General features: G+C 41.2%; 4 protein-coding genes across 6 annotated transcripts; 2 read left to right on the top strand and 2 right to left on the bottom strand.

The window, feature by feature from the left end:
• Nucleotides 1-11,916: 11,916 nt before the first annotated feature.
• Nucleotides 11,917-14,199, top strand: snai1b (snail family zinc finger 1b). Its single transcript, XM_084367014.1, has 3 exons — nucleotides 11,917-12,154; nucleotides 12,475-13,014; nucleotides 13,322-14,199. Exons 1-3 carry the CDS (start codon nucleotides 12,073-12,075, stop codon nucleotides 13,501-13,503), a joined length of 804 nt encoding a protein of 267 aa, XP_084223140.1. The 5' UTR covers nucleotides 11,917-12,072; the 3' UTR covers nucleotides 13,504-14,199.
• Nucleotides 14,200-19,908: 5,709 nt separating this feature from the next.
• LOC311264808 (tripartite motif-containing protein 16-like) lies at nucleotides 19,909-21,579 on the bottom strand (the record flags this gene model as incomplete). Its single annotated transcript, XM_084365921.1, has 1 exon — nucleotides 19,909-21,579. One exon carries the CDS (start codon nucleotides 21,577-21,579, stop codon nucleotides 19,909-19,911), a length of 1,671 nt encoding a protein of 556 aa, XP_084222047.1.
• Nucleotides 21,580-35,220: 13,641 nt separating this feature from the next.
• On the top strand, nucleotides 35,221-45,292 carry LOC311264747 (NACHT, LRR and PYD domains-containing protein 3-like; the record flags this gene model as incomplete). Its single annotated transcript, XM_084365837.1, has 11 exons — nucleotides 35,221-35,351; nucleotides 35,715-35,846; nucleotides 36,563-36,756; nucleotides 36,959-38,759; nucleotides 39,248-39,424; nucleotides 39,929-40,105; nucleotides 40,577-40,750; nucleotides 41,814-41,987; nucleotides 43,390-43,563; nucleotides 43,993-44,166; nucleotides 44,825-45,292. The coding sequence occupies 11 exons, from the start codon at nucleotides 35,221-35,223 to the stop codon at nucleotides 44,847-44,849; spliced, it is 3,333 nt and encodes a 1,110-aa protein (XP_084221963.1). The 3' UTR covers nucleotides 44,850-45,292.
• A 1,365-nt stretch (nucleotides 45,293-46,657) lies between these two features.
• dlgap4a (discs, large homolog-associated protein 4a) lies at nucleotides 46,658-129,171 on the bottom strand. 3 transcript variants are annotated; one of them, XM_084366647.1, is made up of 12 exons: nucleotides 128,682-129,171; nucleotides 68,756-70,030; nucleotides 68,176-68,411; nucleotides 67,716-67,793; nucleotides 66,784-66,931; nucleotides 64,591-64,837; nucleotides 54,647-55,107; nucleotides 54,458-54,555; nucleotides 52,956-53,392; nucleotides 50,992-51,083; nucleotides 50,374-50,526; nucleotides 46,658-49,118 (listed from the first exon to the last, which is right to left on the bottom strand). In XM_084366647.1, exons 2-12 carry the CDS (start codon nucleotides 69,959-69,961, stop codon nucleotides 48,894-48,896), a joined length of 3,381 nt encoding a protein of 1,126 aa, XP_084222773.1. In that variant the 5' UTR covers nucleotides 69,962-70,030; nucleotides 128,682-129,171; the 3' UTR covers nucleotides 46,658-48,893. The 3 variants fall into 3 exon arrangements, with proteins under 3 accessions (XP_084222773.1, XP_084222774.1, XP_084222775.1); XM_084366648.1 differs by lacking the exon at nucleotides 67,716-67,793 and having other exon boundaries at nucleotides 68,744-70,030; XM_084366649.1 differs by lacking the exon at nucleotides 67,716-67,793.
• Nucleotides 129,172-129,751: the final 580 nt, after the last annotated feature.

The raw sequence follows: 129,751 nt of genomic DNA, 5'->3' as shown, positions 1-129,751 counted from the left end.
CTAAAAAACATTGGAAACATTTTATTGAGCATCACAAACCCCTCAAAATGCTCAAAACCCATTTTGTCCAATAAAAGTTAGAAGAGTTGCACAATTAAATTATTTTATGCCCATTCAAGTTAGCCGGGCGCTAAACCAGAAGTTCGGCTGGCAGAAGCCTCTCGTGTGCACTCTCTGTGGGCCGCACAATAGGGAAGATCTGGATATTTTGGACATCGAGCTTTTTTGACTTCAAAATGCCACTGAGCAGCGTTCATAGGAATGAATGGGCCTCCGTCTCCCCTTCACTGCGTCCAGATTTAATAAAACCTTCTTGTATAAAAGCCTGTGGACTAGGCCTCCATCCAAATGATGTGTCTTTATGCACGTTCTCAAGTGGCTCGCCTCAGTGCCTCTCTCTGCTGCGTTTACAGAGAGCAACAGTAGTTAACGTTAGTTTAGAGATGGAGTCCGCTAACATAAACTAACTTCCAGCACAACATCGACTTTCCACAGAGCCCCTTAAATTGATGAGTCGAGAGAATAATCTGCAGATTAAAATCCCAGAAGGTATAAAAGGGAAGTTAAAGCTGCCTCCATCTCAGCTAGATGCAGCAGTAAAATGCATCAGTATAAACAATTTAATGTTGTTATATATAATTATCAGTTGCTGGGCCATTTTTCTGCATTATGAGTACTTTCAAATTAATACCTTCACATTAACACACCATCCTCTTTTGGTACCTTCCACTGTACTGTCTGGAGGCCTGTGACCTTAGATAAAGAATTTCTTTCTGCATCTCATATTGCATACAGCCTGTCTGTACATGCTGCCCTCAACAGCACTCGCCAGTCCCAAGATAACCCTCGCTGCACATACATAACACACTTGACTACTATTCCTTACTCAGCACAGGCTCAACATGGGGGGCTCCTGTCACCAATCCAAATTCACATAACAGCAACAACAATAGAGCTGATATCAACCAGCGTCCCTCCCTCAGCCTCGCGGGAGACCCCTTTGCAGGCCGGTGCATCTCATTCTGCAGACGGAGGGTGGAGGTGTTAGTCTCCCACCCTTTCTCTCCTTCCTTCCTACCTTCCTCAGCTCTCCCAAAGCCCTCATGCCATGCGTTCATCCCATGGGTCTGTCCCTACAAGGCTTAAGCAAACAGGGCCTGGAAGTGGTGTCCTTGGCAAGGGTGTGCTGATAAACACAGCATAAGTGAGGACAGGCTGTGCTCTCCAGAGGGGGAATGACAGCACCTCGTTCACGCTCCCCTGAAGAATGAGACATAACGAGGGAGCTATTTTCAAGCCCTCAAAGGATCAGGGTACCTTGAATGATTAAAAAGCTTTTTCAGCTACATATTGGAGTTATTGTGTTGTATGTTCATGTCTGCATCTTTATTTCATGATATTTGTCCTCATAATCTAATCAAACACTACTTTGTCCCTTCCCCTCAAAGTAAGCGTGGGAAGAGGAGCCCCTCGCTCAGATGTGTCCCCTAAGTAAAACCAAAACATAACTTGCAGGCTAAAAATAGCAAAGATTAAATCAAAGAAAACTGAGCTGCAAAAACGTCAGCTTTTTTCCATTCATCCACCCTGACGTCTTGTGTTTACAATCCACAACTATAAACAGCTCACAGCCTCTCCGGGGAGCACTTTAGGGCTTTTTTAACCCATTCAAAAAATGTCACATCTTCACCTCTAACTTACACACACACACACACACACACACACACACACACAAACATATGACTGGGTCAAAGGTTGAAAGCAGGGTAAAGTCGTGACCTGGAGTTACATAACTTGGCCCAAGGCAGAACAAAAATATCCTGTTCATCAGTCTTCTCCTATTACAGGAATACAGCAGCTCTGCCTAACACAAAGCTTTATATACACTTGAGTTACCGTCAGCCTCCAGTAGGGGATGTAGCTCAGTGGTAGAGCGCATGCTTTGCATGTATGAGGCCCCGGGTTCAATCCCCGGCATCTCCACTCCTTTTTATATTATCATTAACTTAATGTTGTTGTCATGACTATCGGTCCGATCGTGCGAAAGTACATTGTGTGATGTTTTGCTCAATGCTCAATACACTGGAAGCCCATTTCCGCTTGATAAAGACAAAAAGGCATTCCCATGGTGGGTCATAATTACGATTAAAAGAAGAATTTACTGCCTTAGCTTTGGTGAGGTTTTGTTAACAAGTTTTTGATAGATTGCTTAGATTGATGTACTTTTATGGAGAGCATGCATATGCTGATTTTATATATGTATATATATATATATATATATATACATATATATACACACACATATATATATATATATATATATATATATATATATATATATATATATATATATATACATACATAGCATACATTTATGGTTATCAAGAAGATTAATTGGGCACATTTGTTGCAATAACAGAATGTAGTGTAACTCTTATGACTTAACTCATTTTCTCATTGATATAAGTTTGATGATGTTTTATTTGAGGTATTTATATATATTTGCATTTTTGATGGAGGTTCTAGACATGAAGATCATGTACATATACAGTAGGTGTGTATATCAACTGGCATATCAACTCATTTTGGATTTTGCAAGAACAGAAAGACAGATTTTTTCTTGTAACTTTAATTTTTAATACTACTGTTTCACTTGAATTTGTTGTTTGTTGTTGATGTTGTGGTGTTGATTTGTGTCAGCTGGTGGTCAATCACTGCCAAGTATTTCTTGGCTTTTGTTTAGCAGCGGCCACACCCACAGATGTCACAGTAAAGCTGAGGAAGGCCTTGGTCTTTGTGCTGCTGTGCATTATTAAAAAGTATTTTATACTTGCGAGTGTTGACGAGTTCATTTGTCACTCTATTTGATTGTTTACTCTTTCAAAAGATCATCATCATTTTATTCATCACCTATCATTTTACTTGTGACATGGCGACTATAAGATGGTTGCAAGTTGTGAGGTTTAAAGTTAAAGAACACAGAAGTAATTTATGATAGTAGGTTTAAACAAAAAACATCCAACATGTTCTTCTTCTGTAATATAATGTTGACTTCATGTGTGTTGAATTATGTCTCGTCTGATGGTTGATTTTTTTTTTAATACTATGAACAAATAGTGTTAAATTAAACTTAGTTTATTTAAAACAATGTACTCTTAACCATAACCTAAAATTCAGTTTCTGTTAACCATCGACTGCCACACAGTCTGTGTCTTTATGTAGAGCAGCACACACACACACACACACACACACACACACACACACACACACACTTAGATAGACCCCCTAACCTAGAAAAAAATAAGGCTGACATAGATTAATGTTATCTGCTTTGAGCAAGTCAGTCGAAGTTGGGCGTCCTGCAAGACATAGTGCTGTGAAACAAGACCACGGAGGGTCAAACCCTAGCATGTACTATTCAGGTGCCCATAACTGCCTAACCCACATACTGTATGTCTGTACATTATGACCTGAAGAACAGCCTTTACATAATTGTCACATATCCATCCCTGCAGGTGTCAAGCTAACGTGTCAGATGGTGGAAAAGGAGGAGAAACATTACTCATTCCTTGTCTGAAGCTCCAGCAGCTGACTGTACTTGAACTGCAGGGCACATTGCAACGTGCAACGACGTGCAACAAGTGTCCCAGTTTGCTTTTTAAGGAACATAAAGACCCCGATTCAGCTGAGAAGATGGTGAACCACAGGGTTAAAAATAAACCTGCTCAAAAAAACACATTCAGGCCAGAACAGGTTGGCCTCAGTCAGACCAGAGAGGTCCCTAAGTTTAAATAAAAGAGGTACACGTTTAAATATCAGAGGTGAAAGTTTAAATATCAGAGGTAAACGTTTAAATATCAGAGGTGAAAGTTCAAATATCAGAGGTAAAAGGTGCACTGTGTTGTTTTGGGGAAGAAATTTGAATCAGAAGGAAAAGATCCTCATTGACTGACTTCTTCTGCCAAAACAAACAAACAAATTATCTTCGTTTTCATGACTGAATAAACAAACTGACCTGAAAGGACAACACAATTTCATACTGTTTAACTTTGTTTATATGTGGCGGACCCTGCCACCTTTCTAGCTTCAAACAGTGTTCTGGGGACCTTATTTTCCTCTGAGAACAGCTTGTTTATTCAGTTATGGAAAAAATAACTATTTTGAAGCTTGTGTTATTACCTCATCAATATTGTAAATATTAAAATTCTGAGTTTGAATTTCTTCTCCAAAACTGTGCCCCTTTAAATATCAGAGGTAAAGTTTAAGAATCACAGGTAAAAGTTTATTTAACCTGCTGTCGAGACAGATACAGTATGAGTCATCAGGCATCAGACAGACATCAGTGAACACGTTGTATTGGCCAACCTGATGGTCTGATGCTGAGTCATCAGACTAAACAGGTCGATACGGATCTATCACCTCAAGCTGAACTACAACAAACATTGTTGACCTCTGCCAGGTCACACACACACACACACACACACACACACACACACCTTCCTCACTGTCTAGTCTCTTTAATTCAGCCCATGGTGTCTGTGTGTGCAGTTACATTAATGTCCTCTGTGATCTCTGCACCTTCACTAACATGCTGTGTATCTGTGTAATCAAAGTGATTCTGTATCTGACTTCTGATTTAACCTTTGATCTGAAAACACCCAGTGACTGTCATTACTGGAGTGTTGCTGCCCCCTGCTGGTTAATCTCAGAACAGTCTCTCTGTAGAGCAGTTCACCGTGTAGACCAGCAGGTGGTGCTACTTCACAGTTTGTTTCTCTCTTGAGCTGGAGTGACCCTGACAGAGATCTGATGACTGTACATTATTCAGCAGTCCCTACAGATGCCAGCAGTTCAGTGGTGACAGGTTTAAACATGATTTAAGAAAATGCTGCTTGGATTTTATGATTTTGGATTCTTGTCTGGCTAGTCGGACAAAAATCAAAGAAATAAGAAGGTAATGAAATACTGATAAGTTGATGCGTTGTAGCCTTCGTTTCCCACTCATTCCACTTTTAGTTGATTTAAGTTATTACTCCTCATTATTACTTATTTATTTTTACATTTTGTGCTCACTGAGATTTTCTTGAGATGTAAATTATCATGATGCAAAACAAGATGAAAAAGTGAATATTTAAGAAACAAAAGTCAATTTTAACATATCCTCTTCTAAAAGGGAGACAACTCAGAAATGCTGTGCAAAAACCAGCACAAGGGAATATATAAGACAACCTAACACCTCAAAATAAACAGAAGATAAAAACACCTCATCTTTAAATTGTGTATTGATTCTACTATCAACTCTCAGAGGAGAGGTTCACCAAAAAAATTAAATTCAGTCATTATCTTCTCAGCCTCATGCCGATGCAACAAAACAAAACAAGTGATAATTAAATGGCTCCGTACAGCTCAATCCAGATGAATCCAAGTCTCCAGAAGCCCTGAGATCCCAAATTGGTTTGAAAAGACATGATTTATATCCTGTTTAAGACGGCCTGAAGTTGGTGCTCAAGCTTGACCATGTGTTGAGGGTGTAAATATTGTGTTTTCAAATCAATTTGGGATCTCAGGGCTTCCAGACACTTGGATTATGCTGGCCGAGCTCTAAGGAGCCATTTTATGTTCATTCTTGGTTGCTTTTTTTTTTACATTGTTAAACAAGTCCCCATCTACTTCAGGTGTTTGGAAGAATGTTGCAACGCTGTTTTTCCCTCAGCATGGGGGTGCCAACATAATGTTTTCATTTTTGGGTGGACTTACCCTTTAACAATTTTTATTTTTGATTTTTTTAAATGTCTCTCCAAAAAGTGTAAGCTTCCCTCTGAACGTAAACAACCGACCAGTAGATGACCTTCAATGGTGCCATATATTACATCAAAGGATGCCTCTGTGGTTGGATTGCGGTGTCTGCCTGTCGTCCAGATAAGGTAAGAGCAGACACACACACACACACACACACACACACACACACACACACACACACAGACCCATACACACATCTGGCCAAATTCCACCTCAGTTAGCATGAACTGAAGTGGTAAGTGGAAGAGTGGTGGCTCATATGTAACTCTATCAGTTGTCAATGTTTGTTTAGACCATCACACAGCGGCTCTGCTCTAAATACTACCATGTGTTAGTCATTATCTGGTGATGACGGGCAAATTAAAACCACAGGTAAATTCATCAGTAGCTTATGTAAACAGGCACACACAGTAGACACAAGTGGGCTCTTCTGTTTTCCAGCTCAAATGAAGCACTAAGTGAGAGTGCAAGAATACATGAAAGTATTTTCCTCCCATTTCAAGCACAGATTGACTTTTGTTCCGAAGTAGAGAGTAGATTATAAATGTTTCAGCCTCAGGGGCTTTTTAAAAAAGAATTAGTGCTTTCATTCAAACAATCAACAACTAATCCGCTTTTAGTGGAATTATTTCTTTTATTTCACTTATTTTCTCCCTCTTATTTGAAATATGATCAACATACTCTGAGTCATGGTTCAACTTCATGTTTATTGTGATCGTTACTGACACTTTGCAGTTGTTTAGTTTCCGTTTCTTGTGCTTCACACATGATGCAGGACACTTTTACTCTTGAAAATATTAAAACATGCAGCAGCTTACTGAACTGACTCACCTACAGTTTTGGGCACCCATGATTTGATCTTTTCGGACTTCTGTCAGTCGCTTCATGTCGCTTTGAAAACTTGCATGTCAAAACACTGATTGTATGGGACAATGCTCTTATGGCTTTCCTTCACATTTAGAGTTATTTTTTAAATCAGACGTTAGGAAATTAAGATGTAAAACAAGCCCGCAAAAGTCAAGAAACTGCGTTATTGTGGGATAAAAAGCTGATTTCTAACAGGTACATGATAAAAAACCAAGCTGATGGTGCACCAGTTTTTGTCTGGATTAACAGGAACACTGAAACACATCAACACAGTGTGACTTGAATTGAACAGGGATTCAAAACACGAAAACTGGCTTTACCTTTTACTCAGATGCAGAAGCGACACCAGGTCCCAAACCTAATGATGCTCTTATCAACACAAATGTCAGTAAGTTACTGGGATCGACATGAGTACAATGAGTGTAAGGAGGGTTGGCACTCTGTTCACATAAAGGATCTCTGAGCATCAGAAGTGGTGCACATCAAAGAAACAATGTTACCAGATGTAGGACGGAGAGAGAAGTTTTTCTTTAATGCTGTTGCTTTTTTTGCAGTCTGATCAGAGCAACAATCTGGAAAGTTATCAGTGTACCCTTTATTCACGTTTCACTCTTTGACTTCTTAAGATTATTTTTAATTTCCTTTATTTACACTTGAAGATATACAGTCTGTTATAAACAGTATATTTTAAGACCTCTACACTGACCTGTTCAGGAGGCACCAGGGATAAACAGTCCAGGGAATAAACTTATTCTAAATGACTATGACATATTTTTTTACCAGTGCAATAACCACATGCAAAACACGTTGGATGCCTCAGGCAAGATGGATTTTCACTAAAGCGGAGACTTCAGAGTGTACAGCCTACAATGTGTGTGTGTGTGGGAGTATGTGACCATACAACCAGCTCTGCATTCCAGCAGGATAATCTTATCTCCCTCCTGCTGGTCTGATGGACCTCTGAACCTGAAGGGCAACTCACACACACACACACACACACACACACACACACACACACACACACAAATCCCCATGTATAAACAAACAAAGAAACATGCAGTGGTAAGAGGATGGTGCAGTTCATGACGGTGCCACAGAACATAATCACAGACTCTCCTGTTTTCTTTCAGATTCAACTTGATCATCAGTGTCTCGTCACATCCACCCACTGACCGGCATGTTGGGAGATCTACTGTATCCTTTGAGTCGTCACACGAACAAAGAGAACTCGATTTACCTGTTGTTGTGCTTCAGGGGTCAGCCTGGAAATCAAATGTAAATGTGCTCGAGTGATCGTTGCCTGTCGTCTGACTGTGCTGAATGGCAACAATGCACCTGATTGCTCAAAGCCTATCAGCGAGGGGTTTTTACATGTAAAACACGGCTCTAAGCTGCACTTGTGTACTTGGCACTTGTGCAGAAACATTTGTGAATTCACAAAAGGTGTTTGGGAGTTGGCTTCTTTTCAAACACATGAAATGACACTGGGGTACAGAGTGGTGTCCGCCCATCAGCTCTGACATGCTATGAAGTATAATCCAAAGCATTACATCTATCTGTGACCTTTTAGAAACCTCTGCAGTTCCTTCAAGTAATCTTATTCAGGGATTTTCTGATAAAGAATATATGCAACGATACCAAAGAATAGCTCTTATACAGAACATTATCAGTTTTGGGTTGTGAAAGAGCAGCCCATCCATCACCTGTGTTGTTCTGTGTTCATAGAAGTTATACTTCTGAAGAATTGGTTGGTTTTTTTTACCATATATGTCCCAGGAGAAGGTTAAAAGACAAAACATCAGACTATACCTTTATGGTGAAGGTGCCCTGTGGAGTTTTTGACCACTTGTACCGCTGTGTGTCATTTTTTTTAATGAGTGGCTTCCTGTTTTGTTTTGTCTGTGTATGGGCGAAGCAGGATGCTTTCCTTACACATGTTTCACGCTATTTTGTTGACCTGTGGTTGAAAGTGTAATAAGGAAGTGAAGAAAACTGCAAGATGGCAAATATCAGGATTAAAAAAAATACTTGAAATGAATTCAACATGTGTGTTTGACTCCAAGTTTTGGTGAGAGACACTAAATGTTTTTGAAGACTCATCAGAAGTCAACAAGTGTATCATAACATCCTGACCAACCTCATTTATGTATTTTTATGTGTTTCCTTTGACTTTTTATGACAAAAACACAACAAGGCTACGAGCAGGAGGCTGAATAAGGACAGTTTAACTGATTTGAGTAAAAAAATTCCATTTAGTCACTAAACTGGTGCCAAAGTAAAAGCTTTAATCATGTTTCTCAGGCAGTTTCCTATTAGAAAAGGCACACCATTAATTATTGCGATGTACATTCCTTCTGGCAGGGGATTATCTGAAATCCACCTTGCTGCTGTATTTCTTGGCATTAGCAGGTAAAACCTCCCTAAGATCAGACCGTATGAAGGTTCTTCTTCTGCGTTATCTTTCGTCTGAAGAGGTTTTCTGCAGACACTTTGAGCCTGTGTGGGAACAGCGGCTGGTTCATCCCCGAGGCCAGAGAGGAGAGAACATCTGTTCTGAGCAGCAAACTTTTCATGTCTTCACGTCCTCTGTGTGTCATAAGGTCAGTGGGACCCTGTTGTAACACAAATTGTCTGCGGTCAGCCCTACAGACAAACTGCTCGCCCCTAAAGAGCAAATTCAACAGTGTGTAATCAGCTGTTTTCGCTCGTACAGCCTCCTACACCGTGTGTGTGTGTGTGAGTGTCAGGTGGATACTTCACTTTGTCATAATTTTTCTGTTTTGTGTGAGTAACACTTATATCAATTACTCTATAATGATCTTCTTTATATAATTAAGTTGTACCATTTCATGCATGGTAAATATAGATGCTTGGACGCCATTTGTGACCATTTAAGTTGATGAACCATGTCCCAGTTACCAAAGGCCTTGTCCACATATCTGATTATTATATTAATTTGAGATATAACATCATCAATTCAAGATGGCGGAGAGAAGCAGCAAGTGGGTCTCTCCAGGGATGCAGGAAGTCAGTCAGAGCTGGAGGTGCTGAGGGGTCAGTCTAAATCATGATGTCATAGTAACACCATGTTTTTTGTATTAATTTGAATGACCAGGATCTGACTGTTATTGTGAAAATATTATTATTTACCATCTTTTCCATAACTGAATAAACAAGCTGTGCTCAGAGGAAATCAGGGTCCACAGTGAAGCTGGAAAAGGTGGCAGGGTCCGCCACATATAAATACACAAGTCAATGAAGAGCTTTCTCTTCTGATTACAATTCCTTCCCCAAAACTAAAGAGTGAAAACAAACATTTAAAAAATATAACTGTGATTTCATGATTCCTGCCTGAAAGGGTTAAACTCTCTCAAGCCGCATGTGAACCCCTCAGAGTCATCCTCAGCAGCAGAGCCATAACTCAGATTACTTTCACGTGTGTCTTTGCTATTTGCTTTTTTGTTTTTACTGCCGTCCTGCCCTCCTGACCTCCAGTCTACGTGGCGTCGGCGTCAACAAGCGCTCTAACGACGTGTGAACTTTTGGGCATGCCGCGACAATGGCGCCTTCAGACAGGTGCATACACCCCCCATCACCCACCGCCGATCACCCCGCTGCCTGCCACCGAGGAGCTTTTGGACTCTTTGCGATGCTAAAGAGAAGCGATGGAGACAGTCACATTCCTGTGTAGAGCCTGGCACCTGATCTCAGACTGCAGAGCCCTGAAAAGATCAGATCATAACACAACCACATCATCCACCTTTGTTAAAATACATTGAGTCGGTCAGGATAGAGATTTATCAGGCATTCAATAATAAAATGCACAATTCAGCCATTCATGCAAAACGAAGTGCAAAGAGTAAATTAAATGTGACATTTACAGTAAAATTAGGATAAAAGCGTTATAAAATAAGACTGAATTAAAATAATATGATTTTGCCCTTTAATTTCTCGTGATTTCGCCTTTTCAAAATCACTTTTATTCCTTTAATTTGTTCTTATTCAGATCCACATTTTGTATTTCGCCTTTGTTTTTATTTCCTGCTCTTGCTTCGTCAGTCAAAGCACCTTGTGAACTCTTTTTTTAAAAGATGCTGTATGAATAAAGTTACTATTATTAAAAGATAAAAGAATTGGGGTTAATAAGCTGCTTTCAATTACGCACACATGTTGACGCACTTTTACGCATGAGACGCCAGATAAAGGATGTGAAGCCCATTACCTCTCGAGGCTGAGTCGCTGCATTTCATGCCACCTGAGGGCACAAGTTTTAACAGAGCCATCATCATACTGGACCTGTCTGCTCGGCTAATTTGACCTCACATCGTGCTGTGAGCAACCTGGAGAACAGTGGCTTTTTTCTTTTTTTTTTATCCAGACGGACCTATTCCCCGCAGAGAGTCGATATGGGGTCAGGATGAACTGAGTGCTTTGTGTTTTGCGTTGAAGGCAGCGAAGAGAACAGATCGCTTGTCTCCTGCACCTCCTCAAAATGTCTCCACCTCACCAGGGTGCGTAAAAGCCCCGCGGCACAGAGCGAAAAGAGCCACCACAACATGTCACTTATTAGGCAGAAAGATGGGATTCATTTAGTTAAAAAACAGTCACATTTAATTTAAGTGTCAATTAACTCGAACTAAAAACAGCTGTTTTGTTAATCTTATTATCTTACTCCATTTTCTGCTCTTTTAGGTGGACATTTTCCTGAAAGCAGTGCGCTCCCATAAACCTGATTTTTTTGATCGCTATTTTACGCACAGTACTCTTGAGGTGTGTGTGTGTTGAGGCTCACCACCTCACCCACACTGACAGAAAATGTACGAGCCGACAGAGGACGCTCCAGCTTCAGTTTGCCACCACACATTTTGGGAAAGTCAGTGGAGTCATGTGCAAGGTGTAAGAAACATTTTCATAAAATCCTGATTTCTCCGCTTATTTTCTCCAAGTTTTAAAATCATCCAATTTCAAAAAAACAAAAAAAACCCAACCTTTGGCCTGATTTCACTTTGAATTGCACAATCATCTATTCACATTTAAAGACAATGCATGCATGTATGCAGGTAAAGAGGGAGCCATTAGAGGCGTGAAATGCACAATTAGATTTGCGCCTCGCTGCAGCTTTTGGCACATTGGGCACCTGTGGTGAGTTGGGCTGGTGGCGCCCTGACACACGGGGTGTGTCTTGGGGCGGAGACCTGCCCACCCACTCCGCTACTTCTCCGCTCTGGTCACTATATGAGGAGGCGACTCAGTCAACAAGATACACTCAACTTCGGTACTGGTCTTGTTGATCTCTCCAGTCTCTCCGTCCTGCAGCTGCCTGAAAAGGAGATCCGTAAATCCGAGCGCACACCCGGGAATTTACACAAGTATTTTTACAGTGTCCCGGAGACGCCAGACCTCAACATGCCTCGGTCATTCCTTGTGAAGAAGTATTTCTCCAACAAGAAGCCATACTACAGGGAGAGCCACCTGGAGAGCCAAACTGGTAAGTTTTTTTCTCTCTCTCTCTCTCACTGATTGACTGAATTTGATGCATCTGTGATTGTATTTGTCATGTTGAGTGAATCACACAGAGAGAGCTTTACCAAACCCATGTGGCAGATAAGATAGACATGTATCTGTGGAGAGAGATATGTACAAAAGGCATCCACAAAAGTTTTTCTGGTCACCTGGCAAATCTGCCAAATAGATGTTGAATACAGGCCGGTAACAGGACACCAAGAATGAAAACAAGATTAGAGCTTTATTAGATTATCCGTCCATTAAGTGACAACCCACCTGACTTCCTCTCCTCTGTGTCTCCAGCTTTTGTCCCAGAAAGTTTTCCACGGGCTGAACTTCCAACGCAGGACAACAGCTCTGCGCTGACCTGCTACCCCACCAGCCCTTTCTTCAACAGCACGGACACCATGCCTGCACCTCTGTCCCCGATCACCCCCGTGTCCCTGTCCCCCTCACCGCTGGGCCCTCTGGACCTCAGCAGTTCTCCCTCGAGCAGCAGCAGCAGTGGCGAGGAAGAAGAGGACGGTGGACGCACCTCAGATCCCCCCAGTCCAGATATCATCCAGCACGTCTACCACTGTATGCACTGCAGCAACAGTTACTCCAGTCTCTCAGCGTTGTCCCACCACCAGCTCTCCCACTATGCCCCGCTGCAGCCGTCAGCGCCTGCTGAAGTCTCCACACGCCCGGCCTTCCACTGCAAACACTGCCCGAAGGAGTACACCAGCCTGGGAGCCTTGAAGATGCACATTCGCTCACACACCCTTCCCTGTGTGTGCCCGACCTGCGGCAAGGCCTTCTCCAGGCCCTGGCTGCTCAGAGGACACATCCGCACACACACAGGTAAGCATCAAACACAGCTTTTCATATTGATTTCCAGGCTCTGTTGGCTTGTAAATGTAACAGCTGGCTGCACCTTGTGCTCATTGATATTCATTGATGTCTCCTGATGTGTGAGCAAATGTTGCCTCACATGGCACAATCTAATCTCACGCATGAGAAAAGCCAATCTGCATTAAGTGAGTTAGGGTAGTGTTCCTGCTCTTTTCTCAGTCGTCTGTCGATCGTTTGACAAACAATGACCAGAGGACAGACCTTTTGGCCTGTTGTGAAGTGTTTTCCTAACGGTTTTTGTTTTTCTTTCCACCAGGTGAGCGCCCCTTCGCCTGTCAACACTGTAACCGGGCCTTCGCCGATCGCTCCAACCTGCGCGCCCACCTGCAGACCCACTCCGAGGTGAAGAAGTACCAGTGCGGCTCCTGCGCGAGGACCTTCAGCCGCATGTCCCTGCTGCACAAACACAACGCCTCAGGCTGCTGCCCTGCCTCATAGACGACACATTCCCCGAACTCTTCTTCTCATGAGCTGGCCGAAGCTGCTTGCCGGTGGACAGATTGGTGTGAGCTCTGTCACAAAGCCGTGACGGGACAGAAACCTGGACATGTGTTGCTTTTATGAAAAGACTCCAAAGTGCCTTACATTTTTCAGGACTTGTGTAGATTTTTTTGAGGTCATGTGGGGTTCCAGGGCGCATTTGTGAGTGTATGTGTGTGAACTGAGGGCAGCTGGACATGCAGTTAATTCCCAGGAAACTCCATCGGTGCCGGCCGGTCCGGGACTCTGGCCACTGTGCAGCTGCTTGGGTGTGTTTGTGTGTGTGTGTATGAGGGGATGTCATTCCTCACCATACTATACATACATGGGATGTGTGTCTGTATGAGCAAGTGTGTGTTGAGACAGCTGTCTGTGCGTGGTGTACTGTGGAGGCAGGGCGCTGAGAGACGTGTTAGCTGTGACCTCGGCGACAGGTGACCCCCACCGCCAGCCCCTCCTCATGCCACGCTCGTTGTGTGTTACGGGACATGAAAGGACCACTTAAACTTGACCAAAAAAACACAACCTTGCCTTCAACAATACCGTCATTATACTGACACGTGTTTTACTGACAATTTTTATGAACCATTTTGTTGCCTTTCAAATGGGAAGACTGTGCCTTTTCTGCCACGTGTAAATAAAAGCTTTGTTTAAAAAAAACCTGCTGTGGATCCACTTATGTACATTAATTAATACGTCAACAAGCATTGTGTGAAACTCGGGGCTCTAAATGAGTTCATCAGGACAGACATGACAGTCTCTGAATGGGAAGATAGAGCTGTGTGTGTCGGGAGGAGCAGGGGCAGGTTTGTGTGATGAGTGATGCGGGGGAGCACCTGCACACACCTGCCCGGCTGTCAGCACGTACAGGCACACATGGTGAACACATGCTTAAAACAGGCGAGGGGGCGACTGCAGGTGGGAGAAAGAAGGAGCCGAACAAGAAAAGAGAGTTTCCGCAGAAGAAAGCCAGTGTGAAATTAGCTGACTGTGGGAATCCTACTGACCCTCTTCCTGCTTCAGAAATGACCACAGATGGAGGCAGAAGCTCAGGCTCAAGACCAACAAACGCACCCCAGAGAGTCCTCTCCAGACAGCGCCGGCAGAACTGACACAGATCCTGCTCGGTCTGTCCGGCCCATCTGCTCGATAATGGTTAAATTCGGGTTACCTTGTAGGAACTTTTGGAGGAAGTCTGCACTCATGAGCCCAGCTGAGGGTGCACATATGGCAGCAATGTGTCTACAATCTCCGCTGCCCTCCTGACCCACACACACTGACGCCAGCATGTCTTAGTGAGGTAACAACACGTTTCCTCCAATAGCTCCCAGTGATGAGAGGCGGGGAGGAGGGGGGTTTAAGGAGGCTCTCTAAAAGCTTGGGATCAGATTGCATGACTTAGCTCGCCCAATGTAAACAGCACCCAAAAGACTGCATGTGCACACACACACACACACACACACACACAATGTATTGAATGAAGAGCGTGCCTCAACACTTTGTTACTGCGCTTATGTAGATTTTCCAGGTATCTGTACTTGGGTATTTATTCTTCTTTTAGTCCCCAACACAAATATCTGTACTTTCTACTTCTTACATTTTCAAAACAGGCTCGTTACGTTAGATGATTGCATTTGAGGGGAATTATCGATTATTTTATGACTGATTCCAACCTATCGGTGCATATCACGCACGGGAGACATGGCAAAACAAAACAACGTAAAAGACGTAACCAGACACTGAGGGAGAGTCAAATGTGAAGAAAAGGCGTGTTAGTGTCTCACATCTGCAGAGTGGCTGCAGCCCTCCGCCTGGATATTCTTATTTCTCAATTTTTTGCTTTACAAACCCAGTATTTTACATCCTGGGTCTGAGACTCAACACTCAATTATATTTCTGGTGCACTTATGAACAGCTCGGACAAATCCCACTGATTCTACCTTTAAATTTAATACTCTTTGGATTGTATTAATATGATGTGAGGTTCAGTTAACTTTCCACAGTTAAAAAGTCCTTCAGAGGGATACTTTTATACACTGAGTACATTTCAGAGCCGGTGCTTTCTTACTTTCACTTGAGTAAAGACTTTGAATCGGTACTTCTGCTTTCACCAGAGTCTTCTTTTACACAAGTATCTGTACTTCTACATGGGTAAAGTACTGTGTCACCTCTGGCATTACTTTGATAAAGGGGGATTTTTCATTTGTCTGCCGTTATCTCTGTGGGCCTGTTGCTGCTTCACACCTACACAGACAGTGAGTCAGAGACGCAGGCCACAGGGGACTGAACTCCGCTTGAACTGCCAGCATTGCCAGAGTTGGTGGGCACGGAGAAGGGGCAGCAGCTTTGGACGATGGAAGATGGAGGAGAAATGTCACATTTCAAATAATGCTTCAGAGCGAGACGATATTCACTCTTCTCCTTGGGATATCTAAACTCTGCCTCCACAAATTTACACAAAAACATACCGCTAAACAGACTGTCATCTCTGATATGTAATCTAACCCTGACATCTTGCTAGGGGGACATTTTTAAAGATGGCAGTGTGTAGGCGGCACTTTATCACCTTGTAGCTTTGAGGCAATGAGATCACCAGACCTGTCACCTTTCTTCTTCAGCGTGTGTTTGTGTGTGTGCGTGTGTGATATCATATTGGCCTCCTCAAAGTGTTTTAATGTTCGCAGCGTCACGCATGCGGCCCCCTGACTAATGTGACATTCCTGAGCCATTAGTGACAGACATACAATACCGCCATCGACCTGAGAAAGAGGGCCGCTCTGCTGTCCTCCCGGGCTGCTCTTGAGTCAGAGTAATAATTCGATTTTCCTGTAACAGGAAATAATGTTATGCTGACCTAATTAGGAAGAGAAGGGGGATTGACAGTCATTTAAGTTTCTCACATGTGTTATTCCCATGAGAAGAAGGTCTAAGCATTATCGCTCTGATGAATGAAAAACAATACAAATTTTGGGAATGAGTTCAACTTTGTGTACACAAAAGCTGATGTTTGACAATGTACAGCCGGAGTGCCGTCATCCTGGAAACACAAAATACATGCCTCTCTCTAAACAATGATGCCGTGTAGAGTCATAAGTGAGGCTTCGTAGGCAGATTACAGGGCCGTGTAAACTCTGCTCCGTTGGTTTGAGCGTTTGGAAAGCAGCGCTGCACGTCGACGATGAAACAAACCTTTTCCGACACGTAAAACTAACATCTTTGACAGCTCAAATTACAGTTTTCTCTTCTGCCGCTCTGCTCTCATTGTATGTGTTTGTGGTAATGTTTGGGACGCAGGAAGCGGCCTGTCAGTCTTGTACAAACACAGCTCTTCCAAAAAGTGCTGATATAAAGCATCTGGGTGCGGCTACAGCTGTTTGTGTGTACACGGATGGATGAGTGTGTTTGTGAGTGCTTGTGAAGTGTAGTTGTCTCTCTGTCTGGGGTTGCTGGAAGAGAGAGCGTACAGGAATATTGCTGAAATCAGAGCTTTTAGGGGTTTCAGAGCTGAATCACTGGAGGATCAGATTCGAGCCAAGGAGGTTAAGTCACTGGGTTAAAGTTTCAAACTCTCTTACAAGCTGCAGTGCTCTTTCACAATGTCACTGTCCAGAGCTTCAGCGCCAACCTCCTCTGCTGGAGAGGGACTCTCTCATCCACCTTTGTCCTTTAAAACACGCTAAAGCAACATCATGCACCTATTTTACTTTAAATATCAGCTTCAAAATCATTTCGTTGGTGCTCTGACTAGTAATAAGGAGAATGTTGCCTCTATCATTCCCACTCCCACACACCCTGGATGCCTGTTGTTGCACTGTGTAACTTTGTTTCTCCTGTGAGAACCGTGAAGTGCTGTATGTCACACACTCTCTCAGTATTCTTAGCACCGATGTCATGGCAGAGGCGTAGAGGCCAAACAGGATGTTGATGGTGGAAGAGAAGAAGAAAAAGAGAGAGTGATGCAAGAGGCTGAATAGGAGTAAATCTGGGGCTTGTTATCGATGGACCAGTACCCTCAAACTCCATCAGGCACGTCTGCGTTGCGTTCAACAGCCACCAGAGCTGATCGCGACCGTTCTGACAATGCTCGTGGCTCCACCAGGCACGCCACGCTGTGTTTTAGAGCAGCCAGAGTCTGTTTTCGATGGAAGCCTCGTCAAGTTGCACAGAGAGCGTCCAGTCAATTTTCAAAATAAAAATGTTGTGCAGACTTATATTCCTTTTCTGATAAAATTATGTGTCATGAAACCCCTAAATTCCTACACGGTGGATAACTAATAAAATGATCCAACTAAAGACAACATTTCTGTACAAATAAAAACAGGCATTTAGGATTGGGAAAGTAATAGCATGAGGTTGGAAGGAGAGGGTGAACTGGGGATAAGAAGATGATAACGGGAGGAGGAAAAGACAAAGCGATGAGGAAGACGAGATTGGACATCGGGGGAGAAGGGAGGTGGGGCGGTTAGTGGGTGTCTGGTGAAGAATGAGTGTTTCTGTCCGCGGGCCGTTTATCAAATCAGTTGGGAGGAGAATTTGCTGAGGAATGCCACATGTTGCAATGCAGACTCGATCAATGACACGTGCTGTGCGAGGGCAGAGAGATACGCTCTCTGTGGATACTTTTCTTGTAAGAGATTTGTACATTTCTGGGTAGTTTCAGGGTTTCATTAAGTCATAACATGGATGCTGCTGCGCACACAAAGAGCTCAGATCTCTGGACAAATAAACCAGTTCTACCCAAGGACAGGATATGGCCTCTAGGAGGGGGTACACGCCATTTCCTGCCCACCTCCGCACTCCTGCTGTCCCCTTCAATGGTGTGTGTGTGTGTGTGTGTTATGTGGCTGGTGCTGTGTTTCCTCCTAAACACAGAGCCTCTCTGTCCCACAGGGTCAGAGGGTAGAGGATGAGCCATAAAGGGACAGGAGGGTAAACAGATGAGATACGTTTCCAACCGTGTGCCATCCAGAGCTTCTCACATGCAGGTTTCCATTGCACCCAAATAGTTCAGGGACAGTTAAACTACACTGCTGAGCTCCGTACATACGCATGAAGAGGGAAAGAGAAAGCAGGGCAGTGTGGATAAAACCTTACATCAGTTATTGACAGAAATAATTGATTTTTTTCTAAATAATCAGGGTTTACAGTTCATAGATAAGGTATGCAGGCGGGAATCCAGTCAATGAAATACTCCCCAAGTCAAGGTATAGATCGATGATACGCAACAATAAATCCAATTACTCAAGTACTATACTTAAGTACAGTTTTGAGGTACTTGTACTTACCTTGAGTACTACATTTTGAAGGCCAATACTTTATGTTTTACTATTTATTTGATCTCTTTAGTTACTAGTTACTTTGCAGATTACATGCTGCATCAGAGCCAAAGTATCACATTTTTAAATTAATTCATTTATACACAATCACATAAATAAAAACACTGATCCTGACAATCAGAAAAAACCTTTATATACTTAAGTACATTCATCATGATATCAGGTACTTTAAGGCTTTTACTCAAGTACTATTTGTATGGGTGACTTTCACTTTTACCAAAGTAATATTTTAACATGATATCATTACTTTTACTCAAGTATGGCTTTTGGATACTTTTTACAACAATGCTCTCAAGAAACTGCATCAGTCTATAGAAATCAGTGAGGGAATGTAACAGTACATTTACTAACTTAAGTATAATTGTGAGGTACTTGTACTGTGTTTCCATTTTCACTGCATTACTTTTTTTTAGCCAAATATTTTACCTGTCGCTTCACTTAATTTATTTGATAACTCTAGTGACTTTGTTACTCTGCATCAGAGAAAATATGTAAATTAATGCAGTTTTTCATTGCTCAACAGAAAAAACATTGATTCACACATCCCATCAGTAAAGTCTGTTAATCGACTCTTGTTTGGTGATTTCATGTACACATTTATTTTTTCCACACAATCGATTAGCTTGATCAGAATCTCAGCTATGTACAAGCAAATAATGAATAATGTTCTTATTGATTATGATCATGTAAACTAAACTAATCATGAGCAGAGATAGCCTCCATGGTTAAACAGACACAGGAAGAAGAAACTCCAAACATGTACAGAAAAAACATCAAAGTCCCGCCTATAAAGTTTGATTGACAGGTGATCACTTGTGCAGTGAAGAAATGCGACAGCAATCAGCTCTGAGCAACAACGATGGAGACAACAAATGCTTTAAGAAATTAAACGCAGGATTTTAACTTGCAATCGATAGCTTTTTGCACTAACTTAAAATTCTGAAGTAAAAACTCACTGTACTAATGATTGTAGAAAAATGACACCATCTGCATATAAAATTTGTACAGCCCCTTAAATTACTGCTGCCTATTTGAGTTTACAGAACTCAGCAGGGACTCCAGGAAAAAGACAAAGACCAGCATAGAGAGGCTGAGTGAATGTGGTCTGGACTCGGTGGAGGAGAGTCATTGTTTTAGAGACGCTGTAGAAGGACAGAATACCTGCACTGTGATCCAGGTACACCCCGACTCTAGAGGACTGAGGACCTGAGACGGGAGTTGGGTCACTGTCGTAATAAAAGTTAGAACTGGTTTTGCCACAATACAACTTCCAAGATTTGTCATTGAATCCAAATGCACATTCAGGTGAGTTCCCTGCTCTGCTTATGCTCTTGTATGAGACCGCGACATTAATTCTTTCCCCTCTCCACTCCACCTCCCAGTAACAACGTCCAGTCAGACTTTCCCGACTCAGGGCCTGAAACCAATGAGTGAATCTGTCCGGGTGACTAGAATAATGCTGCTGTTGATCCGTTGCTGTTGCTTTCCTCCTCCCCTCAGATAATAAAAGCTGTGAGTGAGCTGTGTTTGGATCCAGTGTGATTTCACGTGAGTATCTCAAGAAGTCAGCTCTGGTCTTGGGCTCTGGTTGTGACAGTAAAACATCCACCTCTGCCACTGTCAGTGAGATGTTTGTCCATTTCTCACTCAGAACCTCCTGTAGTTTATCTCTGACTTCTGACACAGCCGCTGTCACATCTTCGAAGCACTTCAGAGGGCGGATATTGGCGCTGTTTGAGTCTGTAGATTCACGTGGCAGTGGCAGTGAAGGGCAGTTTTGCAGAAACTGGTTGTGATCCTCCGTTTGTGAGAAGTGCTCCAGCTCAGCGTCTTTCCTCCTCAGCTCAGTGATCTCCTGCTTCAGCCTCTCCTGACGCTCTTTGACACAACTCAGTTGCGTTCTCTGCTGGGATCTGACGTACGGCTTCACATCAGAGCGTCTTTTCTCCATGAGACGGATCAGCTCAGTGAAGATCTTCTCACTGTCCTCCACTGCTTTATCAGCAGAGCGATTGATAACCTCCACCTCCTGTTGAAGCACCGTTAGATCTTTCTCTCTGTCCTGGATTCTCTGCTGGATGTTTTGTCGACTCACCACAAGCTCTCTCTGCCGCTCAGTCCTTTCTGCTGCAGCTGACACTGTGTCGTGGCCTTTATGTTCACCCATAGAGCAGAGATAACAGATACACTGCTGATCAGTGCGGCAGAATAACTTCATCACCTCATCATGACGAGAGCAGATGTTCTCCTGGAGATTCTTGGAGGGCTCCACCAGCTTGTGTTTCTTTAAGGCAGCTGCTTCATAATGAGGCTGGAGGTGTATCTCACAGTAAGAGGCCAGACAGAACAAACAGGACTTGAGGGCTTTTAGTTTTCTCCCAGTGCACAAATCACAGGCTACATCTTCAGGTCCAGCATAGCAGTGATCAGCAGGAGCGTCTTCAAGTCCAGTCTTCTTCAGCTCCTCCACTAAAGCTGCTAACATGGTGTTTTTCAGCAGTGCAGGCCTCGATGTGAAGGTCTGCCTACACTGAGGGCAGCTGTAGATTCTCCTCTCATCCTCTCCATCCCAGTGGACTTTAATACAGTTCATGCAGTAGCTGTGTCCACAGGGAATAGCGACCGGATCGTTCAGTAGATCCAGACAGATCGCACAGGAGAAGGTTTCCCGATACAGCTGAACTCCCTTCTGTGCCATTTTACTTCTCAGTGGCAACGAATGTCTGAGTTTCACTTCCTAGTAACTGAAACTAGTTTGAGCTCTTATCTAAACAACACATTGGCCTGTCGTCTCCTGCAAGTCACCACGTGTGGTTTACACCCATCTTCAAACTGTAGATCTGAAGGGGAGGGAACAAGAAAATATAAAGACAGAGTGGAGCTGGCTGCGTTTCAGGTTGAGAGAAAAGGAAGTGGGTATCAACCTCGGATTCATTCCAACATGAGGAGCAGCTCTGTGAATCTGAACTATAAGCAGGACTTTTAGTTGAGATGAAGTATTTTTGTTCCTGTTCAAAACATGCTGATTGGCTGGTCGGTGGTGTTGCTGCTTGTAGCCTTGAAGAAAAGCTCAATCAAACTAAATTACACTTGACATTGAGCTTCCTTTGGTACTGAACAATACACTTGGCATGACACACTGTAGTTACGCCGTGGATGTAGGAGAAGAGTCAGGAGTTCAGGGCCGATGTTATTTCGATTCTTCCCTCCCGACAATCGGGGGAGAAATCTGGTCTGGGTTTACAGATTCAGTATTAAACCTCTGGTACTGCTCACAGACTCGTTGGGGCCGCTGTGATAATATCAAACATGATATTTAAGATTCAAGATCTGGATGATTATATTGGTTGCGAGCCAGACCACAACAACCAAGGAGAGAGGCATCCTCCAGCAGCTGATGATCCTATCAAGCAACGGCAAACGTTCTAGCCCTTCGAGCTAATGTTAGCTAGCATAGTACTGGTGACAGAAACTTAAAATCTCACCTCTAGTTCTTGCTAAAGGATATAAACCTGTGTTGACCGTGTCTCCCCACTCATCCAGACTCATTTAACCTTCTTCTTTTGTTTTGTGCTCACTGTAACACAGCAAGTTGTTGCATCACGCTAATCCCCGTCTGCTTACCCATGAGATGAGTCCAGCTTCAGTCTGCGGACCCATGAAACCAGAGTGCAGAGGCCACGCACCCGCTGCTGCACAGAGCGGTGTTCGCTGTTTAGTTAATATTTATTAATACCAAATGTGTTTCATGTTCAAATTGCACCAAAATCCAACACTGGAATTCCTGCCTAGTGTGAGGTGGAGCGGATGAAGGGTTCTCGAGATATTTGAATAACATACAGACAGGAAGACAAAGATTCCTTGCTTTATAGTTAGATTAATATAAATATATATACAGCATAAATCAGGAATGTCAGAGATTTTTTTCTGTTCGAATCTGTTCTGTTTTCCTTTCAGTTGAATACAGTTGAGTTAATCCACCCCTCTGTGGTAAGTCTGAAATTTCATGTAATAAATGAACCAAAACCTGTCTCAAGATGTTTAAGAAGTGCGTGTTGTTCCCTTTAAAGTGGAGGAGAGGCTTTGCAGTTGAGGGTTTTTATATGGTGGTAGTTCTGAATAAAAAGATTTTGAATACGTCTTCCACAACCACAAGGTGCTCCATTTCACAGTGACCTCGGGCTCCAGTATCACAACTCCGCGTCTGATCTCGCAGGGTCCTGCATCTACAATTACACTTTATCTGATTCATGTTATGTAATGCAAAAGAAAAGGGAGATCGAATGGCTGGCTGTGTGGCGGTACACCTGAGGAGATGGTTTACACACTGCATGAAGTTCGTCTTTTAGCAATATTTTAACATCAAGACTTTTACAGCTGAGTTCCTACCTGTTGGGTGTTTGGTTAAAAGCTCATGTGAACACACTGTACATCAGTTACTTTCAGTGATGTAATGTAACTAAGTGCATTTACTCAAGTACTGCGCTTAAGTACAACTTCCTCAAAGTTTTTTTACTATTTTAATTTTCTGCAGTGTTATACTTTTTACTCTACTACATTTATTTGATAACTTTAGTTACAGTTACTTTGCAGATTACATGCTGCATCAGCCAAAAGCAGCACATTTTTATAACTTTTAAAAGTATGACTTTTGGGTACTTTATACAACTCTGGTTACATTAAGCATGAAAACCGGACATGCAGTACTTTCCATTATGAATATATTAAGTGATGAAGTACGTGCAGAGTTGAAGTATTTGTATCTTTCATTATAAGTTGTTCTACTTTCCAGAGCTTGACCTCACAGCCTCGCTACGCCCACGTTTGTTGCACGGAGCAAAGTGATTGCGGTTGCATCAGTGGTAATGTGACCGTGGCTTAACACACTTCATTTCACTGATTAGCACACATTCACCCGGGGGGGGTGAAATACAGGGATTACTTGGAGGGAAACCATTTGGGCTTTGCTGTTGGTTTCCTGCACACTCAGTTGTTCCAGGCATCGCCTGAGATTCAACTGTGAGCCAATCAAGCCTCAATGTGTTGCAAGAAAATGAGCTGAGCTGCGCAAACCACACACAGAGTACGCTCGGCAGTGGCCAGCAAGTCATGACACGAGAGAGTAAGAGAGTGCTGATAGAGGGTCGGATACGTGGAGAACACGTACTGGGGGGTGGGTGCTAAGAGAGCAGGTGTCAGAGTAGATATAAAAGAATGAGCCACATGGTGAATTACAATAATAAAAGGGGAGAGGGTATCGGAATAGGAAGACTGCTGTCGTGTTTTTCTTGGACCTCTGGATGAGTCTGTGTTACACTTGGCAGCTGAGAGCAGAAAATCGCCCGTGCTTAGTATTTTTCTTTCATTCATCCCTCCCTCTTCTCTCCCTCTTGCCTCACGTTGTGTCAGTCTGTCCTCTTATTTACCGCAGGTATTCAGGTATTTGCCCCTGGGGTGCTGCTGGTGGTGCTGAGAGGTGCAAGGTGCACTTTTGTCCTCCTGTCAGGGCCTGTGTGGGCCCAGGGGGGCACCGGCCGAAGGACCAGGACAGTTCTATTGTCCCGACACATTCCAGTCAATGAAGGATATGGTAGGGAGGGTGTTGGGTGAAGGGGTGGGGGGGCAAGACGGGCGGAGATCAGCCTTTAAGTTGGGGATCTAGAGTTTGTATGTGTGTGTGTGTGAGTGCCTCCCCTCTCCTTCCCCTCCCGCCTCGTCCCGTCCTGTCCTGTCCCTTGAGGAGCAGGTAAATGCACCTGCCTGAAATCCACACCCCAGGGCCAGACGCCTATCTCCCCCATCTCCAAGGTTTTACAGAAGCACTGCATGTGCCACACACACTGTTCACTTATACTCGTTTAAAAAGGGAGCACAGAGAGGACGTCAACCTACATCGTACTCTACAGCTCGAAAATCAGAAATCTGAATTTCAAATAAATTGGATTCATGCACATTGGGAGAGGACTAAATTTCCAAATGGTATTTACTGAGTTGTGTTACCTTCAAGGTAAAGGACTCAAATTCAGCTGTTTCCTTTGTCGTCTTGTTCGATCCTTTCTAAATGAACTTGCTGTGGAACTATTCCCAGAGACATCATGGAGACACTTAAGCAACCGTGCATGGGAAACAATAATTGATCACATTCAGAGACATTTTCCACTCATTGCCCCTTTTTCTCTCTGTCACACACATCTTTTTCATGGTAACCAAATCTCCACATAAGAGCCTCGTCTTGCGTGTCTGCTTGTCAATTCATGCGCCACAACGATCCCATTACTTTGCCACAAAGTCGAGCTTGCCAAGTTGTCTTTGGCATAACAAGAATCAGCCCTGGTTTTGTCCTGGTGAGCAGATTCACATTGCATGAGAGGATGGTTGGTTTAACGTTGCATGTCAGAACACATGGTCAGGCTGATGTGCATGCTTGTGTGTGTGTGAGTAACCAGAGCCTCTTGTGCAAGTAGGGACAGGTGTGTCACCACCTGACCACACCCCCGGGCCACACGGCACCTCCTGTCCCTAACACCTGTCCCCTTCGTCTGTGCAGAGACCTGTATACCCGCCACCCCCCCAACTCTCTCTGTCACACACTCACACTCACACACACACACACACACACACGCTGGCCGAGGTTTGTCTAGAAGGAAGGCAGGTTGCTGGGCTGTGACGGAGCGAGGGGGATCAGATCAGGTGGTCTGGTAGCCAGTTTGTCTTGAGTATCCACACAGCTGTCCCTCTGAAACCAGAACTCCATCGAAGCCTCAAACTCTTGGCTGTCCGGCAGAACGGTGACATCGCTGCAAGCTGTCGGAGAGCTTATGCAGGTCATGACATCCCTGTGGCAACAGATGGAGACGTATCAAAGTATTTCTTCTGTCTACGTCCAACCACAACAGTTTTCTTTTCTTATTTTTTTATGTTTTCATCACATATGTGGATTGTGATTTGATTTATTCACCAATTTCACTAGTTGCCAGAATAAATGTCAGCAATATATGTTTCTGCAAACCACGGATATGTTAACTTTACATTTCTTTACGTCGTAACTTTAAACTTATTTAGGTTCAATTTCAATGTTGTGTTTTGACAATGCTGTGCTTAATACCTGTTCTATTCGGCACAAACACGGCTGGAAATGATCCTGAGGTCTCCATAGAAAGATCCAGTGGTGTTTACAAATGTTGAAAAGCAGTCTTGAACTGCAGTCACTCGTTGGCAGTGTATTAATTTGTAGGTAGTTGTTATCGGACCCAAAAGCGGATACCAAGACAGGGGAAAGGTTAAGGAGGAAGGAGGAAGCGCTCAGGCTGGTGGCACAGCAGATGGTTTAGCTGGGGCTCACGGTATTGGGAGGCTGAGGCTTAGGTGGAGGCACAGGTGAGTGAGACACGGACAATCCACAAGTGCAGGAGGCCGGGCGACTGGGTGACTGTGGAGCTGGAGCTCAGACTTGCACAGGCTCTGGGAATAGCAAAAGTCACAAAAGGTAGCACTAGCTTTATTGCCATATATACCACAGCGACAAGTGAAAACAATCTGACAGCGAGCGGAGAGAAGGCCAGGGTGTTTGAGCTGGCGCTGATGATCAGATGAGCTGCAGATGTGTGAGAGGCAGGTGTTCCAGTCATCCAGCGAAGCCATGCCCAACCTCTGCAAAGCACCTCTGAGAACACAAACATCAACAAAACAAAAGGACAAAGCACAGACAAATACCACACACAAAGTCCAAATCATCACAAATCTCGTCTGAAACTCCACCATCAACCCCTCCACCTCTTGATATGACAATCAGATCATAAACATGGACGTGATATGACACGTTTTGTAGAATCGTCAATAGGCTACATGGGCCTATAACACGTACAGATGTGAACATGTTCGAGTTAACTCCCAACATTTTCTCCTGGTGACTGGGCTGATTTCACTGCTAAGATAAGGGGGCTGCAGTGACAACAGTTCAGTAGGACAAGCAACAAAAATATTGAGATTTCACAAAAAAATATATCCCTGTAACATTTATAATAGCTGTGGATTAATACACTTGTTTTATGATAATGTCCCTCCAACTCAATTAGACATCTTTATTTTTATTTTATTTCCTCGTATAAGCTTTGTCAGGTTTATTGTATTTTGGCTTCATTTATTGCATCTGTTTTAAAAACTCCTTCATTACCTTCGCCAAAGAGGTTATGTTTTCACCTGTGTCCGTTAGTTTGTTGGTTTGTCAGCATGATTACATAAAAACTACTGAACAGATTTCCACTTAAATTGGATGGAGGATGGGTCTCGGGCCAGAATAAACCCCATCAACTTTTGGTGCTGATCCTGGAATTTTTGTCTCACTTTCTTTATTATTAGGAGATGATTTTTTGGGTGATTTTTTGACTTTTTCGTTAATTTCTAGTGTATGGTGTATTGATCTTGATGAAAAAAAATCAGCTGTATTTAGATGGCTGGTATCTGTGTTTGAGTACAACTGATTTGGATCCTCGATCTGTTGAGCAGTTATGGATGGCTTAAAATTTAGAGTGAAACAGGGCTGTCAAGTTTGATATAACTGTTAGGCTTCGGTGAAGGTATGCGCTCAACTGAGGGCCATTCTAGTTCGAGCTGTGATGACTAATTACTAACTAACGATGTTAATAAAGATTAAAAAAACCCTGAAAATTCAAACAACTCACAGTTTAACTATGTTTATATCAAAAGAGAAAACTGATAAAATACAACACACATTAACTGCGACACTGTACCACAGTTTGAATTGAGTTTATTAAGGAATTACTTCTACAATTAACTTTCCAAACAAATAAAACACATAACATAAACCGCACCATACATTATCTGACATAAATCCACACACAAATAGTAATAGTCATTCATATATTACTATTTTTCTACCCTCTGCTTACCCCCCACTATGGGTTACCACAGCGGGTGATCTATTTTATGATCTGCGCATTTGATTTTTCCCTTCGGTATTTTGTGTGTGTGTCTGTGTTTGTGTGTGTGTGTTTGAGAGAGAGACAGAGAGAGAGAGAAAGGGAGGGAGAGGTCAAAGCAGCCTGAAGGCCATTGTAAATTCCTCGCTGGCTCAACCAAAGACATTCTTCTCCGCTGTTTTTCTTTCTAATCTCTATGCTCAGATTACCAGCTAGAGGGCCCGACCAGATGAGAGGAGGACAGGGTGGCATGCATGCACGCACATGTGCCCAAACAAGCACGAACACACACACACACACACACACACACACACACACACACACACACACACACACACCACAAGCTTCACAGATGTGCCAACATCTATTGAACGCTACAGTATGCTGTGTTGACTGGATGCTACAAATGAATAAAATCACTGCAGCGTCAGATTATCAGTTCCACCTGATTGTGTCACACAAATGAAATGAAAACACACACCGCCACACTGAAGTCATTACCTGAGAGCTTGTTTTCTGAAAGCCAAGGAAAACAACCCCCTGTGGAGAAAACTGAGAGGATTCCCACATGACAGCCAACCAGACACACACACACACACACTCACACACACACACACACACACACACACACACACACACACACACACACACACACACACACACACACACACACAAAACACAGTATTTGAAACTAGGATCTTCCCATAAAACCTTTCCAGATGTGCCCAAATTACCTTTAGTTAAAAATCAGTTAAACAAATAAAATACTGGTTAATTTTCTCATTTGCAGAGTAATAACGTGGCCCAGCCTTAGTGTTAAATGTGATGCATACAGAGTTAATTAAAGACCTTTAAAGTTTAAAATACAAACTGTATTTCATTTAAACACAATGATGTGTAAACATCAACATCTATCTATCTATCTATCTATCTATCTATCTATCTATCTATCTATCTATCTATCTATCTATCTATCTAACCATTCATTCATGGTAACCCTAACCTTATTTATTACTGTTTTAATCACTTCTTAATGACTCTATGAGCTCAAATAATAATTCATTTATGACAGATACACGATTAACATCAAAAGGAAACTGTCTCTGAGACAGTTACAGTTGGCGGTAATGAAATTACAATGCATGCAATGCTTACTGCAAACAGCCACAGTGTGGTGGAGTACTGAACGTGTAATGTAATTACAAGATCAGTCGTTACTGGGAAATCACAGATAATGTTGAAACATCCTTAAGTAATGGAGATATATGGATTTTTACTGAGGTTAATATATAAGTAAAGTTCTCCTCTGAGTATCGGAATCAGTAAAAAAATGTATATTTGAGCCTTTACTCCCATACAGTCTGGCAAATGTAAATTATATCAGTCTTCATCTGTGGTTGTGTGTCTGGCTGAAGATTTTGGGCCTCGTGACGCTGTCCAGTGTGACATCCTGACCCTTCAGTTTATCTAAAATATTTCAAATGTATTCTGGTGATTTTCAGTGGGCAGTGACGCTCTTCTGTAGAGGAAACTTTCTCTAGCCGCCCTCAAACCCACAGATCCTAAACAGCTGGGTAAATCTTGATCCCTGTCGTGGTGACAACAGACAGGGGGCCGAGGGCTTACTGCAGGCCCAGTAAGGTGCTCCACCATGGGGCAGGGACCACCTGTCACTCCTGGAGCCATCAGTCACACCAGGATCAAATCACTGGAGGTCTCTGTTGACGCTTAGATTTTTAAGCCTTTACAGTAAAACACACAACACACTCAGCTCTGAGCAGATGGCACAGATGACGTGTTTCATTTACTTTTTACCCATCTGTAACATTTTGTCTTAAACAAATGTAATTACAGGGTTTCAAATTTACTTTGCCTTTCTGTCCCTTACCCCCCTTTGGCCCAAAAGACACAACTAATCAATCTCAAAGTAACACCTTACATCAAGGGAAAGCAGGGACGGCAGAGGGAGGTGGCAAAGGAGATAAAGTATATACTATTGAAGTAATTACCCATAGCTGAGGCTTGGCTAAGCTGCTCGGCTGAACCAGCATGAGTCCTCACACCTCAGCAGGTGTGGGGAGAAGAAAGAGGGAAAGGGAGTGCATGATGAAAAGAAACGAGAGCACCTGTTTTGGACTGCCGTGCCTTCCTTCGGCGGGCCAGGGCTTGCACCGCCCCGCCCAAAACAACACATTCACATCTCACTGCCTTGTTCAGCTATGTGAAGTGGTGCTGGGTCAATTTGCAGATGTTAGAGATAATGAGAAAATGAGTCAAGAAGGAGTAGTAATTAAGGTCAGTGACAGTGAATCAAACTGAGCTGTAGGCCCACAGAGAGTTTAGTTTCACCTTACAGAGAAGATGCATGCATGAAGAAGAGATGTAGACAAACTTTATCACAAATAAGGATGCAGACGTGGGTCATTTTACATTAGATCAATCTGAAAGATGCCAAAATGTTTTAAATGCAGGTGTATCCATCTAAAGAAGGTTACTATTTGTTCACACAACCGGAGAATTCCACCAAGTAGCTGTTTATGCCAGATTCTCCTCCATCATAATTTTGATTATCGGATAATATTTAATAATATTATCAATTTTCAAGATCACAGAGAGCCTGAAGAGGACTAACTTTCCCTGCAGCTGACAAATAAGGGAGTAATCCAAGTCTTCGAGAGCCCCGATATCCCAATTTGAGTTGAAAAGACAATATCTGCACCCCTTTTTAAGCTGAAATCTTTAGTCTAGGTGTTGTGTTAACGCGTTAGCACTTCTCATCTGAAGTGGCTGCACGAGCTATACTGTCAAAGCGGTGCAAATATTGTCTTTTCAAATCAATTTGGGATCTCAGGGCTCTTGTCAGGAGCCATTTTATGTATGTTTTCTTCCCCGTCTACTTCAATTGTTTAGGAGAATGCTATAACACTGTTTTGCTGTGAACCTGAAATGTTTTGTGGATTACAAAACCTCACCAGACTTTCTATCCACATGAGGGTGAGTAGACAGTGACTGAATTTTCATTTTTTGAGGGAATTTATCCTTTAATTAAGGAATCAAGCCTGGGGATGATGAAAACTACTAAATGGCACGAAACCTAATTTGATACTCCTTCAAAACAGTGTTTTCACTGCTGACAGTGTTTCTGATGTCCTTTTTTAAAATTAGTTATATTTTAGTTTGTTTACTCGCTGTGCACGAATGGAAAAATCCATCATGAGGAGCAGGTGGAGTTACTAACATTATTCACCACATCCAAACATAAACAGCCTGATCATCTGATCCGACCACTGCAAGGAACCTCAGTCAAAAGCATATCAGCGGTCTGGAGGTTCCTCCACCTCTTCTTAATACCCCCTCAAATCCACACACACACACACACACACACACACACACACACACACAATAACAGCATGCCTACAGAGCTCACTGTGGCTCATTAACCTCCCGGTGGGGGGGGTGGGGGTCAGGGGCATCAAAGTGGCAGGATCACTGCAGACTCACCCAGCAATCCTACCATGGGGGTCTGGAGCCGCAGCGTCTCACCCCCTAATGAGAGGCCATGACATGCACACATCCACACACAGTTTGACCCCTCAGGACCAGCTGGAAAAGAGAGTCTGACATGCCTGTCCCAATCCTCCTCCTCCTCCCCGTCGCCTCCCCCATTCCTCTCCCAAACTCCATGAATTCCAGCCAGCAGCGGCTCGCAGTCACCACTGGCCGGGTCACGTCTCGCCTCCCAAATATACCTGAATCCAGAGGGGAGAAGATGAAGAAAAAGACATGTCGTTGGAGTCGCTAATATTTTCTTAATTAATTCTTTAAATGTCAGAAAAAATGCAATAAATGCTTATTTTGAATTCCTGAATTCTATATTTATGTCTTTAAACTGCCTGTTTGTCCTGGAAGCAGACAATATTTGGTACTTTGGTTTAAAAAATGTCCTAAACAATTACCATAATTGTGTTTAAAAAGTTGCTGATTATTTTTTTGAGGCTCAGGCTTGAGGCTCAGACCACTTCAATGTATATGTTTGATTTTTGCTGCTGCAAGCTTGACAAATCAAAAGCGATCCTGTGTATTAAACTAATTTCTGGGAGAAATCTGAATGCATAGTGTCTGATGTGTTATGGGCCTGAGAAATAGACTACGAAGGCAAACAGGAAGTAAAAATTCCAGTTACTTCTTGAACCAAAAATAAGATTAATTAATTAGTTAATTTAGTTTTTGTGAAGAATTACTATCATTAACGATGGATAAAGAAAATAAAACAAAAACAAAAACACGCCTATCTGTCAATCAACACAAGTGATGGGTAGAGCACCCAGAGGCATGTGAGAAGGAGAGGGTGTGAGTCAGGGGAGAGAAAGGAAAGGGAGGGAGGGGGTAGTCTTTGGAATAGCTTTCTGCTAGGAAGGCAAGTGCAGCAGCGGGGTGAAGGAGGGGTGCAGGGTCGAGGGAAGAGGCACCTTGCAACAGCTGGTCTCAATTATCCGGCTGCTGAGTGTACAGGAGCATGTGTGCTTGCAAGTGTGTGTGTGTCTGTGTGTGTGTAAAGTTGAGGCATCGCAGGGGGAGGGCTGAGACCACTGGCGCCAGGAGGGGAGCAACAGGTCAGGGAGGATGAAGATTATAAAAATACTAGCCGGCAGTTGGCCTTGGTACTGCCGGTGCACAGTGTGAGTGTGTGTGGTGGATATTCCTTGCCTGCCACAGTGCCACAGGATGTGGAAGAGTGTGTGTGTGTGTGTGTGTGTGTGTGTGTGTGTGTGTGTGTGTGTGTGTGTGTGTGTGTGTGTGTGCCCGCCCATAGTGCATCAGCATGGTGTGTTTCTGTGAGATAACCTTCCCGGTTGAATAACAATGTTTTTATCAATCAAATCTGGAGAAAACTGAATGTTTTGTTCTATCTTTTTAAGAATATCAATCTCAAGTCATATGTGTAATATTCAACTTGGAGCAAAGTTAGATCACAGAGGATGGTTTGATTTTTAAATGATGTTTACTGATCAATTAAAGTGTTTGATAATAATGTCATGAATTAAGAAATACATCTATTCATTTTCCCAGTAGAACCAGTTCTGACAAAGAGCCACTGAGCAAATGCTGGCTTTCTTTCTCATGTGATGTATATTGCATCACACAATTATACTGCTTTTATTAGTATTGAATTAGAATCACAATGTGTAAAGCCCTTTTTTACTGTATGCCCTAACTTGATTTGGAGTTAGGGCATACAGTAAAAAAGGGCTTTACACATTGTGCAATTCTGCACTGTATAGAATATTTTCTTTTTTTTCTGTACTGTGTTATTTGTTATTTGGGGACAAGTAAAATGATCTTAGTTTAATTGAAAATACTTTATGTAAAATGATCTTGAAAGGAGTTGAGTGGCGTCTCTTCCTGGCTCATAGCAACAGGACAATCATCAGCTTGGGATGCATTAGTGTGTGTCTCCCTCTGGTGTTGATCAAGTGTAACTACATGAGGACACAACTGAGATGAACACATCCCAACCCTCTTATCCCCTTTACATTATACAATGTCTCAAAATTACAATACAGTGATGAAAATACATTAACACAAGTAGGCTATACTACAATTTTGACTTAGGCCTAATTGTATTTTTTTTCTTACTACTTTCTGAGGGAACCACTTTTTGTTTTTACTTTTATTTGGCAAATTAACTTACAAGTTACTCTCAGATTTTGATTTAATTTCCACGAGTGATCATTTTTCTAACTGCATAAAGAGTTAAATAAAAGACCACCACAACATTAAAATTAGTTTACACAGTGGGTGAGTGTTGTTACAGTTCAGTGTTACTGCTACTTTCACTAAAGTAGAAGTTCTGAAAACTTCTGGTCATTGATAAATTGGACCACAGATCTTGAAGGTCAAACTTTCATCTCTCTCAACTTGAACTCCTGGAAAAGACAATAGAGATCAAACACATGTTTACGATTTAATAATTGACCTGGCACTCAAATGATTTCCGGGAAATATCAAGGTCAAGCTGATTTCGACTCGCTGCTCCTGTATTCTGAACGTTACGGTACCGACAGGGAAAATGAAACCGTTTCATTCAGAAACAGAAGTCTGACTGAGTGACTAACTGTTGCCAAGTTGTTTTAAGATTTAAGTTTTTTTAAACTTAACCATTTTGAAATAAAAGTTCGTGTACAAGCGTGTAGGAATGGATGGATGGATGTCGTTGGCCAAAGACTGGTAGGTAAATGGGCGAGGGTTGGCTAAAGGTGTGTATGTGGTGTCCTACAGTGGGACATATTTTGACTTGATTTTGACTTCGGGGACTTATTACGATATCTATCTAAGACAATACACACACACACGTTATAGATGCTATAGATAATTCCCCCCAGTACCAGGAGAAGTAATGTAGATATGCTATCATACCCAGGGGAGATATGGTATTTTTACACAAAGAAAGCAAACTTTTCCTGTGTAACGCATGCCGAATGAACAAGAAGGCCTAAATAGTTAATAATTTGTTGTACGCAGCGTTTCGCAATTTAATACATTTTCTCCTTACGCAACAAGTCTCAAAATTTAGCGTTTTTATAGGGAGTCCTGTGACTGTTTCCACTTTGTTCCCAGAAGAAGTAATCCAATATTAGTCACTGTTTACTGGATTTGTAAAAAATGTCACATGTTTATTCGTCAACAGGTTGCATTCTTGTATAAATCGGGTGTGGTGAAATCAGTTCAAACTCCCGCTGGGAGGTAAAGACGCACTAGAGACACGGAAGCAGACAGGATGCACCTTAAATACAAGAAACAGGCTTTTACAGCGATGCCGCGACAAACTAACACTTTCGACAAGGAAACAAACATCTTAATGCGTTGTGTGTAACGCCGATTTTACAAGAGGGCACCGGTGATTGAAACTTTGCCGTAGCCATTTGACAAAGTTTGTTTAATTTCTCCTCATGATGCGACAACTCTTAAAACCACGTGCTTTGTAAGGGAGTTTTGCTGTGAGTAGAGACTTGTGACTTTTTGCTACAGTTGTGTAAAGTAGATCAAAACAGCAGTTATTTAGTTTAAATATGAAAAGGTATTTTCTCTGTCATTCAGAGAGAATATATGATGCGCATTTCCTCTGGAAAACAAGTTTATTTGAACCTATTTATATCATTAATTTAAAGAATACTCTTTAAAAATAAAAAGGTCATTATTTGTGATTAAAATAATGGTTGGTAATGTATTAGTGACCCCCACAGATGTGTGATTTTACTGCTTTCATGGGAGCGCAGACCCTACCTTATTGGAGCTATTGGCTCCCACATAACTGGAACCCGGGCCACACCTATAAGTGTGCTTTGTGCCAAGAAGTTCTGTCCTCATTGTGTGTTTCTGACTTCCCTGTTTGACCAGAAATGAGTGTTTGTGGGAAGGATGAGGAGGACAGAGCGCTGTCTCCATTGTCCGACTGTCTGTCCCTGAAGAGTGACCAGTCCAAACAGTATCCTCTTGCCTTCAGCAACGAACCTGGACGATCTGACACGAAGTAAGAGTTTTCTTTAATCTCTTTGCCTTGTGGATCAAGCGATCAGCTGTGTGAGAGGTAACATGGTCTTGATATTAGACTGTGAAGTTCTTGGTGGCTCTCAAACTTTCTCCCCTTTTGGAAGAAAAAAACAATTCATGCCCTACCGACCCACAATACAATTTTTTAAATTAACTATTAATAATATTTAGGAATTGTGTAGAGCTGCAATCATTAATCAATTAATTGATTAGTTTTCAACTAATACTTGATTAAATGGTTTGAATATTTAAAAAAATAAGTAAAAATTCTCTGATTCCAGCTCTCTACATTAATGCTGTTGTGCAGAAAGATCTCATTGTGTGTCACTGACTTTCCTGTTAGGCCAGAGATTTGTGGGAAGGATGAGGAGGACAGAGCAGTGTCTCCATTGTCCTGCTGTCTGTCCCTGAAGAGTGACCAGTCCAAACAGAATCCTCTTGCCTTCAGCGACGAACCTGGACGATCTGACACAAAGTAAGAGTTCTCCATTCATGTACTGCATGTCCCCTTTCATCACCGTATGGATGATGTTAGTGCATATAGAAATAAAACATCCTGGGAAGACACTGTAACGTAACTGCTTATTGACGAATTAACGACTGGACACTACACATCGTAGCAAACCCTCCTGGCAGCGAAAAACAGGAGGGTTTGTTGGCCAGACATAATTGAAAGTCAACATGATCAGCAAAAGAAACTCACAGACAAAGAGAAGTGGACACTTTCATACATCTGATTATTACATCTGGACATTTATTTTCTATGTACTTAAAGAGGTGGGATTGAGTCAGGCCTGCGAGAAGATCTTCTAAAATGGAAGGAGTTTCTTTATTATTACATTAAGTTGATGTATCCCTTCATCTTTACGCTGAGTTATAGTTCAAACACAACAAGTACAGCATAGTTAGTGCTCATTTAGTGCAACACACACTTTAATGTATACTATAATATGTGTAGTGATTATAGAATCAGATATTCAGTATTTTTCTGATAACCGGAATTAGTGTTATTTTATTTTGATATTTGCTATTTTTGATTTTGATACGACGCCGATAAAATAAATAAACATAATTTTGACAGCATGACAGATGTTCTGTTTGCATTGTGCTGTTTGTCACTCTACTCAGTATTGCCAAAAATATTTCTTTAAAAAACATTAAACTAAATGATTTGAGTATCTATCTTTACAGTGAGAGGAAAAGGACTAGTGTCGTCCTGAGGGATCCAGGGAATACCAGCTGCGGACACTGCCTCTGCAGGCAATGTAATGTCTCCTTCCAGGAACAAAATGTAGCAACAGGAGAACCCCCCTATCCAAAATGTGGAAAAAGAACCCGAAAAAATCCTGAACTGCAGACACCCTGTCAAAGCATAACTGAACTGAGTAAGTAGGCTATCTAATGTTTCTAAAACAGAACTTCTTGTGTTCTTTTTCTTTTTTAAGATACAGAAAAAATGTTTGAATACAAAATGTTGGCGCTACATACTGTTGCAGCAGGTACAGTCGTGCTTCGGCACAAAAATCTTTCAAGGAGATACAATATATTTCTCTAACATTATTTATTCTTTTTCCACTTATCTTTCAGCCACTGGCAGTCTGCAGGAGATCTTAGATAATCATAAGCTCAGTTTAAGAGAAAGATGTCAATTTGCAATAGAAGGAACTGCTGAAACAGGACCCCGAACCCACTTGAACAGGATCTACACTGAGCTTTACATCACTGAAGGACAGTGGGAAGGAATTAACATGCAACATGAAGTGTGGCAACTTGAGACAATATCTAAAATAGAGAAACTGTGTGACACTCCTATCAAGTGCCGTGACATCTTTAAGGCCTTCCCCGGCCAAAAGAGATTCATCAGAATAGTTCTGACGAACGGTATCGCTGGCATTGGAAAAACCTTTGCAGTGCAGAAGTTTGCTCTTGATTGGGCGGAGGGCCTGGAAAATCAAGATGTCAGCCTTGTGATTCTGCTTTCGTTCAGGGAGCTGAACTTGATCAAAGAGGAGCAGTACAGTCTTCTGAGGCTGCTTCATGATTTCCATCCAACGCTACACATGGTGACAGCAGAAAGGCTTGCTCTCTGTAAAGTTTTGCTAATCTTTGACGGCCTGGATGAAAGCAGGCTTTTGTTGGATTTCCAGAACAATGAAGTTGTGTCTGATGTCGCACAGACATCATCAGTTAACGTGCTGTTAACGAACCTCATCAAAGGGAATCTGCTTCCCTCAGCTCTCCTCTGGATAACTGCCAGACCTGCAGCAACCAGTCAGATCCCTTCTTCATATGTTGATAGGATAACAGAAGTAAGAGGATTCACTGAAACTCAGAAGGAGGAGTATTTTAGCAGGAGATTCAATGATGAAGCAACGTCCTGCAGAATCATCTCACATGTAAAGGCATCCAGGAGCCTCTACATCATGTGTCACATCCCAGTCTTCTGTTGGATCACTGCTACAGTTCTTGAGAACATTTTGACTACAAACAAAGAAGAGCTTCCCAAGACTCTGACTGAAATGTACTCACACTTTCTGCTGGTTCAGTCCAAGAGGAAGATACAGAAGTATGACAAGGGACATGAGATGATCCAACAGGAGCTGATGCAAACTGACAGTGAAGTCCTTCTGAAGTTGGGGAGACTTGCGTTTGAACATCTGGAAAAAGGGAACATCATGTTCTACCAAGAAGACTTGGAGCGATGTGGTCTTGATGTAAGAGAAGCTTTAGTTTTCTCAGGACTGTGTACTGCGATCTTCAAAAGAGAGTGTGTTCTCTTTCAGAAAATGATTTACTGCTTTGTTCATTTGAGCATTCAGGAATTTCTTGCTGCTGTCTACATGGTCCACTGTTACATGAACAAGAACATAGATGTACTGGCAACTTTCTTGGGAAGTGACGGCGAGGGAGATAACAGTGACTCAGGTCTGGATAACTTCCTCAGTAAAGTTGTGGACAAATCTCTAAACAGTGGAAATGGTCATCTGGACCTCTTTGTTCGCTTCCTTCACGGCCTGTTATTGGAGTCCAACCATCGTCTCTTGGGAGGTCTGTTGGGCTGGAAAGCAAGCAGTCCAGAAAGCATCCAAAGAGCAATAAACAACCTGAAGAAGATGAATGCTTATGATATCTCTCCTGACAGAAGCATCAACATCTTCCACTGTTTGATGGAGATGAATGACCAGGCAGTGCATCAGGAGATCCAAGAGTACCTGCAGTTTGAAAACCAATCAGAGAAGAAGCTCACCAAGACCCATTGCTCAGCTCTTGCCTACATGCTACAAATGTCTGAAGAGGTTCTAGATGTGTTGGACTTGAAGAAGTACAACTCATCAATTGATGGAAGAAGGAGATTGCTCCCAGCTGTGAGAAACTGCAGAGATGCTCGGTAGGTCCAGATGTGAACCTCAGTGGTATAAGGCTACCTCTATCTATTGCAATTTTGGCTCCAGTGAAGCTATTCCTGTCTATGTAAAAATGTGTAGCAATTTACATGCATTAATCACTTTTTATTGGCCAAATGTGAGTGGATTGTCACGTGATGTGGAAAATGAGACCTTCCCCATCTCTCTTGTTTGCCTATACAAGCCTGTGGACAATTTGTTTCAGTTGTTTAATGCGGCTGGACTGTGGCTTTCTTTGTGAAGGTCTTGGGTCAGATTTTCCGAGACAGTCCAAAGGATGGGACTTTATGCACGTTCTCGTGTGCTTCGTCTCAGTGACTCTCTCTGCTCCGCTAACAGAGAACAGTAGCTAATGTTAGTTTAGAAATGGAGTCTGTCTAATGCTAATGAATTACAGTTTGATTTTGCTCTGCTCTGTCCCTGTGTTGCTTCAGTTAATATTGATTTAACATTCAGTACCATGTATTTGCAGACTCTCTGCATGTGGACTCTCTGAGTGGCATTGTGAAGTTATGTCCTCAGCCCTGATGTCCAACCCTTCCCATCTGCGAGCGCTGGATCTGAGTGAAAATGACTATCTGCTGGATTCAGGAGTGAAGCTACTGTCTGTTGGACTGCAGAGTCCAAATTGTAGGCTCGAGATTTTAAGGTCAGACAACTTTCAGACAATACTTGTACTAACTGCATGTGAGCGTCTGACGTGACGTGATCTCAGACTCTCACTGTCCCCACTGAATCTGTTAAATATGCATTCTATTACAATGTATCAGCTTTGTGCTAGAGAGAATGTTGGAGACTTAAGTTTCACATAAAAAATGGGTGATTTGCTAAGATTACAGAAGACAGACCTTTTATACTGTGATATTTTAGATGTGCAAGTTGGGACACTCAGATTATTCACATTAGATGTAAGCAACTATGTTGTAATAATGCGCTCTTAACAAGATTTGTATTTTATTGACCATTTTAATTTAACTGTATTGTATTAATTTTTGAGGCTAACATTATTTTGATTCACATAAGTAAAGTGACCATTTCAATATGTTGATATAAACCTGTTGATTAGAGCATTGTGACTTTTAAACTACAGATTTAGACCCAAAGATATATGATTTGAATATGTCTAAATTATGTCTTTTATTGCATTTTTCAGACTGAATAACTGCAGTTTGTCAGAAAGTTGTTGTGATCCTCTAGCATCAGTGCTGAAGTCCCCCTCTTCCCATCTGCTAGAGCTGGACCTAAGTAACAACAACTACCTTCAGGATTCAGGGGTGAAGCTACTGTCCACAGGACTGGCAAGTCCAGACTGTAGACTGGAGACATTGAGGTTCAACATTTTCTTTTTTTTACTTTGTGCAGTGATTAATTTTGTATAATTACAGTGGTTACATTCAGGGGGTCGCACAGAACCCTGGGCTCTTTAAACAGTCTATATTATTGACCTACAGGATATGAGGAATAAGATTTATCAGGCATCACTACTTTATTGGCCCCGTCCCCCACTTCCTACTCAAGATTCTGCCGTGATGCTGATCCATTCTGATATCTTTCACTTTTATGCCATATATTTTACATGCTATAAACATTTCTTTCAAACAGTGGCATCTTCAGTACTAGCATCTTTTTGATCCTGGCACGTCTGTGGGTTTAGATGAGCTGGGCATGCAAGTTTATACAATCTCATATATAAAACCTCTCCAGCTCTGATTAGATAATAAAACAGTCGTTAGTTTAGACATATAATTCTGTCCTAAAATGTTGCCTTCAATAGCTACATTCTTTTTACTTCTTTATCTAGACTTAGCTGCTGCAGGCTGTCGGAGATCGGCTGTGGACATCTGGCCTCGGCTATCATGTCCAACCCGTCCCATATGAAAGAGCTAGACCTGAGTAAAAACAAACTGAAGGATTCAGGAGTAAATCTGCTATCTGCGGCACTGGAGAGTCCTCAGTGTAAATTGAAGTTTCTAAGGTGAGTTCACTCCTGTAGATCATATATGTTTAATATGAAATATTTGTTCTTTTAGCAGATGGTGACTGGAAGCTGATGTAGTGAATAATATATTTTTATATTTTTCATGGACTTTCATACTCTGTTTTGCTGAGTTGTTCAATGAAAGTTGTATTGCACTGTTAGCATAAGTGGTGAGAGAGAAGGCAATGGAGCAGTCAGCCCATTTTTTTTTTAGTGTTCCTCACCCAACAAACAGACACAGAAGAGCGCTGCTATCTTTTGAGTTTGAAAGCGTGTCTAGTCATCATACTACGCTGATTCAGCATTTTCAGCACTGTCAGTAATCATCTCCTCTCTCAAATGGTGTGTCAGGATTGTAATCAAACAGCCAGAGTATATCCTAATTATCTTAGGTTTCTCTGTCAAGACTGGCCTGCACATGTAGGTTGCTACTTTTCCTGCCTTCTGGCCTTGGGGTGGGTAGTTGAGTGTGCCTGCTTGGGGTTAGCAGGTTTTTGCCTGTCCATTTTTAGCTCTTGACATCAATTGCAAATGGAAAACGGACTGCATTTATATAGGGCTTTTTTAGTCTACCAACCACTCTGATGGGCTGCCATGCAAGGTGCCAACCAAGCTTATCACAAGCAATACAGTGCCTCCAATCCAGAGCACTGTATCAATCAAACAACTAAATTTCTGATAAGTGGATGAACCGCTCTAGCTTTTAAGCCACAACTCCCCCTGACCTAGGTTTCAGGCCACGATATGGTGCTAAAGGGGCTGCCCACATTTTTGCTTGACACACCTGACACAACTTTGTGTTGCTTTGGCACAATGGCAAGGAGTGCAAGTGTCTTCAATCCCTTACATCTGTACAGCCTTAAAGGGCTCAAGTCTGTGTGAGATAGAATGATGGATACTTTTACAAGCTTAGTACTGAGGGGCAGAGGCAGGTTACAAAAGTCATAAGGCTTCTTGTGTTCCTGTTAGATAAGACTTTGTCTGAGCCCATTGAACTTGCATTACAAATGTTTTTATTTAGTACTGCATTTCAGATTTAATATTAATCCTGCAATTACAGGGTAGATAGATGCGGGCTTACAGAGAACTGCTGTTCTTCTCTGGCCTCAACTCTCAAGTCCAACCCCTCCAGCCTGAGAGAGTTGGAACTGAGTAACAACGACCTGCAGGATTCAGGAGTGAAGCTGCTGTGTGCAGGACTTGAGAGTCCACATTGTGGACTTGAAGCTCTGAGGTCAGTTTTTTTATTTTACATTTTACAATGACATGAATATTAAATCAGTGTTACAGTGACAATGATTGTGATATATCAGTGTAAGGATACAAGTATTGTGATCCACACAGACCAACCTAATGTCATAACCTGTTCTTTATTTAAACTATATTGAATGCTGCATAACATTGTTATGCTATATATGTAAAACTATTAAGTAACAATGGATAAACATAAGTATCTGGTACTTACTTTTCTAAATATTTTCATTATCATTAACCTCTTCCTCTCTTGATCCCAAATATCAAAGCCATATCTCCTTAAACACCTTCAAAGCTCATAACTGGCCTTACATCTGTTACTTAAAGTCTGTGTCCCAGTTGTACAGGAAATGGGATTTGATGTATTTTTTTCAAATCTATTTATAGTACATATGATCCACCAAGTAAGTCAGAGAAAGTATCAACTAAGTGTTAAAAATCCTCTGAGTTTATTCCAGTTTTCTTTAAGTTCAAATGAGAGAGTGGTAAGGCCATTTCTATTAGATGCAAATAAATTCAGGAGTGACCTCAGTGCCCAACACAACAACAAATCCTCAAGGCTTAGGCTGCTATTGCATTACTTAACCACGGAGCAAAGTGTAAAGGTAACAGAAGAATCCCTCACCTATAAACTAGATTCAGCAGTGCAGCCATGTCACGTGTTAACCGAACAAGAAAGGGCATTAATCTAATGAAATCAAAATCAAAATCTATTAGAATAAGCAAAGCCAAGTGTAAATAGATAGTTGTTGAGCTGCTAAATTTAAAGGTGTCCACAGTGTTTCCAAAGGGAGAGAGTTCTGCAACCTCAAATCTTTGGGACCATAGATACCTATTGCTACATAGGGCTACAATGTAACCATCATTAATGTATAAGCATTTTAATGGCATAGCTTATTGGAGTAAAGCTGATTAACTTCTATTTACATACTATTTGAAAGTAGATTATCTTGTAGTATGATCAGTCTGCCTCATATTACAGTAACTAGAAATTATAACTGTTAAATAAATGTAGTGGTGATGATTTTGAGGAGCTGATGTCAAGAGCACAACATAATCAATGCATATTTAGTTGCAAATTCACAATTTGTAATTCCCTGTACCTCTAAGTTCTCTTTTGAACCCACACTTTCATATTCAGTCAAATATTTATACATGAGACCCTACCAGTGCTGTGTCGGGTAAAAAATGTGGCTCTTACGCAAAAATTCAGCCAGATATTAGAACTTGGTTGAACAACATGCATTGTAATGGTGAACATTTAGTACAATGTTTTGCTTGTTGCAGGAAGAGGTTTTGAACCTGGATTGTTGTTTGATTTTTAAGTTGGATTTCTAAAAATTTTTAAACCTTAACTACTTTACAACTTTATTCTTTTATAGATTGAGGGGAGACTGGTTGTCAGAGAGTTGCTGTGCTTCTCTGGCTTCAGTTTTATTGTCCGACTCTTCCAGTTTGAGAGAGCTTGATCTTAGTGAAAATGATCTACAGGATTCAGGAGTGAAGTTGCTGTGTGCTGGATTGGAGAGTCGACATTGCAGACTAGAGACTCTGAGGTAAGTAATTTCTTAATCTTCTTCTTGAACATAAGACAGTTTGTTAAAGATTTATTTTTGAAAAACCAAAAGGATTTAGTGTTGAGGTGGATTATGCACTCAGAATGCATGGTGGCTCGGTGGTCAGCACTGTACATGATTCTAGTATTCCTCACTGCTTCGCTCCTTTTTGACATAATAAATTGCATCTGAGCTGCTTGTCTGTGTTAAATTAAAGCTCCCTGACGAGTCTGTTCTCTTTCATGAACACACTTATTAACCTGGATAATAAACCTCAAACAGCCTGGAAATCAAATGACTTTTGGAGAAAGCAGACAATTTGGGGGGATTAAAAAAAAAACAATGACCAATATGCTTCCCTGATATAGTAGTCATTCCAAATGTCACAAAATGTGAAGTATCTCCTTAAATATCCTCCAATCACTGCAGGTTAAAACACTGTCGGGTCACGGCTGAAGGCTGTTCTTTCCTGGCGTCAGCTCTGAAGTCCAACACATCCCATCTGCAAGAGCTGGACCTGAGTAAAAACAACCTGCAGCAATCCGGAGTGAAGATGCTGTCTGACATCCTAGAGAGTCCAAACTGCAGACTGAAGACTCTCAGGTCAGTAGGTTGTTTGAGTCAGTTTAAACAAGTTTCAGTCATATTTTGCAAAACAGAGCTAGTTACAAACCCAAAGATTCTGCGTGTCCTGACAGACCTTCAACTTTATAAATGGCTGCTTTACCCAGCGAACATCTGAGAAAAACTAAACTTTAGGATTGCACATAATGCAGAGAAAGAAACTCAATTCAGCCTGCAGCTTGAAAATCCCCTCCACACATGTGCTAGGGCAAACAAAAATTATCTTATGTGTTTGACATTGACGAAAAAAAAAAAAAAAAAAAAAATTACCAATTTGAAAACCTCAAAATGGGACTTACTCATTCAACCTCATTAAAAATTCCAGAATAAATTAATATGAAAATATTTTTAATTGCACAAGTTTGGACACAAGATGTATCCTATGTAAGTCCACCTTCAGTGTATGTGTATCAGAGGCCTCAAGTTTTCAAATCACACTTATAAATATCCCACGCTGAATATTACAGCAGGGTCCACAGTAGCAGCAGATTAAAGTGAAAACAGCCTTCTAGTGTCAAACTTCTGCACATACATCATTCTACACAGTGAAGATCAAACATTCAACTTTAGGAACAAGAAAAAAACATTTCTGACAAGATGGAGACTCTAATATTATCATTTTTGTTATTCTCTATAGAATGGAAGACATGGAGTCCACGTAGCCAGGACCCAAGGATTCATGCAACGAGATGATCAATGTTACTCACAACACCTGTCAGTGGTTTTAATGTTGTGGCTGATTGGTGTGTTTGCGTGTTATGGGTGCAACAACAATGGCTGGGAGGTTTTGTTACGTCTTCTTCACCAGTCTGCTCCAACCGTCTGAACGTTCAGAGCAGGAGTGAGGTTGGACACTGAAAAGGCCTGTTGGATGGGGTTGTGTCACTCAGTGTTCCACCAAATTTTGACACCAAGATTTTATTTTCACTTTATGCAATGGAATAATTTTGAATAATCTATCGGTGACCTGAAAAACAGTGTGGACACTGTTGTTCATATACTTTTGGTCATGTGGTGCATGTCACTTTGAAATGTAAGCCGCTGTTAAGATAATGTATGTTACGACCACGTACTAAGGTGGACCAAATGAAAGTGTTTTGTGGACCCTTATTTTATTTTAAGTTATTAAACAATAAAAACAACTGAACACAAAGAAAGAAACATATGTGGCTTTGGGATCACAAAGAGAGGTTTTCTGGACACTATTTTCATACTCTAGGATCAGAGAACAACAGTGAATAGAATTGAGGTAATTTGTTTTAAAGGGCCAGTGTGTAGAATTTAGCGACATCTAGCGGTGAGGTTGTAGATTGCAGCCTATTGGAAATCACTCACCTCACCCTCCCCTCCGAAGCAGGTGTTTGGTTTGTTCTGGGACACATGGCCATGCAGCATGGCAGACTCCATGGAAGAAGACCCGTTCCTCATTTTAAGTTAATGAAAAAAACAATTCAGGTAAAAATAAGCTAATTAAAAAAATTCTGCAAATAGATCCCCCCTAAATCATGCACACTGGGCCTTTAAACACAAATATATAAGGAAAAACATACATGCATTCCAAAATTGAGTGGCATTCCCCTTTAATTCTACAGCTTATTTCATACAGAAAATATGCCACATAACTCATTGCAATCACAATGCTTTTATTATTTTAAAAGAAGCTAGCCTCACAGTGTCTAACTATTACACCATTAACATTGAACAACCCTTCGTGTGTAAGATATGTGCTTATTTTGTAAAATAACGTTTGTCAGTACAAGATAATCTGGAACTACATAGTTTTTGCTCATTTTCCTAGCTGGATCTCTAGGCAGAGTGTGAAGTCAGAATGGGCTCATGATTCTCACTGTTTCTGTCCATTAAGCATACACAATGTCCCAATATTTACCCCAAAAGGTATTCATGACAACTGGCATCTAGAAATCACGTAGCTGTAGAATATTGCCTCGTCCACATGGTTGTTGAATAGCTGACACACATCATCTGCCTCCAGAGTTGCGCCTTCTGGTAATTGTTTTGTCCATTTTGTAGCCCTTTAAAACTCAGGAAGTACTGGTAAACAAACTGTCTGAGGATCCCTGATCAGGTCAAGCTCTCTTAAAGTTCAGCGTGTGGGCAAATAAAGGGATCCGGCTCTCAAATGATATGAAAAAAAGACTTTTCCACCATTTTTTGTCACAGTTATAAACTCTTCAGTACAGTACATACCCTGAATGCCTTACACACAATTGAATAGCTCCAGATCATTTGCAAGACCCATTTAAAGGAGTACTGAAAACTCACCGGCGAGGATCTTTGTATATTTTTATATGTAAGAAGGCCATGCTTTTAAGAGATTACACAGTAACAATAAAATGCCTAATCTAATGCTTATGATCTATTTTGTGTGTAATATTAACTTAGCAGCTAATATTACCATTAATTATGGATGAGTGCAGTAAAAAAGACAGCAGGAATGATGACCAGGACATGTAGCAAAGGGATGTTTAATGATTTCTTTGGACAATGAAATGCACATGTCCATTGTTGATGTAATACAAACAAGAGAATAAGAAAATCAACAACTTGGTGCTGTGTCTGCATTCCCAGTTCAACTTCATTTCTACTTTGATGTCAACTAAATTCAAAATGGAGAATAACAAGATGTCTGGAGTGTCACGCAAGCACTGACCAGTAGGGGGAGAGCCAGCTCTTACTAAAAAAAAAACAACTAGTGAGTCAACATACACTTGTGCATCTGCTATGCCTGGTTCCACTCATGTACCCTTGGCACTTGTGTTTCCATTCAAGAAAACTGAGACTTTGGAAATATATTCCAGTCCTGTATCAAAGTGTCATGAGTTAAGGCAGAGACGAGGCATAGCGTATCAGGAGTGAGCCGATGCAAACACAAACTTTTGCTGAGAATGCGCACACAGACAGCTGAATTCATGATCAGTTTAAATAAAAAGAAAAAAAAAAAGAAATCACTTTAAATAAAAGCTTTATCAAATGATACTGAAATGTTGATGATCATTGCCGTGTTGGCACAATATGAAGTCCCTCGCAGCACCATTAATGATCATAATTACAGAAGACATGTTTAGGTTGACCTCATTTTTGGATGAAAGTCACAAAACGTGTCATTAAGATTTAAATAAAAAATAAAAATGTACCAGTTTTTCATTCTCAACAAACAGGGGTGGGAGTTCAAGCTGCTAGAAAGAGGAGTGAAGGAAACTGCTCATTATAGCAGTCAAATTATTTTTCTTATTGAAGAACACAGAGCAGGTCTGCAACTGAATTATCTGGCAATGGGTGTAAGCCAATTTATTTTATGTTTACACAATAAATAATCCATCCATAGTGGTTTTAACTGTTGAGTTTGAGTGTTCGACCTGAGATTTGAGTCAGTTCATAAAAGAAAGAAAAATGTGTCCTTCGTGCCAACATCTTGGAAATGATGAATTAAATAATTTAAGACTGTGTACCAACTGCATTTTTCTCTTTTTTTTTGCTGTACAACGATTTTATTATTGCTATGCTATTCCATTTCCTTTCCAGTAGCAAGTACCACCCACCCTCTTACACATAGTCTGGTTGAATGGGAATGCCATATCAAGTGGTGAATGTCTTGGTCCCCTACATCACGTGAGGATGCAGTGAAAAGTCAGAATGATGAGGCAAACAAAGGAGGGTAAAACTTGATCTGAGGTGAATGGAAAGTGCAGTGATCAAGTCGACATGACCTGTAAATGCATACGTTTCATACATTCCTCCGTAGCTCACTGGCTGGGCAGTCATTCCTCACATCTCTTCACAAAAACAAAAAAAATGTAAGACTTTAACAATGGGTATTCACAGACACAGACTGTGGAGTGTGCCTTTGTGAAAAGAAAAGGAGAGGAAGAAAGAGAGAGAGGCGGAGTGAATGATTGCATCAAGTGCTAATATATCATGACAGTACATGTACTCGATCTATAAAAAACTACCTTGGTACTGAACACTGACCTCTTTCTAACAAATAATCTGGTATACAACATTTACAAAATGAACATTGTAATAGTGTGATATTTCTAATATATATGCTACTGCCTTCCTCTGGTTCTCTGCATTTTAAACCTCTGAGTACATTGACACCATCTTTTAATTCTTACACAGTAAAGCATACACACCACACCCAATGAGTGGCAGCCTAATACAAATAGAGAACAGGAAGACTCTGTGGACAGCGAGTACACCTGCATGTGTGTCCTGAGTGTGTGTGGATGGTCGCTCAGCTCGTAAACCAGGCAGCCACAACTTGCCGGTAGACTCAGCAGTGAAGGGAGTTTTAAGAGAGTAAACTTCTGGGATACCAAGATTCTTCAGCTCACAAGGTACAGGATGTCCTTATCCGAGATACTTGTACATTTAAGACAGTCCTGATATACTTTAGGAGATAATAATTATTATAGTGTCAATAGTAACAATAACAATAGTATTAAACATCTGTCAAGGTTATTTCAGTCCCATGGCAGCAGGGTGATGATCTGCATTATTCTAGATTGTTTCTGTGCCCTGTGATCCCCACGTTCCTCCTGCCATCAGCTGTGCTGCTATGAGGGATCGGCCTCTGTGCATCCGTTGTACATCTGTGTGTTCGTGTCAGGATCTGTGTGTGTTTGTGTCAATGAATGTCTGAAGTGAGTCAGGATTGTTCCTCCATGATCGGTGCTGGTTCGCTCTCAGAGGCGTGTCTGGGCCTCGGGGACGTAAATTTCGATGCTGTCAGCGCTCTCCGTGGCGGAGTTCTGTCGTACTGACGCCGCCCGCTTTGCTGCCATCAACCGTTTCCTGGCTTCTTGCCGCTGCTTGTCCACAGCAGAGTCCACGCTCCTGTCTTTCCCCGCTGACAGCTTGGGCTTAGCTGGCTTCTTTGGCACAGATGATGGAAGCTGCTTGTTGTCATCCTGAGGGAATCACATCAAGAAAGAAAAGCAATAAGGTATGGTGTGGTACTAGCTGAAAACACAACCTCCAGTGGTGGTGATACACAGTTGCCTGCATGCTATTAAGAAGTTTTCAAGTTAAACCCCTGAAGGCTTGAGTTTAGGACTATAACTAAACTAAATTTATCTGCTAATAATTTTTTGTCAATTCATCAGTCACCTCATCTATAAAATATATGAAGATAGCCACGTCTCCACCACCAGAACTTTCCCCAGGGAACAGGACTCTTTTGGAGGAAATTAGTGTGTTTCCAACACAAGGACAGGGACATTATTTTACCACCCAAAAAGTCCTTTCATTGAAGGTAGTACTTTCCAAAAGTACAGGAACTTTGAGATGGGGCTTGCTGGGCTGTTTTGGGCTTGGCTTGTTGAAACTCCATGTCGAAACATCAACATGGAGTCACAGAAGAAGGAATACATAATCGTTGTAGCGTCACAAGCAAAAATTAAAATCAGTTGACGTTCTTTCATTTGTCAGCAGACTAATTTTCCGAATCTTTGTAGGGCATTTGACCGCGGTGGAAACAGACAACAATGGGCTGAAGTACCTTTATTTAGCTCCTTGAAACTAGTTCAGGGTTCTTACAGGGGAACTGCAGCTTTTGAATACTTTGTTTTATCAGACAAAATGTCCTCAAAGATATTCACTTAAGAATGATATAAAGTTGGGCTGCCACCATATCAGATTTTCACTACATGATTATCGTGGTATCATGATATTTACCCACACTATGGGAAAAGTGTCTTGCTCTTGTCTGTCATTTCCTCTGACAGAAGCCACAAAATGTGGTAATGGCTAGCAAGCTTTTCTTTTTTCCGTTTTAAAGGGAGGTGTCAAACAGCATTAAGTTGCTTTATTGTCACCTACGATGACCATGCGAGAATGGAAATAAACAGAACTGATTTAAGAAGCAGTGGATTATTTACACAATATTATCAAATGGGTATTATCATCACAATATCAATATTTCATTTTTAAATATCATGATTATTGCCATTATTGGTATATCATGACACCCCTTATATAAAGAGAATATAGCATTCCTCACTTTTAAGAAGCTGGCAGAAGTAAATGGCACTTTTGCTTGACAAATGTATAACGTATAACATTTGCAGATTAAATTTAAGCTGATTCATCAAACCAACTCTACTTGAGATGCTTCTCGACTCTGGTGCCAGACATTTTCTTATTTCAAGTTCTTTCAAACATCACCTTCTTTTCTGGTTTCTCAGGAAGTTGCCAGTTGTTGGCTTTCAGTTGGTAGAGCTCATCAAACTTCATGCTGATGTCTTCTATCGAGAGCTGTAGCAGATCCCAGAAACCTGCGAGGTCCTGTGCTGTTGGTCGTGGGTTGGCATTTACGTTCTAGTGACAGGAACATGAGACAATTGATGAATGGCTTTGGTCAAATCAGAGATAATTGATCACAGCTCTCCCTAGACGCATTTCTAAGGCAGCTTCCCCTCAAGCAAATGGATGTAGAGAAAATACATCTGACAGCTTTAAACATTCAGAGATATTGGACCTTTAGCAAGACAAAATCTGGCAAGGACGAACAGCAAGTTAAGTAAGCCAAGCGAACAAAAATCTATCAGCAGAGATCAGAACACAAAAAATCCTCAAGGCTTCATGTTTCTGCTTGATTTCCTCTCCAAATGTAATATAATAAGAAGACTTCTGCATGTCAGTGCGTCTGGTAAAAATGACGTTGGCAGGAGAAAGATGAAAGAAAATTGGGTCACTAAGAGGCTGAGAGGCCAACAAAAGCGTGTAGTAGGAAGGGCAGCATATCAAGAGAAAGATGTAAAACGATGTAATAGAGCCACTCACCAAGTTCTCGTTACAGAGACCTCTGAACTGCTCAAACTTCTTCGTCATGAGGAGCTGAGCACTGCCTACTGCACTGCGGATCGTCCCCAACACTACAAATGAGAAGAATGATAAATCATCAACAAGCTAAGTGGAGAACCACTAGAAACATTTTAAGCTAAAACAATACACAGAACACATCAAAAAGGATGAAAAAAAGAGATTGTACTTTGAGTTCTGTACAGTACACAAAAGGGTCAGAGAGCTGCATCAAGACGTAGCAGGGGGTAGAGTTTATCCATGAAATATTTATGTTTGCATTCACCATTAAACACTCTGTGACAATAAATGATTTCCTTAGACGTAATATATTAACTCACTCTTAGGGAGGATAACAAATTAGTCTTTATTTAGCTATTTTCTGCCTAATATTTGCATGTAAATGGAAATTCATAATTCAGGTCCTCAGAGAGCAGGAGGAATGGAAATCTGATGGAGCCTCTACAGCTAGTCTGCTCCTCGCTCATTCATATTTAAGACACTGCAGAGATAGATCTGCCTAAAAGCCTCAGTGGTATTCTGGGAGATGAGAAAGTGAAATGACTCTGCGGTGGCTCTATTACAGATAAAACAAAGCCCACTCCGACTCTAATGAGCAGCGGCACTGAGTCAATGGCAGTAATGACTCTGTTGTGCTTTGTCTCATTGTCCATAGTCAACATGGACGAGGCCTCTCTGTGAACCTCAATTCAATTCTTCATGTTACTGACTTGACAAGCCATTTACTGCACTGTACTACTTTTACGCCGTTTCTTTTTGATGTCTCTCTTTTGTCTTTAAAAGATAAGTTCACCAATATGAAAATTCAGTCATTATCTATTCACCTTTATGCCGAGCTTTATAACTAAACCTTACTTTTTCAAGAATAGGGCATTTAGCTCTTAAGACTTTACATATAAATGAAGTCATTCTGAGAGCACTATTCATACTTAAGCCCCATTTTCACATGTCATTTCAAGTGTCTTGTATCTGTTTAAAATCCACACAGTCACACTATCATCTAAACTCCAAATATGTCTTTCCGTTGGCCGGATCACAAATCTGATTACAATCCACCCATCTGTGTTTTCACAGGCTATATGCAAACCAGGGTTGGCCCACGTTCAGCCCAGAAGGAGGTGGTTAAGCACCTAAAGCTGTTTGGTAACTGCCAAAAAGACACCAGAGAAAGAATTACTTCTGCACTCTAGCAGTTAAGTTACAACAATAACAGTTAAGCTAGCCTTGGCTAATAATGATTCCATGACATATCGCATGAATGAATCACATTTACAAATGAGCTACAAGCAATACAACGGTTTTACCATATTCGCAGGCTCTAACTCACGCAGCCCCCTCGCCAAAACAGATGACTGAGTGGTTGAACTGATCAGTGATAAGATGAATGCTAAAGGCAGCTCAGTGCGTCCAAGCTCAATTTGATCATATTTGTAGAAGTCACTGGAGAATAATGGCTATTTTAAGTGCAATTTTAGCACAACTTTAGCTGCTGTTATCGTAGGCACAGAGGAGACAGACAATGCATATATTAATAAAATACAGTGAGTGGCTATTTGCACAGACTGCCTACTAACATAGTCACATCATGACATGAGTAAAGTTGCATCTTGGAGAGAAAGATGCATTGACACCTCTTCAACATCTGTTTAGTTTTAGGAGGATCGCATAATTGTCCCATCTTCTGATCTTAACTCCTTTTATCAGTAAAAGGTCTGTAGAAATAACCACTCACAGGGTCTGTTAACTGATGATGGCAGAGAAAGTTATACTGAAATGAGCTGCCTCAGTAAAGCAACAAGAAAAAGTGTCTCCGGTGATTTCAAGAAATTTGTGTAAAAAATCTGATTTTTATCTGGATGCAAAAGCCTTGAGATGATGAGTATTAAAGTGTCTTAATGTTATGAAAGTGGACTTCCGTCACATACCCTCCTCTGACAGCTTGTTGTCTTTGGTCTCCTGGTCCATCTGTTGACACCAGCCCTCCATGCGGCCTGTTTCCGCCTGCAGCAGCTTCAGAAACCAGTTGCCGTCTCGGAGGCAGGCTGGCGTGCTGGTCTGAACAGCATCACCGTGGGTGCTGCAGTTTCCAGTCTCCAGGCTGGGATCTGGCGGCGGCAGCGAGGAGGGGTCTAAAGCAGGGTCGAGAGTCTCCGGGGGCGAGGTCGATATCCTGGATGGGGCCGAGATGTGTTTAAGGGGCTGCTGTTCCATGGCTTTGTCCTGTGCATTGGGCACAGTGGTATTCACTGTTTGACTGTTGGTGCAGTTGGCTGTGTTGTTTTCTGTGGGTGTGGCATCCTGAAGCTCCTGAGGCTCACACTCTGTATTTTGTCTTGAGGCCATGCTGCTGTCCCTGCTGAGACTGCAGAGACATGCATAAACATCAGCGACTGACAGACAGTTGAATTAATAAGACAATGATGTGATGTGTTGAACATGTATCACAGTAACAGTTTGGGGTCAGTGTGTTTGACTGACAGGACATTTTCGCAGTTGATGGTGCAGTGTGTCTATTGCAAAGGAGCGCAAAGACACATTTTCGCAGCTGATGGTGCAGTGTGTCTATTGCAAAAGAGCGCAAAGACTCAGTAAAATACTTGGAATCGAGGATGGTAAGCAGGAGGGAATTAGCAACAAATCAGGTATACAACATTAAATCTTAGACTGCCGGCTTCAGAGATAATGTGCAAGAGAAAAGGAAAGAGGGTTGTCAAACAAATGTGATAAAGGGAAATTATAGTGCAGTGAAAAATGGGAGTTTCTCACCATGTTCAGTTCACTACAGTCAAAACAAGAGTAAAAGGACATCAATCAGTGCCCTGGCCTGCTGTGCTGCTGCCAGGCTGACTGCTGAATGACCTTAGCAACACTCAGTGCCCAGACTGCAGATTCACCAGCCACATGGTCAAACAGAAGAGGGACACTGAGTGCGTGCAGTTATGGAGGTAAAAGCAGTGGGGTGCTTCACCTCTGGGGTTGAGCAATAGTATTAAAGTGATGCTGTATTATCAAAGGCACCCTGTGGAGTTTTTTTGTAAACAATGAAAGTTATGTTTATCTTCAGTGTTGCTCACTAAACTGTATTGTGCGTTTCCTTGAGGTCAAACAAATGTATTTTGTAAATATTAACGAGCAAGCAGCTTTCTCTGCATTATAACTTCTAAAAAAACAAACAAAAGGGTTTTTATATTGCCGCATTTTGGACAACATATACACAGATAGCAATATATCTGTGGTAGGCCAATATCTGCTGATAATATCAGCAAACAGCCTGGCTCAAGTATAGGTTAATATCCTTTCTTCTAATATCCTACAGAGTACATCATGTCTTCAAAGCATCCTTGGTGAATAGTGCAACACATATATGTAAACCAACAGATCACATGTGGCTACCATTCACCGCTAGATAACGTGACAGTATACTTACGGCCTGCCGTTCTCCACTTGAACTCCAATTGACTGAAACTTAAGGGGTGTAGTCAGGGATATTGGCTCCTCTCTTACGACTGGCAGAACGCAATCCACCTGAAAAATAATAGAAAACCAGTCAAATACAATTGTGAAGGTGGATTTAACAATTGTGTCTCCATACAAATACAAAGTAGCTCATTCTTGCCTGAATTCCAATAGAGGACAGTTTCCTCTTGGGTGGGGTCGGGGGCTGCTCTAGGGTGACACAAATGCTCACGGTGTCATTTTGGGATTGGGTAGATGTGGAAGCGGTGCTGGAAGTGGTGGTGGTGGTGGTGGTGGGGACAGTGGTGGTGGGAGGGAGGTCACGGGGGGCTGGGACGGGAGGTACAGAGCCTGCAGCGGGTGCCGGGGTTGCAGCAGGGATTAAAGTAGGGACAGGGACTGGTGGAGGATAGGTCCTCTTAGCCAGGCTGCCCGTGCGTATGCTACAGAGACTGTCAGAGGAGTTGCTGCGTCCTGACTGGCTGTTGGCCTCACTGCCACGGTCCTGCTGGTCAAGGTATGTGTCTTGGGCTGACTCGGTGCTGCTCTGCACCGTCACTGAGATGAGGGGCTTGGACGTGGTGCGGGGTGGGACTGGAGGAGGAGCCTTCCTATTGCTGACTGCAAACAGAAGAAAACAGAGAGCTGAGAATAAGAAATCTGCTCTTTGTCACTTGTGACCTCTAAAAGAACGAAAGTAAAATAAAACTGTGCTGGTAGATATAAGTCAGCTGGTGCCTGTCAGGTGCCAAAACATAAAACCATAAACATGGCCTATCTGAAATATAAACCTGCACTTTGCCCTTATTGCTGCCTCTATCAGACTGAAGCTACCTCTATGTTTCCTGTCAACCTGCTGGTGTTCCATTGACGTCAGTCTGTCTCTGGGGATCTCCCTTTACATGCCACACCTTCACAGCGCATTTACCCTGGAGACTGTTTGACAGGATGACTCTGCCTTAGAAAAACTTTGAAACCAGAAGAGCTAATCTCACTTTCCTGTTTGCTTTTCCACTTGATTGGAAGAACCATGAAGATCAGGCAAATAACAACGGAGTTGTTTTGTTGTTTTTGCATTTGCATGACATTTTTGAGTGTAGAGCTATACCCAAATCCAAATTTTCCAAGTCACTTCAGAGTTCAAATTTGAGACCATCTCCATCACCAATCTATATCCATTACAGGTAGTTTTGTTGTAGAATAGTTTTGTAAAAGTCTAGCCTGCCACAATGTTATCCTGTATTGCTTTGTGTTCAATGATGCAGCTTTTAAACATGACATTCGATATGGAGCTTCTGAGCTGATCATTTGAATCATTTATGTTTAGGGAGCAGTCCGAAGAGGATGTTATAGATTTATGAAAAGGAGTCATCCAGAAGTAAACTCGAAACTCTACAATGCTTGTCTGTTAAACAGTCTTCTGATTATCATTTATTTCTGCTTTAGAACATAACAGCGATAAAACTATTAGTTTTATAAATCTTCATTTGCTTTGTTCTCTCATCGCTTCTGCCTTTCTCTTGTTCACTTGCTAGCTCTCTCAACCACCTCTGTCTCTCTCACACAAGCCAAATGGAGGCACAGTGGAAAGCGGGTGGTTAAAAAAGATTAAGCAGAGTGGTGTCACATTTTGACGCCAACAGACATATGAACCTTGGATTCCTAAACTCTTTCAACAGATACAGAAATGAGGCCTGAACATGGATTACCAGTGGGCAGACAATCTGACTCAGGGACAAGGAATGGGACTGGTCCCTCTTTCTGTCATCAGTCTGACTGCAGGGCTGCGGTGAATGATACAGAGTTAACTGCATTACAACAACATGAGAAACCAGGAAAAACCACAGGCTTTCTTCAAGAATTGAGGGGACGTTGAGGCGGTTTTGTGTAGATGCTATTTAAACAGCTGGCTGACTGTCGACATATGACTGAAAGAATTGCAAAACAAACAGCAGACAGATATTTCTACTCAATTACAGCATTCACTGACACACATGATGGATGAAATATTTATTTTAAATTAGCTGACAAAGAAAGTAGTTCAAGACATTGGATCAATAATAAAAATGTAGTGTTTATTCTTTCCAGTAGTGGTTAAAATCTAAATAGCAACCTAACAGCCTGTAATTGTTAGGGCGCTGCACTTCCGTCATCAGCCGGTGACTCACAGCACCAGTAAAGCCCTCATTAAATCCCACCAACATACACAAACATGGCTGTGGAATCCACTACATTGTAGTTCATGAGTTGCTTGTGGAGTCCCATCTCATTTCAGAAAACATATCCAACCAACAGCAGAACATTGACTCCCAACAATGAGACACTTCTTGTAGTGCTCATAGCACAGATGCATGACATTCCCAAAGTTAATGAATGTGTCCTGCTACACCCTGAGTCTCAACACATGCCTCTGTCCCATTTGTTGTGTCTACACGGCTGAACGGCGTCTCTTACTCACACACAGTTATAAAGATGATTTATAAGCATTTACGCTGCAACAGATCATCTCATTCCATGTCAAACATCCATCAACAGTGAACCACAAATGTCCAGTTCTCACTTAGCACTGAAAAAGCACGATTTATGACAACAAATAGGCTACATGCCGTTTACAACCATCCAGTCATAGTGAAGTGGGCTAATTGCAGATTATTCGCACCCTTAAGCAAAGAGCACAATCCATTTTGCAGTCCTCGTGCAATATGTGGCGTGGTGGCTGGCTTCATATCCCCTACCTAGGAGCACAGTGCCAAGAGGTGATTAAGAGATGGATAAGCTGCCCAGAAGAACCTGGGCCTCTGGGGCAGGGCCAGCTGATAGCCTTCAGCTGATCCCTGTATGCTACTTATTCAGAACCCTGAAGGCAAGTCCACTTTCAACCATCACAAGGTCCTTTGTCACGGTCATGCATGACCAAAGCATGCATGAATGAGTATCAGTCCGAATTACAGATGTGAATTATTAACTGCTCAATTAATCACTGTAAAGAATATGATATGCAAAGTTGGCTGACATGGAGGATCAGTTGAGCCTGTGATGGTACAGCTGATTTAACATTTTACAGAAATGGCACGGTAAAAAGTCCTTACTTATAAAGTAACACTTATCAAAACTGATGTAAGAACATGCTTCCTCATTCAAAGACTTCTTTGTTTGTTTGACTTAACAAAAACAGGCGGATTGAGAGCAAGGAGTAATTTTGAGTCATGGCATTCTGATTAAGTCGATAATATTTGTATTTATTTAACTTTTAAACAATGATTGTATTATTCTCAATGTAATTGGCCCGTGCTACAGAACAGGCCACATCATTTGTTTAAATTAATGTTTCATCAAATTTGCCTTTGGTAGTGGGCAAGATTTTAACTTTAAGTTGATTATTGATTACATGGCTGACAACTGATTAAGGGCATTGATTAAAAATGTAATTCCTAGTCCAAGTATTGAGAGAAACATGCCAGCAAAGCTAACGAAGAAAAATGAGTTATGCAGACAGCAGCTGTCTATGAATCACTTGTGTGAGGAGCCTAAATGCTTTCTCTCTTACTCTGAAAACAATTAGGATCAATTACAACACTGTCAACACGGCTATGATCATCAAATGTTCACTAAATTGTATCACTTATGAAAGCTATGCAGTCTCTGACCCAGGATATGTTCCGGCTCCATCAGCAGGTCTGTCTGAGTGCTATCAGATGACCACTAATGTGAGCTCCACGCTGAACTAAAATGTATTGAACTATTTTCACTGCTGGTACCACTGGCACTGTTTTTAAAGCAGTACACTCTTCATTTCTGGTTGTGACTGTTTAGTTGTCTGGTTTGGGATTCAGAGGACTTGATTACAGCTGAACTTGTTCTTGAGAGATTTTGGCTTACAGTCAAGTGTGTTAATTAGGCTGCAGAGTGATATTCCTTGCAAGGGGAGATAGTGCAGTTCCACATTAGTTTCTACTGAGGCACCAAACTCAATAAACACAAAAGCAGAGTAAACATGCAGCAGTTTAAACCATATTGTAGCTTATTGTGGATGAACCTTTGTGAAACTATGGATAGGAGCCAAGTAGTATTGAAAAGAGGTGGTGACAAAAGCTCTGTGTGAGATTAGCAGTCGTATTGTAGGATAGTATGGCAGGTTGACAGGTTGTGGGAGTCATAGACTGAAAGATTAGACCATGACACATGGCTGAGCATGACTTCTGTAAAGACAGATTAAGCACACAAGAGGCAGCATTCAGGAAAATACTGCATATTCAAAACCGATCAGAAAGCTGACCTGACCTGCTCATTTAACTGTAAAAGTTGACATTTCATTCAGTTTTTGTCTTAAGCTGAAGATCAAGTCAGCTGGGAAACTTTTAATATATGTATCATGCATGGGAAAACTAATAAAATTACAAAATATTCTACATGTACATATGTAACTGTAAGCCTCTCAGAAGGCCCATTCCTCTTGTATAGCAAGTTAACAGTAGATGTTTTGCTGTGCTTTTGTGCACCTGACTTGCATATAAGGTTTTTCGAGTCGCTGTGTAAATTAAAAATGACAAGTTGATGTTATTTGGTTCTCATTTGACTGCTGCTGCTGCTACATGATTTACATTCACTTTGTCGACACATTGTTTCGAGAATCAGTTTTCCACAAGATCTTCATGAATAGCTCAAAAGGTATGAGTAGAGAGGCGGCAAATCCTTAGGCAGACCTAACGACAGAGAGCACTATCTGTTGAGACAGTAAGACAGGCAGGCTGCCATTTTGGAGACGATGCTTACATACAGATAGGAAAAAGTAAACCACTTACACAACACACATAGCCACAGGGTGATTACATCAAAAACCAAAACAATAGGTTATCTTTACAAACTGCTACAATTTCTTTAATAGTAAAGCAATTTGTTGTTCATCATCTACTACTACCTACTCTAAAAGTAAATATAAAACTGCCCACAAAAAGGAAAAGAACAGCCATTACCGTTGACACAAAATCCCAAAAATGTAGTCCACCTTTTACACTGCTGGAGACTCGGTTTGGCCATTCCTATCTGTGGTATAGTCTGATATCCTTTAGACCTCCTGTGGTTCTTAGCCTGACCTGCTGGACTGGGGCAACAGTCTGGGTTACAGACTAATCAGCTGATGTAAAGACACGTGGCACCTGCCTCTAATGTTCTTAACCTTTTAGGATGTGAAAGTGGGAGCTTCTACGGTAGTACTGTACCTGAGCAAATTTGTACTTATTTTTGATGCTAGGGTCATTTCAACACAAAATATATGTGATAACGTTAAACTACAATTCTTGATGATGGTTGAGATGGTTATTGCAAAGAAAAGCAGAAAATCCTCACAACTGAGAGGCTGGAACAAGAGAATATTTGGCATTTTGGCTTGAAAACGACCTAAAAACAACCATGTGATTTAGCTGTATAACACACAAACCCAACATACAACTGTAAGAGTGTTTATTAATATGTAGTAAACTCACAATAGAATGTTTATATCATGTATACTTTTACAGTAGCTTCAAAAACCATTAAAACGTATTTCCGTATCTGATAAAGTAGTTCTCTAACCTGTGCACAGGATTAGTACAGGAAAGGGATAGGCCTTGACTATGTCTAAACATGTAAACTAATGGCTACACACACATCATTAGGAAGCCTGTCTGCTGTTGACCTTACTGTGGTCGAACTATAGTTGCTTCGCCCATTCAGTCCAGAGATTACCTCATCAATGAGACTGAGAGGAAGAGCGGGTGATACAGTGGAGGATGACTCACAGTCTATCCATGGCAATGCACAGACACACCATGTCTCGTGTAATTTGTTGCTGGATACAATGAACACGCCTTGTCACCGCAATGAAGCCTTACAGCTAGTGTTTCTGATAATACCCAGCAACCTGCTCAGTAGTCTGTTTGGAGAATTTAAAACGTCAACAGAAAAGAAAGTGATTTCCTAAAAAAGAAAAAATCTAACAAGACAGACTGGTTTCTCCACCACAATAAGCCAATATAAACATCATTGTCTGTGAGTATAGAGAAGAGCAGATTATCACATTATTGTGAGCGTTACTCTCTGATGTTATATTCCTTTTAAGTGCACATCCTTCTCCCGTCAGGTGGCCCTTATAAAAGCCCAGTCAAGTATCCTAACTGCTGAACTGCAAAGCACTACACAGGGCAGGAAGCTGATAAATTATTGATAATGTCCTCAGGTCTTAACACACAGAGTAGCTAGCCGCTGTATAAAAGATGACACATGAAACTGTGGACTAAAAAAAATGCCTCTGCAGTTTTGGAAGATGATATAAAATCTATTCCAAGATGTAGGTTTCCACTACAGACACTAAATCAGTTCAGGAGTATCGACACAAATCACGATCTGAGGTAGAAAAGGACTGTCAGCGTTGACGTTACACTGTAGATGGACTGATAAGTTAAGCTAAACGTGATTCATAGCTTCCTCCATGCCTGTGAGCTCGCATCACTGTCACATGTTGAGTCTGGGATACGAGAGAACAACCGCTTACTGTTACTTTCCATCGCTTGACAGCTAACTTAATGTTAATCCAATCACCGGTTAAATAAGCTAAATACTCTATGAACCGTGGTTCAATCGACCTGACTTAACATACACATTATTTTTCTCGTTTTAATGTATGAACCGTGCCAGCACGTTACAATTAAAACATCTCAACATCAAAGCATTTAAAAAAAAAATATGATCGCTTATATGTCACACAGCATTAGCCAATGTTAGCAATCGGCTGTGAGAGACGTTAACGGTTTAGTCAGCAGCACTAGCCGGATACCGCTGTCCATACCCGGCTGCTGACGCCTTGGCTACTGTTAGCTTCTGCAACTAGCCAGTAAATGCACATTACGGTGTGATCCCCACACAGGGCATTTAACGTAGAGCAACGCTGGTCGGAGGCATCATGTGGTGGAGATTTGAGTGAACCAACAAAGAGACGCCTTTAACTCGCTCCCACCTCATTACTGTCTCACCAGCATCGCCCGCTTGCTAACCACTAACGTTAGTATGAGGGTTTCAACCCCTTTCTTCATCCACGTTAGCTAGCTAACGTTAACCTACCACACGATTAGCTCGCGTTAGCCTGCTGTTGCAAGCGAGCCGACAACAACTGACAGTCCGAACCTTAACGCTCAATCGAGAAAAAAGCCAGAATGCCTTACTGTGTGGTGATAGAGTGGAAAATCCTTATTTTCTGGTCATTCATGAAAGGCAGACACGATACAGACGGGCTACGGGATCCTGCCGTGAGATACACAGCGACGACGCTGTGAAGAAAAGATTTGTAGTACACGCCCTTGACGACGAGGATTGGAGTCCACGTTTTCGCCGTAACTGCTTCCTGAATACGATTGGACAGTTCTATTCCGCGAGGTAATCGAACGCGAACGTGATTGGTCGAAATCTCTCCGCTACGTCGCTGGTGAGTGTATCCGCGATAGGTGCGTTTCATTCGGCTTCTGGCGCCGCGGGAAACAGACTGTCTCGACCTAATCATACATATTCGATCCATTATGACCGGCAGCCATCTGAACAATGGAGCCGTATTTAAATGAGGGTTTTTTCCCCCCTTTTAATCTCCTCCAATGCTTTTGTAAAGACAAGCATCATATGTCTGTGTAAGACGCCTAAACCAAAGCAATCCTCCTGGGATACATACAATCAGACACAATGGTTTGGAAAGCTTATATGATTTAACCGCGCAGGGCCGCTCCCAGTTTATGGGAGGGTTATGCAAATTGGTTTTTGGGGTGCCCCAATTTTAGAAATTTTGGTGGGTGGAATCCAAAACCTATTTATCTATTTATTTTGCATAATTATACATTACAATACACAGTGTCCCATTAAAACAAAACAAAATGGTGAAATTGGTGGTGGGCTAATATAGATGGCATAATTGTGCCTATATTATGCAGGGCAAAATATAATGGGCACACCTTAACCAATTGACCATATAGGCTACCTTGTATTTTTATTGGAAGGTAAAATGATGGGTCATAATGTATTATATGTTAAATGTATTTGAACTCTATTGTTATTGTTGTTTAGAGTAAAAATGAATGGATTGTAATAAGCAATTGCATCAATTTAACTCTCATTTAAAGCAGAAATTATAACCTACATAGCTGATTTGATCAGAATATTTCCAAGGATTAAGAGTAAAACATACTATTGATTTACTAAAGGGTGCTCTTATTTGAATTTAGAAGTGTCTTTATTCTGGTGTCAGCAGTGCTTTAAAATACACAATACTGTATGTTGAGACCAGCATTTTTCAATATTACTGTGTCACTAAGTCAGGTCAGCTCAGCATTTTCATCTTCACATCTCAAGTCAAGTCGTGTCTCACAGACAGACAGCTAGCTTTCGTTTTAGCTTGTTTTTATTATCTATTACATTATCTATTACCACTTATATTTATGACGAACAGCAAAGGGCCTGTTAATTATTTAACCATTTGGAGGCACTTAGAGGTTTTTCTCCATTGCTAGAGCATCCTTGTGCACTTTATCACCCTTTTGCTACTGGAAGGGCACCTTAGAAGGCCACCATTGAGGGCAATTTATAATGTTTCATCTGCCCAAGGGGCACCCTGAGTTTACGAGTGCCTACCATAAACATAAATATGCAAGTACATCCTCCGTATGGTTTATGTTATCATTAATTTAAATAAAAAAATCTTTGCAAGGATCCTTTGCAAGGTTAGTGTAGCCTACTGTAAACAGTAGATATCACATAGGGTGAGCTGTAAATAATGTTTAGAACAAGACATCATGATAACAGCAAATGTGCATTGTGAAAGGCATACTGTAAGTCCCATTCAGGCTTCTGATATAGGAACTTTTAATGCATTTGGATGTAAGTAGCAATAATACATAAAACTGATATAACTGGTATGGAATTACAATTTATCATATAGGTACCCCAGAAAGAATACTTGTGCCCATATCATTGTGTTGTATGATCATTCAGCTTGTAACTAAGACCTTATGATGATAAACATAACACATTTATGTGCACCAAAAGATTCAACAGCAGGCGTATTTGGGCTCTTAGCACTGTAGAGTTTTGGAGTTTTGAACTTCTATTTTGCAAAAACTTACATCTTTGCTTTAATTTTTTAATTTACAAAATGCCTCTTTCTTTTTTTCTTTCTTTTAAGATACATCCACCATCTTCAGGCCATATTTAGTATATTTAGCTGAAGAAGAATATCTAACGTATATTTGTTTGTCATACAAAACGGCTTAATGTACCTCATACATTCACTCCACCCACAATGATATTTCCAAGTCCAAATAATTTGCACTTCACCTCACACAAGAAAACGCATCTCTCATGATAACTTGAGGTGGCACATTTGAGTGTGTATGGACTTTAGTCTCTCACATTCTTAGAAATATGATTCATTTTCATTTCATGCTGAAGTATTTGTGTAACAGCTCATACAATTCTTTACCAGCATTTTATGTAATTTACAACATAGAAATGCTCAATGGAGACATTATTACAGACTGAACCTTGAAAACCAAACAGCTGTCATTTGAAAAGGACGGATGGTTTGAAATTCTATCAAACTTTTAGGAGTTCAATTTACAGTGAAAAACAACCGATGGGCTGAATGGATTAAAGTTTTTAAGTTCTACTTTTCACAAGAGCTATGATAACATGGACAACATCTTGCTATTCTCTTACATTCCTTTACTCACCGATCCAGCAGAGTGCTGTTGTTGCCTGGCTCTGCGTCCTTGATAATTTTCATTAAGGACTTTCACTGATAAAGCCACAACAGCCCTTGTGTAGACTGAAATGTGACAATTCTTATAATCTCAATCATGCGCCAAACTATTTTCCGACATTTTCTACATCTCATGCGGTTTGTATAGTTGATGGATTTCAATCAATTGTCCTACTGTATTTCAGGGACAATTCTCATCTTTGTGCAAAATGTTTATTTTGCTTTTATAAAGCAAAGTAAATAGATGTGTGGATAATATTTAATGGCAAGTATTTCTTTTAAATCAAAGACTATCTCCAGCTATCTCCTACCTCATCCCCACTAGTACTTACGGGTGTTGGAGCTGTAGTTGTAGCCTGTCGTGGTGGGTGGTGGTGAGTCTGAGTCCACAGAGGCTGTATCTTCATCCTGGGAGCAGCCCGCCTGGATGGCCCGCAGGTAGCTGTGGCTGCGCGACCGGAAGCACGTGGGCGCAGGAAGATCCAGAGCCTCCACTGCCTGCGATTCCCCCTCACAGTACGGTACTGAGTGCCCAAAGCCCTGCCCGCATACCTGAAAGAACGTGTGCAGACTCACACGCTGAGGGCAGAGGGCAAAGGGCAAACTGTGAATCATGCATTTCCTAGGTCTATACCCAAAGGTGTGAAAAGTACTCCGAAGCAAAAGCCAATACAACAATGTATAACAATTCAATTACACATGAGTACTAGCAGCAAAATGTACTTAAGGCAATATTATGTACATTTTTACTTTAAAATAACAGCTTGAACATCATTTTGATGGTACAGTGACTTGTAATAGGGTGAATGGTGTCTCTGTCTCGACCACTTTGTCCCCCATCACTTGTTTCTGTACTATGTAACTTCAGTGAGGGGTGTAGGACCACAGTGTTACATACATGTTTACTGTATCCCATGATACAAGTTTACAATATATCACATTGTTATGACAAAATTAATGTTGTTTGAAGTTATCACCTACATTACGTCTGACAAATTGTTACAGACAACATTTTTATGTTACTGTTGTAGCTGCTTGAGTTGATGTTTTGCATGAAGGCAGTTAATCTCAGCCCATGCGATTCGGCTGCTACAAAGGATCACACGATGGGGGTTTGTGAGGAGTTAAACAAGAGAGGAAAGAACAAAAAACAAATTTCCACTAAACAGATTTATGGTCATTTTTAAATACAATTCGCGACTATATAATTGTTGTATTATTTGACATCTTTGGGCTTCAATCAGTTACTAAACAAAATAGTCTTTGAAGTTTAGAAGGGAAATGTCTCTTTGTTGGAAGTGCTAACAACTTATGTGACTGTGCTTTATTGTTTGGAGTCAAAAGTTTAAAAGGTTTAGGATACACTGGCTCAATCTTTGACAATTCATTGTATTTTGTATGCTTTATATTTAGGTAGAATCTTTTTCTAAAAAGCAACTATACCCAGTAGAGTGGAGTGTGAAGTTAAATCTTTCCCTGTGAACTGTGGTGGTGAAGAAGCAGGAGAAACATAAAAAGGAAATACTAAACATATTCAAGGTCCTCAAAATTCTACTTCTGCTTGAATAAAAGTACTTCGGTATTTTTGGCCACTCGCTGTAATGGGTTTTTACTTCTCCGTGTAAACTGGAGTAAAAAATTCAACACATATAAAAGCTATTACAAAGTTGACTGTTTTGTTCTTGACAGTATAAAGATATTTTCGCAGCATTGTATGATTTATTAAAAATAGCTGCGCTTCAGTATTCCTTTGCTGCGTGGACTTGTGTTGTCAATGCATGATGGGAATAAAGCAGTGACACTCTGCACCACCTGAAAGGTTTGATCAAGCAACATAAAAAGAAGTAGAAACAACCAGCAGTAGTATTTGTATGTTTGGCATTTTAGCAGCAAATATAAACGTGTCGTGGGTGGTACATAAACAGGGATAATAATCCCTGAAGATCAACTCTTTCAAAATGTTTTGTTTGAGTCTGATTGACTGCTTTGAATCTCTCAGTCAGGTCGAGAGACTGATACCAATGCGCCTTTATAAAGGATGTTTGTATTAGTGTAGTGTGTGCTTTTTTTTATCCCAGTCCAATCCTGCTGATGAAGATATATAACAGGGTTCCCACAGGTTTATATGGAGGCATATGTCCCAGTTTGACATTCTGCAAACACACTGAAGCATCTTTCCTATTCCAGCAGCTTGTTCCCGGCTGGCTGATTCATACGCCATCTCAGCAGTGTCAGCAGACATTATGTACACTTAAATATTCTCTCACGGTAGCTTCAAACTTTCATTGCATTGATCGCACTTACTCATCTTTTTAGGGTCACTGGAGTCGATCCAAAAGGATCTTACTAGCTCCTTTGTTTTATAAGGTATGAATAATTATATCCAGGAAAAATACATTAAATATTGCTGTCATGGCTCAAATTTACATCTGAATTCAACAGACACACGAGGAAGTGCCAACCATATAATAATAACATGACAAGCTGCACTAATAGCAACACATTTGATAAGATAATTGACATACCTGAGCGCCCGAGCCTCTGCCCAGTGTGCCAGAGCATTGGCTGAAATCATTGTTCCTGTGGCGTGGAGGGGCCTCCAACGGGCTCACCAGGCAGTCTAAGTTATCAAGGCTCCGATTAGTCGACAGCTCTTTCAGGGACGGCAGGGAGCTGTGGAAGTGAATGTTATAATCAGCCTCCTGGAAGTCAGAGACCGGAGCAAGTGAGGGCTGCGTTTAATTGATGCTATCCAGGAGAAACTTTAAATAACACTTCTAAAAGTTCCCCTGAGCATTTTTAAAATGAAATATTATTGAGATGTGTGAATCGTGATATGTGCTAGGGTTTAAAATAGCAGCACAGAGGAAACAGTAATTCATTAATAAAAAGGATCTTTTGCAAAAACAGATATCTCAGTTTTTTGATCAATCTTTTTTTGTGCCCTCTAAGGAAATAAATCAAACTGTGGTTCTGTTGGCTGATTCAGATTTTTAAAATCTTCCTGAAATCATGTTTAAAGGGAATATCAATGCAAACTGGTGTTGGTTTAATTTATTTCACGAATGTTTTAAAATCTGTTTTTGCAGATTAACTCTTACATGATGTCATAAATTGACCTGCTAATTGATCCATGACATTTCTGCAAACGTTCCTCTGTTCTGACTTGTCTTTAGGGCAACTGGTGTTAGTGAAAATGTGTGTGCACACGCAGCCGCAGGGTGTGGTGGTGTGATTAACATGAAAGATTTGCATGTAATGAAATCAGGGCTTAGAGGAAGCAGGTAAGAGTAAAGTACTAACACACCACTCAGGGGACCTGTGAGGTAAGAGATGGAAAACAGGGAAGAGAGGAAAAGTACTGGGAGGGTTAGGCAAAAATAGGCGGTGGGTAGTGGTGGTAGGGCAAGTGAGGTTGGGTGGAGGGCCACACTGCCTGCCTAAGGATGACACTGACCTCAGATGCTGCATAGAGCATGCACTCTGTAGTGGCGACCACAGATAATCCTCCCGCATGAGAGCGTAGCAACGAGGCCTGTCGGTGTGGATGTAGGGGTGAAACACATGGAATAATTTCATCTCCTACTGCTTTTGTACCAAATAAAGATGATACTGTACGTCATTTCATACCGCCTCTCATTAATCTACATCTGCATGAATAGATTCTATCAGCCTGTTTTGATGAAGTGCTGCTGCACAATTATTTGTGACCAGATGCTGCCACCTGCTGACTACCTTTGGGGACATGAGGAAAATGTTCCCACAATTTTAACAATAAATCCCCCTTGAGTGCCTTTTTAAATTTCAATGAATGTAAAGTAAAAGAGCACAGCACAGTTATGATAAAACAATGGGCATGATAATCAAGGTCATAATTCCAGTATGATGAATTGGATTTTCTATGCTGTGGGACTTACTTGCGTGGAGGTGGAGGTGGTTGCTGCTCACTCAGGGAGTGCTGTGTGGCCTTCAGGTAGCTGTGGCGACGGGCAGCAGATTTGGGGGAAGGTTTGGGGCTTCCCTCTGAGTCCTCGCTGTCTTCTAAGTCTCCCATCGCTTTCACATAGCTGCCACTGCGCATCCTTCGACAGGGGATCTCAGTTCCTCTGGCCCGGCCGCGACCCAGAGTTCCTGCCCAGTCCCCTAATGGGACCTGGATTATGAAAACACAATGCATTACATACTGTTGTGAAACTCTTAAACCATGCAATGCAACTATTTCAGGTGTATTCTTCAGGAACTGTGTTTATTTCATTGATTGTGTGCAGCAATGGTACTTTACTGGTGGTAATGGTGCTGTAAAATCTGTGTGTATAAACAGGATAAAGTATATATGGTAAACAAAATAAGGGTCAGTGTAATTAAATTATCAGGTAAGAAAGGAACTAAGTGCTCAAAACTGATCAATAAAGCAACAAACCTTAGAGAAATTATAAAAATATGCATGCAAACTTACAAAGAATGATGATGAAGGTGAATACTCACTGGCCCTCCTACCTGAAGGAACTGTTGTGCCAAGTCTTGGTGGCATGACTTTGATTTAAGAAGGGTCCTGTTGACTGTAGCAGAGCCCTTCTGCAACACTTGCCTGGCCTGGCTGAGGGTGAGAGTGGACCAGGAGCCCCTCTTCACCAGCGTATCATCCTTACTTCTGTTAGTTCTTCCCTCCTCTTCCTTGGATCCTACCTGTGTCGCCTGGCAAGCCAGAAACTTGAGGTCACTGCTGCTTTTCGAGGTCTTGAGAGGATGTGCAGAAATGGTGTTGTAGCCCTGTGGGATATGTCTGGCTTGGCTGTCTGACACCGCTCTGCCAAGAGTCATCATGCTCAGTGGGTTGCGGTAACCTACAGCAATAGTGCCAGCTTTGGTGGTGTCAGTGTCCAGGGCATCGTCTGAGCTCCAAAGGCCTAGTGCATTAGGCCTAGGTCGCAGCTTTGGCACCTCAGTTTTAGCCCTGTCTTTACTCTTGCTCCTGCGGGATGGTCTCCCACCATCCTCGCCAGCCCCCATGGTCCCAGTCGTTCCTCCAGCAGATCGCCCATTCAAGCTGCCTTTGAGTGCAGAGTTTTCCAGGGACTGGGACTTGGCAAACAGCTTCTGCACAGAGTGCATCAGGTGGCGAATGCGTCCTGGGCTCTCACTGCGTTGCTTTGACATACGTCCTCTGTGAAACTGCAGCGTACTGAAGCCGTCACGCTGCAGGGGCAGGTGCCTCTCTAGCTGATCCAAAAGGTTGGAGGGTAACCGATTCATCTTGGCCGCTGCTGCAGATGAGATGGTGGCTGATCCGCTGGTGATCATTGATGCACCAGTGAGGCCCAGGCCCAAGCCCATGCCCATAGACAAGGAGTTGGATAGTGTACCTGACCTGCTGCCCTGCCCTACTCCACCACCACCACCAGCCATATAGGCCTGTGAGCAGTCAACCTGCTCAGTCTGGGGGGTGAAGTGCAGACGAGGGAAGGTGCTGCTGTTGGACATCTGGCTGAATGGCAGCAGGCAGTCCGGGGGCAGGGCGGTGGGGCTGGTGGGAGGGCACTGGTGGAGATGGGGGTCCAGGGTGCCATAGTGGTTTATGGTTGGGCTCAACAGAAAGGAGCCATGAGGGTCAGAGGTCAAAGGACATAGAGGCTTCTGGGGGCATCCCGCTGGTTCACACGAGTCAGACAGGTGACGACTGCGGTTGGCTCCTAACCCTTTCATGGTGGCTGAGATGTCGTCCTTAGAACATGTCTCCAATCAGCACGGGTCTACTGACCTGAAGGCCTCATCCTGCAACGTAGAAAGACACAGAAATGATTAGCTATTTTGTGATTCATTCTGAAAGTGTAGGAGTTTATCAAAATGAAACTTTTAAAACTGCACAACACTTCTGGGAACATTCCCATCACATTTTTGGTTATTTTCTCTGATAAACTACAGTTTTATCCTAGTTTAGTGGCCAGTTCTCTGAGGACTTTTTTATAAAAATGTACCAGTGTCTCTTTATAGAGATTAAAGTTAACAGTGCATGACTGTAAAACAGCCATTTGTGTACAATATAAAGGCTCAGAGGGAGAGGTCTGCACATCAATACTTAAAGCTAATGAAAACATCAGAGTTAGAGCCCATTTAGAAGTGATTTTCTCAGTGTGCCCTTGAATTTACAGAACAGTAATTGAGCTTAAAAAAGACATTATTGTTTCTGCTGCGTGGTGCATTTCACAGAGGCAGCATAACACAGCCAGTAATGTGGGAAACTGAGCTATTGTCCTCTCCTTTAAGTTCCCATATAAGTTGATTCACACAACAAACCACCAGGTGGAGCACCAGTAGCAAGTTCACAAGGGACACTGTTAAGGTTTGGGGGGAAATATACACATAAGCATTGTAAATGTGTCTCAATTCACATTTCCAAATAAATATGTCCAGGTTTGTTAAATCATATGCATTTGAATTATTAAAACAACCCCCCTCTGCATGATATAACATGGAAGTAATATGTTCTGATTCTTAAAGGCAAACAGTTGAACATATTCAAAATATTCTTGCTTCGTTCTTCTTTGATTTACTGTCTCCATCATGCTGCCAATAAACAGATAAGAAAGAAAGAAAAAAAAGAACCACAAGGGTGAAAAAAAAACACGAATCCAGACGGACAAAATCACTTATTATTCTAACTAAAAAGGACAGCCCATTCAGTTTATTGCATGAACTGTTCCATTCGAGCAGGAAACCAGATAGCTAGAGGCCCAATCTAAAGCGCCACAGTGATGTACGGCCTGGAGCTACTCCGCTGACAATGCATAGGAGAAGGATTGTGACTCATGCATGTAAATGAGCTTTATATTCAAGGAGCGATATTTGTTCCAAAGCAGGAAATGAACCCTCATTTCTACAAATGATTTTTTGATACTACGCCATCCTCTCCAATCCACTTACTGTGGGATAATGTGGGAACAAAGTCTTTGCTAACGCTCACTGAAAACTGAAGAATTCTGGGGCAAAGGCAAATATTTTAGAGATGTTTTTTCAGTGGCTGAATAAAACTTCACATAACTGTCCTGTCCTATCAATCTACTATATGTTTTAATTAATTTACAGGAAGGGCTCCTTGTTTTACGGAACATTTTGAAAACATATCAGCTGACAGGCGGTGACAGCTCTAATGTATAGCTAAAGGTCACTTTCTTACTGCTTCACTGGGGTAAAACTAAATCTCATATGACCTGCTGGTCAATATGTTTCCAACAAAGTCATTTGTCATCTACTGTATATGCAACGGTGTCATTTACACTGGGGATGCTGGGGACCAATTCTGTCCCCCATCACTCAAACACATAACTGGTTAAAAATGTGTTAAATAATCACTTGCACCAAGAAATGTTAACCAACAAATGAGACATAATTTATTTTGATATGTTGTTGTGCATTTTTTCCCCTGCTGTAATTATGTACTCTTACCTCATAGGATCCCCTCATTATATAGCCTAAAATCACATATGTTGAAGACTATTTTAAAAAAAAAAATTAAGATTTTTTAATTAAGATTAAATACAAGTTATTTTATTGCTATTTCTTTTATTTGCATATGTTTGTTATTGAAGTAATCCAAAAGTAATGGAAAGGAATCAAGTCTCATTACTTTAACAGTGTGATACTTGGATTACATTATTGACTACATCTGTGAAGAGGTAATTAGTAACTCTATCGGAATACATTTTTAAAGTAACCCTCTAAATCCCTGGTGCTGGGATATACTGGTATGTATGAACATCTTTATTAATTAATGGCCTTTTATTTTGAAATAGATTGCCCTTGAAAATGGCTTGAGAAGACCATGAACTGTACCATTTCAAAAGAGTATAGACCTGACTTATATTAAAACATAACTTGTGACCTGTTTTCTGTACCAACTGTAGGTTTACTTAATTACACGAGTTAGCTATAAGCTAAGTTACATCTGTCACCCCCGGGCAGGAGACAGATTTAACATATCTGTTAAGAAAATTAACACTGCAGTAAAATCAAAAGACCAATAACAGTAAGATTTCATTAAACATTAAAACACTATAACAACAACAACAGCAACAACCAGAGTTAATGAGATTAAGTGTTTGTATTTATGCTTGATGGACACATGATTGGGTTGATTTTAGCTATGATTTAATCTTAAATTTAAAATCTGTGAAGCTGCAGCACTTTCTTATATTACTTGCTACTGACTTCCAACAATGTGTCGCTCTAATAGAAAGGGCTGATTTAACAAGCTCAGAAGGTCTGTGCTGTATTACACAGTCACCTCTGTTGGTCGTCCTCCTATTATCTGAGTGCAGTGTTATGAACTCTTTTAATGGAGGAGGAGTCTTGAGGTTGTCAGTGTCATTATCTAAGCCCTTATCTCCCAGCCACTTTTCAACACAAAGTGATGCTCTTATGTATATGATACATCATTGAGTCTGCTATAAAGGCAAACACTGTGGCCTAGCTGGCCTGACCCCAAGTATAGAAACACATATAACACAATTCGGAGCAAATGAGGGCAACAGATATTTTAGGGCGACTGTCTCCTCTTATTCGATCACGGTCGTCAAAGCCCACTATGAAGAGACAGTAATAGTGCATCAAGGTTATGAAAACTCATAATTCACACAGCAGAAATCCATGCTGCATTAAATTCCTTCTAACAGATGCTGTCTGTATCACAGTGGAGTGACTCACGGATCAGTCAATGGTAAGAGCCCAGCTCCCACAGCAAGCATGAAATCTTGCCTGGGAGCTGAATGTGGACTGTTAACTGCACACATTTATATTCCACTGTGTTGGCTTGCCACTTCTTACGTCTCTCTGACCTCCCATACAGTCTCTACAGCGTGAGAGCAGCCACTTATCTGAGTCAGTGTTCCTGGATGGGCACAGTGGTGTGCTGACAAATACACCAGCAATTTTACAACAGCGCAGCCTGCTGCAATTCATCCACCCCGAGCTGACTGTAGCCCCACGTGTTCACGTCCTGTAGGCGCCACTGCTGACAAACTGACACACACCTACACACTGACACACCAACACACACTGACACACGCAGAAACGTGATAAGCGCCCACCCACCCGTCCAGCGCACCAACGAAACCCTGTCAAGTATTGAGCATCACAGGGGTAAGATGAGATAGAAATAATGTTCACAGTTCATGTGATTCTGTCACAGGTTCAGTGCATCTGTCTGTCTGTGTGATGGTGGCCAGCGGGCTCCTACATATTTACAAGGTGAATAAATCCTTGGACTGTGTGTGATGTTAGCAAATATTCCTCTGCCTCAAATACGCACACACATCATAGGGCAGCAATAACCGTCTGTGGGAATTATCTCTTGCACATTCACTGAGTGACAGGAGTGTTACGTCTCTAAGACCAGCGGCTACGAGCCAGCAGAACCTGCATCGTCATAAACGCAACCCTGAATGATCTCATACATAAGTGCCATATTGGTTGCAGCTGTAGTCCACTTATGTAACGCAGTGAGTGATCTGAGAGTTGTTTGTGTATTCTGGGCCTGTAAGGGTCATTTGGAGGGCAAAAACTCATGCAAGCATTAAGTTGATGGAAAACCCCAATCACCATTAAACATTATGGAAATTGAGATTTGACAAGCGTAACCTTGTTGTGGCTGATTGTGTCGACAGTGAGGATTTATGCAGCATGTCACGAAACACATTTTACTTACAATATAGCATATGTTAAGATATAAAACATAAACAAGAAAAACACTGAACACAACGACAGACAATTTGGCTTGAAGTCAAAGTCAGTTCCAAAAAGAGAGGGGGCAGCATATCACCAGACAAACAACTGCTGCTCTTTGCTCGCTATCCTTGGCTGTAGCTAGCTACTGTTAGCTAATAAGCTAATGGCTCTGTTAGCTGTGGAGCCATAGAGTTTGTTTGGACCGGGACCTCCAATCAAAGGGGGAGTCACCACAGGCGACAAGGCCCATCTCAACCAGATTTGGTTGCCTGACGCAAGAGTGAACACCAAACTGGGACTGAATGTATTGTAGTATTTTTCTGTTAAGTAAGGAAAATAGAAGTAAGATATATTATATATATATGAGTTTATTTCGTTCATTTATTGTGCCAACAGTTATATCTCCAAGCTAAAACTCCCCTCTTGCCAGTACAAAGTCATATTGTGAAACAGGACAGGCCCGAACTAGCTGGTTAGCACGCTTACTTCAGTAGACACCTCTGCAACACGATACATAGACGTCTTGGACATTGTTTCTTCACACTCTGCTGATGGTGTTGGTAGATTATTTGAATGTTTTAAACTGAAGTTCTGGCCATATCTTACAAATTGCTCCTTTGAGCTCTTGTTCAAACACAGAGAAAGTAATGTGATAAATTATGTATGTGGATGTGAAACTACAATAAATTACAAGAACAGTATTAGGACAGTTTCTGTCTTTACTAATTTTATAAACCAAATTATATCTCCCTGAAGAATCATGAATAACAATGAGACTGGGCTTGAATAATAGTGTCGGGGCTACTCTAAGACTCTTCAGACTCATACAATGTACAGACAGTGCGAGTATTCTCTTATAATAACTAATATAGTAACAATATCATACAGTTTTATTTACAGCTAGATATTTACATGTCATTTTCTAAATGGTTTGTCCAGCCACTATCTGCAACCAAATCCTCCCACTCACAAATCATGTAACAATGTCTTTTTAGAAGCTGGAGTAGACTCAACTCCACTATTACTACTTACTACTAATAAGGTCTGAAGAACCAAACTGGATCGTTGATCCACTTGGGCCTTTAAAAAGCATAGTGATGTCTCAAGCTTTAACATACAGTATGTTACAAGGAAAACTTCTTTCCTTGTCAGAGTCTGAGTAGGTCAGAAGGAGAGTGCTGTAGACGAGGCCTGTAGTGTACAGAAAATACACTCAAACAGTGATTAGAGTTAACTACATCTTCTCCCAATTATTCTATCAAATGTGGCATCACAAGATAAAAATGGTTTGGTATCCTGATCCCGAGATTAAAAGACAATTTTGAACACAGTGGTTGAAAAATCAACATATTTCTGCCTGAAGATTCAGTACTGACTCATTTGTTTGTCACAAAACGTACTTAGTGTCTCAAAACTGAAATTTTAATTATATAGGGGTCGTCTGATGGTCAAACCCACCACTCATTTATTACAGTGAAGTAGTCCTATTATGCTGGCTACAACTGTAAACTGTGTATATTGGGCTTATGTGACTATCTGAGATCTGGGACTTCTTAGTTGGCTCCTACACAACGCTGCTTTCACATGTTATTGTGTAGGAAAATCAAAGCCAGATGACAAACAATAAACAAGCACAAAATGTTATCGAGGCTGCAGCTTTGCAAGTGGAATAATTGTTTTTGTTGGAAGACGTTTGAGACTTTCCAACTACTTTGTAGTTATGCAATAGTGTTTCTAGAGCTTGCGCTGACAATAAAAAGAGCCCAGTGGGACGTAATAATATTTATAGTATCCTTTAAGCTATGCATCAAATTTTCAGCTGTCAATGTAGAGATGTTTTTGATAATTAGAGCACTCCAGCTGAATAGATACTGTCTGTTGCTGGGCAAGGGTGTATAATTAGGTATCTTATTTTTAATACCTTCCCTCTGTAGCTGTCTGTGATGTTCCATTTTTGTGATTTAGTTGCACTGAAGAGCTTCAGTGTATTCTGTTAAAAATAAAACATTGAAATCAATTAAACATGAGCCACAGAGCACGAATCAATTTACATCAGTCTTTAAGATCATAATAATTAACAGCCATGAAATTGGGTTTTACTTATTCTCTAAGCATTCATTAAATATCAATACTCTCACAAATCAATAAAAATGGACTAATCCAAAGTCCTGCATGCAGACTTTAAAAAGAAATTCAAAAAATTCTCAATTGTGGAATCAGTTTTTACCAGTGCCTCCCTGCCAGCACTGACTTCATTAAGTCAAAGTAAGATAAAGGAGTGCAAAGTCTCTTTGATGATACTTTGTGGGTTTCTTTTGGTAAAGTTAAAGCTGAAAATATATGAAATGAAACATAATGAATACATTTTGGGATTATTTTTATGCAGAACTATGAAACTTAACAAATTGGGATGGAGCTCTGCTCATAAATGTACTTTGACAAAACTATCATCCTCACAGGGCCAGTGAAATCACTGCTACTTTGTCAAAACCCCCCACCATTGGCCCATTGGGAGGTGATGTCACGTAGCCCAATGCTGACATACAGCCCCTGTTAGATCTACACTAGGCCCGCTAACAAGCAGAACCAAGAGTTGCTGCGCTGTGTCCCACAGAGCCACCAAGCAGGCCTGTAATAAATGTCTCCTGTAGCTGTGCATTTCCCCTTTAGCCTCCGGTGATGAGCACAGGGAGCTGAGAGACGCTGAAGAAAGAGAGAGGTATTGATCTGGGTCTCGCTCCTTGTTCTAAGGGTGAATATACAGCTGCCGGGTATTGGCTTTTGCAGTCTCCTTCAATAATCACCTTTTTTTCTCATTGCTCCTCCCGGTCATCCACTCTCTTTCAGCCATTTGTACAGTACATTTACACTCCAGTCCAATACAGTTAATTAACTGTGCATGTTTTAAATCTTGTCGTTTATCTGTCCTTGTTTTAACCCCTAACCTGAACAACGTAGACTCATTTCAGATTCAACAATACTGTGTTTGATAACCCAAAATATATCTCTCTTCCTTTAAGCTACGACAAGTACAGGGTCCATGTTTCCAGTATTAACACTTTCAATGAGCCATCCGTTATCCCCACTGTCTGGTGAGAATCTTCTAATAGCTTGTTTCAGTCACAAAGTTATGTCATCGGGGCTTCCTGTCGATGTAGCAAGTGTTGTTTTTGACTGTTGCAAGTGTTATTCTCTTACGCCTGAGGATAGCAAGAGCAGCAAGGCTCATTTGGATTATTAAGATCTTGAATTTTCTTTTTACCTACAATTGTGGAATCTCCATCAGCCTTTTTAATGATTGATCACATAATACAGAACATAATTACAAATTGTCACCAGCATTTGATCAACAGTAAAGAAACAGTTTGATATTTAGGGAAATACGCCTGTTCATCCAACTCAGAATAAACACCCAGAGTCACATCGGATTCTGCTCTGATCCGGAGCCGGATGAACTCCAAGATTACTTTTTAACCTTTGACATTAAAAATCTTTTTAAAAATGTATCTTCACTCCCATTTATCAAGCTGACTGCAGCAGCGGTCCTCAGAGGTGACCTTCATTGTCGGGTGCTATGTACCGTAATGTTGACTGCTGACTGGAGCTGGAGGGGAAATGTACTTCATGAACATAATGTTACAGAGAGGAGAGGAGAAAAAAATTGAGAGAACCAGAGTCTCTGTCAAGTGCTTAGTTCAACGAGAGGTTGACCTGCATTCAAAGGCACAGACAAACCTCGGTGTGTGTCCTTGCTTGCTAGCGTACGGCTGATATACAGTAAAGTAACCTGGGTGTTTAGGGTGAATAAACACTTGCGTGAGCAGCTCGTTGGCTCAACTTATCACAAAGACTGGAAATGGGGGGAAACTGCTAGCCTGGCTTTATCCAAAGATAACAGAATAGCAGCACTTCTACACTCATTAATTAACACATTATATCTCATTTGTTTAATCTGTCAAAAACTGTTTTTTCAGGTTTGAGTTCCAGATTATTTCTTGGATGGGACCAGTTATTTCTTGAAAATACTTTTTATTTATTAGACTATGTGATCTATTATTAAAAAGATTACATTGATGGAGGCAAAAAAAAAAATCTTAAATCCTACGTACAATTTTCTTTGGTTATTTCTAAGAAAAATATGAAAAAATATGATTTTTTGTGGCCACTAGCTCTGTTGCTAAGCTAACTAGCTGCTTTTTTTATAGGAACGAGATTGGTGTCAGTCTTCTCATCTAACGCTCAGCTATGAGAGGAAGGCAAACTCTCAAAATGTCATACTATTTCTTTAACAAGACAAAACCCATAAATGCACATCCATTACCCACAAAAACAACAATACACCCTCCTCAGTCTCTCTGTTTCTGTGTTGCTTAAAAGTCCAAGTCCATAACCGGGAGGGTTTAACATCACGAGTACAAATCTGAGTTACACAATGAGACTTATTTCTGTTTCTATTGTTCAAGGGTTATCAGCACAATTGAGAGTCCAAAAAGCCGGAGGCTAAAGATACGAAGATCTAATGGAGCGAGTCTGACAGCGTAGCATTACATATCCAACATCAAACTAACCATTTATTCATTTAAACAACATTCATACACGCAAGAGGCTTTATCGAGACATTTTCCTCTGTAGAAGGGATGCGACTGCCAAGTGTTGGTCAAACACGTCAAAGGAAGAGGCAGAGGTTGTTAAAATGGTTAGAAGAAAGAATCAACTGTAGGAAAACTTCGTATTGATCGATTCTTTCTATCTACAGTGGAGCTGCAAGATGTACACAGTTTCTTTTAAAAATGACTCTATTTAGGTTATAGAGAAGACCTGAAGACTAACCCGTTAATAATGTGGGACTGCTTTGAGTATGTTTTGAGTATGTTAGTATGGTAAGACTATGGGGAAGACAGTTAGTCAAGCATACTTTACATTAAAGCACAGGCTGGAGCAGCTGACAGCTTTCATCCTGCTCCCCTGTATTTACTGTAAGTAGAAGCTATCCAACACACCTGCTTATCTCATTCACTGCCTGGCTTGTCAGGGAGCTGAGGGAACTTTGTTGATGGCATGCATGCACGCCTTCAAAAAATCTGAAAGCATCTTCCTTTCACATTGTTGAGCACGGGGGATGTTTCTCGCAAAATGTGACGCCTGCTGAAATATTCAGAGCTAGGAGCATTTGGTGTTCATAGGATTCTCATCAGTGCTTTGCCCATTAAAGCGATCCCAGTGCACCGCTCTCCCTCGTTCACCACTGCACGCACTGAAGTGTAATTAGAGAGAGAGAGAGAGGCTGCACTTTTCCCTTGGGCCATTTACTATCCTCACTGTACTGCTGCTGGTTCCTCTCTGCATGTTTTCATTTGGTAACATCTTGTGCCAGCACTCCAGCGCTGCCTGACCACAGCGATCCAGTTCAGTGACTCTGCAAGATTGAATGCATGGCACGGGTTAACATTTATGCTTTTAATTAAAATTAGAAAAAAGGCTGTAACACTAATATTGGAATATTGGATAGCCATGCAACAATGTGGGAATGTCAGGATGTGTAAATCACTACCATGACTTGCTAGTGAGATCAGAATATTAATAAGATAATAGGCCTCAGAGCAAAAGGCAAATTCTGGGTTTGAAAAGAAACGTGTCTTTGTGGCAGAAACGGCAACAGCAGCAACTGTAGCAGAAGCTGTAGGGTGGGTGATAGGAGCTGTGAACTTCCCTCCCTGACAAAATGACTTTGACACTGTATTGGTCTCAGGCGAAACAAGACATAAAGCAACCAATAAGCTGCGTGTTGCGCGTTAACCTCTGCAGTCATGTGCTGTTGTGTCATGCATCCTAAGCGTGCACAGCCCAGTGTATACACTGTTAAAACACGCTACCCATATATTCAGCGCAGCCTCTGGGCCCCCAGGGAATTATTGCATGCTATTGGTTAGTAGCTGCCAGGGTGAATCCTCCACCAGTGCTCGTTTAAAATGCTGTCAAAGCTTTAATAGTCCCGGGGGCTCGGGCTTAGAGAGGAAACGCTTCAGTCTACTCTGGAAACAGAAAAGGCAATACAGACAATACTATGCCACAGGAAGTAGTACAATTGCTTTGTTTGAGCTTTGTTTGAGTCTTGAACTAATCTGCTGTCTGGCATCGTGCTCTGCACAACTGTATCTTGCATTTCTAACCCATTTTCAAACTATTGGGGTCAATTCTTTTCAGGCTGGATTAAATCTATCCATCTGATTGTGGGCTGCGTGTGGTTTATCTCGTTCAAAGCTATCTGACCCCCAGAGTGCTGGACTTTCTCCAACATGCAGCAGGACAGTGATCTTAAAGCATTTAATCACATGCACATAAAACAAAACCATGATCCTTGTTGCTTGTGTCCACTCAGTTCAAGCCCTCTCTGGGTTTCATTCATGAGGACAAAAAGGATTCCAGATAACAATTAACATGATACAAATCTGGACCACATTAGATAAAAAACAAGGTTAATCTAAAACAGTATGCCCTGTAATTGACCTACTGTGTGTTTATTCAAACACACAGAGCAACATATTGCTGTGTCTGGGGTTTGCAGTTGCATTACCATAAACCACAGCAGCTTCAGCTACTTCCTATAGCAGCCCGGGGTGTCATATTAAACGGATTTCTCAGAGATGGTCCAACATAAATCCTATGGGAGGCGAGATCAGGCAATCCTCACAGCAGCTGTCCCTCGCTACTCAAATTGGCTCCAGCACTAAAAACAAAATGAAATTAATATGCTGTTTTGCTCTCTGTGATGTGAACGGATTAGAGCATCCAACCAGTATCAGGATTTAGGATTCAGCGCGTACTACACATGACCAGGCAGAGCGGTTCAACTGCAGCAGCCATGGTCAGGCAGGGTAATGCAGAGGCTGGAGGAGGAGCGTATCTGTCCATTAAGAGCCACACTTAAAGAGGAGAAGAGGCTGTTGTGAGGATTACACCAAGGTCATATTAAAAATGCGCGGATATTTTTTTTTTCTACAAAGGGCTGCAAAGTGGTCTAATTAGAATGAACATCAAAGCAATGAAGCCAGCAATGAACGTAATAGGATCAGGAGAAGCCACAGGATCACATTTATAACTGTTAGTACTGAATATATTGCAGCGTGAGGTGTCAGCATGGCAAGTTTAGTCAATCATTGTGGCAAATGTCAGGGACTGAATCCAGAAAGGTGAAATACAATCTGAACCTGCTTTTAAATGGGATGATATTCAGATTTGTATCTGTGGTTTTAGTTAATGTCCCACCCACAACAAGATCTGATTAGTTACACGTCACAAGTAGTGTGTAGTCCACTGTTTTGTTCTGAATGTAAATGTGCAGCCTTTCCAGATTACAAAGTGAAATTTTGTTGCCATATTCCTGCAACGTGGAAGTCTGCCAGTCTTTCTTTCTTGGAGTAATTAAGTAATGAGTGAGTGTAAGCGGTGAGTAACTAATCAGGAGTTTAAATTCAGGGATTTTCATTATGTTTGGACATTAAATTTATCTTTCCCTCGTCCATCTGGAAGAGCAAAGTGCCAGTGGAGCTGAAAGACAAGTCTGTATAAAATCAGAGAGCTGTCCGTTATGTTTTCTGTGACAAAATCATCTGCATTCAATGAGGAAGAGGATACTTAAAATGTGGGCAGTACATCTAACTGCTTGGCGGACACAAATGCAGGACTTCTGGCCAAAAAAAATAGAAAACTGAGCATCAGACACATTCAAAGAAATATTTCTGAACAGTCACTGCCGCTGGTGGATGAGGCAGGCCCTTTCACCAGCTGTGAGAGCAGGCTGGTGTTACTAAAGGACCCTCAGGGCGATGGAGATTCAGCAGGGGGAGCATTGGTCATAGCTGGGGCTGGGACAAGCTTGGGGCCGGAGTGAGGCACAATGACCAAGGCCGTGGTTCTACACTTCCTTTTAGCCATTAACACTATGTCCTGTCTTCTGGATGAGGAATCTGCATGATTAGATGACAAACATGACAATTCAACTCTTTCTTCTTTGAGATGCTGAATGTTGTGGTGGTAAGGAAGAGCAATGCTCTGGGATCTTCCCTGTCCTTGTGTTGAAGAGTAGTCATGTCCAGCCAAACAATGACTAAGTAAAAATACAACAGACTGCGTAGCAATGGCAACATACTTGGCCAAATTATAAATCCTACTATGAGGGACACCAGGTCCAACACACTAGTCACCATCTAGTTAATTTATCATCAACCAGCTCCTTTTCATGGGCCAGAGGTGTGGGGAGCTTTCAAGTCCTGCAGCATCTCACACACATCCTAGCTGGAAGTCTGGCTAGCACATTATCTAAACGGGGAATTTTCTACAAAACAGTGTAGCTTGGAGTTCGCCTGATTAAATGTGACAATAGGATTCCTGAGCGGCAGAAGCTCCAGACATCACCATCCACAAATTCTCAAAATGCCCCGTAGAAACCTGTTAGCAGGCTGGAGGTTGACACTGAATACTCTGCCTCGCAGTGCACGTCTCACAGATGACGCACTGTATCTCCATCTTGGGAGAGTGCTGGGAGTATTTCCGTTGCTGTTGCTGCCATCTCACTCCTGACAAAGCTGATCAGTCGGTGCTCTCCTGCTGGTCGGTGATCCGATGCGTGCTTGACACCAAAGGACATGAAGCAGAGTAAATGTGGATCAACGGCAGCAACCAAGACGGGGTATGATGGGCAGCGTTTAGCCAGAGCAGCGTCAGACTAATTTATCCTTGACTATGCTGTCATCTCGCAACTGGGATGAGTGGCTAAGCCTATGGAGCGGGCGAAGTGAAAATAGAAAATCTTTCTGTGGGTTTAGATGCTGTTTTTGGGCTTCTGGCAGCTGGAGGTTAAGTTTATTTTACACAGCTTTTTTTTTTTACATTTGTTCTTTCTTTCCTGCTATTTTGAAGATGGAGGCGTATTATCCAACATATAAATGCATCCAGGGTCACATTGTTTTTCATTCACTTTACAGATTTCAGTGGCGAGACAGAGTTTATTGGCAACCGCAAAAGGACAAGTCTGCAAATGTAATCCTAACTGTGTCACACACCAGCTTGACTCATTCTCAGTTATATATATATATTCGCCGCTCATGATGTGCTTGCCAACACACTGGGATTATAGTACAGTAGAGCATCTACATATTTAACTTCCCCCCAGTGATGAAGTGAAGAGCTGCTCCATTATGAAAGAAAAAGCCTTTTTATAATCAAAGCTTCAGAATACAATAAGATAAAGGCATGAAAAAATTATTAGAGTTTCACTCTTCTTTTGTGAACAGTCTGACATCTTAAATCCACAGTCAACAATATAAAGCACATGTGGGGATGCTGCAGGGTCTGAAAGTATTTCTTCCCACTGCAGACCACGTAGGAATTAAACTAAAAACCCCAAAAATTCTTTATAAACTAAACCACATTAGATGCTATACACATACGGTACCGTATATATGGTAATATTCCATCTCTGTTCCTGTGAAATTGCATTTCAGTTGGTTTAATACGTCAAATACTTCATTACCCATAGGCCGATGGGCTGTTACCATGGCAACGCCACAGTCCACACTGCAAAATTCTTCTGGCCGAGAAATTCTATAGTCGAGCGTTCACTTCTGCCACAAATGCAGGAGTGTACCCTGTCTGACATGGCTAAGGATGAAGAAAATAGTGTCTTAGAGGGAGAAAACCAGCTGAGATCAGCGTCGGTGGAGCAGTCAAGTTTAACTGCTGTCAGGTGCAGCATTAACAATAACAGATACAGGGTTATGGTGTGCTAGTTAATGTCAGATTTACTTTATGGATAGATGTAATGACATCAGTGGCTTACTTTTAGTTATAACATAGCATTTAATTAAGAATACTTTGCAGTCAAAAAACAATGTCAACTTAAATATAAAAAACAGTGACTGTCCAGCTTATTAATAATGGAAGTCCATCATGCTGGAAGGCAGTCTACACTTAAAATGACACTCAAGATTATAACAAATACCCTTTAATAATTAATGGATTGCCTACGTGTTTCGACTCACAAAGTTTCTTCGTCAGGGCGTAAAATGTAATGAAAACAGGTGTTTTAAACAAAGCTCATCGAGATCATGTGACAAAATCACATAGCAGATTCATTCAATCAATCATATTAATAACGCTATATCTCAGAGAGCGGCAAAAACAGCAGCAAAATACAAGTAATGTTCAAAATTTAAAAAAAATCAGATAACATTCCTTCAGTTATATCACATTTTACTACTCATAACAACAATAGATTACCAAGAACCGCAATACAAGTAAAAAGATATACAGAAATATACTTATAGTGGCTCTCACAGGACATGTCACTTAGACCTCTACATACCAAATAATGTATTGTTACTAGTTTTATAAGGAAGAAAAGAGGTCTGTATGTAAATATCAGAAAAGCTTCTTTTCCTCAGAGCCAGACGTATTTGTTTGACAGCAGCTGGCAGGCTGAGCACCAGCAGGGGAACGATAGAAAAACTAAGCAAACTTGTGCAGTTCTTTACAAGCCAGACAGTGTGTTGTTAGCAGTGATATTGTAGAGTAAGGACCACACCATAAACATAGTGAAGTGACATTTTCAGTTAACATGCCTCAGCTGACTGGCTGATTAGCTACTAAGACTTCAGAGTGATAGTCGTGTACTTCATTTGTTTGTTTGGTCACTTGTTCACTAAACTGGGTGAAAGACAAGACATGTCGTTGTTTGTAAGCAAGAAAGCTAATATGGGTTGTTGTTCAATGTTTGTCGTTCATGGTAACAGGATTCCAGAAACCTAAAATATAAATGTCTTCTCTTCAGTTTGTTTTTCTCTTCTCCGAGATGAACAAAGGTTAGATGATTACAGAGTTGCAGCAGCATAAACACTATTTATTTTCACTAAAAATATGACAGAAGCTGAACGGACTGCAGACCACAGCAGTGGCCAGGTTGCTCTGCTTCATCTGCAGCCAGATGGCCCAGTGCGGCAGCTTTTAAAAGAAAAGCAGACAGGATTTGAGAGTCCATCCCTGTGGGACTGTTTAACACTGTGGGACACAGTGTTGAACTGGGCCTGTCTCCTGGGTATTCTTGTCTGAAGTCAGAGCCACAGAGCTGTGGCTGTGAAAAGGTGTGTGAGGCACAGGATCACAGCAATTATTAAAGGAATCAAAGCACTGAGTAAATTACTGTTATCAGTGAAACATTTTGATGTCGGCCATCACTAAGTGACAGAAAGAGTTTAGTTGGATCCTCTTTTAACATGTCTGAACGCCCATCTGCGTGGCCTTTATAGGTCAGTGTAAGGTCGGGAAGTTGCTGCTTGCCAGTTTTCAGTTGTAATCACATTTCTCCACAGTTAAAGCTGCTGATACCCTGGTTTACTGAGTGTTTTCTTTTGGCCTTTTGTTGGGTAACTGGATAACAACTAAACTTTTATTTTAAAATTATGCTTCCTGTTAAGTGTGCATCTACTGTGAGGATAATTTTCACTTGCCATTTGTTTAATTACACAAAGATGTGAGGCTAATTAAACACACAATTGTTCCTTTCTGCTATTTATTCTTGGGAACAGTCCAGTTTATTCTTGGACAGAAAGAACGCCATATCATGATTGTACAACAGGACTCGGTAAACAATTCTCTTACTATTCACTGGACTTCCCAGAGGGACATTTTTCAAGTCATATTTTTCTCCAGGCGACAGAAAATGAGATTTTTGATACATTCATTCAGTTTTTGTGCACTGATAAGTACACCGAATCACATCGGTGGTAAAAGAAAAGGCATAAAATATATAGCAGCTGAAACTGTCAGGACTGAGCACAATAAACCATATCACAAAAGAGTAACCTCCCATGTGCCATGTAGATATTGTATTCTGACAGAAAGCTGATATTAGAACACAAAACACGCAGACATGAGTAGCCACATCCCTCATTCATTAAACTCTAATCTGTGTATGATTTCTTTCTCTATGACTATATGACTGACACTGATATCAAACATTCACATCATTGTGGGAGCACAGAAAATTGTCTTAACATTCATCTCAGAAGTGTATTACTGATTCTCACATTGTCGCCACCGCTAACAGCCATGGGATTGTGTGGTCGAGTCACAATACTCGTGACAACAATGACAAACGCTTGGCTCGCTTCGCGCTCCGAGCATCATATCATCACAAAGCAATTCCAACAACAAAGCTCGGCCTTGACAACGGCATTCGGCTTTGCTCTGAACAAAAATAAATTACAAAAGCTTCCAAATATGCAGAACGTTGTATTTAGCAAAGAATGCCACTAAAAACTCCCCATGCATCAAAAGCTCCTCAGAGATTTCATTTTTCATGAAAGTTATCCATCTGCGGCTAAATTTGTGTGCCTTCTGTTCCCTTTCGTGGCTGATTTATGTTGACACTGTGCTCTTCCTACTGTCATTATAATTTCTTCTCTCATAGTGGCTCTAATTAAGATATATTTATATGAACAATCAGATGACTGCATGTAGGTGAAAGAGATATCTTTGTACTGATGAACCCATGGGAACACTTTCTGATAACCATCATTATTAAATGGTAAATCCAGCAAGTACAGAGCAACATTAGCATTAATTTGGAGTTGATTTTCTGACCATAAATGCAAGAAGAGGGCCCGACCAATATATCAATTGGCTAATATTATCAGCTGATATAGGCCTATCATAGATGCATCGTTATCAGTGCATATGTTGTCCAGTATGCGCTGATATGAAAACTTGTTTGGGGTTGCAATGCAGAAAAAGATGGGGTAATTTCTAACTATTAAATTTACCGGTGAAGTTTACTGTTTCAGTGCCCTGATGTTGTTTGGGATGGTAAAGTTTACAGTTAAATTGTGAAATATCCTGCCTCCATTACATATCTTTGTCACAAATACAAATGCATGAATGTCTGCTGATATATCGATGTCGTTATTTTTACTCCCTAATATTGGTATCTGCATCTGCCCCCTGAGAAATTAAGAATTGGTTGGGGTCTATGTAAGACCAATATTCACTCACTTTTACCTCTTTTCTGGTGTTTACCAACTCCTGCGACAGCAGTCTTTCTCTTCACCTGCTAAATGCTTCACTGTGTTCACCGGCAGTGTAATTATCAAAGCTTGTTCACTCAAAACAGCTGCCTGTCATGGCCGAAAACTGGTTGAAAAGGCCAATGAGAATGAACCAAAACAGTCTCAGACTTCAAAACCAAAACAATGAGCTGAAAGAGGCTAAAACTCTGTAGAGCTAAGAGGAAGTGCTGAGTCTGGTGATTCCCTTTGAGTTCATCACGATGAATGACCAGCATTTCACATTACACATAGTAATTTAATCCATTGTTCATAAAAATATTGATCAGTGCAGCCTAATTATCAGCAGTGACCCAAATGAGACCTTTACCAGAGAATCAATGTAACTCTGAAGCGCACGTCTGCCAGACACTGTAAAAAATAAGGCTGATAGTCTTGTACGTTTTGTTAGAATGAAAGTTTTACGCATGCAGTAACTACCATGCTTTCCGAGACCGGCAACTGGTAAAAAGAAATTACCCTCGAGAAATCAATGCAGATATAAACAGACCTCACAGGTTTGTTGATGCTTATAGAACAGACTGGGGTCGATGCAGGACACAACGTATGAACACCTACGCATTATAATAAAGACACACAGATGGTTCCAGTTTCAGGGGTGATCATTTAAACTGAAACCTAGCTAATGCTGGTATGATCCTTCCAAGGTAGCACGTGGACAAGTTCATACTGTAAGTAAATGGGGTCTAATTTGCAGAGTGACCCATACATGGAGCGTTTATTCAATTGCTACTTTCTCTGGCGAGGAAGTGTCGGAGCAGAGGGTGAGATAGCGCGAATAAGTGCTAAACCTGTGACTGATGAACAAGGAGCAGGCTGCATTTCTCCGAGTACCCTCTGCTGGAAGGACACTCATTTACCAGATTGATGGGGCGCTTTATTGCCTGCCACCTCTCTTCCTTCTTTCTCACCATCCCCTCATCTCCCCTCCCTCTCTCTTATACCTATTTCTCTCTTTATCTCCTCCTCCCTTTCCGTCTCCTCCTTTGTCACACACACAAACGCACACACTGTAAATTCACACACACACACACACACACTCCTCTCTGTGTCTGTTCTCTCATACACAATCTTCTTCTGGCCCTGTGATTGCTTCGTGGAAGGACAATGAGACTCTCTCCTAACCTCTTTAGCACCTCCACCACCACTTCATTGGTGTTTAGCCACTCGGCTTTGTTCGTCAACAGAACAACAAGCAGGAAACAACACACGCACAGATGCTATATGCTATCCAGATTGCATAGGACAGAAACTAACAATGTTTATGATTATTTGTTTTTTAAAAATTAGCTGCACACTTTTAAAGTTTTTGCTATAGAGCAGTATTTTGTTTGTGTCATCTAACTGACAGTGGGTGGTGTGATACACATTATTGCCAATGGTACTGCATTATTCCGCTGATCTACAGGTGGCAGTTATACACCAAGAAATACAACGATGTTCAAGATTTTTTAGTTTTTTAGGAAGAAAATTTTTAACTGCATAAAATGTTACTACATGTGATTTATTTTAACGTATATATGTGATGTTTTTTTTGTACTGTTTTGTATGTCTATATGAGTCATGCACCAGCAAAAGACAAATTTCCAATATTGCTTGTATTAAAGGACAATAAATTGGCCAGAATAAAACACTTGGGCAATTTCCAGACGAGTTTATGGTGACAAAAACAAGTATTTCAAGTCAAAACATTTATTCTGGCAACTAGGTTGCTTGACAACACATCTGTTAAATCTCCTGAAACTGGAGTAAGAGAATGAGTGGCATTTTGCTTAAATTAAAATACTTTAACTGGTGATAGAGAACTTTTTGCTTTAACTCATCATTCTTAAGTAAATACTGATTTCACAGTGTGATGGCTGCAGAAAACGTACACTACAGATAGACCTTCTATATAAGCCTCGCTTTCACTATTACGAAATTGCGACAAACAAACGAAGCTCAGCCAAAACAGGAAGCAGCATTGTTTTCCCCGGTCGCTGTTGCTTTGGACAATAGCAGTGATGCTAGCAGTAGCCATGTTCCTAAGACCAACAGTAATACCAGGGATGATAATAATAATCAGATTTGATACAGCAGAGATGTCAACTTTCATTCCTATACATTCTTCTTCCTTTTCAAAATCTGGCACCTACATTACCCACAATGCAACTTAGCCGCTGGGTGACATCACTGGAGGCAGTTTATCAGATAACATGCAGCTTTCTCTGGAGCAACAAAAGGCTTTATACCACTTTTTCACATGCAGTAGTACTCCTCAAGACCTGTAAACACTTTAATGCGTAAAATTGTTAGAGTTACCCTTTAATTGACCAAGTCTTTCAGCATTGGTTTCAATATTTACTAAGAAAGCAGACATTACATTGAAAATAGCCCTCGCCCTTTCTATCATAAGGAGAAGTACAAAAGGTCATAAAGGTTGATATCCACAGTCAGCAACAGCAACTGAGTTAAAGGAAACAGAAGGAAAAGAAGCAAATATTCTGGAGCAAACAAACTAAATATTTGGATAAAGTGTGAAAAATCCTCAGTGATAAAGGTGCAAATGTATTCTGATGCAAGAGACACACACAGAGATCTTTTCACTGTGAGGGTTTACAGTCAGACAGACCTCAGGAGCGATCTCACATGGCAAATCAAATCAGTGATCAGCTGGAAAAGCACTGCCTCATGCATAAGTAAAGCCCCCCCTTGGCCCTTGTCTGCTCTACACACCTGATCTTGCACTCACACAAGACACACACAAACATTAAAGCCCTTATCTTACCATCTCAAAGCACTGTAGTCACACTCTCATATGATAACTTATTCATATGTGGGAACATGCAAAGAGCAAGACCATAAATTGCAGGTGACATATGGATTTCATCCCCGAGAGAGACAAGGAGACGAACACATGGCCACAGTCAATGCCGCTGAGCTCATCGCCCATCGCTGACCTGAGAGGGGCCAAGGGCAAGAAAGGATGAGCGAGGCTGCCTTTGACACTGAAGAAACTCACTATACAGCATCCGTACACCATCAAGTAATTATTTTACCTCCCTTCATTTTCTCTCTGCAATCCAATACTACACGCTCTGACTCACCAGCTGTTCTCACACAACACTGTATCCACTGTGACGGGATGAGACAACGCAGGTTTTGTTTGATTTCTGTTAGATGTCAAAAGATGCATGAGGTAGCAAATGCAAGTTGTTGTTTTTTTTGTTATCGTTATGCCTTTTTTTTGTACTGGATCCCTTCTCCAAACCCCGGTGATTAAGTGAATAGCCCAACACAAAGCTAGTTCGAAATTAGAGCTCCTTCTCTGCCGGTGAATCTTGCCAGAATTGTACGTCGATGGATGCTGTTCCCGCAGAGGGACCATTAATAGTGGGGTGATCATCATCGATTTCCCCCAGGTAATCATCATTTGTCACATTTTAGACATCTGAGGGTTTAATGCGGCATCACAAATGGCTTTCTGATTAATAGGAACAATGCTCGGAGCAGGCAACAACACAGAGGCCGTTCTCACAAGATCTGTGGCGCCGATGCGCTGCCAGGAAAAACCCTTTTTCGTGGCCTGTCCGCAGATATAAATATACGGGGGTGTGACCTGATTTGTTTAAGCTTTACATTCATTTATGTTGTAACTTTACGTTTCTTGAGGTTTAATTTTCAATTTTCCCTCATGGCAACGTTGTGCTTTTGCTCTGTTTAGGTTTAGACACAAAAACCACTTGGTCAGAATTTCATAAAGGTAATTTTTGGTTGTAAAAGAAATCAGATTTTGCCAAACACGGCTGGAAATGGTACCTCATCAGAACTATCTACGGGTGTTAAAAAGCAGTCCTGAACTGCGGTCAATAGCTAGCTAGCAGCTACACCTCCACCTCCTGATATGACAGTCAAGTCATAAACGTGGAACGTGAACATGATATGACATGTTTTGTAGAAATGTCAATATGGTATGCAGCCTATGGCCCTTACAGAAACACTTGAACTTGCAGAAACACTCACTGCCAACATTTCATCCTGGCGATTGGGCAGAAGATCATAAAAGTGATTACAATTCATTGTGGAACATGTGTACCACATTTCATGGCAATCCATTAAATTGTTGTTGAGCCATTTCACTAAAGAACCACAAATGTGAACATCATGGTAACAAAACATTAATATCTGTACAAACTTTTGTTCCAAACGATCCAGGAAAGGATCAACATCGATGCAGCAGAACATGTTGTCTTTCTTTCTTTCTTTCTTTCTTTCTTTCTTTCTTTCTTTCTTTCTAATATTGTTGTTTGGTATCCTTGGTATGTATGGCAATTGATCAGTCACATGACTAATCAAAAAAAAAACGTAAATAAAAAACTGGAAACAGGCTCAGACATCATCCTGATGAAGGCAAGACAGCCAAATATAAAAAGCATGTTCTGGAGAAGAGTGATTGTAAGTTTAATGAATAATAACATGTATTTTGAATAAATAATTGACCTAAATTTAACTGCACTTATATTAAATCATTCAAGTAGCGGTGTGCTTTGTGCCGCTCATCATATTAAGAGTGCAGAAGCAGCGGAGGTCAGGACCCTGGACAGCTCCATCAACCCCGACCTCTCTGCCAATCAGCTCAAGGAAAACCGTCTGTCAGAGCAACAGCAGCAGTTCAGCTCCATTTGTGGAGCCTAAACCTCGGCTTATACGCAGCTACAGTACATCACATGTCACGTCCTCTCCAGCTGTATCTCATTTGCGCCTTTGAGTTGAAGGGTCAAAGGTCACGCTGTTTTGTCTCTTCATCAGTCTTAGGATGACACTGAGATTCGGAGATAAAAATCTTTGCCTTAATCTCCCTGGGATGAATTTTATCTGAATTAAGGCCTGCACTTGCGTCATTACTATTTATATACACTAGACTTCAGCTGAGGTCGCTCGACTCTCAGTTGAAGGGCAAGATAAAGTAGAAGGATCACAGTCAGCAGTAAGAGAAGTTTTGTCCACCATATCACTAAAGTTAGTACTAATTTCCACCTAATAGTCCATTATCCATTCAAATAGATGAATAACTAATTATGTGTTTATTGATTCTGCTTAATTAAATAATGGATCCTCCAACAGCAGACACTTCATCTGGACTCATACGTATTTAACCATTTCAGCCATTTATTAAGCTATCATAAAGGTTTATAAACATCAGTTGCGTTTACTTATAAAAGCCATTTAAAAAATGTTTATGGATGAACTTGTATTTATTAACCATTTACAGAGTATTATAAACATCATTTGCTACTTTAGAACAAACAATTGTTTAATAATTGGGTTTTTATAGCAGCTAATTATTTGATAACAGTTAAATAACTATTAACTACAGTGAAATTAACTATAATCTAACATTTATTAGTGACAGTATTACAAAGTGTTACCAGCCAGACAAATACAGTAAGCTACTTAGACAGAAACAGACCAAGCTTTTTGCTCCTGAACTAAATTCATTATCATGTAAGAAAAACAATTCAACTATGCTAATTGATTCTTATTTGAAGGTGTAAAACCACCTACATACAACACAGGAAGCAGAGCCTAATGAGCTGTTACTGATTTACTGTTGATAAAAAGCCAAATGCATTTCTAATTAACAAGATTTTTGGTTTGAATTCAAGTTCAACATTTTTATAAAACAACAGAACAGCTGCCGGCAACACCTTATATCTGAGCAAATATTGAATTCATTGTTTTTCAAAGATGGGAATGAGAGGCTCTCGTGTTCTTTTGATTGTTAAACTTAAAATGTAGACTTCAAAATATGCAGATTTGTGCAGCTATTAAACTGATTTAATACGTTTAGCGTTGACAAACAGATACACAGTAGTAACTTCAAGTGTGGCATCAAGCTGGTCCCATTCAAAACTGTTAAACCTTGACAAACGCATCCTTTTTTAAGAGTTTTCCTGTTGTGTATAAAAAGCTGAACCAGGAGCATTAGGCAAGCATTTTACATTTATAATAGCACAGAACCAAATTGCAAACAACAAGCACAATAAACACTTTACTTTGAAAGCTATTCATAGTCTGCATAAATTGAGGGGATTAAAGACAAACACATTAAACCCAGGAGACCTTAGCGAACCTTCTGTCATTGTATATGTATGAATAGGCCCTCAAGGTCTCCACCAACCCGTCATGTCTTTTTTCTGCACAGACATTTTCTCTGGTAGATGGCTGAATCAATGACTTTCAAGGCAGTAGAGAAATGGAAAAAGGAAAATAAAGCAGGCAGAGAAGAGAGATTCAGGCAGACGTAGAGAAAAGGAGTTTGTGTGAAAGATTTAGAGGTTGAGATTGAAAATGCATAAAGGCAAAAGAAGGCTTAGCTCCAACCCAAAATCATTTGGCTATTTTTCTGACAGCCCGGGCTTTGAATTCCTTTCAAAGGGGGAAAACGCCTTCACCAAAACGCCTTTGAATACATTACATATTTGAATCAGAGTGCTGGAGACACAGGACCACCTCTTGTGTCTGTAACAGAAAGCAGGTGGATGTGACTTTGGGGCTGAATGATTTTCAGTGAAACCTCAATATGGTCAAGTGAAATATCCAGATTGCAAGAACTGAAATTCTTTGGACGGTAAAAGTAAAATGTGCTAACAAATCATATTCTACAGAAGTGAGCAAAGACGTTTGTTTGGTACAGGCAGAGAAAATCACTTTGATATTTCTTTTAAACTGATAATAGAATCCAAAAATGATCATTCCCTCTAATGTTATAATTCATATCAGAATCTCAGTATCTGTCAAATGATCGTAATATGATTATTTTTGCATATCACTCAGTTTTACAAATTTACCCAGACAAAACAAAAACAACTCTGTCAACTGGACTATAATCCCATCAGTTAATATCTGAGTCACATTTCAGAATTAATTTTTTACTGTGGAAACAAAAAATTATTTACTCAAAGTAGTTTTGCCTTTCCCCGATGTTTTTCACTGCAGCTCAGATTTCTGCGACTGCACCTCAAAGACAGGTACGAGGCACACGCAATGACTGCTGGTAACATTAACATTGGTGAGAGGATGAGACAACATCTGTCAGCTGTCTGTGAACACCAGAGAAAAAGTGACCGCGTCAGATAAAACTCTCAACAGACCACAGGGACCTGCAGGATAGGGTGTCTATATATATATATATATATATATATATATATATATATATATAGACATAGACAATGGATACATTTAGTGAAACTGATAATGACATGTATTAGTTTTTTTTACTCAAATGACAGAAAGCTTTGCCCTTTCTATTATCTTACATTTCTACAGTCATTCTGAAGACAACTGCTGTGAGTCTTTTTCAGGGTGACGGGCCGACATTATGAAGAATTTGAGGGTACAACTTATATTTAAGGGATCCTTGCTGAGGCTCAAGACCGTTCAGCTAAAGGTTATGCAGAAGTTATTCATTTTGCATGAATATTCATGTGTAATGTCATATTCTGAGGGAGGTTAATTGTTACACATTTTTATTCAGTCTGTGTCGTTCATAATCATTTTTTACATATGAAAATGTTTCCACTTCTCCAGCAAGTTATCTTCTTACTCTTCTCCAGGGAGTTCAAACTAATCTTAAACTTAAGTTGAAGACGTTATGTTGTTATTTGCTTCTTTACCATCTCACGGTACAAGTAGAAAAGCTAGCAGAGTTACTAAAAAGTAGCTTACAGATGCGTTTAGCACATGATGGTCACACTATCACATTGGAAGACCGAGAAATTTGGCTTACTGAACTATATCTTTAGCAGTGAGAGTTCAGTGTCTTGTTCATTGGGATCATGGGCAGTAATGCTAATGCTGTTTAATGAAAGTAGCCATGCATAATGGGGAAGGGGAGTAAAAGCAGGAACATGATAAAAACATGCTTTATCGTGCCCATTTGCATCAATTTGAGCATGATTACACACATTAATTAATCAAAATAGTCCGTACACTTTAATCCTTACAAGTTAGTAACTTATTAGCGACAAATTATTCAACACATGAGCTAAAGTTGCCAGGATTTAATTTAAGACTGAACCAGACTTGTTTTTTTTCCACTTGAAAAGTGGTCCAATTATACTCACAGTATTTACTTCAGGTCACAAACTTACAACAAAGACAAGGCAAGATGTCCTCGCTCGTCTCTCAGTCCTCTCCAGCACAATGTCTTCTCACTTCTTCAGTTTCACATGAATTATTCATAGAGGCAGAGATAAGGAATTATGTAAAAGAAGCAGCACATAAATCTCCGTGCTTAGGAATAGTTAATCAGAGCATCCCAAGGGGAGGTGATAATGCAGTTGAGACGGCTTCTCAATGTTACTTTTCCTGCTTTGCAGCTTGCCGTGTGTGCGGTCCAGGTGTGGAGGGTAAAGACACATTGCTTCTTATTTTGGGATCATTATTTTAAGATTTGAACGTCTACCATTTGGTTTGTGAATGCGAAGCAGTGATGAGATGAGTTGTCATTGAGAAGACAAAAGAAAGTTGATTACACTGAATGTGATCTGATGCACGAATCAAACGCACCTATTTTGACTTTGCCCAACACTTCAGAGTCCACAAGGTGTGACTTCAACCGAGTGCCAAGTCTTGCTACCTGTGCAGCTGGTTCACACATAAAGACACCAGCTGCACATCGACTGCTATCATCCCATCTGCTCCGGGAAATATCTCTCTGCAGAAATAGGGTGGATTACGATGACCTAGTGTGACACGGGTTACTGGAGCAAAGCGAGTGTCAAAATGTGACAAATCTTGCTGAGCCCTCAGTTCCCAGGTCCCCTTTGTCCATTCCCACCTCCATACTAAAGAGGCACTCTGTCAGAGGAGGCAGTGCAGTGGTGGAGGATATGGCTGATTTAACAACAACATGGTGGTTTTTTATCTAAAACAACTAGAAGACGTGCTAGGTGGATTTACCTTGTCCTTTTTTTTGGTTTGGAAAATGATTTTACTCCGTTTAAATGCATGTTATAGTGTAAATATATGATGGGGACGGAAAGTGAAACTGATGTTCACCATGCTGATCTAACAGTTTATGAAACTTGGTGGAAAACGTACGTCTGGAAACACCCAGGGGTGCTCACGCAGGCAGGCCAGAGAGACGAGACTCATGAGGACAGAAATGGGTGTGAAAGGAGATCTGCTCTGACACACTGGCCCTGATGTGTGAGGCCACTGTGGGCAAAGGCTGTCAGGTCGTAGGCAGAGCTGGCTCCTCATTGGGCTGGTGTTAATTATGGGGCCAAAGGCTTTGCCAAGACCATTTGTCATTATGAAAGGTCTGGCAGGCAGAGGATACTGTTTGTTTGTTTTTTATTTGGAAATGTAGGATCAACCACAAAGAGAGAGAAGAAGATGAGAAACTTTCATGTTTCTATGATAGATGATGTGATAATTCTGTCTGATCTGTTCTGACCAAGGCTGCTTTGACATTTAGCAAGTTAACTCTTCTAAACAAACTATTACCTGGGAGCAATCTCCGGTTGGTTATCAATTATTCACAGGACAGGCTTTTTCTGTATGTTCCCCAAAATAATGACAGTCCAGAATATTCCCTGATAAAAGGGCTGATTCAGAATAGGTAAAGTACATCACTGTGCCTGGCCTGAGACCATTATGGTTTCACTCTAAGTGCAAACAGTCTCCACATGAGTCATCTCAGCTTTCTTTAGGCCTGCTGAAAATGAAACTGGACAGTTTTTGCATGTACAAATCTACAAAAATAACTGAGGATACAAGGCAATGCGAAAGGGTCCGAGCGTCCGCTTTTCCCGGGTTGTGCTCGATGTGCTCTAACCTGAGAAGGTTAAGGAAGAGCAAGGCGACTTCTATCAGGTACGTCTGCGTGTTGGTCGGAAATTCATCCCACCCTGAATGAAGGTTAGGTTGGTTTGCGTATTACACATAGCTTTATTTCAACTGTAAACAATATCTTATCTATCATGATTCAATAGTCAAAACCATCACATCCCTGTATCTCTACCTGTGCTTCCCCAACCATTGCATTTGTATTTATGTTATGTTGTGAATTCTTCTCATTAAGAGACAGTTTGTTTCTGCCTCCTTCTCTTTCCGATCATCCTCTATCCACCATGCCAGGCATATTTGACTACTTTTTTAGAAGAAGTGACGTGCCAAGGGACCGGACTTAAACATTCCCTGTATCTGACCTGTAAACATGTTAAAAAGATGCACTTTTCATTTTTTGATCAGACATCACCAACCTATCTGCATGGGTTGCTACGGTAGCAAGGTTTGCATCGGTCACTACGTACGCTGGTGATGCGGCTTTCCAACACAGAAGCATGAGAAGAAGTGTTATGGTTTTGAGTTTTTGGTTTTGACATTTCCTGTTTCAATTTGAAGTCCTGCCCTCATGTGTCGTGTTTTGCTTTTCATTTCCTCCCTTTGTCTGTTTTCCCGCCCTTTTTGCTCTTCACCTGTGTTCTGTTAGTAAACCACCACCTGTCTATTTAGGTCCTTGTCTTCCCCTCCGTCCCTCAGTTTGTCTCTCTTTTCAAAAAGTGATAAAAGATACGGTCATATAATTTGGTCTGACCTGGCTACTCTTATTTATGCAGCCAACACGGCACAAACGATACAATTATAACTTGCAGCCAAAGAGGGCAAATTGGCTGTTGCTCAGGCCGCTTCAGCCCGGCCTTGTTCAGGTCCTTGCTCTTCTCCCGTCATCCTTCAATGGTCGATCATTTCTGACACAGGATCCATGTTGAGGGGTGAGTGGTGGATCACCTGCGTCTACCCTGTATAACTGTCACCTGTCTCCTACTCAAGCCTGATGGGCAGCGAAGCCATCTTTCTGGATAATTAAAGCTGTGAGTGCAGACTGACATGTCCTGCGGTGAGAGGCGAATGCTCACAGAAGCAGAAGTCCGCCTGTATGCAGACGTCTTTGCCTGCTACGATCTAGTGTTAGTTGCCCCGTGAGAAAAACTGACGAGCATTTACAGATAGCTTGGCCCTTAAACCTACGATAACATTTTATTTTGCAGGTCAATGATAATGTGTATTTATTTCATTGTACAGTGCAGTAAATACCATCATCATGGTAATTTGCAGGGCGAGTTGTACAGACAAAATCTCGCCTTTAACCCCCTGGAGTTAGATGGATCCAACAGAACAGCAGGTATAATTACTATTCTAATTGGGGGCATGACTATCAATTATTGTGTCCGACAGTGAAAGCCAGATGATATGCTACAGTGGATTGCATGAGCAGCGTGAATGCTAACGCCCTGGCTGTTTCCCTGTTTGTTTCATTAGGTCACTGTGACATCAGACAGCAGATGTTCAGGCAGCACATCTCACAACAATCTACCTGAGAGCTGCAGCATTTGTGCGTTCACACAGACACACATGCGGGCTCACTCTTATCTCTGCTGCTGCATTAATGCTTCCTCATGTTCTCCTCCTCTTTCATCTCATTGTCTTCCTCTCACCCTCCCCTCGCTGAGAGCATCACACAAAATGGAAAAAAAAGTGCTGACTGTGAAACGGATGACGCAGTAAACATAGCCGCTCAGAATATCTAAATTAAATGTGGCCTTGTGTATCATCTGAATAATTCATAATGGTAAACTGAATGCAGCTGCTACTACAGGGCACGAGGAAACCTCTGAGTTACAGTTACAGTCGGGTAGATTACTCCGTTCAACTTGCTAAAGTGTTGAATTATAGTTAATGAACTACAGTCTGGTAAAAGTATTTAGAGCCATGGATTAAATTAGTTTTGCGAGTGCCGTCTAGCCTACAAAACCACTTCAGAATTAATGAGATACTTCAGTAGCAGGAGCGGTAAATGTGCAAACAAGCAGTAACCAATTAACAATTAACAGATTATAGCAGACTCAATAGTCATTAACCATGTATGTAAATGGATTTGAATACAACATCAAAGCAGCAAAGATACAGCAACACACACAGTATGTACAGTACATGCAGCAGATGCAAACAAACAGTAATATGAATGTACAACACATGACAACTACTTGATCAATACCTTAATTAATAACATCATGCACGCCATCACCTAATTGAAAACCGAGCCGCTAATGTGAGTCAATAATCATATGGTTATAAATTACCTGATGATGCAGGAAAACTCAAATGTTGGATATTAGTATGCGTCAACATCCTGCCAATGTTTTTGTGCTTTGAATAGAAATGTAGCCTACTTTGTTTTTTATGTCTACTTATGTGTTGTTGTGATGTCTTTGCTGTTGTTTTTGTCATTTTTTTATGGTAAAGATATTGGATGTATTCTCAAGCAGAGAACACAGCATCGTTTGAAAAAAGGAACATTTTAAATCTTTTGACGTTAGAAGCAATCAGGTTGTTTAAATCAGTTTAAATTATTAACAATAATTTTTAACTACGACTCTTTTTACAGTGTGTCACTCGTCATTGTGATACTTTTATGTTACCGACCGAACTGCTTGGATACTTTCGAGTTTAGATAAATGTCTTGACGTTTGATACCAAATTTCCCTTCTTAAGGAGTTAATCTCTGCGTCATGCAGCATGCTTGTTGTGCAGAGATCTAATAATGCTGGTGATTGGCTGTCCCGAGGCATGCAGGAAAAACACTAGATTATTTCCACAGTTGGGGCTCAGCACGCGAATGTGTAATGTAATCTTTTGTTAGAATGGATTTTGTAAAATGAATAAAGAAAGAAGTGTTTGGTCCTTTTCACATCCAGCACATCCAACAGGTCAGAGTTTTCAATTATCCAGTGAAATATCTCAGCAGCTATCGGATGACTTGGCACAACATTTTGTATCAGATGTTGTGTAAAAGTGCCACCAGGATTTTGACATTTGGATGGACCACTATCAGGTCATTTCAGTTTGTCCACTGCTTTTGTTTATGACCAAATACCTGCAGAACCGATGACATTCCCATCGGACTCAGATGTTCTTTTGAACTCAGACAGTCATGTAAACATTGCACCTGCTGAACATCATCGCGTTAGCGTTGTCACTGTGTGCATGTTGGTATACTGACGTTAGCATTTAGCTTGAAGCACCACTGTGCCCAAATAGAGCCTGACAGGGCCGAGAGCATGGCTGAAACCTCTTGTTACATAATGTGACAGAATACATCTATGTTGTCTTGTATTTACAAACACTGTAGACCTGAAAAAAACATGAAAAGCCACGTTAATTTTATTCATTTCCTTGATAAATGCAAATCAAAGCAAAGCTAAGACACTCTTACTACTGTACTGCTTATATATTAGACATATCACCTATGGCACGGTGTCAAACAGCGCAAATTAAAAGCTTTTAAGTGCTTCCTTGTGCTCATTAGCATAAGTAGTGAATGGCAGGGACTGTGGCGGCTCTTTAGAAGACAGAGATAACCTCCTGGAATGACAAGCCTTGAACTTCACCTCTCGAAGGGATATGGGAGAGACGGAGGGAGTGATCTCAGCTGCTGTTTGAATGAGGGCACCTGGTGTGGGCCGTTGTTCCATCAACCCCTCCCACCGAGCCTTTAAATCTCATCCACTTCATGAGAGTCACGTCTTCACTTAGATAATGAATTATGGATCCAAGCCAGGCTGATATTCAATTTTAGATGAACTGCATATCTTCATTTGGTGACAGTGCCACCGCTGCCATAAGGGACAATCCCTTCTCAGCAGCATGAGCCCAGATACAGAGGGAAAGCTCATTACTATCTATATTCATGATGGGGACTTATGCCGAGTGTGTGCGTGCCTCGTGTTGTTCTCACGCTGTGTAAGTACCATCATAAACGCGTGTGTGTGTGTACTGTTTATATACGTGAGCGTTGGTGCTTTGCAGGGGGATGCGAGAACTGGAGATTTGCTCGACTCCCGAGCAGGCAGGTTAATTCTTCATGGTCTTTCTAAAAGGGGAGAGGAAGAGAGAAGTCGCTATGGTCGCTACAGAATGCACCCGGCTGTTGTTCCTTCTGCCTGAATACACATGAATGCTCCAGACTGATCTTTCCCTGCTCTTTCTGCGCTGAAAAAGACTGAGATGCTGAACACAGACATGTATAGTACATTTATGAGGACATGGGCCAATAGTCTGTCTGAATGTTCAGTCGAGCGTTCGCAAATACAGAAAAAACACAGTGACGAGTGGCCTTCTCCTGCCGAGCAAGCGAGACACTCTACGGTGGATGTTAGTCTCAGTTCATTGAAACATACCTATTGTAATGGTGCTTGTTTTTGTTGTTACATGCAGGCCATTATTTTTTTTTGCCAAAGTGATCGGCTAAAAATAGGCTGGCATTTTAAAGATTAAATGGGTACTGCATAACACTATATAAGTTGAGCCGCGTGAAATTAGATGGAGATAACGTCACAAATCTTCAAAATTATAGCAAATAGAAGATACAGCTTGTGTTATTTTGAACTTGTGACCTCTGTGGCTCTGTAATACTAAGTAAGTAGTGATAAAATAATAATAAAATGAATGAATGAACAAATATTAAACATTAATATCAAATTACATTGAAGTCCCAGACGACTCGTGATTGAACAGTTAAGTACACATTTTTGTTTGTGGTTAGTCTTGAATTTTGCTATGTGTATGTAAAATTTACCCATTGTGATGCACTGACATTTTCAGAGGCCCACCGCTAAGAGAGGCAAACCAATATTTGGGACCTCCAATAAAGGAGCTACACTGTGCACCGCCACTACCTCGAACTCCCAACTTAGTCGGGCCCTTCAAGGAGAGTGGGAAAATCAGGAAAAAGCAGCTACTTTACCTCTACTCTACTTTTCATTTAGGTGAGATTCTATTATGATGCCGTCATAAAAGTTGTTTTGTTAAACACACTACAAGGAGTTTTTAACTGGTTATGAATTCATCTCTGATGTCTCTGACTTGACTTACAAAAGCAAACAAGACCATCAGCAAGAAGATTCACTATTTCCAGTTTATTTTATTTTCCAGCCTGCCACTGGGTCAGATAAGTCATGAAGGTAAAACTATTTTTATGGAGGAGTGCTGAGGAAGAACTAAGAGGTCTCACAGCCTGAGCAAAGAAGCTGCTCTGCAGTCTCATCATATCTGTAATCATCAGGATGTATTACAGTTATTTATACATCAAATAGAAACACTACCTCATTGCCATGCATCCTGCAAACAGCTGTGTTAAAAGAAAAAAAATAGTATTAAAAATATGTTGCATCTTTCTTTCTTCATCAGATCTTTGGACGTCAGAGTTAACAGAAAAAGTTCCTTGCAGCTGCTTTAAATATCTGTTTCTGGAGATCATAATGATGGAAACATTCAGCAGTTTGGGCTTGAAAACAACAAACTTATACAGACATGATGTCATGATCCATTAAAGAAATGGAAATGCTATTGGAAATTATAACCCATGATTTTGGGTAACAAAATTATGTCTTTGTGAGTGCAGAAAGAAACGAGAGCTCACAAGAAATTAATTTACCAGTAGGGCAGCGCAGGTACTTCCATTATTGCAACTTTTAGATGTAACCTCTACTGTCTGAAAACTTCTACAGCGTTCTGTTCACTCTGTCTTGACTCGCTCACGGTCCCTGACGTGACTGAAATATTTTATGAACAATGATATTCCATCATTTTTCAAAAAACTACCATCCTTATATAAAAATGTGATGCGAACACACGTCATAGTGTTGAGAAAGTTGCATTATGGGAGGTGTAGGATCCAGAGAGTGTCATTGGAGCACTAAATCGCTGGATTACTGCTTCACCAAACATCTCTTTCAATGTATACCTTCCTTTTCTAGGTTTTAAGAAAAGCCCAGGAAGTCTTCGTCTGTTTGCCTGAGAAGGGAGACGAACAATGCACGGCATCCACAATTTATGCAACTCTTCAGAGGAAGGCTAAACTACTGCAGTCTCAGATGAAACGGTCCTGAAAGGCGAGATGCTAATCCACTGGGGAGGAACTGTGATGCCACAATCATCAGTGTGAGAAGAACTCAAAACAACACGTCACACAGTCCATTCTGCTTAAGACAAAATGAGACGTTTTGAAGAGCACATGTTGTACATCTGGCTACTCTGGTCCTCATTTTGGATTCAGTTCGGGAGATAATTATCCTCGCATTCTCTTCCAATTCTAACAATGTCTAGGGTGTGCGGATCAAACAAACTAAAAAATGCATCCAACTTGGATTTCATATGGATGTAGGACACTGACTCTCAAGTTGAAGCTGCATTGACAGGTCTTCTTGGCAGGATATTAAAGTACATAACGTATGAAGGCCAGGGTATATTTTCCTACACACACACACACACACTCTGACACACACATGCATGTACATACAGCTGCTCATATAGATTGTATACATTAGTCCAAATATACACAAGCAACCTTCAAATTCACACACACGATGCGCACAGCCATTTTAAGTGACAAAGCATTGTCCTTGGATGCTCAGGCGCACTTTGCTGCAATGTATTTGAGCAGACCTCCTTGCTGTCATGCTGCAGTAGTGCGGTCTACTCATTATCTTGTGTCATGTGACAGCATCTCTGAATCATTTGGCCCTGGGAGCTCAACCAAAAGGGGAAAAAACTCACAGCTAAACTCAGATGACAGAGAAAGCGAGCAAAAACAATGTCCTTGTCCCTCCACGGATTACATAAGAAATTCCACCAATGTCAATCATGCACTAATAGGCACCGTCCTCCAGAGACTTCTTCTCCGTGGAAAAATAGGTACAGCATGTGAAGCAGCGCACAGAGTGTTTGGCAGACGCCAGCATGCATGTGTGCCTGAGCAGTAATTCAATTTAGAGTCTCTTCATTATAATTTAGATACGTTAGCCCTGTCAGAATAATGAAGTCTAATCTTATCTTCTCTGTGCGCGACAGATCCTTTAAACTGACTCTCAAATCCTGAGCTGAAAGGTCTGATGTGTCGAAGCAAGCCGAAGATAGATTTCAACACCTATCACTTGTCGTGGATTTGAGGTTGTTTGTCAAGGGTTAAAGAGAGAAAATAGAACTGGAGTGCAGAGGTGTTTCGAGGATTAAAAAATAAACAGCAAGGCAGGTGAGATTTAAGGATCGACATTACAAAAAAGGATGAAACTCAAAGGTTAAAATGAATCACTGCAACAAAAAAGCCTCTTCTAATTCTCTGTTTTCTATATAATAGGACACGCACTGATGATCTCTATTGGTAAGTCGAGAGCGCAAACTTTTTGATATTGCCAACTGAAACTTTAAATCGTTATGCAATTGTTGTGAATATGTTCTAAACCATTTTCTATAGTATGTAGGGAGCCTATATGTCTCTCCACTGAAAGGGCACCCCAGAGGGCCATTAGGACACTATGGAGGACAGTTAATAACATGTTTTAGATGACCAAAACATTGGCATTTAATAAAGCAGGTAAATAGCTTACCTGGTAAAGTGTGTGCTTCTTGCAGGCTACTGAGGTTGAGGCTTGGGGTTTGAATCCCCCTGTAACTTTTGCTACAGTAGAAGAAAAATTTGGCCATCATAAAACTTACATTTTACAATGCAAAAGTCACACTGTCGATAGAAACATAAAAGAAAAATAAATAAAACTTGAATTTCTCCTTTCTGGCAATGACAATTTTGACCAAATAAGCAAACAAATTAAAACAAACACCGCAGAGATAAAATTAATTTCGGTTCGACTTTAACAATATCAAAGCTTGTGATGTATCACGGAATTGCAGGTGTTGTTTCTTGATATTGTACACCGGTGAACAATGATGGATAATTATGGATAATTATGGATAATAAGGGGCTTTGTTCTAAAGCACAAAATCTGCACAGGTGCTCACAGTTATAAAGGTGGGAATCAAGTGTCAAATAACTGAAGATACAACATGTAATGTAACATGTCATGATACACTCTGGGAAATAAAAATCAGTAATTTTAGAAAATGTAAATTAGATGTGAAAAGTGGATAAACTAAAAGGCAATTCCACTCCAGAAAATATATGATTATCATCTGTATGATGTATATCACTGTAAGAGGTTGTAAGGGTCCATCTTTCCTTTGTTGTTACTAATAAATCCCTTACAACACAAACAAAGAACCACATATGGACATACAACAGTTGTTTAACCATCTGTTCTGTGTCTTCCATTATCTCAGCGATATAGTATAAGCAGGGCGGGATGATGTCAGTGACTCAATGAGCCACCATCTGAGAGCGAGCGTCTGCAATGACAAGGCACATGACACTGGAGGACATGACGGCAAACTGCAAACAGCTTAGCAACATCAAGGCGCTGCACAGGCGTCATGCTGATCAGTTACATCATGAACAGAAGTGCATGTATATGGCAACAACTTCTGTGCCTAATCAAATACAAGGAAGCAGGAAGCAGCAACACAAACCAATGATTCAGGCACTGCGGGTGGTCACGGGCAAAAACGTAAGAACATTGTTGTTCTTCTAAAAAAAGTTTCAGCACATCTTGTCTGGATTTGTAAAAAAAACAAACAAAACAAAGAAATAAAACAGAAATTGCTCTAATAATTGCCTGTAGAGAAACAGCATGAGCCAATGGCAGCGCTCTTAAAAGATGCATCATCCTAGTCTCACCTACGGTGTGTGTTGCTGGAGGACATTTACAGCCTCCAGAACAAACCTTAATGATTTCCTGCAGGCATGCCATTCATGCTCGGTTTGGGAGGAACCTCCACAAGCAGTCAGTGCTGGTGAAATGATGGATAATCCTGTATAGCCGGTGCATTGATGATTGAACTGAATGTGATCCCCCACCTTGTAGGTGCTGAGGGGAAGGTCAGTATGGATGGATGGAGTGAAACATCTGACTTTAACGTAAGAGATCGCGGTTTGATTTCATAATACATTTTTATTTAAAGGCAAATTTTCAGAGCATTAACCTGACAAGACCAAGTTAAAAACAAACAGCAATACTTCCAACATTAATAAAATCAGACAAGGCAATGGTATAAAATAAAGCCTCATTTATACTCAATGTAAGATATGCATACGGATACGGACAGAGTCTTCATGAGTTAAATACAAAAAATAAACAATTTGAGTGGTGGATAGATAGAGCTGGGTGTCATCTGCATAGTAGTGAAAATGAACGTTGAATTTCCTAAATATATGGCCAAGACGTAGGAGGTAAATAATAATAGAAGGGGGCCCAGAACGGAGCCCTGTCAAACACACCACATGACTGGAAAGGACTGTGATTTGAAATCTTTAAGTTGAACAACCTCAGTGTGGAGAGAGGTAGGATCTGAACCAGTCAAGCGACGAGGACAGTAAAAGTACAACAGTCAATGTTTTATATTGTCCTATTGACCGTTTAAGATCAGAAAATACTTCTATTAGTCGTTCTACAGATGTATAAATGTATTTTATCCTTTCATTTGAAGGTCTTGTTTTTATTATATCCTCGCAGTGAACTCAACGCTGCTGATACTCAATAAATGCAAATTAAATTAATCATATTAAGTCAGCGATGGAAAACGGAACATTTGGACCAACTTTGACTCCAATTAGGCTGTTAAAATTCTTCCAGGTCGAGACCCAATGAATTCAGTAAGTTTACTGAAGTGTGAAAAGTGATGTTATAAGCAGGTGTGGCTGAGGAAAGTGGTCTCTGCTACACTGCTAAAAGGGATTCGATTCAAGTAAACTCCAGCATGAGCCCCTTGGGGTCTGCACCTGATATGAAAGCCATCGTCTTTGCCCACTCAAGTTGAATAACATCGTTGGTTGGATGTATCAGACTGCGTCATGCATCAGCACGTGGACTGTGAATCCAGACAGACAGAAAGAGGGCTGATGTCAGCAGCAGGTGAGACAGACAACATAAATGATTACACCCTGTTATAAGAGACAGGCCGAATGTGCTACGCAGTTAAACTACTGAAGCTGAGTCTCATTTATTTGAATGAGTAAACGATACTGATGAGCCTTAGTACTCTGCCAAGGCACTTCTCTATTAATCAAGCTGTCTGGTCACCTTTTCTTTGCCTGAAAATGGTTATTTGTAATGTTGGCTGTGCTGTCACATACAGTGTACAGCCTATTAATGAAACAAGACCATCTTCTTGCAAACATGCTGATTTGGCAGAGGTATTCAATAATCATCCATCCATCAGCTATAGGCCACCAGTTTATCACTGCATTTAAAGGATAAGACTATTTTATCGTTTTACTGTTCACAATAATTCCCCTGAAGAGACTTTAACTCCTACATTGAATTTATTTTTATCACTATGAAAATACACCATACAACTGTACCACTTTTTCATGTGTTTTCAATATATTTTGGGCACCAGTAGCATATAGACATAAGTGATAGCAGGCTGTTGCTACACAGATAACACTTGTTACCACGATAAATTAACATACATCCAACCCAATTGCCAGAATAAATGTTTCTGCAGACCTTGGGTATGTTCAAACTTCACATTTCTTTATGTTGCTATGTTCTTTTTAGGTTCAATTTTATATTTTATGTTGTGCACCAAAACTACTTGGTTAGGGTTTGGAAAAGATTTCGTTTTGGATTAAAATAACTGTTCGGTAACCACAAACATGGCAAAATTTCCAGTGCTGTCACGCCTGAGAATGTTTAAACGCAGCCTTCTCTCCTGACACGAAAGTAAGCTAGTATACATGTATTCTGAATGCGACATGACACATAAATGTCTATACGTTCAAAATGACTGTAAATATTACTTACATGACAAACTAAGATGATGAACGCTGTAAATATTGTACCTGCTAAGCCCCGTGTGAGCATGTCAGAATGTTTATGTTAGTAGAGCTGTAGATTCATAGGTTGTGTTTGGACCAACTTTAGCCTTGAATAAGGCCAGTGTGTCAATGCAGAGGGACCAACGCAGAACAAAAAACAAGGTCATGCACCAAATTAAAACTGGCCATATTTGTGGTAGAGGGCTTTGTAACTTGAACCCTGTATTTCTGCTGTTTACCTTGCAATTACCTTAATGAAAAATAAAACAATTGCCAAGGTGATAGCTTTCTACAGTTGTAAAATCCCTTCTCAATGTTATAAGACTCTATGAAGTAAGTGTTTTAGTGCTTGATGAACACTTTAACACATTAATCTGTTTCTCTAGCTGGACCTTGTGGATCTTATTTCTTGTTTTGCTGGGATCTTAAACAAAACACGCTACAAGGAGGCTCCACTTATTGGAAGGACTCTCCCTCTGCTTGGTAAGTCTGCCACACTATCGGCTCTCACTATCTGTCCTTGTAGTGAAGACAAACCCCCTCTGATCAAACGTCTGCCAAGGGGCTTCTAGAGGACAACCCCCAAGAGACAGCTCAGAACATCTTATTGATCGGACAGTGAGATCAAGCCTGACCGGTCAGCCTGAAGTCTGAACCACCGCGTCCATGACCACAGGAACTACACGCAAGCTTCGACACAGCAACAGACATGATAAATAGAGGAGAAATCATCTCCTCGGGGTGCAATCCTCTTAAACTGGTCAATTTTCCACAGCAACATTTATGAAAGCTCGGTCAATATCACTGACAAAGTGAGGAAAGGCTTAAGCCATTAAAGCCTGAATAGCATCACACATAAATCTCACTCAGAGGTGGTCAAAGGTGGTCAAGAAAAGCTTGATAAATGAAGTGTTACAAGCGTCCTCTAAAATGCTTTAAGTTTATTGTGTTAGGGCGAGGTTGTGGCTGTGTGGGTGCGTGAGTGGGTATCCATTTCAGGTGAGCCTGACCCTGGAGTATCAGCTGCAGCCATGCACTTCTCATTACTCTGGTCAGCCTGCTGTGAGCACTTCATCACACACAGCCATCATACTGCTGTCAGGCCAGCTGCACCACACACACACACACACACACACACACACATACACACACACACACGGGGGGAGCATTCAGTAACAGCACTTATCACCGAGAGCTACTGTCAGGACGAAGATCAACGGCATCATGGCGCTCACATACGTCACGAGAGAAATCTTACTCGCTGAATTGATGCGTAGTTGCTGCACTTCCACTCGTTCCCCTCACTGGATTTCCGTCCGCAGTGCTGAGTTATAGCTTTGAGGAGGAATGGTAAACACTGAGCAGACAGTGACCAATGTCGTAATCAATACAAATCATCTGTACATTATGGCCTGTGTAATAATTATTGTAGGGAAGTATTCATCACAGGGTTTATTGATAAATTCTCATCAAATGATCAAGTGACTGATCTACTGATTCATGAAATATTACATTCTTAAAAAAAAAGTAAAAAGAAAATCTCCCATCGCATGGATGTGTTCAGCGGGAAAAAGCAGAAAATTATCATCTGACTGTGCAACTCCCCTCTGTTCTGCAAGCATTTTAGTGCGCATTATACAATCAGCTTATTAGCTGGGGTTACATGGACAATATTTCTTTAATCTGATTTAAAGCGTTCTGATTCGAGATCTTAATTTAACTCTTTACATGGTTGCTAAATAAAGTCATCCAGTAAAATGTGCGTTTACTAAGCATCAGAATAAAACATTTTTGACCTGCTCAAAATCTAATCTGCCAGAAATATAACAGAAGAAGAACAGGAAGTTTTAAAGTAGAGTAAACGCAAATATAAATATTATTATCATCTGGCTTGTTTGGGCTTGAAAGTGTCACTGAGGTCAAACAATACATTCTGTTGGCAAGAATGTATTACTGTTACACCATATTGTGTACGTAATGGGTGAAATTAGATGTTTTGTGTAAATCCTACGATTTTGCTCGACTCAAATGTCTTGAATGACTGAAAAGTGATGTGATTAGCTGACTCAGAAGATCCCCTACTTGTAAAGTAAGCCTAAAGCAGAAGCTATACTGGAGGAATTCAATTAGTTTTGCCTTTTCGTAGGATTTTACATTGTTGTCTGACATAAAGACCACACGGCGCCACCCTTGGCCTTTCATGAGCTTAAAGTGAGATTTGATATGGAAGGGATTACAAACTGAATAATAGCGAGAAACCATTTTTATTGCTCTGATACCAATAATCAAAGAAAAGGAAATAGCTGTGTGCTGAAATCTCAAAGTGGCATTGGCTTAAACTAATAATCTGACAGCTATTGTTACTGCAGTTATTCCACTTTTGGGCTTGGGCCATGTTTACAGCTCCCCTTGTACAGAATATAGAGAACAGGCCAACTCTTCCTTCCAGTAGCTTAATGTGCCTCTGTTTGATTATTAATTAATGTCTCTTATTGCATGTCTTCTGTTATACAGAGGAATCAAATCTGGAAACAAATACTGAAACAATATAAAATATAAATGAGTCTGTATGCATTCATATTAACTATTAAACACTGTGGCTGATATATGCACCTTCACTTCTGTTAGTCTGCATTTTGTTTTTGAGCATGTACGACATAGGGTTGGACCGTCAGACGATGCCGATGTCCATCGTCGATGGCTGACAGTAGTTGACTACTGAGCTGGTAGGCACTGCAAAGTGGATCTGACTCTAGTGGTGTGCGGATCGAATATTAGAATATCGATCTAAGCTCAATAATTTAGGATTATTGTATTTTACCATCAACAGGCACACACAAGAAAGTAACTACGCTATGACCAGAATCTAGTCTAAATAATGCCCAGTTGAAAGGGACTACTTCTCTTTCCGCCTGTCATAGTCATACACAGACTATAGACCGAAGGATGCGTAAGGCACCTCTGACAGAGAGTGGACGATGAAGGCTGACCGCAAACCGCCGTCAAGTGTGGAGTTTTTTCAGTCCTCAGAACATCTGCAACCGTGCATGTGATGTGAATGTGAGGACTGCGAGGCACTGTGTCAACACCACAAACAATCTAAAGAACAGGAGAGGAAAGGTGCTGCTAGAGACGGACTTCATTCGTCATTTGGGACTTGAAGGTGTTATCCAGGTACAGAGAGACAGAAGGACAGAGAGAGACAGCCCAACCCTGACAGAAACATAGTGATATAAAAGCCGCATGAATCAGATCTATATATAACAGTACATTCACTGGGTTTAAGTTTTGAGTGACTTGGCTTTTACGAAACACATATCCATTTAAGATTTAGACAGCAACAAAAAAAAAAAGTGTTTTGTGATTCAGTAACTGCAGAGTCTAGCTGCCAGGAATAATTCCTGACATCAGCACTACCGGTTGATCACATCAAATAACATGGTGTGAGTCAGCTAGCTGGCTGGCTAGTTAGTTGGAGGGTAATGATTCAGATTTACTTCAGAGGCCAACTTAAAATTCATGTATATCCTGCAGTGGTGTCTGCTGATGAGCAGATTCGGTGGAACCAGAAGATGATACATTAAGTGATAAGCGTATGGTTAAAAACTAAGAGGGATTTTTGTTTTATCTGAAATCTGTTGCTGATAAGATAAAGGGGTTACTTAGTTAAGCTGTTTTGATGGAAAATTGATGAAGTAGGAGTAAAAAAAACTTTTAATGAAACAGAATATAAACAGACCTTCAAGGTGACTTCTGGATTGTTTATAAAAGCATACTAATAGGGAACAAAAGAAAAGTTGTCCTTGTTCCTTTGATTGTGTCACTGACGGTCTCGGTCAGTTGGGATCATGCAGCCATGTGTCATAGGGAAGAAATAATAATGTTCACGATTAGCATACCAAACACCGAGCACATAAATAATGCAAAAGTTACAGTTTCATTGTTCAAGGATACATCACTCAGAACCAGGGATCAGCATTTTGGGTGCCAGCGTGCTGGGAAGTCTTTGATAATGAAATGCTGAATGCAAATCCTGACCACATGTTGAGCCAGGGGGGAGGCCTTGATCTCAGAACAAAGCGGCCTCGATCAATACAGGAGGTGTCCCATGAATCAAACCCGGTCAGATCCAACGCTGATGAGTTTTGGGAAATCAATTTCCTTGGGCATTATTCGGCACATTTTTGGTGCGGCCATTAAGCATAATGAAAAACACTTAAAAGCACAAATTCAAGGTGTAGGAACCCAGCTGAGATAAAAAGTAGTCTTGAAATGAAACTTCATGGCTACACACATGACATCATGTTAAAAGAAGCTGCATGATCCATGTTGGCTACAGGACATACATAACCTATTAACACATACTTTATATGTACTGTGTTTTGGGGTTTTGGAAAAGCTTCAACCGCTTCAGCATGTGGAGTTGTTACTGAGCTATAATGGCTGCTTGAGAGACGGGTTTAGCTGACGTTCAAATAAGAGATTGATTGGTGCGTTTCACCACCACGTAAATTTTCATCAGCACCAGGAATGGCAGCATCATTTAAATCAACATATGATGAAATATATCAACAGACATTAATCACTAACACCACCAACGACCTCCTCTCCATCATTACTTCAGCCGACATTTCCTCTGTGGTCTACACCTGTTTGGCCGAGCCCGCTCTGCCTTAAGGCTTCAGCTCTTGACAAATGAGCCTGTCCCGCCCTGTTTACCCTCAGGAGCCGCTAACTCCGCTAATTTCAAACACAGGCCTCCCTAATCTTTAAATACATTTTCAGTCAGGTGTTTACTTTCTCCATTTCTTCCAGGCTGCTGCTACCAACAAGACGAGAAAGAGGGAGCATTGCAGCGTATTGTTTATCAGAAACTACATTAATTAAAGCCTCAATGAAATGAGAAAGGAGGAGAGGAGAAAAGTCTGAGTCAAACTTAAATTTAAGCCTCAGTGCGACAGAGTCGGTGCCAAGATGGCAAGAACATTAAAAAGAAGGAACAGACTGTAACAAGGGCAGAGACAAGGAGAAACTCTTGAGAGAGAGAAAGAGGGGAAATAAATGAAGTAGGAGCATTTAGGATAGAAAGCTGCCAGCAGAGAGTGAAAAATAAAAGTAGGTAAACAAAAAATGTGCTGGAGTACCGCGGACAAAAGCGACTGTACAGGCTGAATGAGAGAATATAAGTGATGAGGTGAGGCGGCTGCTCGACAGACCTGTCAGGCTTGATGTATGGGCCTCTTATCTACAGGGACCAAACGCATTATCAAAAACACTGAGACAACATGTCAATATGTCTTACTGTGAGCACATGAGGAACAAAACGGGTAGGTGTCAGTGTCTCCGAGTCATGCCTGTGAAATCTCTCACTCCTGTGGCGTGTGGAGCAGGTGGGAGGGGGAGGGGGGAGGGGGGGGGGAGACTGTGAAACCATGACGACTGAAATGTGATGTCTTAAAGTTAGATTTAGTGGGAAATGGCAAACCACACGCGGCGGGGCTCGGATGCAATCACAGCACAACAAAGCCAAGCATTGTCTACCAGTTTATGTAATATTACATCAATGAATCTCAAAGTAGAAGCCCTAATAAGTTTTATCTGTGACTTCTTGTGTCGTGTGGGGTTTTGAAAGCACGACGACACGCGAATAGATGAGCCGACGCTGTGAAGGCTAAAAACAGAATATTGCATTAGCAGGTGACTTTGCAAAGGCAGTGCAGTTTCATCTTATTGTCGTCCTGATTGAATGAAGGCCAGGAGTGATGACAGAGCAGCGGGGAGCGAGAGGAGAGTTTATCCTCTGTCCTCGAGGAGGGACAAAGGACAAAGACTCTGAGTGCACAGACAAAGACTATATGAACATCTCTCCGCTCAGCTCTTTTTTCATGCCAATACAATCATCCCTTCCTCCTATTCATATCCAGTATAAACCTATCTTTACTTTACTGCTTTGAACACTGGGATATGGAAAAAGGAGAACTTGAAAGCCCGTCAGGCTGAGTTTGAGGTCTCAATGAGGTTTCTTGATGAAAGCCCAGCAGCCTGTTTGTAAATCTGTTTGAAAGAAAATCAAGACAGAGTTGCTCAGAAATAGTCAGGTGACTATTTTGGCCGTTATTAACAGTTAGCTGTACTTAACTTTAGAGCAAATCCCGGTCAAGTCACTGTAGATCTTTCACGGACGAGGGACGATGCCATGCCATCCTTTTCAGGGGTTAGGGGTTAGGGTTACTGTTTTTACACTTTGGTTTTTATACATATTAAACAAACATGTTATGTGTGTTAAAATGTAAGTTTAGAGATGATAGTTACCTTAAGGCTGAACCACGTTGGCTGTTTTCCCGTGGCCAGTCTTTATGCTAAGTTAACTCCCTACTGACGGTAGCTTCATATTTACCAAAAAGAGTGACTTCCATCTTCCTATCTAACTTTCAGCAAAACTTTTCTTTGAAGTTTGAGTAAGTAAAGTCAAGTCCAATAAGGCCTTAAGTCCTCATTTATGGGATTTAAGTCTGATGCAAGTGTAACATGAGGCACCAGGTCATCTCACTAGGCATTGCAGTGACTTCCTGTGTTGTCTGGCAGTTTTATAAGCACATTATTCCTCAGATTAGGTTTGTAGTCTGTCCCTTCATGCTGGTTTAATGTCCTGTGGGACAGTCTGCAGTGTCTATGAGACTAGTTACGTAAAGACACTTCTGGTCCCCGCGAAACCCTGCATGTGGTTCCCTCCCTTAGTATGATCTGTGCCTGCCAACTTCAGGTTTTCTCAGCTGTTTATTTTCTGTTTTTCTGTTTTTATTTTTGTTTTTGAGTGTGTGCTCCAGAAGTCTCCTTTTCACACTCTTTTGTGTTGTCTCTTCCCAGTTCCAAAAGCTTAGCCTGTCTCAACAACATGTGTTTCGTTCCAAAAGAGGTACTGGGTCTCATCAGTGATGTCACTTTGCTTCTCACTGTCAGTTTTGTCCTTGGATCGTACTGTACTTCACCACCTGGGAAGCTTCTGAGAAAGGCGGCAGCCGAAAAACTGTCAGGGTAAACAAACAAATGCACTAGGCTGTCAGTTTCGTACATCAGAGACGAGTTGAACCATTTCCAGCTAAGATCATATCAAAAAATGTTACAGAAATAGGAAAACTACACACTGCAGCTTCATCTGCAGTATAGGCTTGCCTTACAATCACAGGTCAGCTGTTTGTGTATTTTAAAGACGACTTTTTTTGGCACTTTGCCTTCATTTGATAGTTGACAGTGTGGAGAGAGACAAGAAACATTGGCACAGAGAGATGACTGATTGAAATACAGCCTCCAATTGTCATATACTATATATTTATATATAATATGTAGTAAATTTGTACATCGATCCAGTTTGACCGAAAGAAAAATCGTCTTCCGCTCAGATGCATTTAAATAGTTTTTTACAGCCTCCATTTATTCTAACACAGGCTTCATGTTTGCATTTTTTAGCAGTCATGATCATTATGGCTTCCTTTATGTTCCCTGTTGCTTATACATCCATTTAAAACATGCTTTGTTGTGCTTCACAACACACACACACACACACACACACACACACACACACACACGCACACATTTCCTTTGCTTGAATCATGACATTCAGCTTCTGACGCTTGCCCACATTTCAGTCATCCTTGGGAGGAGACAGAGCTGGCAGCCTCACATCGGCCATCCAGGGACAATGCGGCAGGCAGGCAGGCAGGCAGGCAGGCAGGCAGCTCTACTACAGTAGTGGCATGGCAGGTTCAGCTGAAGGAGAGGCACTGACATCCATACTAATGAGACTCTGCGCAGCGCAGTGACCAGGCGTACGCGGGAGGACCAGGCAGAAACAATCACGCAGCTACCAGCGAGCATATTGCCTCGTGGAAACCCTCCACCATTCAGAAAGAGAAAGTTATTTGCTTCCTTCTCTTTGCATCAATTTTTAAAACGTTTTGACAAATCTGCTGCACACTAAGCATTCACAACAGCGCAGCCCCGACAACCACCACACATCAATCTTGTTACCGCAGGAACAACAACCACAACAACCTCAGTTAGTTCAAGAATATCCTGCAGGCCGAACACTGACTTCCCACTAAAGTGTTCGATTACAAATTATTGAAATGAAATGAAACAGCTATTGTGCATCGTTTTCTCCTTGTCAGCAAACATTCTGTCTTTGATAGAGACAAGGAGAAACATCTTTATTTCATGATATTAGACTCTAGGGGCACTCGAGAACCCCCAGCAGCAAGACAGAGAGACATAAACACCACCTTCGTTTTGTATTGAAGTCTATATTATGTCAAATAAAAAGGTTTGTCACTGTGAATGCACATTTCAGTATTTTATCTGGTGTGTTGGCAAGAAGAACAGTTCAAGAGAAAGGCATCGGCGTACTGAAGCAATTCCTCTAGTACAGCTACAACATTTTGATCCCATCTCAGTCAATACAAAATCCAACATCACTTAAAACATACTTAAACCCACTAGATTCTGTTTTTTATTTGGATCGTCAAATTGTATGAACACATATATGCCAGCCACCTAAATATGGTAGATTTTTTTCATAAATATCCAGAAAATTTGATGAAAACATAAAAACACGGCCTATCCTACAAACCAACCAACAAACAGACACGGGAAAACCATAGTCTCCTTGGCAGAGGTAGAAAGTGTGAGGTAGCTCCTTCGTCACGGGTAGAGAATGATCATGGCAACATCGACTGCTGGTTGGAAACAGGAAACAAACAGCAATCTCCCGTATCCAAGTCTCATGTTTTGTTAACCTTTCCATCCAGTTTGTCACCTGACCTCCGCCAGCCACTAGAAAGCTCCGTCATGAATATGAACATGTGTTGTTTTGGATTTGCTAAAACAGCTGATACTGTTGTTCCTCTCGGGAGGATAGTCTCTAATTGATGGTCGAGCAAATCAGGAAAAGTCTATATATAGATCTTCTTTGTCCTCTTCAAGTTAATCACAAGATGTTGAAATGTTGAAGCTGTGCTGAATAAATCTTCCATCAGGAGTGCCTATTTAAAGAAACGTTATGCATATTTTGCTAGTGTGTTATGTGTTTTATTCTTGTAGAACATATTTGTTGTAAATTGCTTGTCTAATACAATCACATCACAGTGGGGCTGAGCCACACGGATTTCTCAGCTTGCATGACAAAGAACAAATGTAACAACAACTGAACATGATGGTATTTACTTCGCTGGATGCTTCTGTGTGATATACAAATTAAAATAGAAGAGAGGAGGATTAGATGGGGGAGATCAAGAGATAGAGGAAGCAAAAGTGCAAACAGTGACCTTTGGGAGCCCTTGCAATTCTCCAGATGAAATTCATTACCACCCCCAACAGATTAATAAAGAGAGAGATTGCCTTGTGCTGACGGACAGATGCTCTCAATGCAGGTGGCGGATCTGAGGCCGACATCAGTTCTGTCATCCGTCAGCTCCAAATGCTCGACTGTGTGTGTGTTCCTGTAACAATGCCTATTGAAATGTGTGGCATTCAAGAGGAAGGCAGCTCCCTTATCAAAGACCTACAGTCCTGCTTCCAGACAGGATTCCTTTGGGAAAGGCTGGAATCTCCGAGTCATGAAGGATTCGCCCTCCAGCCTCCTGTGAGGCTCAGCAGCATCTTGCTGCCCCATTACCTGCCAGTCTCCAGGAACAGCTGCCTCATTCCTGCTGTGAATTATGCAACAGTGGTGTTTACAATGAAGGCACACCGCCTGTAGAAGCACAAACAAGGACGTATAACCTCTGTAGGGTGAGGAAGGAGGCTGCGCGACAGTCTGTTCCTGCTGTCTTACAGTTAGGAATCTACAACAGACAGCTCAGGGTGACCTGCTCGTGACTGACGCTCCACGCAGAAGGATGTCAGTGAGAGCGGAGGTCAAGTCATGTCGAAGCAATCTTAGCCATACAGACAGCCTGCTGAGGTTTAGGAACACACAAACACAAGACAGCAGTGGAATCGCAGGAGTCAGTTCTCTGCCTGCGTTGCTAATCCTGCCGCAGTGACAGAGCAACACAAGTTTCTGTATTACATCACGCGTCTTCTCTCTAAATCCAGTGAAAACACACCACACTGATGTCCATAAGCTCACATTAATGAACCGGGAACTAATCAACCTATTAAGTAGCTAATGTATTTTGTTTGCCCCTGGTTTGCCTTTTTGTTACACTGTGCAACATGCGACAAGACAGTCATGCCGTAATGATTAAAAAGCTCTAATATGGCAAGATCTCGAGTAACTGTGTGTGAGCAATTATTCATGCGACTTTGAGAGCTACTTAAACACAAACAAGACTTTAAATGCACATGAATGCACCATGAATAATATATAGATAGCATACTGTGTTGAAACCGAGGCAGCCATCATATGTGCAAACACTGTTGTTAAGTGTAAAGGGACCAAACTGACGTCAAAGAACTGTCTGCGTCGAAGGCCGACGTCGCCTCACGTCTCCTGTGTCTCGGCCGAAAAGCTGCACTTGAACACATCGCAAAGACGACAGCCGGCAGTCAGCAAGGTTGTACGTTCTGCGTCTGTGTGAGGTGAAGGACATACCTCTCTGCCGATATGTTGTTATGATACAGCAGCTGTTTTATTTATACACTTAACTTGCTGATATGGCCTGTAGGAGCCTAACTGCAGTTTATTTGATGTTTGAGTAATTCGCATTCAATAATTTAAGTTCATATGTCAATAAAAAAGTAATTTACATGGATTAAGAAGGTAGTGGAAGTGTGGATAAGGTAACTATGATTTTCATTTCCTAGTAACTACACGTTTTTATTTTGATAGTCTCGTCAGAATAGTTTTATTTTCCATGTGCTTACTCCGAAAACTCTAGCTGTCAAACAATTCTTGCTTCAGTGATTGATAACTTGTGAATGGACGATTTTTCAGTACCAGCTTTTCCTGTGTTGAAGTAATCAAATCAACTTCATCGATTGGTCCTTTTCAAAGTGAATGCAGACAAAGGGAATCGTCAGAGCCTCAACCTAAGGCTTCATTCATTGGAAACCTACATGGGTGCTTCCCATCGAGAATGTGTCGAGAAAAATGGCGCTGGTGAAGTGTCATGCTAAATGGGCGAAATCATGAATACTACATCAACAAGCGCAAGCCAATCAGAGTTATTTCCCACTGCCAAATCCACATGTTGAATTCGCCCAAAAGCCTCCAACAAGGGCTGTCCAGTGCCAACGGTGTGAAAAACACTGCACAGACTAGAGCCAAAGATGCTCACTGACGGACCTGACATGGCCGACAGTCGGCCTGGTGCGTCAGGGCCTTAAGTGTGTGAAGAAGTGACGACATTGTCATCTTGCAATCATAATCTCGAAGATAAAACAGGGAGCACCCGACAGCGTATTTAGTTAGGAAGAATTTATACCTCAGGGATCATCAGTGAATAAAACACAATGTTTAGCATATTGAAACACCCTCAGGCTGATGGAAAATACACGTCTGTATATATTTGTATGGTATATGTGTAAGTTAATACACTAACAGCCTCCAGGATAGCAGACTGGGTGCACTAAGAACAACAACTCTAATAAGGAACAAATATAGTAGCACATCTCGTGTCATGTGGTAAACTGTTCTGTTTAGCTTCAAGGTTATAGTGAGGGTGAGTGATCATGAGAGTGTTTGTGTTTCGCGGTCCAGCGGGACGTGTTGCATCTATCTGTGAAAAGGGATGACAGGCTTCAAATTGCCTCACCGCTGAGGATGACACAGTGCACTATCACTCCTTACAGCTACAGTCAAAGTTTGTGTGTGTGTGTGTGCGTGTGTGTAGGAAGCGGGGATGCGGGTGTGCAATGTCACAAGGTTGAATGTTGTTCTTGACTCCTCGTGGCCCTGACAGTGAAGGGGCTGTGTGGGTGAGCTCCACAGTCGCTCCTGATCAAACTGAGTTAGTAAAGTAGTAAACAAGACACGAGGGCAGAAAAACATGCAGAAACGAAACAAACCTGAAAATGGATTAACGTTCCTACAGAGCTCACACTCTGCGAAAGTTATGTAAATGAGTAAAGGTGTTTGTTTTTTTTTAAAAAATGTTTATCAACATATTGCAGAAATGAACATTTTCTAATCAAGATGATGGTCATTAAAGCAGCCGTAATCAATATGTTTATATCTGCAATGGAAAAAATGACTAGCTGGATGTGCAAAGGGGGGTATGGAGTGAGAAACCAGCCGTTACATAATCATCTGACTCAGCAGTTCCTCTCAGCTCTATAGCATCATGTAGCTTACTGTTTTGGTTTTCCTGCTCAGTTTTACTGTGTCACCTAAACCACACCATCAGCTCAGTTTTCAGCTAAAGTACACAGCTGTTTTAATCTCTAAAAGACCCACCTTACTGCATGCTCGCTGGCTGCCATCAAACAGCAGCCACACAAACACAGTTCGCAACTAGCTGGTGGACACATAGTAAATCTGCCAGGTTTATAAGGTGATATTAAGTCACTGTTGTGTTTACAGTTTACAGTTAAAGTCAGTTATTGAAGCTTTAAGGAATCTGGCATCCTTCTCTATGATAAAATACACAATTTTCCCAAAATAAGGTGGGTAACACTTTATAAAATGGATCATAGAAAACTGACAAACAAGGAACAACTCAAGAACAATTAATAAGAAGTCCCTGAATACCTCTGAAGTGGCCAAAAGAACAACAGCCCAGTTTCTACCAACCACTGATGCGTTCACAATACATGTTTATGACATGTTACATGTTCGCACCGACAAAAACTGGTATTTTAAGCAAAAACATGATCTTAACCGAACCCTAACCAAGTGGTTCTGTGCCTAAACTTAACCAGAGCATAAGCACATCAGTCAGTCTGTGCAATCCAATATCCAATAAAGCCTGATTAATGTCATGATTGCTGATGATGGTATGGTTAATTTTAGGCACTCAAGACACCAGGTTAAAATTAGCCAAAGATTATTGCCTTGGTTATATTTTATTAGATTATTATAAGACACATTTTATTTACTTCCATCAAATAATGTTCAACTGAAACCACAGTCTTTCTCAAAGCCCATCTGTTGCCTGTACTGAACCACAGGGGTCTTTAGTGTCGAGGTCCTGCTTGTTCAACTATGACTTGAGTGTGGTACAAAAACATAAAATGTCCTTCATTAAAAATGCATCGTCACTGAACATAACTCAGGCAGAAATTATGAAGACATTTTTATTAGGTTCAACATAATTTCCAGAAGACAGGGTTTTCACAAGTAGCATGTATTGTTGATGGTTTTATACAATTGAAAGTTATGACATCGCTGCAGTTTTCCTAACTTTTCTGCTATCTCGAGCGACGGCAGTCACATTATGTAATTATGCAAGATCTTGACAGTGTGCACAGGCAGGATTAAGTCAAAGCAAAGCCATGGTGTGATTTCTCCAACTCAAGCTTAGTTTAATCTGCACTCCACAAAGGGCTACAGTATTCCTTCCTGAAATCCTCCACTTAAATGTGTGTGTACGTATATGTGTGTGTGCATGTGTCAGTGAAAGTGCATGTCAGCCTGCTGCAGGGTGAATCATTACTTTACCAGTTAATGTAGACAGTAAATGCTTGTCGAAGTGACGTAATGTTTTCTCTCGGTTGTTGAGTTCGATGCTGCCTGCACACTCATGTGTACTCTCCACATACAGCACTTTTCTGTGTGTGTTTATTATAAATAATTAACACGAGTAGGACGCTGACTGCCGGCTTACTGCTGCCGCTGCAGAGACACATTAACATATTAAAGGTCGGTGTCCTCCTTGAGAAATAGTGGCTTCTTTAAAATTAAAGGCCTTATAATGAGAGGGGGACATTTTTAGCCCAGATTTTTTTGTACACGATGACAATCTCTCCGGGCTAACGTGGGTTGAAACTGCTAATCACGAAGGTGTGAGGAACTCTCACAGTTCAGCTGTTATGCTTTGGATGCCATATGTCCAATTCAGGGAAAAAGTGCTACCTCAAGTTTAACATTCACCATCACTAAGATACAGAGACTCTGGTCTGTGTTTGAAACATTTAAATGTGGGCTTTAATTATAAGAGTAGTTTTCAAGTTTTTTTTCCAAATAGTCCAGCATTGCATTGAGTTGAGTCAATACAGGATGATTCTGTAGCTCGCAACTTACATCCAGTGACTATGTTCAGATCTAATGCCGGTATTGGTCTGTCCTTTCTGTAGGTTGGGGTGATGGATGGGTGAGTAGCAAGTCTGACTTTCATGCAAGAGACCGAAGTTTGAGCCTCATCACTGACCAGTAAATCAACCTTTGTATTTTTATTAACCATAAATTATATTTACCCAAACTCAACCAAGTGCTTTGATCGCCTAACCTTGACCATATGTTAACTATTTTTTTTATGAAGATTGGTTAAATTTGCACCAAAGTTGTGGTGACTAAACAAAATTGGTCACGCAGAATTTTCTTTGATTGGTTGAATTTGTGTTAATTGTAGATATGTATTTACTATAACTACAGGTCTTTCCCTAACCCTAACCATATCATGATTGCCATGCCAAGATATTGCAAGTTGGAATTGTGAATTTATAATCCTTTTTATTGGTAAAGGTGGAGTCCACCGTCCTGTGGTGGAAACAGATCTTCCATCTGAGCACATTGAAAGCACAATATGACCCATTCATGTAATCTTGCGCAATTTTATCTCATTGATAACGGCCTCACTCTTTACTCTTTGCCTTACTACACAACACATCCAGCAGTGAACCAAACACTGCTTTGATGAAACAGCCACAAAAAACGTCATTGCAAGACAGAGACCAGTCATTTTCCGCATTTTTTGTCAGTGAATCCTTTCAGATTTTTGTAGGAGGTGAATGGAACAGAAAGAAGTGGCCACAGCTTTCTGTTACATAAAGAGCTGCAGGCAACAGGCTGCAACAACTCAGCAAGGTAATAAACTTAGCTGTGTCCTGTTGTTATGTGGAAAACAACTTGCACAGCGCAAGTTGTTGTGTAGCAAGAAATCAGATTGTGGTCCTTGACATCTTTACTGAAACAATATAGGTTTGATGGTTGCACTGTAAAGCTCTTATGCTGTATTTTCAGCAGCTGCTCGAGGAACGCTCGCTGTAACATTAAACCACCAAATCAACGATAGAACTTCAATCTTAGGATGACAGCTGCAGCATCAGACATTTTAAAAAACACAACACAGTCCCCAATTGATTTTCCTGTCTGGCATTAGTGTTGATTAAAGCCAAACATCTAAACTTCACAAAAGAAAGGCTAGCTGCGCTTTGTCTTTGTCTTGAAGGATACTAAACAAAAGAGTTGATGCCGTTTGGCTTTGGTGATGCTTTCGTACCTCTCTGATCGAGTATCTGTTGAGAGTACGAGTGAGTACGAGTTCAGTGAAGTATCTATTTTAGCAAACAGGCTTAATCACTGTGTGAAAACTGCTGCCACGGGCACACATCCAAATCTTAATCTGCCTTGGTCAGATGTGTTAATTATCTCTGTTAACACGTGGGACCCTGATCCTGGTATCTGTGCGTGAAATAATGGGGAGCCATGTATGTCAGAAGGTGAAAACAATCTTCTGGTGTGGCGTGTGCGAAGTAAAGATGGCAACAGGCGTGATAACATGAGATGCCGTGTCCATATGGTGCTCAGGGCCGGGGCTGTGACACAGGCACACCCGGGGTCAGGTCTCGGTTTAAGTGGATGTAATCGGTGGCAGAGGCCAGAAGGCTGACATCCCATGGTGTTAATCTGCAGAGGGTTCAGATCTGCTCTCAAGCCCACTGTGCTGTGAGATGTCATGTGAATATTTCATCTGAGACAACCAATCACTAGTGAGAAATTAGTGATGACACAATCAATTTAACTTGCCGTTAATGAGAGGAAATACTGCTGCAGGCGGTGTGAGACAGGAATTGATCTTTTTCCTGCACAAAACACAATTTTTCCCTTCCAGTTTCTCTGCACATTTTTTCTGCTTGCCACAATGTTCCCACATGCTTGGCCATCAACACATTAAAGTCAATATGAGAATGTTTCTCTGCTGTCCCTGCAGCTCTCTGGAATATGTATGAATTTCTGCATTTGATTTCCTTGCCAGAGGGAAGCAGCTTTTCAAAAGGCTAAATCTGTTTTGAACACCAGTTTTCTCATATTTACACGGAAGTAATTAAAGCCAACTTGTGATTCAAGGGCAGCGGATATTACAATGAAACCCTGTGAGCTCTGTCCCTGTCCAAAAAGTTTTTTTTTTTTTTTTTTTTTATACACACAACCACCCACAGACACAATCACCAAGAACTGCCCCAGAAATCCAAGCGAAGGTTATAGAAATTCTCTTTGTAGTCGCAAAACAAAATATCCCAGAGCTTTGAATATCACCCTGCATTATTTCCGCAGCATCCTCGATGCTGCTCTTCTGTTGCTTCGTCTTTCACACAACAAATGCCTCTCAGTCATGTTAGGCCGCTTCTCGATCAAGGCTGTTTCGTTTCTTGTCCATAACAATTAATTTTCAGTTGTGTTTGTAAATGCTGTGTTATTTACATTTCCAGACTCAATTTTGATGCTTAATATCCAGAGAAACTATTATTCTTTGGGCTGCCATAAAAACACTGACATGAACAAACAGCTGTTGCTGGGATCTTCCCCACAGTGGACACACGAGACACAATTAATCACCAGGGGACACAGACTCATTAATTGCTGCGTGCTGATTAATCGTCCCTGGTGAGGAACGTTCAGCTTAACATGCAAATTTGTGTCACAGGATCCATTCAGCACCGCAGCCCAGGCAGGGACTTATTGTAAAATGACACAAGCAGAGAGATAACAAGGCGCTTGTCAGAGGCCCACTGTACAACAGTTGTTTCTATTTTAAGCTCTTATACAAGAAGTGGAAAATGTGAGATTGTTACAAGTTTGACGAATACTGAAGAGAGGGCTGAGATTCAAGGAGGAAACAGATTTATTTAGTGTGACGTAGACTGTTTATCTTTTGATTTGCTTTGTCCTTGGTTGCTTTGCTGCATTAAAACAATCTGCCAAAACAGAGGAGAGGAGAGGAAAGGAGAGGAAAGGAAAGGAAAGGAAAGGAAAGGAAAGGAAAGGAAAGGAAAGGAAAGGAAAGATTTTTGAGTGACCTATGGAGGGAAAGGTCACTGACTCAGCAGAATGGAGCAGCATCTGAGGAGACAGACTTTAATCACCTCCATCAGCTCCTGCATGAGGTGGACTAAGAGCAGCGTTACCAAGGTCATAAAACGTCTCTGTGTTGAGGTAAAACTGAGCGAGATGAGCCACTCTCCTTAGAGATCCATTTTGCTCTCCATTTGAGCCCTCTTTATCCACAATTTGGAGAGGGTGACGATGAGACAACAGCTGATCAGATGGAGCACTAAGACACTTCATGGTAAGGAGGAAGTGTACACACTGCTGACTTCAGAGCACCGTCTTCTTCTGCCTGAACTGAATTTACACCGACGCCTTGTTGCTATGGTAAATATAGAGCAACAACAGCTTGAAATTATCTACTTTATTTGAACTATTTTAAGTCAAACAGGCTGTAAACACGTTAGCTTCTCTCTCCCTTCAAACTGCCAAGCCACACTAACACGAACACGAGTTTTACACTGCAGCAGAAGTAATCCATCCTGGCTCATTTATAGCACATCATTCAATATAAGACAGCCTGACGAGTGACAGGAGAGGCTGGTGAATCCGCTATATTGTAATTACCTTGTTGTGTTTGTCAACTGACCTTACACCCACCACATACGGCTGATATAGTAAAGAGATTGGCAGAGGGAAGCCAGCGAGTTAATACAACAGAAAGCGAATGGGAGACTTGGAGAGAAAAAGAGAAGACACTAGGCTTCAGAGACTGTTGTCCACGTTCATTGAAATGCCAATTAGGGCAATACCTTGTGACATTTCTGCTCTTTCTCTACAGCTAATGCGCCGCAGCATGGGCAGTCGTACTTCAGAGAGCTTTGTAATGCCGAGGCTCTAACACAGTCGGTCACATACACACAAGATTTTAACACTCTCTCTACTGCCATTTGTCAAAACAGAAGATATGAAACTCTAGTAAAAGTCCAAAAAGTACTTCAGTAAATCTTAGGCAATAGTACTGGGCATCGATCGATTCTCGGCCTGGCCAAATACTGGGACAGATATTCAGCATTTTCCCTATTTTTTTCATTTGCCGATAAAATACATGTTTATGTAAATACCTTTACGTCACCCTTTCTTATAATATTTTTTATATTCTTATATGTGTTGATTTAATTGATTTAGTGATGTTTATTACTTGGAACATTTCTTTTTAAGTATTAAGATGTTCTGTTTAAACCGACCCTGTGATCGTTTGTTACTGATGCTTTAATGTGACAGTGCATTTTACTGCTGTAGCTGGTTGAGTTGACAATTTTAACTATATTTTGCTGGGTAGTTTAAGTTTATCATGTATTTTTCTATGTGGATTCACAGCTGTCCAATTAAATGCAGTGGTAGAAAGTAACCATAAATACATTTACTCACATTGTGCTTAAATACTACTGTGTTTTAAGGTACTTGTACTGACTTGCTGCATTTTAAGCTACTTTACACTTCGACAATACATTTCTTTTATTATAAATATACTTCACTAACGATTATGATCAATGATTATTGATTAAACTACTGAGCAATATAAAGTAATTAGCTCTACCTTCAACAGCTGCAACATAAGTCATGCTTACACATTAATTATAATCCAATATAATAGTTGTATATATAACTACTTTTATTAGTTTCATTTCGCTCTGATTAACTCCAACACAAGTCTGCATACAGGGCTCCAGGCTGCGGCTAAACGTTTCCATTGGTTGATTAAGTTCGATTAAGGTAACGCAATTTCTTTTTGCTAGTGATTTAAATGAAGAGAAACATATACTTGATCCTTTATTCCTTTCACATATTGTGTTAAGAAATTACATTTAAATGCACCAACATTTTAAATGAACAAGTTAGGCACACAGTGCAGCCACCGTGAAATGTCAGTCTGGAGCCCTGGCATGGAGGAGGCTAACCTGCTAGTCATGAGTGAAATCATTCGTTCAAACGCTCACACAATGATGGAACAGCCACCGAGAGCAATCTGGGGTTCGGTGAGGACAGGGATCGAAACCACAGAAGGAGCGTAAAGAAGCGTACGATTACAGCACTCAAGTAAAGTGCCCGGAAACTGTACTTAAGGACAGTGCTCGAGTAAATGTACTTAGTTATATTCTTCCACTGGTTACTAGTGAAGCTGTCAAGAGCGTTCGGAAAACACAACCCACCGACTGCAGTCATAACCCACAAGGACAAACGTCCATGCAGTTAATTCACATGACAGTGATCTGAAAGTCAACTTCATGTCTTCAGTGTCACTGTTTGCGCAGTACTGGTTCAGTCACTCCACTGGGTCTCGCTGTGATACGACTCTCTGTGTCCTTTGACGTCACGCTGATGTGTGTGATACTGTACAGCATCTTGTCTAATCACTCCCTGCAGTAGCACTGACTAAGCCAGTTTTAAAAACACCCACCACCTTGGACTCGAGCCAGCTGGGTTTTCTTCAAACTCTCTGGTACTGTATCATCATGGCTGTTGGCTCCCTGGCAGCAGATATGACATTGACACCTTAGTGAGAGGCTACAGTCCCCCACCGGCAGCGGTTACATACAGGATACCCAGAGCTTTTCCAGCACTCTGTTTGCACCGATCACTACCGAGTTTGTGCTGCTGTTTAAACAATTCCTATACGCATTTAGGAAGCTGAAAACAAGAGGGTGTATTTACCGTTCAGCCTATAGTGTGATGTGTAAACCTCTCAGGCTGCCCATGCACTCCTCTGGCTCGTACGCTGACATCCTTCATTGTGCCATCCACAGATTTGTGGTCCCATTGAGCTGCGGATGAATTATTAATCAGCCTTCCACTAACAAAATGGGCTTTTAATTGTACGGACAACAACACGGAAACACAGGCCCTCGATACAAGCCACGTATCGATCAATCCCTTGGAGGAAGACTCGTCCTCAGTCAAAAGGATGAGAGGGCAGGGGCCCCTTTTTTAGTGACAAAAAAGCAGGATATCTTCCCGCAGCAAGAGTGATGAAACTTCAAAGAGGAGACAGAAGGAGTTAATGCTGTAGTCTGAGATTTTAGCCTCATCAAAAGCCGGAGAAAAGCAACGCAAACCGAGCTCAAGTACATGGTAATTTAGTGCTGATTAATTCAAAATCTGCACTGAGTTAAAAGCTGACAGAGTACGTGCCTAATTGTTCTCAAAAGAGACGTGTTTTCCCCTCAAAACTCTAAATCCACTTCCCTGCAGAAATCATGGAGAGCGAAGGGGTTTGATAACTTTGTCAGACGCAGACTGTGCACATACATAACATCACTTCCAGATGTGAATATATATACATATATATATTCCTCCTGCTGCCTCTGCCTCTGGAAAACTGTTGGCTTTGGCAGTCTGGAGCCCAGATCCCTGCTTGCTCAAAGCCGGCGTGTTGACATGACATTTACACAAAGTCACACATACACAGCCACACTCGTGAGTCGACAGGTGAGGAGCGACCTATTCTTTAAAAAATAACAGGCAAAAATCGTCAATTTTGAACTCAAGAGGAGGGATTGACGGTTCAACAATGCAGCCTGATGAGCTCCAGTCGAGCCGTCACATTTTTTTTTTTCTTATTTCATTTTCTGACTGAAACCCGCAACGCCCGCTGTTAAACCCTGAACGTGTCAACAAGCTTACCTTTTTCTCATGTTACTGTGATCAGCCGCAGATGGGTGTCGGTCACACGGGAATAGTTATCCAGCTCTTACATGTCGGCCGTAATATCAGTGTCAGCCGGCTGTTTATCAGTCGGGAAGGTAAACAACGCGGTCCTATAACACAGACAGAAACAGCCTATATGTTTGTTTTATCCTTCAGATGTTTGGCTGCTGGGGGGGGGTCGGGCTGCTCGCTGCGGTCATCGCTCGTCGGTTCCGTCCCCACAGCTGAGCGGTCTTCCTCCTGGTAAGCGGCTCACCGGTTTGCACGGGGATCCATCACGGCAGGGACAACGCAGTTTGGAGGCTGCCGGTGATGCTGCTGCAGCAGCGTTTGGTCCGTCGAGACGCGGGATGAGAGAGGTGGGGGTGGGGGCATCCGAGGGCCCACGACCAAACACTCAGCAGCTCCCGAAATGAACTCATCGGACCCGAAATCACGGTCTCATGAGCAAACGGTGGTTGATGAATCATTATGCGCACTGAGAGGCGACATGCGTGCGCGCGTGTTTTATTCTTCGGAGTGATGCTGTTTGATGATTCAAGGGGGAGAGGAGAGAGACTTTAAAGGGTCAGTTCATTCAAAAATAGATGTTGAGTTGTAGCTGCTATTTTAGATTTAAATGTAAGTATAGATTTATAATGATAAATGCTGTAATCAATTAATCAGATGGTTGATGATATCATGGGATGGCTCTTGTTGAAGTAGGTGTGTAGATACAGTTCATGGGGGCTTCAACTAATAAATAGTTTTCATTTTTTTGATTATTCTGCTGATTATTTTCTTCAGTTAGTTCATATAAAGGCAAACAAAGTGCCCATCACTGGATCCAGGGACCTAAAGCATCTCACTTAAGTTGCTTAAGTTCCCAAAAAATACTCAAAATGTTCCTTTTACTATATATCAGAAAGAAAAGGAGCAGCAACTCCTGTCCATAAAGATAATTAATTATCGACTATAGTTTCAGCTCCACACTGTCTGAGTGACTGACTGTGAGATGGTCCATGTTTTATTCTTCAGAGTGATGCTGTTTGATGATTCAAGGGGAG

Source organism: Pagrus pagrus (genome assembly GCF_965226575.1).
Source record: "Pagrus pagrus genome assembly, chromosome: 11".
In the NCBI taxonomy this organism is placed as follows: domain Eukaryota; kingdom Metazoa; phylum Chordata; class Actinopteri; order Spariformes; family Sparidae; genus Pagrus; species Pagrus pagrus.
The sequence above is the reverse complement of the archived record's forward strand: the minus strand, read 5'-3'. Positions and strand labels throughout refer to the sequence as shown.

Bases quoted from the DNA above. Each gene is read 5' to 3' on its own strand.
- snai1b (XM_084367014.1), top strand. From the start codon at position 12,073: ATGCCTCGGTCATTCCTTGTGAAGAAGTATTTCTCCAACAAGAAGCCA. The intron at 12,155-12,474 runs GTAAGTTTTTTT...CTGTGTCTCCAG, and splicing joins CCACCTGGAGAGCCAAACTG to CTTTTGTCCCAGAAAGTTTT. The intron at 13,015-13,321 runs GTAAGCATCAAA...TCTTTCCACCAG, and splicing joins ACACATCCGCACACACACAG to GTGAGCGCCCCTTCGCCTGT.
- dlgap4a (XM_084366647.1), bottom strand. From the start codon at position 69,961: ATGAAAGGGTTAGGAGCCAACCGCAGTCGTCACCTGTCTGACTCGTGT. The intron at 54,556-54,646 runs GCAAGAATGAGC...ATTATTTTTCAG, and splicing joins TGTCCTCTATTGGAATTCAG to GTGGATTGCGTTCTGCCAGT. The intron at 49,119-50,373 runs GTGATGTTTGAA...TGATTCCCTCAG, and splicing joins CTGAGAAACCAGAAAAGAAG to GATGACAACAAGCAGCTTCC.